Genomic DNA, 144,179 nt, shown 5'->3' on the forward strand with positions numbered 1-144,179 from the left:
TTTGCTGTAAACCTCCTTGAGATTGCTTTAATGAAAGGCGGTATATAAATTTAACAATAAATAAAAAATAAAAATTACAGTTACATCCTGGATTATCACATGTGGGTTTTATGTAAAATAACTTCTAAAGAGGTTCCCTAACCCCACTGTCCTACACTGGCTGTGCCTTGACACAATTGGGCTCATAAAAAGGAAACAATCCTAACCTTGAAAAAAAGATTGGGTCACCGGATGATTAGACTATTAAACTGAAATATAAAATTACTGGATTGAAACAGACTATGAGAACTTTTAAGTAGGTTTAACTGGTGTCATTATAAATGCGAACACTTCTTTATACCATCAAGCAGATACAAAGAAGAATAACAACCGAAAGCCTATTCTCATATAATTTATTTTGTACAAGTCTTATAATAGAATGTATGTCCTATTCCTATAAATCTGCTTTAGTTGCGGCAGCACTGGCAGTGGTTTGCATTGCAGCAGCTATAGTAGCATCCTGTGTCATGTCATCAGTGCCTGAATATATAGGAGAAAAGAGGTGTTGAGGTCCTTAAATAGTTGTTAGGATGGCACATTATGGAGTTGTAACTCTGACCTTCCTTCCCAGTGTCATATAAGTGCTGTTATGCGGTGATACTTGGAATGCAAAGGGCATGAGAACACTACCTGTCCTCCTGCTGTCACCGGTATCCTGATTTCCCTCTTCCTACAGTTGTTAACTTAATTAAGGGGGGGGGGGGGAATCAGAAGCAGAAATGACAAGGTTAACATCAACGGATGTGATGTGCAAGTACTGTGGCTGCGAAATATTTTTTTTAGTATTTTAAGCTATTTTATCAGTTGCTTTCCTTAATTCTTCTGTTCTTATTGGGAACAGTATTTTCAGCTTTTGTTTTACCTATTAGCAAAGAATTGTTTTTAATTAATCTGGGTCTGGCAGAGTTCTTGGGTAACCCCTGCCTTTTCATTCACTTATTTTCCCAATGATATTTCGCATTTATGTAGTACTTTCAAGTGTTCAGAATGCCTCATATGTGTTATCTTTCTGTAATCCTTGCAACCGCACTGTAAGGCAACTAAGCAGTATCATCCCTATAATGCAGTTGGGAAGCTGAGGCCAGCTGAGCTAGTCAGTACCATCAGAAGGGATGAATGCTCATTATGATTTTTGACAAGGTCTGCACTCTAGAGTTGGAAATAGATGATAAGTTTGCGGTGCTTTCAGTGTGTTACCATGCTTTTATTGTCTTGACCATCGGACCTGCAGTGGCCAAATTTGCCATGGTGTGTTAAAAGTTTTAAAAGGATTTTTTTTTTAATCCAGCCACACAGGCTTTGACTGCACAGGTGTGGCGGTCTCCAAATGGCTGCCGTGCCGGGGACTAGGCTTGGAATGGGCCGAAGGCAGCCAAACTGGGCATTTTTTGGGAAAAGGGAGACTGGTGGGGGGAGGGAGAACTTCGGCAGACCCCCCCTTGCCACCTTGGAGAAGCCCCCCAGATGAGGGTAAGTTTTTTTAAAAAAAAGATTTTTTGATGAACCCCCCGAACAGCGTGGGGGTGGGTGAGTGTTTGGTCCGTGTTAACGGATGAGGAGTGTTAACTCCTCTCCTTAAAAATATCTTATTTGGGATTTGAATCATACTTCCTCACCTTTTACTCGAGTATACCTATGGCATCTCTCAAGCCTTACCATCTTGAAAGCCCACAAGGGCAACTTCCTTGGTCATAGTGGTCAAAGAGACATGCCTTTCACAGGCAAGACCCAGACAGAGTTCCCTTTAAGGCTAACCTTCTATCAGCTTGGTGGAGAGATACCTAGTCTTCAAACACAGCTCTTGCTAGTTTGTTGCAAGCAAGGCAGAAACCCAGCATATTGCTGGTAGTTGGGATTGGCACATCTCCACAGTAGGGCTGGAACCAGAATTTCTCCTCTTCAAAAGAAGAATTTTAGGGCTCCTCCCAAGGAGATACTGATATTCTAATTGACTGCCACTGTTCCTCTCAAGGAGATAACATCAGAGATGTTCTCAGATGTTTTCTCCAGATCGCAGCTCTGCAGTTCATGACCCAGTCTGAAGGAATAATGACATCCTAATGAGGGTTACCAGAGTGCAACCTGGATAGCTTCAGTTTTCCTTTTAAGGTGCAGCCAGAGAGGTTGCCACTGCCATGCTTCTTTCTTCTGGATGTCCCATTAGTCACTCTGATTTCACATCTGGTGCAACAAATCAAATTTTCATTTGGTCAATGGTAAATGAGGGAGGGATGTACGAAGAGGTGGTCCAAGTTCTTCAGATGCTTGAGGCCAGGCACCAAATGCTATGCTGCCCCTATTTTTCCTGCTCACATGCTCTGCTGCTAGGCTGGGGGGCAGTGCTGTCTCCTACTTGTTAGACTGAATTTGAACAAGTGGAGAGGAATGGAGCTAGAAGAGGAAGTGAGGAGTGGAGATGAGAATGGTGGGCTAGAGCACTTCCTCACCATTCTCCTCTCTTCTTCTCTCCTGCTCCATACTCTTCCTCCATCATTTCAAATCCAGTGTCATCCACTAAAAATCTACTGCCTGAGGTGATTGCCTTGATTCACCTCATTATGAGGCTGGCTCTTGGTATAAACACACTCAACATGTATTGTCAGGGGAAGGGAAGGTAGGATTCTGTAATGAAAGGGTGATGGTAATGGATTATTCTTCCTCTTTCTGGGACCATGGGGAACTCAGAAAAGTAGGATGTGAAAAATCACTACACCTTTCCCCACATCTCACCCTCCACACCTCTTTTTATAATTCCTTAGCTTATATGACAGTACCCAGGGCCATCCTGCTGCAAGACCTTCTGGAGGAGAGAGAATTTTGCATTTATGACTTCAAACTATAGTTTAAAATCAATGAACAATTGTTTGATTGGTCCTTATGTCAGGTTCAAATGACATGCAAATTCTAGTGTATTTTGCTCTCGTTTCTTTTTATTCCTTCTTTCCAAGCTATTTGTTCCAATGGTTTATGTCAGTTAGCATGTTCAGACTGAGCCATATACACCTAAATCATAAAATGGATACTAAAAACAAGCAAACAAAAACACCAAGCTATATTTTAAAATGAGCTATTTCAAAATTCGCAACTGCTTATTGGGTTTTCCATCAGCCTTTGCAATGGTTTATTGGTTGTTCTAACCACATGGAATTAGCAACTACTGATATTATCAGAATGCTCTTTATCTGGTTGGCTACTGAAGCAATATATTTTAAAATGTCTATAAATAACAGGTTTCCAGTTACCTTGCTGTAAACTCTTACACTAGAAAGCTTGCTTTATAAAAATTTGTGAAACATTTCAATTTATTGTTAATGGAAGGAGCTTAGATGCCAAGTACTGTATAGTGCTTGAGTACAGGATTGTTAAGTTTGAGATTCACTGAACCCCAGTTCAAATGTTTCTAGCTGGACATTCCATTACGTATGGTGATGGAATGTCTTCTGGCCAAGGAATACAGGTGAAACTCGGAAAATTAGAATATTGTGCAAAAGTCCATTAATTTCAGTAATGCAAATTAAAAGGTGAAACTGATATATGAGACAGATGCATTACATGCAAAGCGAGATAAGTCAAGCCTTAATTTGTTATAATTGTGATGATCATGGCGTACAGCTCATGAAAACCCCAAATCCACAATCCCAGAAAATTAGAATATTACATGGAACCAAGAAGACAAGGATTGTAGAATAGAACAATATCGGACCTCTGAAAAGTATACAGTGTACTGTGCTTGATTGGCCAGCAAATTCGCCTGACCTGACGCCATAGAGAATCTATGGGGCATTGCCAAGAGAAGGATGAGAGACATGAGACCAAACAATGCAGAAGAGCTGAAGGCCGCTAATGAAGCATCCAGGTCTTCCATAACACCTCATCAGTGCCACAGGCTGATAGCATCCATGCCACGCCGCATTGAGGCAGTAATTGCTGCAAAAGGGGCCCAAACCAAGTACTGAATACATATGCATGCTTATACTTTTCAGAGGTCCGATATTGTTCTATTCTACAATCCTTGTCTTCTTGGTTCCATGTAATATTCTAATTTTCTGGGATTGTGGATTTGGGGTTTTCATGAGCTGTACGCCATGATCATCACAATTATAACAAATTAAGGCTTGACTTATCTCGCTTTGCATGTAATACGTCTGTCTCATATATCAGTTTCACCTTTTAATTTGCATTACTGAAATTAATGGACTTTTGCACGATATTCTAATTTTCCTAGTTTCACCTGTAGGTCTGATTCCCAGGGAGACATTCCAAGGATGACTTCAGACAGTTTTCAGCTCAGCCTCTCTGTCTCCCATTCAGCCTGATTCTGAAGCGGCAAACTGCAGTTTGTTTATACTCATAAACCATATACTCGTACTTTATATTCATACATCATGTACGCATCTTCCCATCAGGTTGTTGGGAGCACGCTCTTCAATTCTGGTGGTTTTCCCCACTTCCAAACTTTCAAGAGCAGTCTCTGTGTATGCACCATCCCAAACATCTTCCAGTCATAAAGACACATTCACACTGGCATCCTGGAATATTAATGAAGAAGCTCCCTTACAATAGCATATGAAGTGGCTCTTCCACATAGAGGCAAGCATTCATGAAACCCCAATTCACATTGGATTTCTTTCAGTTTTTGAAAAGAATGCTTTAATGTTTTGGGGATTTTTTAAAGAAATACTTGAATGAGCTCTTGTCTATATGGACAAGAGGACCCACATCAACTTCTGTGGAGGACCTATAAACTGAGAAACATCAATTTCTGTGGAGGACCCACATCAACTGTTATGCATGGTGTGGACAGGACTAATTCTAGGTTTGTGGGGATTCCCAGCATGTGAGCACTGTGGGGCTCCCTCCTCTGTGAGGGATTGTTTTACGGGTGGAATGCAGCAGTTCCTCCCCTTGGTGAATGGGAGATGTGGCAGCAGCAATGGCTCCTCCTCTTCCCACTCTTGGCAGCTCCTCCCCCTAGTCAAATTGGGGGAGCAGCTCTTCCTCATCATTGGAAGGTGGGAGGAGGAGGAGCTGCTGTTGCATCCCCTCCACATTCACTGAGGGGAGGAGCTGTGTATGGACAGTGGCTTATTCTATTCCAGTCCCCATTCCCAAATGGGTTTTCCATTCAGAGTCCTCTGCATCATCACAAAGGGCTTGAAGTCTATCTGGAGTTTGTGAGGACAGGAGAAGCCAGTGGCATAACAAGTCTTTTGAACCTCCTACCCATCTTCTCATCTGCAAATACGAATACCCTCCAGAAGACAGTGGGGACTGTGGCATTGTGAGTTTTGCAGCAATGCTGTCTCCTCACAAATAGGCTCAGGCCCTTGGGCCCATCTGTGTCTGCAGTCTGTGTACTGCAGAAGCATCTGAACTAGGGCTTAATGTAGTCAGTTCTAAATATGAAAAGAAATAGAATCAGCATATTAATATGCCAATGTAAAGGAGTACTTTTCTTTTAATGTGTAGTTTAAAATGAAGCCAAATGTATAAATCCAGCCAAATGCTGAGTTCACAATGGATGTGTCAGGGGTCATAACACTGCTTATTATTTATACAACACCATTGGTTTCCATATGCCCTTTTAGGCTGGCACATGAAAAAGGCAGATAAAGAAGAAAGATAATAGAGACATGACATCTATCTTATGAGCAAATACAGTTGCACCTTTGTTACAGTTTTAGCAAGTGAAAGAAGTGAGGTTTTACTGATGACTTTAGTTTTGATTGGATTTCACAGAAAGTAAGCAAGATACTTACATCTTTGTGTGAAGTGTGGAGTATCAGAGGTGTAAAGGAGCATAGATGACTGCTATCTGCTGGACAACATCTAGCTGGCAAAATTGTGTTCATCAGTATTGATTGTAATGGTTTAATACTGTAACTAGCTAGATTCTGCAGTCTTTGTATAGTGTCTCCATTCTGCAAACCTGCAGTACACTGCATTGAAGACACACAACTTAGTTCTACTGATGAAACTAAGCATGCCTGGCACTGGTAAGCTGCTGGGGTAGAAGGCTACTAGGGAATCCTATGCAATTAGAAGAGCAGGGTATAAGGAAAGTTTTAAAAAACACAAAGTTTTTTAACAAACCACACAGGCATGTTGCCAGGTTGGAGTGTGTTACCAAGATAGCTTGTTTGGGGGCTCCCTGGAGCACCCCCATACCTGATTTGGAGTTACAGGCTCCAATTTTGTCTCTCTGAACTAATGGGATCATGGGCTCACCATTTGCTTGCATGAAGCTAACTCATGAGAGTATGTCAATTGGCTGATAGCATGGGAAAGGTAACTCCAGGTCAAGTGTGACTCGGGACTGAAAGAAGACTATTCCTTTGCTCGCCTCTCTGATTTCAACCCAGGTGAGGAAGCTGAAGTAGACATGAGTTAATTAAGTACTATTCTTCTAAAGAAATAGCCAAATGCCCCCCCTCTATGTTAGCACATCCTATCAGCACAAGCTTATTGCCTTTGCAGGAAGGAATAAGATAAGAGGTAACAGGCTCATCTCTCTAACAAGAAGCATTAATGGTAGGCTTGAGACACGGGAAGTACGCTTGTTATGTTAACACATTCCAGCATCTATCAAGGTCCTTCCTGACCACATAAGATAAGCTCTAATGAACCCATTCCACTTCTTCCTGCCCAGGTTTCTCAACCTATTCACCACTGTGCTGGTAGAGAACACCAGCATTCTTTTGTCTCTTTTGTATGTCACCTTTTTCAGCAGAAAGTTGTGGTCAACATTTGCCTCCTGGGCAAGATGTGGCCTATTTCCGTCCCCGAGACCACCAAGCAGTGTGTCTTTTCCATGGATTTATGTGTTGCATGTCCATGTGTCATGGCACCAGCTATACCACCTTGCTGTGCCTTGGCTCTCATACCCATCACATTCTTTGCCTGCTTCCAAGACCAGCTCTGCTTCCAGGCCCAATCTGTGAAGCACGCTTGGCTGCAGCAAGAAACTGGTCCCCTGAGATCAGACCTCCTTGGATTATTCCTGGCTCCCTGACCCTCGAGTAGCACTTGGGTCCTCGCTCCTATCTTTTGCCTTCCTGCCTGTCAAAATGTCTCTGCGATAGTCTGGGCTTAGGCTCTGGATCTTTTGGGGGTGTAGCAATGCTCTGGGCCCTGAAACCACATTTCTAGTCCTAGTACAGGTTGCAGAGCAAAATTTACACCCATGTATTTATTTTATTTTTATTTATTTAGCACACTTCCATACCTCCCAAAATTCATGTCTCTGGGCAGTTTACAAAAGCAAACAATGAGTTAAAACATTAGTTAAAACAAAATAAATGACAGTAAAAGCTGTAATGTTTTAGCTTTTACTGTCATTTATTTTGTTTTAACTAATGTTTTAACTCTTTGTTTGCTTTTGTAAACTGCCCAGAGACATGAATTTTGGAAGGTATAGAAGTGTGTTAAATAAATAAAAATAAAATAAATACATGGGTGTAAATTTAAAAATTTAAAATTTTAAAGCATTTTAAATAATGAGAATACTGTTAAAATAATATTTAATTTAAAGCCTGGGTGAATAGGTGAGTCTTGAAAGACTTTTTAAAAAAATTGCCATGTATGGGGAGGCTCTTATTTCAGCAGGGAGCACGTTCTAAAGCTCTGGGGCAGCAGTGGAGAAGGCCCGTCCCTGAGTAGTCACCAAATGAGCCAGTGGCAACTGCAGACAGACCTGATGATCTCAATGGGTGGTGGGATTCATAACGAAGAAAATGTTCTCTTAAATACCCAGGGCCCAAGCCGTTTAGGGCTTTATCGGTTATAAACAGCACCTTGTATTTTGCCTGGAAACTTATCGGCAGCCAGTGTAGATCTTTCAACACAGAAGCAAGATGACCCAGAGACCCATCTCTCCAAGATGACCCAGAGACCAACCTGGCTGCTGCATTCTGAACCAGTTGTAGTTTCCGGACTACACACAAGGGCAGCCTCACATAGAGCACATTGCAGTAAGCCAGTCTGGAGGTTACCAGCATATGTACCACTGTTATGAGGTCATTTATCTCAAGAAACGGACGCAGCTGGCATATCAGCAGAAGCTGATAGAAGGCAGTTCTAGCCACTGCCTTAACCTGGGAGAGCAGGGAGTGGCTCAGATCTAGAAGCTCCCCTAGACTGCGTACCTGTTTCTTCAGGGGAAGTGTGACCCCATCCAGAAAAGGCAGGTCAAACTCATCTCCTGAGTTTTGACCCCGCACAATGTGTACCTCCGTCTTATTTGGATTCCGTCTCAGTTTGTTATCCCTCATCCAGCCCATTACCTCCTCCTGACAGACATTTAGGGAGGTTATGCCCCCTCTCAATGATGTTGACATGGAGAAATAGATTTGGTGTCATCAGCATACTGATAGCACCCTGCACCAAATCTCCTGATGATCTCTCCCAGCGGTTTCATGTAGATGTTAAAAAACATCAGAGACAAAATGGAGCCCTGAGGCACACCATACAAAAGTATAGATTTTGAAGAACAATAGTCTCCAATGGACACCATCTGGAACCTGCCTGAGAGGTAGGAGCGGAACCACTGCAAAGCAGTGCCCCCCACTCCCAACCCCCTCAGATGCTCCAGAAGGTTACTATGGTTGATCATATCAAAAGCTGCCGAGAGGTCCAAAAGGACCAACAGAGTCACAGTTCCTCTATTGATTCCCAATTGGAGATCATCCATCAGGCTAACCAAGGCAGTCTCTCCCCCATAGGATGCCTGGAAGCCAGTTTGAAATGGGTCAAGATAATCAGTTTCCTCTAGGACTGTCTGGAGCTGGGAGGCCAGCACCCTCTCAATTACCTTGCCCAGGCACAGAAATTTGGAAACAGGCCTGTAGTTGATCAAATCTGAGGGATCCAAGGTAGGCTTCTTTAGTAGATGTAGCCAGTTCCAGTTAGCTGCCCAGATGACATTTTGTTATGGGGTGGCTAACTAAGGTGGTTGTTGTTCCTTTTGAGTTCTGTACGGAACTGAAGAATTTTTTTTAAGTACGGAGTATTCATAACTGCTGGCATGGGCAACAAGGGGGCCTAACAAGTCTGGTAGCTATAGGCTGACTCCAGCCACAGAGGTATGATGCCTCTAAGGACCAGTTGCAGGTGAGCAACAGGAAGAGAGAGGGCATGCCCTCACCTCTTGCTTGTGGGCTTTCCAGAGGCATCTTGTGGGCCACTGTGTGAAACAGGATGCAGGACAAGGGCTGATCCAGCAAGGCTGTTCTTATGTTCAGTTGTGTTGCATTCAAAACTGTGGTTCATGATATGCAGCATACAAACAACTAATTTTTATCATTATTTATTCCTTTTCTACGTATGTACTCAGTTCTCTTAACCGGTGCTGGACTGAAAGAAATGCTTTCATTTGTTAGATGCTTTCATTTGTTTGCAAGGCAGAACTGTAGGATTTCTTATTACTGACTGCCTGAAGTGTTGATTAAAGGCTGTAATTAAGGAATGAGCCACACCAGGTTGTGCATCCACTGTTTTTATTACAACATACGTGGGGAGTATTGTAAGTCACAATGTGAAACCACACGTTTTTGCTATCCTCGGGTAGATTGTAAATGTAGGGTGGGATTGAATGTTTATTTAATCAGACAAAATTTCCGTATGCTGCATCTTGAGACTGTATTGAGTGTAATGAGAGAAAATACTAGTTGCCTAGGCTCAGTAAGAAAGTTGTGTATTTCAGAGAGTGTAGCTAGGCTTTATGGCAATAGTCACATTCCAATAGTTCCATTCTAACAGTTCGGAATCCTGCACACAAAGTTATGGTGGCCATACTGAAATCTGCTAGGCATTTAACAAAATTATTGCACATACACCACATCAGGAGATTTGCACCAATATTTTGCTTTCATCAACAGGAATCGTGTTTTATTTTGAGAGCCATTTTCATGCAGTGTTTTGATCCTTGTGCACCGAACAGTCAATAAAATCCATGATAACACAGGAGTGATCCAGAGCAAAGAAAATATGCACCAACAATGATCAAGCGTTATACAGCAGTACAAATGCAAACATATGATTCAAGATTAGGGTTGCACGTTTTGTATTTTTTCTGTTTCGATTTGTACCAAATCTGAACCAACCCCATTTTGTAGGGGTAGGGTATTTTGTCCAAAATTAAGCCTTCTGAATCATCCCAGTTTTGTTTTGTATCCAAATTAATCCAAATCCAAATTAATTCAGATTAAAAAATGGGTCACATGGCCAAAAGAGTGGGTGGGATGTCAATTGGGATGTCTTCCGGTATCATGTTATCTCCCAACCCCCCCTCCCCATATTCCACTTATATACTTCCCAGTGTGTTAATAATAACCCAGCAAGTGTATGATTTTTGTTTTAACCAAAATACAAGCAAGGGCAATCATGGAATAAACCAGGTGAAAAAGATGGGGTGGGTGGGATCCCACCGTGACTATGAAAAACAAATATACAAATAATATAAAGCAGCCAAACAATGAACCAATAATTGAATAATCAATAACACTAATGAACAATAAATCATTAATCCAAGCTAAACAATTCAACAAGAATAATAATATATACAATAATACTCAAGCCATCTCATGATACATAATGCAAAAATAGCCATCTCATGATACAAAATGCATAGATATTGGCATGTACTGAGGCAGACTCAGTTTTATGGTCAAGAAATGGTTAAAGAAGGTCTGCATGAACCAAGCTGCTCTAATTGCAACTTGCTGGCAGCATAATAAACTCCTGTCCACTGTTGGTATGCAGGCAGGGGGCCCCTTGCTATCTGTAGATAACAAACTGCTGGACTCTTGCTCAAGGCCACAGCTGCAGGGAGAAGGGGGGGGGGAATGCTTAAGTTATAGTTTAGTAGAGAAATTGTCTGGGGGTAGAATTGTTAAGATGACGATTAAGTGATGCTTACCAATGAGAATTGTACCCACTATGTGTAAATTGTTATGTGTATAAAAGGCGAGGCCGCAGTGTGATCGGGGTCTCAGCCTTTGGAAATTATTCCGCTGGGAACATTTGCCGGCAAATAAATAAATCTGCTTTCTCTCACCTTGGTGTCAGTCTCTGTCACAGAACCCAGGGAATTTCTGCTTCAGTACAATGACAGTCAGAGATTTCCAAAGGAGGTGTGACTGAGCAAGGCAAAAATAGGGCTGCTGGATGAAATGGGCAAAGTTCAATGTCATAATAGAAGTTCCAAATAACAAAAAGTTGCATCAAATGTGGTCTCAATGGGGTGTGGACGTCAACAAATTAACCCCTTTTTATGCTTTTTGTTTTAACCAAGCATAATAGCTTGTTCCTCCCATATACCTTGAAAGAGACTTGCAGAGCAGTGTCCTTGTTGGCATTTTATTTTGTTTTCTGAAAGGGCTTAAATATTTTAAATGTAAACAGGACAGGGCATGTGGAATCTTAATCATTGCACACAAAATAATAAAGAGGGAGAAAATGGGGGGAAAAACTGTAAGAAGTCTCTCCAGGAGCTCCCAACAGCCCCCCAGACAGAGTGGGAAGCTCTGGATATTGTTACTTAGAGTTGACAATGGATTGGCTGCTCTCATCTTAATCATTTCATTCTCAGCACACAATTGCATCACAATACAGCTCATTTCTCTTAACTAAATATAATTCATGCCCTTGCCCAAGGAATTGTCTTCAGAAGCTGTGTCCCTTTTTGCATATCTTATCTTCTGCTATGCTAATCCTTCTGACAAACACTCAGTCAGTTGCTGCTGGAGTGTGGAGAGACAAGGAGGACAATTTGCAATGCAATGCTGATGGAGCTCTGAAGTGTTTTCCGAAGTAAACAAAATCAGGATCCGAGGGGAGGTCATTTCGGTTTGTAAATGAAAATTATTGGAGGTCTAATTCTGGTTTCAAATTGTAGACAAATCATCCAAAATGCACAAGCCTATTCAAGATGCCTTTGTGTGAAGTAAATATATATGCAGCCCATGATGCAATGTAACCTAGAGCAAAAATACCTGCAAAAGAGCATGGCAGGCCAGAATCCATTTATGGATTATGCCTAAATTTGCAAAAATGGTTTGGATGCACATCCTTACAACGTTTTAGAGCCCTGGCATCCAAAGGCAGAATAGCCTTAATGATACCTAACCTCCAGTAGGAGATAGCACCTGAAGAAGAGGTACGCCCAAGTTTTCAACATGTTCAATGATTAAAATAAAATAAATTAAGCTTTAAAACAGTTTTCAGTACACTTTAGATATCAATTAACCAATCACAGCCAACACCCTTATTCACTCACTGTCTCTATTCCAGTGTTCTTCATTGCGTGGTCTGTGGGCCACTGATGGCCCTCACAGACCACACTGGCAGCCCCTGACTTACCTCTTCCCTGCCAACCGGGCCTGTGCACTCCCCCAAGCCTTCTGCTGTCTTCTGAGTGGCAGCAGGGGTGTGAAAGACAGGAAGGTTCCTGGGGAGCATCTTCGGTGTGTGCCTTCACTGCTGGGGACGGGCACTAGGCCAAGTACAGGCCCATGGCAATAAATGGCAGAAGGCAGGGTGGGGAGTGTAAACTGCTGGCCCCCAGCACATAACCAGTGAAGATCACTGCTCTATGCTTATAAAGTGATCCTCCCGCCCTCTCTCTCAGCTCTTCGAAACAGCTGAGAGTTGGTATAGGCCTTATTCCCCCTGCTCTTCCCAGATGTTGTTGACTACAACTTCCTGAATCGCCAAGCAAGAGCCATTGGAGCTGGGGATTCTGGAAGTTGTAGTCAACAACAGCTGGGAATCCCTGTTATAGGGAACACTGACTCCCAGTGTCCTTTCTCCCCCTACTGGAGCATGTTGCTCATTTTTCCTTCCTTACCCTCTTTGGTGCACCTCTTCTTCACATCATAGGTATTATATTACCAAACATATTAGTATTAAGCCATTTATTAAGCCCGAGCCATTTTTGGAAGGGCGGTATATAAATCAAATGAATAAATGAATGAATGAACAAATAAATATTAGGGTTAGGGGTTGCGAACTAGGGGGAGGAGAGCTGGTCTTGTAGTAGCAAGCATTAATTATCCTCTTTGCTAAGTAGGGTCCACCCTGGCTTGCGTTTGAATGTGAGACTAGAGCCCCTGGTGGCGCAGTGGTAAAACTGCCGCCCTGTAACCAGAAGGTTACAAGTTCGATCCTGATCAGGGGCTCAAGGTTGACTCAGCCTTCCATCCTTCCGAGGTCGGTAAAATGAGTACCCAGAACGTTGGGGGCAATATGCTAAAATCATTGTAAACCGCTTAGAGAGCTCCGGCTATAGAGCGTTATATAAATGTAAGTGCTATTGCTATTGCTATTGCTAAATGTGTGAGCACTGTAATGTATTCCCCTTAGGTGATGGGACCACTCTGGGAAGAGCACCTCCATGTTTGCATGCAGAAGGTTCCCTCTCTGGCATCTCCAAGATAGGACTGAGAGTTATTCCTGTCTGCAACCTTGAAGGAGCCGCTGCCAGTCTATGTGGACAATACTGAGCTATATTGACCTATGGTCTGACTCAGTATATGGCAGCTTCCTATGTTACTATGTAACTCAAGGTGAGATTACAAGACCTCTCCTTAGGGAGGACATGCTGATAATTGAGAAACATGTGCCCAAAATTGCCTTGGATATGAAGAATATGAAGAATTAGTTTTGTGGTTCTTTTGGATCTGGCCCTAAATTTTCATTCTACTGTAAGAGAAATGTCATCACTAATTGCACCCAGCAGTAAAAATGTGTGTACAAAAACTGTAACAAGGTTACACATGACCTGAGTTAAAAGCAAACAATTGTGTTGAAAGAGCAGGGGGAAAATCCGGAATTGCCTGAAATCTGAATTTGACAGATGTTTTGCAGAAATATGGACTCATAGCCAGGAAAATAGATCTGGAATTTGTATTTTTGCAGGCTTGGCACAGGTCTAGAATGATTATCTTTTAAGAGGCAATAGAATATTGTTAAGCACTCTCTGTTTTTCCAGTTGGTCAGATGTTTCAGAGGCAGCATTATCAGGTTTAGTTTCCTTTGGGTGGGAACAAACTAAAGACTAATGGTGTTCCTTGGAATATTTGTTTTTATTTACAAATATGCAAATAGAACATATGTGGAGGCAAAGAGGCACTTCTAAGGCAGAGGCAAACCCCAGCCACCCCCCATTTTGCCACTCCATTAATGAAAAGCAAAGTTGGAAGACCATTTCAGCAAAAAAAAAAAAAAAAAAAAGGGGGGGGGAGGCAGGGAGTAGGCACGTTTATATTAAATAAAAATCCATCTGCTGATGATGGTGTAAGCGAAAATGTTCAAAATTTCATTTCCTGTAATTATATCTCTGTTGTAGTCATCTCTGTCTTTGTACTAATATGTACTCAATACAATAGTAAAACAACACAGCACCCTGGGTTTTAGTTCTTGGGTTTTTTGCTGGTTTAAGACAGGTTAAGGCTATCACAATCTGGCTCAAACTCCACAAACCTGAGAAACTGGAACTGAAGAACGTAAGAACAGCCCTGCTGGATCAGGCCCAAGGCCCATCTAGTCTAGCATCCTGTTTCACATAGTGGCCCACCAGATGCCACTGGGGGCCTACAGGCAGGAGTTGAGGGCATGCCCTCTTTCCTGCTGTTACTCTCCTGTAACTGGTAAGGGGAGAGAAGATTCTAGTTAGTTCAGTGTACATCTCTTCCCAAGCTGGACATCGTTGCTTGTTAAGGGGGTGTTTGTTCACTGACCAAACTTCCACAGAAAATAAGAACAATGCTTTCAAAAGTTGTATTGCAGTTCCCTTCCATTATTTGGAGAATGATAGTTCCATTTTCTAGATATTGAATGAAGACTTTGTTAGCTTTAGTTACTGAACTGAATGCTGATGCCTTAACAGATGTACCACATGAATGATGATGATGATGTACAATGTCACAAATGGTGCTCATTTACAACTTGCCTTTCATTCCTTGGTCTTCGAGGCCCAACTCTGTCAGGAGCCTGTCTGTCCGGCATCGAAGTCACAGTCTCTATCAAGGTCACTGGAAGGTCCTCGGAGTCCTCTTCGGTCTGCAAGAAAAACACAAAGAACAATTTACTACAGTATCAAGTTCAGACAGTCACGCCCGCAAACTCAGTCTGCTCACCAGATTTCATGGTTCTAGAGCAAAAGGGGTGCAAGGCATTCCCAGGAGAGACGTAGCAGCTAGGTACAGTTGTCAGGACTCAGTTAGGTAGCAGAGTTAAAGCAGGAAAAGCCTGGGTCCCAAGAGGCCAACACAAAGCTGCGGTTCCTCTGAGTCCGAGACTCAGCTGAAGCAGACTCCAGGAGACATGTTGCTTCCGGTGACCTTGACAGAGACTGTGACTTCAACAATGGACAGACAAACTCCTGACAGTTTGCTTCCAGTGTTTGGCTGCAGGCTTCAGACTTAATTTATAGCCTGGCTTAATGGCTCTCCACTTTCGGCCAGCTGGCACAGATTCAGGGTTTACCTGGCTTGTTGAGCAGCCGTTTACTTTTCCTGAGCACTTCCACCTGTTGTCGGCGTTTCATCAATCTTCTCTTGCAAGGTGGCAGAGGTGGTTTACTGTTTCCCTCAGAGTTCTGCTCTCCACTCCCTGTCTCTGCTGCCTCTGTTGGCCCCGCTTGTCCTGAAGCTTCAACCAGACCTTTCTCAGATATCTCCTGTGGGCTGACAGCTGGGCTCTGCCCTTCAGGTACCCCTGCAGCTACTGGAGGACTGCCGGCTTCCCCTTCCTCTTCGCTATCTGAGGATGGGGGCATGAAAAAATCAAGATGGGGAGGATGGAGTGCCTGCAAAGATGCCCCATGTTGTCCTGCTCCTATACTGCCTTTCAGCAGAGTTTTTCAAGCTTGTGTTGCCAGATGTGTTGTATTGCCAGACTACAACTCCCATCATCCCCAGCAATTGCTGGGAATGATTGTACCCCAACAACCTCTGGCAACCCAAGTTTGAAAAGCCCCACCTTACTGTATTCCTACAGGAAAACCCATTACATCGCATTCCGAGATTCAGATTAAGAAACGTGATCTCTCTCATTATTTAGCAGGGCAACACTTAGGGCCTGGCAGTGTGGCCAGCTCCTGGAATGCCAGGGCAAGCCTCCCTGCCTGGGGTAACATATGAACTCCTTCACCTGCTGGAACAGCATCTTTCTTCTCATCCTTCTCTTCTGGAGCTTCATGAAACTGCGGAAGCTTTGATAGCAGAGATACAATTCAAGAATTAGAAGCGGGCCCTCTTCTAGCACTGTTCATTATCCTTATCCTAGATCAATAGAAAGAAGGTTTTATGTTACACGCCATTAAAGCCTGGATGGCAGCACCATCTGCAGTGTGTCCCAAAGTTAGGGAGAAAGAATGTCATCATAAGCAATCACTGATTTGCTTTTCTTCTGTCAGAGACTATAGACAGAAGATGCTAAAAACTGTAGCATTGTCTATAGTTTATGGTCCCATAGACCATAAAAGATGCTAGAGTCACCAGTGTCTTCTATAGTTGATGCTCTGTTCCAGTTCTGTTTTTAGTCTTCCGGTGAGTTGTCCCATCAAAGAAACATCCACAGCCATTAAAGAGCATTAATCTTCTTTTGCCAGTGGCCCCAAAAGGTATCACTTTAGGCAAAATACTGATAGATGCGTTCACATGCTGATCAGGAAAACGGCTGCTGTGCATGATGTACAGAGGCCAGGTGAGTACCGGAGGTGGGGCAGCTGCCGCTTGGGATGCCAGGTGGCATGCTGTTGCTCCTTGCAGCTTGCAGGTGCTGGCAGTATCGCCAGTAGGCACTTTTAAAGGTACCTCTCGCCGCCTCCCCTTGCACCGCCCTCAACGGCCACCACTGGGTTAAATGCTCCATTTCCACGATCCTGATTTCCCTTCACAGCTGTTGTTTAACTTTTAAAAAACCAGACACGCACACTGGGCCAAAATAGATATGGAATGTAACATATAATTTTTCTCCTGAGGAATACCATGCAGGAGAAGGCAAAGTATATACAGAATAACCTCCTGTTGCTTGAACGTAATGAGCTGTAAGTGTGTGCAAACAAAACTTCTGTGGCAGATGTTTGCTGGGTTTTTTAATCAACAAAGGAATATTGCAGCAGTTTAGAAATGAAATGTTCCATGTATAGCATTTATATGTGAGCATCTATACGTGAGCAGTATAATGGTGCTATTTATAACTAGGATGATGGATGTTTGGTTCAGAACTGCCATCACAGCTATAGTGACAAAACTACTAATTGTAATAGATTGCAAAATTCAAGCCTATCTCCCATCTTATAGGTTTATTCTAAAGCTGATAACAACATTGCCTAACAAGGACAGAAAAGATTCCAGAGCTGTGTTTAACCTTTTAAGAACTTGTTGGAGCAATTTGCTAGGATGTGTAACTTTCAAAGACAGCCCTTGTTAAAAAGTGGTAGAAATGGAACATATGCTAGTATTGATTTGCCAGTTCAAATCTGAGACTTAAATGAAACTCGTGGAGGGGAAAAAAAAATGGGACAGAGCAATGATAATTCAGAAGTGTTCCAAGCTCAAAAGAAAATTAGACTAAATCAAAGCTTGCTTCTGCAAAGCTTTGAAGTGCTAAAGCTTAATAGGTCATTTTGACCAGGTCATTTTGACTTTGTGAGAACAACCTCTGCTAAATGGCAAGAACACCATTTTGGAAACTATGTTTATTATATTCCTTAAGTCTCATTGATTTCACTGGAAAAACCCAGAGATTACTTGACAGTGAAGAGAATGGGGCTTGCAGTACATATAAACCTCGTTATACGCGGATTTAATATCGGTAGATTCACGTTATCTGCAGTTGAGAAAAAGACACCCGACCTCGGCATAAGCGGAAAAACACACATGTCGACCTCATTTATCCACAAGTCGGAGGTGACTGGAAATGATCGCAGAAGTGATTCCCAGCTGCCATTTTGTTTCTTGGAGCCACAAAATGGCTCCTGATTTGTTTGTTTGTTTAAATCCCAAATGGCAATTTTTGGGTGATTTTCAGGCATTCCGGGGGCACAGCAAAGCATGGTAAGGAGCTTCCCCCCAACTCCCAATTTGGCCCAAATCAGCATTGTTTCCTCATTTTCCTGGTGACTGGGAACCTAACCACCAATTCCCCATTGACTCAATGCCTCGATATTCATGGTGTCTGTACCCGCGGTACAACCACGGAACTGAACCCCATGAATATCAAGGTCCTCCTGTATTCTGGCATGAATACCCCTTTTCCCCCGAGACATTGCATTCTGAGGGTACCTCCAGATGTTTATTTAGTGGTGTAGGAGATGGGATAGTATATATGTTTTCCATGTTGTTCTGGTAATATCACAAGTCTAAGATCATGGAGGAGGAGGAGCAATTGACACAGCTTCTTTCCATGTCAGTGTTACCCCTCCAGGACACTAGGACACTGCTGGTGTAAGAAAAAGCTGTACTATGGACTTGTCCTACATGATCTTGCATATCATGAGAAGAGGCCTGCAAGATATAATTACATAAATATATTTTTTAAAACCCACTCAAGCAAAAACCATTCCAGTCAACGCACAGCCAAAAGAACAGATAGGTATTTTTTCACTTAGAACAGTATAAAAAAATTGGCAGACTAGGCCACTTTGAGCATCACCCTCTCAGCCTCATCCATAGCAGGGCACAGGGACCATGATAAACTGGGGAGGTTGACATACAACAATATTTATTGTCTGACAGCATTTGATAGATAACTTAATGTTATTTAGTATTTGACAGTTTATAAGATTTCAGATTTGATGCTTGCCAAAATCAAAAGATGTCAAAGTGTTTGTGAGCGATTGGGTTCAAAGTGGGGTAAAAGACCTCCCCAAAATGTATGGAAACTTAAATAGCTGCCTCCATCTCAGTTGTTTGAAAAGGCCTCTGAGAATGCCAATATAGTTGCAATAAAAGGGTCCAAAAGGAACTCCAATAATTGTGGGATGTCCCAAAGTAACATATTCAGCTAAGCAGGCATGGGAGGCCTATTCATTCATTCATTCATTTATAAAATATTTCTATACTGCCCAAAACCTCCGTCTCTGGGTGGTGTACAATTAAAATCATTTAAAACATTAAATCAATAAACAATTAAAATCATTAAAAACATTTAAAACCCAGTATTAAAATTATTTAAAACTATAAATCTAATTAAAAGCCTGGGTGAATAAATGTGTCTTCAGTGCCTTTTTAAAAGTTGCCAAATCCCATCAAATGTTGGTGAATCCCAGACACAGAACTATAATAAAAAGTGAAATAGAATTTAAATGAATTAGAATTCACATAGCATTTTAAAAACTGGGGAAAAAACAAAATAAAAACCCAGCAACAGCAACATTTTCCTTATACCCCTTGCTTTAGGTTCCTTGGGAAGCAGGTGGGATATGAATTCCAAAAATGAATAAATACATAATTAATTTAGGAGAGGAGAGCTGGTCTTGTGGTAGCAAGCATGACTTGTCCACATAGCTAAGCAGGGTCTGCCCTGGTTGTATATGAATGGGAGACTTGATGTGTGAGCACTGCAAGATATTCCCCTCAGGGGATGAAGCTGCTTTGGGAAGAGCAGAAGGTTTCAAGTTCCCTCCCTGGATTCTCCAAGACAGGGCTGAGAGAGATTCCTGCCTGCAACCCTGGAGAAGCCGCTGCCAGTCTGTGAAGACAATACTGAGCTAGATAGACCTATGGTCTGGCTCAGTATATGGCAGTTTCCTATGTTCCTGAATAAATAAATAAATAAAATTTTAAAAAAACAAAACACTTGTGATGTTTTTCTTAGTGAGGTAGGTCTCCGTTGCAGAAAATAGCCCTTTACTCCAGCTCTTGTCAGACATCCCTTTTAATTATTTGCGCCTGCCACATTTCCAGATCACATATCCAACACAGCATGAAAAGAGGAATGGATAAACGGGGGAGATTGCAGGCAGGGGCTCCACAGGGTGCTGGTTCTTATTTGATTTGATTTGATTTGATTTTTGCCTGCTTTCATCTCTCCTTTCATCTCCTCCCCGTGCCCCCATCTGGGCTGACCAGGCTGCACGCCCACACATGACCCTTGACTCTAGACTCTTCCTCTCCTTGCAGAACAAGGAGAGGAACAGACCAAAGCCCAGCCATGTGAGTGCTTGGAGGCCTGGTCACTCGAGACCGAGGCAGGCAGGAGAGAATTATCTCCCAGCTGCGTCGGCCTCCATCTTGGCTGACCAGGGCTTCACACCCACACATGGCCCTTTCTCCTCAGCTCTGCACCCTTCCCCTCCTCACAGAGCAGGGAGGGGAAGAGTCCAAAGTCCAGCCATGTGCATGCTGGGAGCCTTGTTCAGCCAAGATGGAGGCAAGAACAGCCAGGAGAGAATTCTCTCCTGACTGTGTGCACATGGCCCTTTTCCTGGGATCTGTACTGTTCCCCTCCTTGCAGAGTATGGAGGGGGTCCAGAGCCCAGAGGGCCCTGAGAAAACCCAGGAATGAGGTAGGAGAGAGAGGAGGAAGCTGGACCGAACCTCATCAGTGACTCGCTGGTTGGGAATGCTGCCCTGCCATGGGAGAAAGGAGGCAAGAACCAGGATGCAGTCAGACACCCTTTGGAGGAGCAGGCAGGGACCCAATTGCTTTCAATGAAGACAGGCAGCTCAAGAGGAAGAGAGCACATGGGCTGTGGGAAAGCTTGGGGTTTGATGAGCCTACTTACTTGCTCTCTTTCTCTCTCTCTGCCAGCTGATCACACTGACTAAATAATATGCTATTCGCTCCTCAATCAAAAATGGCTCTTTTCACAGACCTTGCATTGCCTGTTCAGAATTGGTGCCTACCTCCACAAGCCTTGTGATTGGCCAGAATACATAACAAACATCCTATTGCTTATTCTATGCATAGAGAGCATTTGGAGGACCTGCCCACCTTCCAAAAACAAAGGTAGCATTTCTAATTTGATTTCAAGCTGTTTAATATTACTTTTTGATATGCAAATTAGGTTTCTGCAAGTGGCAGAGTCTGCTGCTCTCGGAGCAACTAAATTCAGAGCACAGGCAGTCCATGGAGCACATAGAAGGAGAAAGACAGGCAGCCACAGTCAGAATGGAAGGGCTGGGTAATGATTTTAAAATTCAAAATGGTGGCCATGTGTGCCTGAAATGGTGAGGGGGGCGGTACCCCCTCAACCCTTAGTGAGGAATCGCCACTGGCCCTAAACCTAAAAGTTGTTTTCATTGTGTTTTACGAATGCTTACAACTTCTAGAGAGTTCTGAGACCTCTTCCACCTGAAGATCAGTCAATTTCAAATTGTACATGTATTTTAATTTGTAAGGGCTTACTAGGGATGGCTGGGAATGGCTATTAGCATTTTCTTATACTTTGAATAGCTCTTCTGTAGTAATCAAATTTGCCTTATTTTCATGTAACAAGTTTGAATGACTTAAAACTATAATAACATTTGATGCCAGGAACCTTGCTTCTAGGAATGATTGCAGGAGGAGATGAGATGCTTGTCATCTGCCCGGTGTTAGCTTAAGTGAGGTGGCACTGCACTACTGCTGCTCACACCCCTTATGTTGGCCATGCCCCTGACGCAGACGCCAGCATCAAGGGGTTGGGCCAGTTCCTCGTCCCTCACTTGGCAACTTTCGCCTCTTGTGCTGCTGTAGCTTCTGAGCCCGTGGTGATAGATGGGGTTAGAACCTCATCCATCTCATGCATTCAGGCACTAGAAGAAGGGAGAACAGGGAAGTGGGGCCTTGCGTGCTACCTTCTCATGCTGCTGTAACTTCTCATGAGAACAGAGTTTTAACCCATCTATCCCAGTGTGCTGAGAAGCTACCGCTGTGCAAGAAGGGGATGGTGGCAGGCACGTGAGGCAACTCCCATGGGCAGTTGGGGCAGGGTGGGATGCCTGAAGGTGCAACCTGAGGCCCTTGCCTCATTAGCAAGCTGTCTCTGCACCTGACTTCAACAAGAATGTTTTGTATTCCAATTCATTGTGAATTAGTTTTTCTCATATATGCTTCCTCATGTGGTTTTGATCCATATGCTCTTATCTGTTTTATTCTTGTGTAGAATGCCTAGTGCTTTAATAAATTGCTTTAATTCATTTCAGTAAAACCAGTGTAACAGTGGTATGTGAGTTGGTGTGTGTTTCTTTGGCCACACATTCATCCTGTCAAGGCAATAAAAGGACCCAATATTCAGTCCAGCATCATTTCCCGTGTGGTCAACCAGAAGCTCTCAAACAGTAGCTGAAGGCTTACCCTTCTCCTGTAGTTGCTCTCCTACAACTGGTAGTCAGAGGCATCCTGCCCTTGAACCTGGAAGTAGCACACAACCATCATGACTAGTAGCCATTGACAGACTGGTTCTCTTGAATCTTGTCTAATCTAGAGGTTATATCTTGTGGCAGTGAATTTCTTAAGTTCATTGTGCACAGCATAGATTTCTTTCATCTATCCTAAATATCCTGCCCAGTGCCTGCTAACCTCCTGGAATGGACTCCCTGTCTGGCCATTGGGCCATCAGACTATTGGCTCTTTCTTTCCTCAGCTCCTCCTCCTCTGAATATTTATATACCACTCTTCAACCAAAGTTCTCAAAGCGGTTTACATAGAAAAATAGATCATATATGAATAAGATGGTCCCCCTTCCCCAAAGGGCTCACAATCACAGAAGGCAGATATCAGTAACAGCCACTGGAGAGATGCTGTGCCAGGGTTGGATAAGGCCAGTTGCTCTCCCTCTGCTAAATGTAAGAGAATCACCACTTTTAAAGGTGTCCCTTTGCTCAGTTAGCAGGGGCTGGTAACTGAGCAAAGGCTGCTGCCTTTCCAAACTCCTCATCTTAATTATCCTGGCAGTACTGTGCCAATATAATATTGCTTTCTGTGGATACTGAACCTGTGGAGAGCATTTGCTTTAATAAGATGTCTGGCTGGCCTGATCTACATATGAGCAAAAGCATGTGGTAGATTCCTGGGATGCAGAACAAACTGCCCCACTTCAGGATGTGGGGAGTGCCATTTTTCTTGGGTAATCTGATTCAGAATGCAGTGCAGCCAGGTAGGTCTCCGGGTCATCTCAAAGAGACCATATTACTCCTAGTTTAAAAGAACTACACTGGCTATCAATAAATTTCCTGGCAAAATACAAGGAGCTGTTTATAACCTATAAAGCCTTAAACAGCTTAGGACCTCTGTATTTAAGAGAACATCTTCTTCACCATGAGACCCACCACACATTTAAATAATCTGGAGTGATTCATCTGCAGTTGCCATCAGCTTGTCTGGTGGCTACACAGGGACGGGCCTTTTCTATTGCCATCCCAAGACTTTGGAATGCACTCCCTGCTGAAAAAAGAGCCTCTCCATCTCTGACAACTTTTAGAAAATCTCTAAAGACACTTTTATTCACCCAAGCTTTTAAATGAAATTTGTGGGTTTAAATTGTTTTAAGGTTTTAATTTATGTTTTAATTTGTTTTATGTTACTGTAAACTACCCAGATATGGAAGTTTGGGGCAGTGTACAAATGTGATAGATAGATAGATAGATAGATAGATAGATAGATAGATAGATAGATAGATAGATAGATAGATAGAATAATCAGACCAAATTCCTGCAAGTAAAAATACCAGTATATGAAAGAACAGGACTAATCTAGACCCTCTCTTTTGAATGTAGTGAAGCCCTACTTTAATGTGAAAAGGCATGATCTCTATGTCATTAAAGAAATACCACCTAGTTGTTGATATCATTATCTTTAATCCTCTGAAGCTTCTGTAGCCATCTACATATGGAGAGCGACTGTGGTGTAGTGATGGACATGGGCTTGGAGACATGGTTCCAAATCCCTGATTAGCCATGGAGCTCACTGAATGAAATTGGGGCAATAACTATTTTGCAGCTTAGCCTACCTCACAGAGTTGTTGGGAGGATTTTTAAAAGGGATAACCCTCATAAAAGCATCTTTCAGGAAAGACAGGGTAAAAAAAGGCAAACCATGAATAAAATGGACACTCAGTACTCATTTCCATGATCAAGTATGTGATTTCTTTAATATAAACATCCAAAGCAAGGGGGTGATGTGATGTTTGCCACATGGAAAGGACTCCTGACGTTGAAAATGGGAATTTAATCTTGTAAGACATTGGCTCTTACTATTATGCTAAATAGTTAAGCTTTTTTGATCTTCACTGTCTCCAATATTAATACAATGTTTAATACAAAGTAAATTTTCTTTGCTGTTTTTAAAGAGCTAAAACTGGATTCTGAGATTGCTTAAATACTAAATGTCTCAGCATTCTCACAAAGCTGAGTATCTATTGGTATTAACTGGCTCAAGTCCTCTTATTATGGTGTTAATCATATCGGGCTGCCTGCTATGCTTGTCAGCAGCTGAAAGCAAATGCAGTGTTATTCTCTTTCACACAGTGAGTTCAGATCTCCAGCTGCCAGAACAGAACTGCAATTTTTTTTTAACAGTCACCATCGACTGAACAATTTCTGTAAAATGAGTATAACAATATATTAATTGTTCCCCTTATTGTACACACAAGTAGGTAGGACTTTTGATGGCATAAATCACAGTATTATGGTATGATGAAATAGGGCAGGGGTGGGCTTCGGAGAGTTACTTTTTTTGGCTAGAACCTTTGGAGTTACCAGCTTGAAAGAGAGTATTTGGGAGGTGTCAGTCATGAAATGGGAGCTTGCACAAATATTTAGATTGACAGAATAAGGGATTTTAACACCAAGACCTTGAATACCAGGAAAATTTTGCTGTAGGAGAGGAGGAAAGCAAGTGAGGCTGCTCGGGGAGGGGGAACTGGAGAATAAATACATAAAAGTAACCCTGAGTACTCAGAAAGATTTTAAAATTGCATGGTTATTATTAGAAGTGAGAATTCTACAGCCTTGGCTCTTAGAACCACAGTTACTACCGTTGACCACTAGAGGCATGATGAGTTATGTTAATAGGTTTCTCTTGGTCAGTTAGTTAGAATTGTTCAGTTGTTGAAGGCTAGTGCCTATTTTGGTATGTTGTCCAATGGTGCTCTCTCAGTATGTGATGCTTTAGTTTATTAATAACTCTTTCTTTGTTTTTTGAACTCAACCTGCTGTCTTCAGATAAGCTTTTGGGTTAAACTTTTCCCCCATCAGAGCAGACTTTGGCTGTGTGAGGATTATAATGTTTTTCCTCACGCTCTCAACGGTTATGCTGCTCATTCAGCCAGCCAATCAGTTTTGCATATTGGCGGGGAAAATGGGAGAATCAAACTTCTGTAGAGCAACTTCAGGAAAGCAGGAGCTTCTGGGCCAGCTAATGCCCACCCTAACATAGGAAATTGCTATCTTATATTCCCCAATAGAGCCTCAAAACTAGGGTTGCAGATTCCCCCCACTAAGCATTTGAAGAGTTCCCCTTTTCACCTTCCCAAAGTGTTTTCTCTCTCCACATCGTTAAACAGATGTGGTGTAATTTATGGTGTAGATGTGGTGTAAGATGTGGTGTAGATGGGGTGTAATTTTAAGCTGGTTTTTTCTCTCTCTCATGTTAAAGTGCCTTTCTGTCCCTTAAAAACATATATTCTCCACAAATGCCTCTCTTCTCTCCCCCACCCCAAAAAACAACCAGGTAAGGAATTGCTCCTCAAGCTTTCCCTCTGTCCACACTCCTGCTCACAATTTGAGGGTACATGGGACAACAGCAAGGGGTGTACATAGATTTGCAAGTTTTCAGGGTTCAATAGCTCTGTGGGGGTGTAATTTTAAGCTAGAAAGCAGCATAGAAATTAAGGGTTACATATACCCCCTACCTCCACACAGGTGTTCCCTCTAACAGGAATTCCCAGACATTAGGAACATAGGGACATAGGAAGCTGCCATATACCAAGTCAGAGCATTGGTCTATCTAGCTCAGCATTGTCTTCACAGACTGGCAGCGGCTTCTCCAAGGTTGCAGGCTGGAATCTCTCTCAGCCCTATCTTAGAGAAGTCAGGGAGGGAACGTGGACTTAGATGCTCTTCCCAGGGCCGCTCCATCCCGAGGGAATATCTTGCAGTGCTCACACATCGTCTCCCATTCAAATGCAACCAAGGCAGACCCTGCTTAGCTAAGGGGACAAGTCATGCTTGCTTCCACAATATCAGCTCTCCTCTCCAGTTGTTGACTACAGCTCTCCTCTCCAATGTTGTTGACTACAACTCCCATAATCCCCAAGAAAAAGCCATTGCAGCTGGGGTTTCTGGGAGTCAACAACGTCTCGGAATCCCTGTTAGAGGGAACACTGCTCCACACCACTGTGCCAGTCCTAGATGCATGCCTGTGTGGTTGCTTGAGTGAAGTTAAGCACCTATCTATATGTAGATGCATTTAACATAGCATGTAGCTTGGTCCTCAGGGCTTTCGCAAATATGGTTGTGAGCTCCCTGGGCTCATGAAATGGGAGGAATCGAGTTGTGAATGGCCATGGCAAGTCCATGGCACTCTCACACCAGTTTCTTTAAAAAGTTTAAGTGATTCAGAGAGACAGAATGTGTAGGAGGAAATGTGTGTGTATATGTGGAGTGACACAGGTGGTGTGGGTGGGTCAAGAGGAAGCAGTACAGGGCAGAGCAGAGTGCATCTAATATGTTTTCTAAGCTCAGGGTTTATGGAGATCTATTACTGAGAGAAGTAATATTTCATCATGGGGGTAGTGGGCCCTCAGACAAGAGTGAAAATGGGCCCCTGCTCTCCCAGACTCCTGCCGCCTTCTGCACACTGCATCATGTCTTTGTCCCATAAGAATGATTAGGACATGGTGGAAAACAAAACATATTTAGTGTCCTTTTTCTAAATATAAAACACATTTAATATGATTTCTACATATAAATAACACTAAATGCATATCTATCTATCTATCTATCTGTCTATCTATCTATCTATCTATCTATCTATCTATCTATCTATCTATCTATCTATCTCTAGATATAAAACATATTTAGTGTGTCCTATTCATATAATTTCACACATTCCCCATTGCAGGTCTCCATACAGGACCCAGGGACATTTGTCCCACCTTGTTCAATTACAGCTACACACCCACATTTCATGAAGATTGAGAAATGCTGAGCTAAGACTTCTTCTTTCTTGTGAGTTATACAGCTTATAAAATTTGAAATTGTTTATTTAGTAACTCTGACATCTATGCAAATACAATGCTCTGTTTTGTCTATCTTAACCATAATTTGTGCCTTATTGACAGCTTCCTGCTTTGGTTCCTCTAGGAAGTCAAGGAAGCCATTGTGTTAGTTTCTGAATCTCTAGAATCCTAGTACAAGCATCAGCTGAGGGATAGTGGGAAAGGTGTTGCACAAATATTATATAAAATATACCATAACCATCATGTGTAAAGACTCATCAAACTATGAAATACTATAAAGAAACAAAATAAATTCATATGTAAATATATGTCCATATAGATCCACAATGGTGAGCCAGTGTGCTTCCATTTTGAGGAATGTCTTTTTCAAGTCGATCACTTAGTAACTCTCTAGAGCATTGGTTCTCAACCTTGGGTCCTTCAGATGTTGCTGAACTACAACCCCCATCATCCCCAGCCACAATAGTACTGCTCTAGAGAATATTTTTGATCACATTTTTTTGTAGAAGAGATTTGATATTTCAGTGCCAAGCAATGATTCTGAATAACAAAAATTAACCAGTCATCTATGCAAGATCAAAAAATACTCAAGTCATCAATATCGCCAAGTCTTAGTACTTTATTCCTTGAGGCCTCATAGACAGGTAAACTAATCTCTGAAGAGAAGCCTTACTTAAGGCCTTCTAAAAGTGGCTGATAAGCTCCTTTCCCCAATTTCTCCAAGCCCAAATCCTAGTGCTTACTCTTTGAGGCCTCACAGTGAACCTGACATCTGTAACCAACTTCAAATCTGATTACAGATAGGTTCCCAGAGAAAAGTGTGGCTCAGAACCTGACACTGGCAGGTTCACACAACACACTGGGAATGGATCTTGCGGCTTGCTTGCACCCGGAGTGAACACTCACCAGGAACTGGACGTTGGCAGAACCATACCTTTTGTCATTTGGTATGAAACTGCCCAGTGTCTTCCAGAAGCAAGGTTTAATAAATAAAGGAGATGAAAACAACATTGTGGTTGGAATCTGCTATGGAACACTGTTAGGTTTATCCTAATTTCTAGTCTAAATCTGCTTCCTTGTAATTTCAACCCATATTTCTTTTTAGTCCTGCATTCAGGTGTGAAGTTGGACTCCAAACTGGAGTCTACTACAGACACCATACTAAGGAGTGGATGGTGCTTTCCTAAAACAAATTACAGATGTTTCAAGAAAGCAAGGTTTAGAAGTAATGCAGAATTTCAGCTATCCTTATATATTTTGGGAGAGAAACTCTAAGCATTGAATCTTTAACAAATTCAAATTCAAAAACAAATTCAAATGCTTTGCTGACAACTCCCTCTTTCAGAAGGTTCAGGAAGTAAGAAGTAGATGTCCTGGCTTGATCCAAGCCAATAGGATATGTTTAGCATGGAGAGGAGAAGATTATGGGACATGATAGCACTCCACTTATACCTGAAGGGCTTTCACAAAGAGAAGGGCAAATACTTAGGGTAGGATTAGATCTAATGGTTTACAAGAGGGTAGATTTTGATTGTATGATTTTAAAAAAACCCACCAACAACTGGGGGCAAATGTTTAGTCCTCAGGTTACGAAGGAAGCTGCCTTATACTGAGTCAGACATTCTATCTAGCTTAGTTTCAGACGGGTATTTCCCAGCTCTGCCTGGAGATACCAGGAACTGAACCTTCTGTATGCGAAGCCGATGTTCTTTCATTTTCCTACAGCCTTTTCCAAATGAGAGAGAGACCTCATTTTAGTGGTTATGAGGGGAAGGAACATACTCTGATGGCATCCTTATTTCAATATATCTTATATGCAAGTCTTTTCTTAATTATTTAGATCCACTTCATATGATATTCATGGATGATGCATGTCTTCTAATACAGGTACATGACAGAGGGGTCTGGGGACGGTTGGGAAATTTTCTTGCATATACTAAATTAAACACATGGGAATAAGCATTTCATGTCACATGTTTAACACATGCAGGACGCACTTTTGAAAAAAATTCATCATGAGCATTTGGAGAAAGGGTGGATTTTTAAAAAATAACAACGAAGCAGAAAAATGTAAAAAGAAGGGGGGAAACGCTCTACACAGGCAGTATGCAAATAGCAATGATCAACTCACAAGTACATCAGCCATGGATTCATTTGCATTAATGATGGAAGCCCTTGGGAAATGCATGGCTCTTGCAAACCAGCATGCGAATGAAGCAGAGGGTGACTCATCTCTACAAGTGCTTTGTTCATTTATTTTGACAATTGTAGCTCAATCATAATTATTAATCAAAGTATATGAGTCTCTTAAGTGGTGACTATGTGTTTGATATCACATAAAACAAAATAAATTAAGACAGCTCTGCTCTGAGGAGGATTCAGCAAAGGAGGCGCTCAGAATAAAGGGTTTAATGGGAAAACCCATATACGGGAATAGCTTGTTACAATTTATTATCACATGTAGGATAAACTGACTTATTGTGCATAACAATAACTTGGGGTATTAAAATCCATTGCAGCACAGCAGCATTTATTCAAATAAGGGCTTTTATAGAGAATGACAACCCCACTCTTTCTGTTCCCTCTAAGCCTTTATATTGGAAAGGGATTGATCTTAATGATGCTTTTAAAATTGTGTTAAATTGTATTGATGATTGGCAAGATGTCCATCACATGATGAAAATGTATAGTGAGATGGGTCAAGGTGGGTGAGTGAGGGCCACCCCCAGATTCCCTTCACAGCTATGAACTATAACAGTATATATTAGTAAACAAGTGAAAGGGAATAATGATGATGGCTGACATCCAGATGAAGTCTGTTGGACATTCAGATTGAATAGTACTACTCAGGAGTTATTCTGCACTGCTTAATTTCTATAGGACTTCCATCAAATAATTTTGTTAGGATGGCAGCCAAGGAACATTAGGAAAGAAACCTTTTGAAAAACTGATGCATTGTCCATTTGGGTGGTACAAAACTATAGGGAAAACAGAGGCTACTAAAAGTTAGCTAATTACTACATATTTATTTCACTTGGCTCCTGATTTCTTCCTTTTTTTGTCCTGTGGGACCATCATCTCTGTCTCTGCTTCCTGAAATCCTATACTGTTATTTAATTATGTTTCTAGACCAAACAGCAGTTTTTGAACTTTTTAAACTTAGTATGAGATATTTTAGGTCCAAATTAGATGTGCTATTATGCATGTCATTATCTTTCCTTTATTTGGGGGTTTTAAGACATCAGTTGTCGGATGGAATTATTGGAGCAGGACTTCAGTTCAGTGGGATCCGTCACCCTTGCTATGGTTCTGATGACAATCATCCCTCTTGAAGCTGCTATTTTCCCCTGGGAGGGATGCTCCCATTAGTGCCAAGGGAACCTCCCCTCCCAGGGCAAATGACAGCTTTGGACCCAAATTTGAGAACTCTTGCCTTAAATGAGGATAGACATTTTTTTTCCTCTTGTGCACTTCCATGGGGGAAGAGGAATGTGGGAAAACTCTCTGACAAAAGCTAGCAGGTTTGCTAAATGCAGTCAATTATCTTTCCTGCACTTTCAGCTTTCAAATGTACACCAGCAAAGACATCCAAAAGAGAAGTTGGACAAAGAGACTTGCAGAGGTGTGGGACATTATTCTGTAAGATAAAGTGTCTGCAGAAGTGAAGGGTAGATTTGTGACTGTTCAGGTGTATAAATAACTTTGGCCCAGAGATACATCAATGTATCATTTCCTCTTGCATGCTTCTTTTTACAGCTGCATAGGAATGGAGGTTGGCATAATTTAGCTCCCTAAATTGGATTCTGGCCAGGATATCCCTTTGCAAATACTGCTGGGAGAGATCTTGCATTTAATGAGCACATTGCTGAAGACCTTGATTTAATGTCTCATCCCCAAAGTGGCAACATGATGCCCTCCAACACTGTGCTCAGTATTGACAACGAGAGAGAAGTACTGCCTGCTGCTCATTAGCAATACTTCTTCCATCCCCCAGGCTTTCTCCGAGGTAGCTTTCTTGAGGTACTGACTCCCCTAACCCTTCTGGGCATGTAGAATCTGACAGTGTCACTGCTTCAGGCACCTGGTGGCAGTGTAATATTTAATGTAAAGCTGCAGAAGACTTACTGCTGCTGCTCCTTCTCTGCTGCCTCAAGTGGGCCAATTTTCTTTTTATTGTAATGACATCATCATCATCATCATCATCATTTATTTGATTTGTATACCGCCCTTCCAAAATGGCTCAGGGCGGTTTACAATTAAAACAAATCACTAAAACAGTAAAGAGCTAAAACAAATTTAAAAATGGCAATTAACAATTTAAAAAAATTTAAATTCGTAAACATGACTTTACTATTACAGCATAGGGACCTTGTTCCCTTTTTTGAAGACTGAAGGTTCTTGAATGCACAAGAATGAAAGAATCTGTAATATATTTTTAGTTTTTGGCATAGAACAGCAATCCTGGTACGGTGTGAAATAAACCGTAGGCAAAAAAAAAAGGCAAGAACCCTGGACTGGTTCTGTAGCTCATGCATAGCATCCAACTTGACTGGCTCCAGGTTTCAGATAATCTTTGTCATACTGCCCTCCTGGCCTCCTCTTACCTGGGTGGGCCCCAAGAGAGAGTTGCTGGACTATCAGCACATAGAGGCTGCCTTTGCACATAATGTAGAACTCTGGGTCCACTCCCTGCCCCCGCCCCCGCTCTCCTGTCCATATTCAGTTGAAAATGAGAGCTCCCTTTCTATAGTCAGTGAGACTGAAGAGAGGAGGGGGAACTGCCTGTGTGGGCTTCCTTCTTGCTTGAATGACAGCCTGCACAGCCAATCACACAAGGAGAGAATGAGAAGTTTCCTCCCTCAACTCCAGTCTAGGGGAATGCAGCCTCCAGTGCTGCATTCAGACACAACGGAGGCCCTATAGAACCCCAGTTTTTAGCAGTGAAACTCAATACAGAGGGTTCAAACTGGAGTCTCTCCGGGGTGAAACCTTGGGCTGTGGAAGGAACGGGACCATAGTTGCATGCATTCAGACATCACGATAGGGAAACCTCAGGCCCATGCAACTCTGGGTCCCCATTATGTGAAAACGCAGCCGTAGGTTATGGGCACAGATGTGGTACTGGGGATTAGCAGTGGTCCCTTCTGAGGGCCCTGGTTGCTTGATAGTTTCTCAGAGCTTCTGCTTTGACACTAATCCTGGCATCTTAAATTCAGATCAGAAATTCTGATCAAAACAGTATTCATTTTGGGCACCAATATTATTGTCTCTGATAGGGCTCTCTGATCACTGTTTTTAAAGTAATCTATCCTAGATGCTTGTATACTGTTTTATTGTGTGTAATTATCAACCACTATTTGTGTATATTAGTTATATTTGTTGTTCTGGTTTTTTATCTTTTGGCTGGCCAATGGCTGTAATAAAAACTGACTGACTGATAGGGCAAATAGCTTCAAGGAGGTGACTTTTAGGAGGACCAGGGTGTGTCATGGGAGGAAAGGGATAATTCTTTCTCCAGACCTCCATGCTGCAGTCTGGATTGTTTAATTCTCTACCCCCAGCTATTCTTGTTTCTCTTCTTGAAAAAGAAAGAAGCACAGCAATGCTTTAACCACATATGTAGTTTGATAGCTATCATAGAGGCTAGGCATGGTGGGTGGAAGGAGTGACCTGGCATTTTATGTAGCAGGTGCATATTTATGTGCATATGCCCATGTTTCCACTTCAGAGATCTAACTATTAAAGGTCCAGGATAGAGACTGTAATCAATACTCAAGTGGACATGTGTGCAACAAGAAAACATTAAAAGGCAGACCCCATAGTATAGATTAGGGGGAAATTTTTAGCAGGGACAGGTATCAGACAATAGGGGCTGTCTCTGGTAAATAGGAACTGAGCAAATGAGTTAGGTAATATTTTTTACATTTCTATCCTGTCCTTACTACAAGGACCTCATGGCAGCATATAATGTTCCTTCCATTTTTTCCTTTGTAACAATCCTATAAGGCATGTTAGGGTGCAATATAGTGAGCAGTCCAAAGTCACTCAGTAAGCTTCATAGCTGAGTGGAAATTTGAACTCAGATCTCCACACTGCCTGGCCACTGCTGCACACTACCTCTGAAGTGAGCTAGGTGACAGGATTAAATTCTACATAAGCCACAAGGTGATTGTGTGAGATATTATAGCTACCATTTCTGTCTATTTGATTAGCTGGTATTTTAAAGATGCAAGTTGAGATAAAAACAGACTTGCAGAACAGTCACAGTACAGTGAGCTCTCTTTATATATGATCAATAGCTGTTTCAAAAGTGCTTTCAAGGCATGTAGCAAGGGAGGGGAAAGAGAACCCATAAGCACTCCTTGCTATCAAGCTCTGCCTGTTCATTTAAAGGTCAAAATAGAACCTATACGTACATATACAACCAAATTTGCAGAAGTTGCTCTGCTCACATAGATGACTGTGTGGAAAGTGGAAGCAAGTATACTGCATGGGTTGTGTGTCTGTGTCTGTGTCTGTACACACGCAAACACAATTCTCCTCCTCCCGTTGTGTGTGTATGTGTTTTTAAAGTTCTGAGAAAATCCAGCTCCTCTACAGTCTAGCAGCAGGTCCTTTTATCCAGCTTAAGCAGCAAGAGACATGGAGGGCCTGTCCAACTTGCTTTGTCCATTTTAAAAAAGAGGAGCAGAACTGTCACCATTGCATACAATTGTCTGGGCAAGTAGCTGGCTGGGTAAAGGGGAGGACTGCTCATAGTCAGGTCTCCACATTTTTACTTTAAGTTAAGCTTTAATAATAAATTAATAATTAAATAAAAAACATCTTTATCTGTTAGCCACTCCATAACAAATTGTTCTCTGGGTGGCTCACAACACATCATTATAATATGAAACAAAAACACATAACACATTAAATCATAACAGACCAAAAAGTGTGTGTGTGTGGGGGGAGAAAATACAAAATATACAATACAAAATACAAAGTAATTTTAAAACTCTTTTAAAATTAGTTAAAAATCAGATTTGAAAATCAAAATATAAAAGGTCTGAGTGAACAAAAAGGTCTTCACCTGGCATCTAAAAGAACAAAGTGATGAAGCCAGGCGAACCGTTTATGTCCTAACAAGGCTTGAGGAGCAGCCCTCTGAGTTGCTTCGGTGACCTCTCATGCTACTTCTAGACCCAACTCAGGTTTGTTACACATCCCAATCATTGGCTCCTAGGCCCAGTCCAGTAATTTGTTTACCCCAGCCAAAATATGGTTCAGGGTGGAATTCAGCAACACCCACCGGGCCTGTATTTTGTGTGAGTTTTGCCAACTTTGGATTTTATGAGGAGCTTTCCAAAGAAGATGCACCAGTGACTTGCACATCCTGTTTTTGTGCTGCTTCTGATATCTAAAATGATTATTTGTGCCTCTCCCCTGCTTGATACATAACTACAATGCATGCATTTCCTGACTGTCTTGCTTCAGAATGCATGTGGCAGGAAAATCCAAATGATTTAATCCTTCCTACATAAAGCTAGCATGATAGGAAAAGGTTTCTAGAATAGACATTTCCCTGATATGCTACATGCTACTTCTAACTGTGCAGGTAGGGAGCTGGTGGAGGCATGGGTGCAACCTGCCGATGGTGGTCCCTAGGCACTCTAGCCACGCCCCATGCATCTGAAATCAGATACAGGAGGCATAGTCATATGAGTAAATGGTGCCCTGCGGCCCCGTTTGCAAGGCAGCCTGGCTGGGAGTGCTTTTCCCTGACTCAAAAGGCAGAGAGACAAATTCCCAGCCAGGCTGGGAACCGAGTGTTGACTGGAGCATCTCACAAACAGGGCCTCATTTCCACATATGGCCACACCCCCTGCATCTGACATCAGACACAGGGGATGTGACACCTCCACAGGGAGTGGCGGCTGGGTTCTTTGGACTCGTCCACACAATGGTGGCTCCGCCCCTGGTGTGCAGAGAATGCTCTTTGTATGGGGGAAGTATTCAAACATAGTTTCCCCTATCTTCATTGTGATGTATTACTATCTTTTGAACCAAAACCATGTAATAGTTTGGATGGGAAGTTCAGCTCCTCAGCCTTTTCACCACTAGGACATGCTTTTGTTCACTGGCCTGAATCAGTGTGAATGATACTGCAGACACTTTTCAGCCATACCTGCTGCTGTCTCTTTGCCTGTACTGAATGGATCTGTAGAATTCAAGTGTGCATATGGTTCTTCTCTGCAGACAGTGGTAGAATCTGAAGACCTTTTGGTGCCTTCTTGAATGTTTTTCTGAAGATTTCTGAGAAAGCCTCCAAAGGTTAGCTCATTTTGTTCTCAGTCTTATAACAGTCAGGTTGCCTTCACTTACTGACTCCAGTGCTTGGCATTTCCATTCCTTGCCTCTCAATAAGTCCGGGCCATGATGCACAGCCAGTGTCTTTCCCAAGAACAAGAGAGGGGCCTTCTATCACCCCTTCATCTTACCTGTAGTGGCTATTCCTCTTCACAGTGTATCACCAGAGCATCCAGCCTTTCTCCATCCTACTGGTCCCAGCCAGCAATAATTTGACATCCAAGCAGTCTTGAGTGCAGGGAAGTTCAACCCCTCTGTTTCTGCAGCAAACATTCCCACCCCTCTGCAACATCCTATATTTGCAGCTGCTTCCCTCAGTGGGTTGGGGCTTAATCTACTACTGAACAACATTTCTATTATTAAATTGTCTGCACTCTGAAAATCCTTGATTCCAAATTTAATCAATTAGTCCAATACGAATAAAAGAGACCATTTAGTTCTGCAGCTGGGTTATGTCCATTTACTATGTATTAGTCTTTATCTGCTCTATGTGTGACTTAAGACCGGAGTTGTTAGTATGGGAAATTCAACAGTATGCCACTCATCATAAAGCAGCTTGAAAGCTATAATTATGCAGCGGCAAAACAGCATGTAGTCTGCAAATAAAATAGCACATACTATAACCTCGCTAACATACTCAAATAGACATAATAGTAGTGTGAATGTAATGATTCCAGTCAAGTTGTTTTGATCTGAATTGTGCACAGCTCTGCCTCACCTCCTCTTCAGTATTCACGTCAGCTTTCCTTGTTTTGGTGGTGCTGTTTGCCATTGTGGCGTAGTGTATGTTCTGGGGATCAAGGAGACCTAGATTTGAGTCCTGACTCAGCCTAGCTGATATTGGTCCAGTAACTCTGTTTCTTAGCCTTAGTAAGAGTCTGCACTTGCTTGCTGGGTGCTGAGGCAAGGATGTGGTCTAAACAGGCAAGGTCAGAACAAACAGATCAAAAGGGACCAAGAGACCAAACAGATCCAAGGGACCAGAGACAAGGATGTAATCAGGGCTGGATCGAGGGTTGAGTTCCAGAGGTGTACCAACAAGTTGCTCAGACCAATCATGGCTCACTGACATAAATGGGCCAGTTTTGACGCCAAGGGCTTATATATGTCAATGAGCCATGATTGGTCTGCATAGCAATTAGTGCAGCCTAGATGGTGTTGTAGAATGTGAGCTGTCTGGATGGTTTTCAGAACAAACACTAGTGAAAGGTTTAAGCTAACTTTACTTGTGAGACAAACAAAAGAGGCAGCACTTAAGAGATCAGTATAGAACTTGCTGAGTTGCACAGGAACAAACAGGAACTGGAAGGAGAAAAGACACTCCTAGCTAGCCCAACCAGTACTGAGGAAGCTACAGTGCCCCCTCTGGCTCCATAGCAGATTACATGCAAACTATACACTGTATGTTAGGCTGTAGCTGTTGCAGATCCCAACAGATGGTGCCCTTGCACTTTGTTCAGAAGGGATTATAGGGGAAGCAGAGCATTTTTGTTGCAGAAGGTAAGATGTTGTGCTCCCTTGTTCAAGATCCTCTTGGAACTTTTGACTAATTGGTTGATTAAGTGCCATCAAGTCGGTGTTGACTCCTAGTGACCACATAGATAGATTCTCTCCAGGATGATTGTCTTCAACTTGGCCTTTAAGGTCTCTCAATGGTGCATTCATGAACTTTACATAGCCTAAACTACTTTGCAAAGTTGTCATGAAGAGCAAATGGGATACCCCCCATGTAGATGCTGTCTTGAATTCCTTGAGAAAGGGACAAAATACAAAAAGAATACATATAATAAGGTTTCCCTTGGTCATAAGATTAAAGACTTTCCCCCCTCCTTATTTCCCAGTGGGCCTCCTTGATCTCCTCTGGTATGATCTGCCATGACTTCTGAGCCCAGTAAAAGATGTTTGGCTCATTGCATTGACAATTCTGAGTCTTCTCCTTGCTCCCTTACATATTTGTTTAGAACAAAAATGTATATCCTGCTAATTAACCGAATCTATCCATTTTCTTGGTGTCTGTGATAGAATATAATACTCAAGCCTTCTTCTAAAACATTCATATACTTCTAAGCAATAAACATGAAATAGCCAATATAGGCTGGCTATTACAAAGCATTAACACAGACAATAACAAAGCTTTCCTGAATTTTTTTTTTTTAAGAGTATTCACTAGCCACCTAAATAATTCCAATGTACTGGCAAAACTGGAGACCTGGCTACAGGATAGGTGTAATAACTGAAAAGGAAATGGAAACTGCTCCTCATGGCAAACATATTACATTTGTCCTTTCGTTCTCCAACACTCTGTCTCTCTCAGAAGTTCACAAGCTCATTCCTGAGCCATGACTTTTATTTTATTTATTTATTTGATTGATTGATTGATTGATATACCGCCCTTCCAAAAATGACTTAGACCTTTCTGTCCTAGTCCACAGTCCCCTCCAGTATCAGATGCTCAATGGATTTGTCTGATCTGCATAGCAGATGGGTGTAGTTGGCTGAGTAAATGTAATGTTGCTGTCTGCACTGATGTGCCAGGAGGGCCCAGTGTTGATGCTTGGACTGAGCCAAGACAAATAGTTCCTCTTTAAATCAGGCATATTTTGACATGGTTCATCCCACAGGAGAACACACACAGCTATATTATGCAAAACTGTCTTTCACTGATCAGCTCTGGGGAAATTCTATAGATAGATCTCCTCATATAGAAGGTTTCCATAGTGACAATTTTATTTGATGTTCCTGTCTATTGCAAATTTTTACTTTGTGCTTTTTCTTAGTGGAGGAGGTGGACTCCTACATCTCATCACGATGTCTCACGCCTACAGAGGACATCATCTTGAAGTTCCAGCCATGCTCTGTGTTCACAGATCAAGAGCACACGCATACAAAACCTCTCTTCCCACAGAAGGTCACCAAAGCCTGAGCCAGAACATGTCTTCAGCATGGCCTTTTAATTGGTGCTGACACAGGGCTAGCGGGCTATCACTTGATTCTTGCAGTTTTGAAAGGACCTGTCCATTGGTCCTGGGTAGTGCTTATTTGCTCTTGTGTGACACAAAAGCCAAACAAAATTCTTCCTCCCTTGTTGGGGTACTGTTTTCTCTGTTTTAGATTACTAAAATTAACGTGATCTATTTTTTTCTCTTTGAATTTCCAGGAATTTGGAAGACGCCGTACTTCCAACTGCACCAAATGTTCTCATGTTTTGATTTTTATGTTGAATGTAGTGCTTATGGTAACATCCCTCATTGTAAAAAGGTCCACCTTTTGCTGATCCTGCATTTCTTTCTTGTTTCTTCCTTTTCTTTTCTATATGTGTGATGGAGGCTAGGTGTAAAGGAGGCCAGGGACCCTTAGAAATAATAAGATTATTATTTCTAGATTAGCCTTTAACTGTGCAGATTTAATATCTGTTCGTTCCTTGCATATATCAACAAACAGAGTAATATCTTTCTTTCAGAACTTTCTTTGCCTTCCAGTCCAGTCTAAATCCTCGAATAGGCTGACCTGTGGTTAAACCAGGAATGGATTAGTCAGAGACATTACGATAGTGTCCCATTGTATGTATGCTTTGACACATCACAGGCACATATTGAAGTCATGGCTCCTGGGAAAACCTCTGAAATATGGAATCAATCAGGAAATGGTGGTATGCAACATTGAATTGTCGGGCCACTTTCACAACAGTCATTGTGTTTTCCTTCCCCAGATCAGATCATAGCGACATACCACCTCCCCATATTTGTCAGAATCCATGTTATGCCCCATCACACTGCATTCCCAGGGATGGTATCAACAGTGAAGCCTCCATTGCTCAACCTGCAGGAATGTAGCCATGCCTATAGTAATATTGTGGCAACTGCTAATTAGACTGCCTAGTTGGAGCATGACAGGAGAGGAGGCATAATGTATTGCTGCTAATCAGTAAACATTATGGTGCTAATATAATCTCTCTTCAAGTATTCTCAGTGCAACATATGCTGCATTAGTAGCAGATGTCACCATTTCTGAAATGGTTGCTACATAACACAAGGGGCAAAGATTAAGTAGCTAAGGTATGTGACAATATCCCCTGAAGAATCTTTAGACTGAATCCTTCCCGTAGTTGAATTGGAAAACTACCCTGCCCCTCCAGTCTAATAAACTGCATCTGATTGACATTACCTGAGCATATGAAGCTGCCTTATACAGGCTCAGACCATTGGCCTATGTAGCTCAGTATTGTCCACACTGACTGGCAGCAGACCTCTTGGGTTTTAGGCAGAAGTCTGCCCTACCTCTGCAGATGCAATGGCTTGAACTTGGGACCTTCTGCACACAAAATGTATTCCCTAGCAGAGAGTGATGGCTGCTACTGCAAGGCACAGCTTTTAAGAGATGTCATTGCCTATTGCCAAGCTATGTTGCTATGTTGACGTTGCTTGTACTTGTTATGGAGATCTCTTTTGAAATTGGCCCTCAGTGTATTGCTGAAACAGGCAGAGCAGTTAAATGAGGTTTGAAGTAGACTTGCCGCAGGAGTGTGGAAGGCTCCATTTCTTCCTGTATGTCTGTGAATAGGAAAGCTGCTTACCCAACATTTTCAGTGGTAAAAATTTTGCATTAAGCCCTGTTGAGACTGGAAACATGGACATGGGGAAGAAGGGTTCAACTAAAACAAGTACAAGTAGCAGGGCGAGAGAAGCCCTGGGTTTGAGGCATTGGAGAGCTACTATCAGAGTATTACTGAGCTAGATGAGTCAATGGGCTGGCTTGGTATAAGAAAGCTTCTTATGTGTATCTATAAGCTGCCTATTCCCCTTGGTTACTAGGACATGTAATTCAGAAGTCTGCAATCCAGTTCCAAGGGAGAACCTGGTAATGTTCAAAGAAATAGGACTAAAGATAGTCCATTTATGGGGCCAATTGCTTACCATCTAATACAGGAGCTACTGTAACATAAGATTTCTTCTGGCCAACAATATTAAATATGAAGAGAAAGTAAAATGGAAGGCTGTACCAATAAGTAGAAGGACGAAGAGAGCAGAGGCTTCAAGTAGCTTTTCAACTTGACATGAACTGCAGTAACCGAACAAGTTTTGGTTAAAAAAAAATCTTTGGAGGTAGTTTAACATTTTCTTATTGCCAACTAACCACATGCCTTCCAGAGAATCTTGAATCTCAACATCTTGCTTTGTAGCAAGTGTGCTATATATTATATGAGGCAAAATATTTGATCCCTATAGTGGTCCCACTGACACAATTCTCATTGAAACCAACATATAGGGAAACGATTTGGGTACAAAATGATTTGGACCCAAATCTGGCCGATTTGGGTGATTTGTAGAAAAAAAACCATATCACCCCTGTTTGCAATTGCACATATTCTAGGGTACAAAACAAATCACCCCCTATTGGGATCCAAAATATGTGGAGCTTCAGACCTCCATTTTGTGGCCAAAGTGGGTTGGGTGGTAGTGCCCAATGGATGGAAACTACCACCCAAATTTCAAAGAAATTGGGCAAAGGGGTGATTTTAAAAGAATTTTTTAAGTTTACATGTCTTTAAGCTTTTCCCCATAGGGAATAATGGGGATTTCAGCAACCTTATCACTCCATGTGGGGGGCACTGGGGTGGCCCAGAGTGTGTTGTTGTGGGTGGTAGTGCCCAATGGGTGAAAGGAAGCTACCACCCAGTAATTTTTTAATTTTTTTTTGTTTATGCGTCTTTAAGCTTTCCCCAATAGGGAATAATGGGGATTCCAGCAGCCTTAGTTATAATTCCTCGGGGTGGGGGGTGGCACCAGGGTGGCCCAGAGAGAGTTGTGGTGGGTGGTAGGAAGCTACCACCCAGATTTCAAAGGTACTGGGCAAAGGGGTGATTTGAAAAGAATTTTTGAAGTTGACATGTCTTTGGGGCAGATTCAGGGCAGAAAAGGGGGTTTGGAGGCAGAAGAGTGGGTTGGGCAGTAGTGCCCCAATGGGTGCCTGCTACCATCCAGATTTCAAATAAATTTGAAATCTGAAAGGGATGATTTTTAAAGAATTTCTGAATTTTGTGTCTCTTTAAGCTTTCCCCCCATAGGGATAATGGGGATTTCAGGAGCCCCATAACTCCACTTGAGGGGGCACCAGGGTGGCCCAGAGTGAGTTGTGATGTAATGCACATAGGGTGCCAACCACCCCGAAACCCAGAAGCCCATGTGGCACTGGGTTTTGTTGTTTTTGAGGTGTTCTGAGAGTAGATTCTCTGGCAGCAAATGAGAGTGGATTCAATGTTTGTCACTGAATGGGCAAAATGCATGGAGTTTACTTAAAACTACAATACTAAGGAGAAGAAGACTTCCTTCAGAAATTGGAAATCCTGCCCAAATGAAGAGAACAGAAAGAAACACAAACTCATAACAAAAACTTCTTTAAATACATCAAAAGCAGGAAACCAGCCAGGGAGGCAGTTGAACTGTTAGACAATGAGGGATTGAAAGGGATTATTAAGGAGAATGTCACCCTAAGTGGTACAGCGGGGAAATACTTGACTAACAAGTAAAACGTTGCTGGTTTGAATCCCTACTGGTACTATATTTGCCAGCAGCAATATAGGAAAATGCTGAAAGGCATCATCTCATACTGTGCGGGAGGAGTCAATGGTAAACCCTTCCTGTATTCTACCAAAGAAAACCACAGGGCTCTGTGGGCACTAGGAGTGGAAATCGACTTGACAGCACACTTTACCTTTACTTATTAAGGAGGATATGGAGGTTTCAGAGAAGCTAAATTTGTCTTCATGGCAGAGAATACTGAGCATAGACCCCTTCCCGAACCAGGATTCCCAGGGATGGAGGCTAAAGAAGAAGAACTGAGTTAGATAGATGTGACAAGATAATGTTCTAAACTGTCTGAAACAATTAAAAACTAGCAAATCGCCAGGGCCAGATTATCCAAGAATCCTTAAAGAAATGTAAAATTGCCAGCCTCCTTGCAAAAATATATAATTTATCCCTACAATTGGGCTCTGTACCAGAGCACTGGAAAGTAGTCAATGTAACACTGACCTTCAAAAAGGGATTCAGGAGTGATCCGGGAAATTACAGGCTGGTTAGTTTAATCTCTGTTCCAGGCAAATTGACGGAAAGCATTCTTAAGGATAAAACTGTTAAGTGCATGGAAGAACAGACCCTGCTGTGGGATAACCAGCATGGCTTCTGCAAAGGTAAATCTTGCCTCACAAACCTTTTGGAGTTCTTTGAGAGTGTCATCAGGTGTGTGGATAAAGGTGATCCAGTTGACATAGTATACCTGGACTTCCAAAATGCTTTTGACAAAGTTCCTCATCAAAGACTCTTGAAAATCTTAACAGTCATGGGATAAGGGGACAAGTACATGTGTGTATTGCTAACTGGTTGAAGAACAGGAAACAGAGGATAGGTATAAATGGAGAGTTTTCAAAATGGAAGAAAATAAGAAGTGGGGTCCCCCAGGGATCTGTACTGGGACTGATGCTTTTAAAATTATGCATAAATGATCTAGAAGCTGGGTAAGCAGCGAGGTAGCCAAATTTGCAGATGATACAAAACTGTTTAGGGTACTGAAATCCACAACAGATTGTGAAGAGCTCCAAAAGGATCTCTCCAGATCAGCAAAATGGTAAATGCAGTTCAATGTGGGCAAGTGTAAAGGGATGTATATTGGGGCAAAAAAACCCCAACTTCACATATTCACTGATGGGATCTGAGCTGTTGGTGACTGACTAAGAGAGGGATCTTTGGGTCATGGTGGACAGCTCGTTGAAAGTGTCAACTCAATGTGCGGCAGTCGTGAGAAAGGTCAATTCCATTCTAGAGATCATTACGAAGGGGATTGAAAATAAAACTGCTAATATTATAATGATCTTATGCAAAACTATGGTGCAGTCATACTTGGAATACTGTGAACAATTCTGGTCACCACATCTAAAGAAGGACATTGTAGAATTGGAAAAGATGCAGAAGAGGGCAACCAAGATGATCAGGGGCCTAGAGCACCTTCCTTATGAGGCAAGGCTACAACACCTGGGGCTATTTAGTTTAGAAAAAAGATGGCTGTGAGGAGACATGATAGAAGTCTATAAAGTCATGCATGGTGTGGAGAAAATTGATAGAGAGAATTTTCTCTCTCTTTCGCATAACTCTAGAACCAGGGTTCATCCCATGAAATTGACTGCCAAGAAATTTAGGACCAACATAGGGAAGTACTTTTTCACACAACGCATCATCAACTTGAGGAATTCTCTGCCACAAGATGTGATGACAGCCAACAACCTGTACGGCTTTAAGAGGGGTTTGGATAACTTCATGGAGGATTGCTCTATCAATGGCTACTAGTCCGAGGGCTATAGGCCACCTCTAGCCTCTGAGGCAGGATGCCTCTGAATACCAGTTGCAGGGCAGTCACAGCAGGAGAGAGGGCATGCCTTCAGCTCCTGCTTGTGAGCTTCCCGGTGGCATCCGGTGGGCCACTGTGTGAAACAGGACCTTTGGGCCTTGGGCCTGATCCAGCAGGGCCGTTCTTATGTAACAGGAATAGAAAGGAGAATAGAAACTCCTAGCTAGCCCAACCAATGCAGAGGAAAGTATAGTGCCCCCTCTGGCTTTATAGCGGTAGTATCACATTTCTGACTCAATACACTGAAGTGGCTGAAGAGTGAAATTAGGAGCCCAACTTGAACATAAGAACATAAGAACAGCCCTGCTGGATCAGGCCCAAGGCCCATCTAGTCCAGCATCCTGTTTCACACAGTGGCCCACCAGATGCCATTGGGAGCCTACAGTCAGGAGTTGAGGGCATGCCCTCTCACCTGCCATTACTCCCCTGCAACTGGTACTCAGAGGCACCCTGCCCTTGAGGCAGGAGGTGGCCTACAGCCCTCCGACTAGTAGCCATTGATAGACCTCTGCTCCATGAAGTCATCCAAACCCCTCTTAAAGCCATCCAGGTTGTTGGCTGTCACCACATCGTGAGGCAGAGCGTTCCACAAGTGGATCACGCGTTGTGTGAAAAAGTACTTCCGTTTGTTGGTCCTAGACCTTCTGGCAATCAATTTCATGGAGTGACCCCTGGTTCTAGACCCCTGGTTTAACTTTGATCAACTTTTAGTTTCTGTATAAACAGCTAACAAAATGAAAACGAGAACCTGCTTGTTTTTTTCAGTCACATATAACTCCATTTTTATTCTATCCATGTCCATGTTATCTGATGTGGTTCAGAAATATGTTCAAGAGAGCTTCAAATTTTGATAAATTATAAGCCGTCTGTAGACAGCTGAGTTCTAAGATAAGTTGTTAACAGTGTTGTTATTAGGGTGCTGATAAAGTGAAAGAAAAATGCTATTAGGATGTTGATAAGGTGAAAGAAATTTCTTAAAACATTTTTATACAGGTTTTCTACAAAAGCATCTTGAAGAAGATATTTCTACCCTATTCCTAATTATATGCATTTGATCAACTTATGAGAAGATCCAAAGAAACCAATACTCTCTTTCTTAATTCACAAAAGGATGTGAATCTTTGTACTTATTTCAAAAAACATGATATCCTTGATGCTTTGGTTTGCCTCCTTAATTCAGCTGGTATTAAATAATGTTTTCCTTCACTATTTCAAATAGTTAATGTGTTTTTCATGTTTTTAATTTTCAAATCCACTGAACTTTGTGGATTTTATTAAGTCTTACTTCAATATTCTAATCAAGACATTTCCCAATAAATGAAACATTTCTAAGTACGAATTATATATAAAACACAACTTTTTAATTGACTCCTATCTAGTTAGTGCTACTAATTTAATGCTTCTCATTTTGTTTTTAAAGAAAACAGATGGTGCCTGCCTTTATATACATCCCCCTGTTGGTCAGCTGTGGGTAGGAGTCTGGCCTTTTCCATGGTGCCCTCAAAAATGCAGAATGTGCTCCCCAAGAATATAGAAGCAGAGTGTCATTCTCTCTTTCAGATGTTAGGAAACATGACTAGACAGTAGTTATAATAATCCCTGTTGATTACAGTAGAACTGAATTGCACTTCTTGTGAGTGGTACTCCTAGATTTAGGGAATTTAGTCTGCAGCTGTTAAATAGTTGACACTGTATACAGTCATCCCTTGCCAACCAGTTTTACCAACTGTGATTTTGAGTATATGTGACTAAGAAATTGTGACAGGTCTGGCTAACTGTGACTTGAGTATCCGCGGTTGGCAAGGGTTTTTTTAGTGATTTGGTAGGGGTTTCAGCAGGGGCGGGTTAACGTTGTTAGCCACCCCTTAAAAAAAAAGCGTGGAGGCAGTAGCTGGAGGGGGTGAGAGGAGCATTCCCCCCAAGAAGAAGAAGAAGAAGAAGAAGAAGAAGACCGCAGCGGTGGCAGTAGCTGTGGGGAGGGGGAGCAAGAGAAGCATTCCCGCTTTTACTTGAATAGAAGGGAAAAAGCTGCTGCAGCAGCAATAGCTGAGGGGGAGGGGTGACCGGGCAAGGGAAAAGTTTCCCCTTTTGCCCCTAAAGTTCAGCGGTGGTGGCTGGCTGCAGTGGCGGGGGCAGGAAGGGGGAGTGCCCATTTTTTACCTTGTGAAATGCCCACTGACGCTATGCGGGCGGTGCAACCTCCTCCCTCCTCTCCAGTGACTGCACATGGGCTCTGCTATCCATAACCCATTTCTGGCTTTCCTTTAGGAAAGACAGAAATGGGTTATGGATACCAGAGCCACTGGGGAGGAGGGAGGAGCTCGCCGCTGCCTGCATAGTGTCAGCAGGCTTTTCACAAGGTAAAAAATGGGAAACTTTACCCTCTCCCGGTCACCCTCCCTCCCCTCAGCTACTGCTGCAGCTCCCCCCCTTCAAGTAAAAGGGGGAATAGACAGATGATTCTTCTGCCTATGCCTTAATCCGCCATTGGGTTTCAGCAATTTTGGGGGGTTCAGAGGTTTGACCTGCTCATTCCTCTGGGTGACTTTTGGGGATATTACAGGATTTTTTGTGTGATTTTTTAAGCATTTTTATTTTTGGTATCTCCCCCTTTATTTTTAGGTCTTTTTGCGGTCGTGGTTCCCCTACACCTCCTCTTTCCCTATAGACTTTTATACCTTGCCAGCTGCATATTTGCCAACAATGAGGTTTTGCCAGAATGGAACCCTAGCAGTTGGCGAGGGATGACTGTATTTGCTAATTATTATTTTTAACTATCTTACCATTTCTATGCATTTTTCAGTTTTGTAGGCTGCCTTGAACAGGAGTGCTGTTAGACATGGACCTGCCAGCCAAGGTCTGTGTGCCTATGATTTACCCCAAGGGCCTCCTTTATATTTCTGGAATGACTTGGCCTAGAGTTCTGAAATTGGGCATAAATGTAGGACAGGCTAGCAGGACTCTGCGTTTTGATTTTGGTTGATCAGTCAATCTGTTGATTTTTAAAATGTTTTTCCCTACTACAGTAAAACTGCCCAAAAGAGTTCTTATCCATAGAGTACTTCACACCTAGTGAAAGTGTAACTAATTGTTACATCTGAATAAACAAACAACACTTTTATTAAAAACAACAAATGCACTCTGCTCAAGTTTGTTTATGATCCAAAAGGTCTGCATGAGAGCTGCGTAGCAAGGGGCATGTATTGTGGTTTTATTTGTTTCCCCTTACAAATGAACTCTCTGTCCAAGTTGGTTTTGTGTTTGAACTGTGGAGCATGTGACACATGTTGTGTCCCAGTTAGTCTGTGAATGGTCAGGAAGCTGTGTGAACCCACTGGGAAAACCAATAGGGGAAACTCATTGTCTTTTTAATTTTTTCTTTTTGGCTAATGCACTCTGGCCCAGATCTGTGAGTTTATGGTGAATTATCAAGATGTATGGATCCGCTGAGGGGTTGTGTAGTCTGTCCCCCCCACACTCCACAAATGCACTCTGGCCCAGACCTGTGGGTTTGTGGTGAAATGTTTATATACACAGAAAAGATGCTTATTTTGCAGGGGCAGGGCATAAGCTCATTAGGCTGAGGGTCCAAAATTACCTAGCTGCACCCACCCCTGGCCTTAGACATAATTGGTAAAATGGGCAAAACTCTGTAAATCTGTGAAGTCTACTCAGCCCAGATTATCATCTGCATTTTGGGGTTTTGACACAGGCATCTTATCAGTGGCTGACATACTGTACACGAGTATATCTGCCTAGTAATGTTGCAATTGCAATATTGTATTACACAAGAGGAAGCCCATATTTCCATTGGGATTATTCTAGTGCAACACAATTTGTGCAACTTTTTTTCTTTTGGGCAACTTGCACAAATACAATGTTACTAGGCAGACATACTCTTGCACAGTAATATCAGCCAGTGTTCTTCTAACCCCACCCCTTACTGTGCCATGGAATCAAAATTCAGCAGAGGAAACACTGCACAGAAGACCTGGTAGTATAATTATTGCCATCAGAATGACATGTTACTAGCCAACTTCTGAATTCAAATGTCTTTCTACCATGAAATATTGGTCTGGCACTCCTAGCAGAGAGAAAAATATTTCTAGGAGAGAAAAATAGTAGATGGGAGAATAATGTATTTATTTACTAGATTTATATTGCATCTTTCTTCCATTATGGAACTGGAGGTAGTATACTTGGGGTTCCCAAGTGGTCTTCCATTAAAATACTCATTGCCATCAAGACCTTCATCAAGGTTGCTGCATCTTGTGCCTTCAGACCATGTCCTGACATCCTGGCCTAGTATTCCCTTTCCAACCCACTGCTTCTCCCCTGAATATAGTTCACATCTCCCAGCTGAAACCTTTTCTCAGCCATAGACCCTCTAGGCCACCTTCCACAAGCCACTTTTCTTTGAGCCTTGACCACATACCTGCTGGAGGAAGAGGAGAACATTAGCTACTTTACAAGGTTATTGTAGGGGTTACTGAAATCGTGTGTGTGTAGAGCTCTGAATGCTTGAAATGCACTATATAAATGCCAAATATAATAATAACATTGAGCATTCCTCACGTCCGCATTTGAGAGCATGGGGTGAACACAGGCTTTGCTGGGATTGCTCCAAATTCTATTACATAGAACTAGATTAATCTGCACAAGTCTAGTTGAGTTTATTTGCAGAATATATCTAGGGACTTTGGCACAAAAGTGTTATATTGGCATCTCCTCCTGTGGTTTTATTGTGGTAATTTCAGCTTTCAGTAGTCAGAGGGACTCCATAAAAATCCCAGTATTATAATGCAGTTCTGAAATTCCTGCCATGCTTTCTACAATAAAGTCAGGAGAACTGAAATTTCAATAAGATAACTCAGGGACATTTAATTTTCTGCTTTTCTGGTTCTGCTACCTTGACATAGCTATTCAGTTAGCTAATAAATGTCCAGTCCTGTAAACACTCACATAACCTTCATGCCATGCAGAGTCTTTGAGACAGAAAGAAATGAAAATAGCATGCTGGGTGTAGGCCCTGACAGTCCTATCAACATTTTTGTTGTTAACAGGATAACAAATGGAAATGCACAAACCAGTGTTTTTCTTTAACTATACTACAGCAAGGGACCTGTAAGAAAAAGAACGAACAAAAAAATCCATTGAATTGTGCAACTATATGTTCTCTGTAAAAACTATATTTTAAAAAACCTGTTGGCATTGTATAGATCCTCTTGATATATGGAATAGACCTTTCATTGCTTTAGAATATGAAATTTGTGTCTTGCAAAACTCAGAAATGAGTCACACAAATCAATACATGGATTCCAAACACCCGCAATATAGTCAATATAGTCACATAACTGAGATTGATTCGTGGCTACTTACTAATTGACCCATGTACCAAAAAGCATGGACATTGCAAGTTAAGGCACCTACCTTAACTTCCACATGATGTAAGGCATGGTTAAACATGTTCTGCAGATTTATATATTGTACTCACTACTTACAATACATGTACACTCATGCTTTCCCTCATTCTTTTAGCTGTAGCTGCTCTGGAAAGCACTGGAATGGAAGGCATAACTAGCTAACTAGCTAGGACACTTGAGGTCCAATGAGATCATTTCCCCTACTTCTCTACTGTGATAGGTGCTTTTTCTCCCTTAAGAAGCCAGACAAACTCATTCTTGATTGTAATATATGTGTGTGTGTGTGTGGTTGGGGGCGGAATATGCCATTCTTAATAATTATCATCTTTTTATTCATTTCATCATTTATATGCCAACAAATATTCTGTAAATATCAAGTATGATTCAGTTCTGCATTACTTCACATGTATAACTGATGGTTGCATAAATGCAGTGTTGAGATTTACAGACAAAACAGTTAAGGCATAGCTCTTCATATATATACTCTTTGGGAAATAAATGCAAATTACATTGTGTCAGAAGTAGAACCTGCGGTTTTTGGAAAGGTTTTGTAATTAGCTAACACAGCTTCAATGTACATGACAAATATTTAAGTGAATAGCAAGGGAAGGTACTAAACCTAAGCATGCTTGTGAACATAATAATTTCCAGTGTTTTGCTTTTGTGTGACAGATGTTTTTAAATGAGATTTTTTCCTTAGAATTCTTCATGTTCCAACTGGATGAACTGAGTGCAGTTCTTACCAAAAGATGTAGGAAAAATTAAAGGCAATCATAACACATCTAAATCCACCTTAATGTGTGAAATAAACCTTCTATCATCTTTGTGACGAAAACAGTATGGGTAACCATATAAAAATATTGTTGTCTCTGCAAGAGCGGATTAAAGCTGTGTGTGGAATTATTTTACTATAGTTATCTTTTAGGTTATTTTTAGGTTGTTAGTATTAGAACTAGATCTTATTGGGCTTATTGAGTTAATGAAATATTGGCACCAAAGTTGGTTGTATGGTGTATTTAAAATGTTATTTATTATTGTTTTCTGTACCTCTATTATCTGGTCAGTGACCATAATAATAAAGATTCTGTTTGTGGTCTCCTGAAATGAGGTGTGACAAAACCTCCACACATTGAATTTTGATTCAGGGAAGAAGTTGCAGCAGGCCCAGTTTTTAAGCTCCAAAGATTTCTTCACCGCTTTATTCCTTTTTAATGCGCACATCCTGTGGTGGCATATTTAACATATTGCCCATACCTATATGGTCCATACTTCCTCAGTATGCTGTCATATTGAGATAGTAGATTAAACTGCTTAGAGATGTTTTAGTTCAGACATTTTTCACTATGATGCTTTGCTTGCTGCATGTCAGGCCTGTGTTTGTGTGTGTGTGTGTGTGTGTGCATTTGTAGGAGGACGTTGAACTATTAAACATTTGGGTTTGATGCAGGTTTGATGAAGAGCAGCTGCGTAGCTTGGGGGGTATTGCTAGACTCCTGCTTTTGGAAGCCCAGGTAGAACCAGTGTCCAGCAGTGCCTTTGCACAGCTTCGGCTAGTGTGCTAGCTGCATTCCTTTCTTGAGAAGGCGGATCTGGCCATAGTTACCCAGTCACATCACAGCTGGATTACTGTAACATGATCTAAGTGGGGCTGCCCTTGAAGAATATTCAGAAACTGCTAGTGCAAAATGTGGCAGCTAGGATTTTATCCAGAGCTGCCAGTTGGGATAATATTACACCCATTTTGAAAAACCTACACTAGCTGCCCATTTGTTTCCAGTTCAGTCCAAGGGCGTAGACCTTTAACGCCCTTAACACTTTGGCCCCTGGATATCTGACGGACCGTCTGCTCCCAAGGGTTTCTGCCCACTTGACATAAGAGGGGACTCTGCTCTGGGTGTTGACAGTGAGGGAGGCTCAGATGTCTGGCATGTGGGACAGGGCCTTCTCAGTTATTGCCCCCAGACTTTGGAATGATCTACTGGTGGGCATCCGCTCCTCAGTCTCCATCACAGTTTTTAGAAAGCAAGTGAAATACTGGCTTTTTATCCAGACTTTATATGAATGTTGTTTTGTTGCTGCTGCTCTGTATTTTATGGTTTCATTGTGCATTTTAAAAAAACTTTGAATTAGATTTGTATTTTTATATTACAATTTAATATTTTTATTCTGTTATGAGAGGAGAGCTGATCTATGAGAGGAGAGCTGGTCTTGTGGTAGCAAGCATGACTTGTCACCTTAGCTAAGCAGGGTTCACCCTGGTTGTATTTGCATGGGAGACTAGAAGTGTGAGCACTGGAAGATATTCCCCCCAGGGGATGGAGCCGCTCTGGGAAGAGAAGAAGGTTCTAAGTTCCCTCCCTGAGAGACATTCCTGCCTGCAACCTTGGAGAAGCCGCTGCCAGTCTGTGTAGACAGTACTGAGCTAGATAGACCAATGATCTGATTCAGTATATGGCAGCTTCCTATGTTCCTAACTGTTTTATAGTTTTATAATGTTTATATATATTGTATGTTTGATCTAAGATCGTAAATAAACAAAAATATATATATATATTGTTTATATAGTTTTATATTGTTTTAAATGTTTTGTAAACCTCCTTGAGATTTGTTTTAATGAAAGGAGGTATAAAAATCTAACAATAAATGAATATCATGCATGGTATCAATACATGGCAACAGAACAATTAGGTTTCTGGAACAGTGGATTATTGACCTGTAGTTATATCTGATTGCATATTGAGAATAATCCCTGTGACCTTGCTTACAGAAGCAATTAATTATGATGGAGGGAAATCAGTAGAAGCTCTCCTTTCCTTCACTGACTAAAATGAAAGTTTCCTTCTATTAATCACATTTTAGATTTGGCTGAACCTGTCTCAGGTTTGGGGAATGGTTTGCCGGATTAGGTATAGAAATCCTGTTGCATGCACAGAGGCATGCATTTATACACTCCTTTTTGTGGTTCTTGCAGCTGCTAGGAGAAAATATGAAACTTCTAAGCAGTCTTTACAGATCAACACCTTGATGGGATGGCGGTTATCCTATGCTTCCCTGGGATCTGCCCTCAGTAGAGAGCTTGCTTGGATCACAATTTAGGTTCACACTGCTCCTTCGAGGTAGGTTGCACCAGTTGAAGATGGATCTAAAGCCACAGACCAGACTTAGGCATGGCTTCAACAACCTAGAGCTGCTTGGCTTGGATCTTACAGGCACTGTACAGCTGGAGTCCACACAACCCAGCTCTAGACAACAATATATGATTCTAAAAACAAATCAACAATAGTATATGACTTTATGAGGCACATGGAGAAGATTTTTGCAAGTTTTGCAACATTTTGCAAGAGTTTATAAGAACCTTTTAAACCAGATTGAAGCCACTTCTAAGTATATGAAATTTATTAAGTAATAAGGGTTGCATACAGAATAAGGAATTGGAGAAAATAGGGGAAAACACACAAAAAATAAATAGTTAACTAGTATTGAGTTTTACCTTCGTCTAGCAGTAGGGAGGTCATTGGCTGAGAGAGGATTAATTGCTACAGCTTCTCCCATTTTGGAACACTAGTTGCAGCTAGTGACATGGTGCCTGATTGCCAGCAACTCATGACTGTACTGGTGACAAAATGGTGGGGGAATTACTCTCCTATTTTATAGGGATTAAAGAGGGGGATGGCTTTCCCACCCTTCCAGAGATAGACAACTCTTGGATATAATGAAAAGAGCCAGCATATCTCTGATGTAATGCTGGTCTTAGGTCAATCCATGGTTGAGATTTTCCCTCCAAACTGGAGGTCCTCTTGCTCAATGCACATAAACTCACATGTCTAAAAGTAGGTCTGGTTGGAGCTGGTCACCTATTGTGAAAAAGGGTTGACAACTATAGCTTGATGGCTCTGTTGTTTCAGTGACAAAAACAAGGGTTGTCCTCATTCAGTAACAAAAGGGAGGTATTACCTCAGTTCAGAGTACTCAGGGTAGAGTGGAAGAAGTATCAGGCATTCTTGAGCTAAGATGGAGATCTGCATTTCATGACATTACCTCAGACATTTTTCTAACCCTGATATTACCTAGGTGGTAATGTTTCTATCATATACTGGCAAGGCTGTCTATAGATCTCAGAGGGCTCTAAGCAAGTGCCTTCCATCATGAGGGGCTTAGCTTGAGAACAAATAACTTGCCTTCCTTTTCTTTTCCTTTCTCCTTTCCTTTCCTTTCCTTTCTTTCACAGAGCTTCTCTTGCCAGCTGCTGGCTGTGGGAAAAACAAAATGGCAGCTACCAGCCAAACTGCATCTGCCTGACAACAATAATACAAAGCTGGTAATGAGAGGGACTGATAAAAAGGAAGCTGAAGGGGAATGTCAAATCAATCCAGAAAGCATGGTACTTATTCAAAGCCACAATAATAGAAGCTCAGTCGGAAAGTATACCAAGAAGGAGGAAAGGTACCACCAAGTTCAAAAGGATGCCAGTATCCAGTAAAGTCAGGGAAGCTGTAAAAAGGAAGAAGACTTTCTTCAGAAAATGGAAGTCCTGCCCAAATGAAGAGAACAAAAAGGAACAGAAACTCTTCCAAAAGAAATGCAAGGAGACAAGGGATGCAAAAAGAGAGTCTGAGGAGCATATAGCTAGAAGTGTCAAGGGAAATAACAAAAACTTATTTTAAATATATCAGAAGCAGAAAGCCTGCCAGGGAGGCAGTCGGACCCTTAGATAATGAGGACATGAAAGGAATTATTAAGGAGGTTAAGGAGATTGCAGAGAAGCTAAATGAGTCCTTTGCATCTGTCTTCACAGCAGACGATACTGACCATATACCCACTTGGGAACTCAGCTTCACAGGCTCGGAGGCTGAAGAACTGGTCCAATTTGAGGTGATGAGAGAGGATGTTCTAAACTGTCTTGGAAAAATTAAAGATTAACAAATAAATCATCAGGGCCAGATGGCATGCATCCAAGAGTTCTGAAAGAACTCAAATTTGAAATTGCTGATCTCCAAGCAAAAATATGTAACTGGTCCATACTTAATGTCAAAATGGTTAAACATACAGAAGAACAGGCCGCACTGAAGGAGAACCAGCATGGCTTCTTGCTTCATTTACCTTTTGGAGTTCTTTGAGAGTGTCATCAGGCATGTGGATAAAGGTTGACATAGTATACTTGAACTTCCAAAAAGCTTTTGACTAAGTTCACAACCAAAGGCTCTTGAATAAACTTAGTAAAGTAAAACTTGAGTAAAGTAAACTTGGTCATGGGATAAGGGGACAGTTTCATGGGTGGATTGGTAACTGATGGAAGGACAGGAAACAGAGGGTAGGAATAAATGGTAGGAATTGACAGTTTTCACAATGAAGGGAAGTTAGAAGTGGGGTTCCCCAGGGATTGGTACTGGGATCAGAGCTCTTTAACTTGTTCATAAATTATCTAGAAGTTGGGATAAGCAGCAAAGTGACCAATTTTGCAGATGACACTAAACTGTTTAGGGTAGTGACATCCAAAACAGATTGTGAGGAGCTCCAAAAGGATCTCTCCAAACTGAGTGAGTGGGTGTAAAATGATGCATATTGGGGGGAAAGAAACACCCCCCCACTTCACATATACACTGATGGAGTATGGGCTGTCAGTGACTGACCAGGAGAGAGATCTTGGGTAGACAGCTCGTTGAAAGTGTCTACTCAGTGTGTGGCAGCTGTGAAAATGGCAAATTCCATGCGAGGGATCATTAGGAACGGGATTGAAAATAACAATGATAATATAATCCATGGTGTGGCCACATTTGGAGTACTGTATACAGTCCTGGTCACCATATCTTAAGAAGGACATTGTAGAAATGGAAAAGGTATAGAACATGATCAAGGTGCAACCAAGATGACCAGGGGCCTGGAGCACCTTCCTTATGAGGCAAGGTACAACTTCTGTGACTTTTTAGTTTGGGAAAGGTGCGACTACCGGGTGTATATATAAAATTATGCATATAGTAGAGAGAGTGGACAGTGAAATTTTTCTCCCTCTTTCACAACACTAGAACCAGGGATCATCTCATGATACTGAAGGCCAGGAAATGTAGGACCAGCAAAAGGAAGTACTTTTTTCACACCACACATAATTAATCTATGGAATTCTCTGCTATGTGATGTGGTGATGGCCAGTAGCTTGGATTGCTTTAAAAGGGGCTTAGCCAAATTCATGGAGGACAGGTCTAGCAATGGCTACTAGTCTATCAATGATGGCTCTAAACACCAGTTGCAGGGGAGCAACAGCAAGAGAAAGAGTGTGTCCTTACCTGTTGCCTGTGGCCTTCTTAGAGCTATCTGGTGGGTCACTGTGTGAAGCAGGACGGTAGACTTGGGATGGATCTAGCATGGCTGTTTCTTTGTTCTCTCTCTGTGTGTGTGTGTGTGTGTGTGTGTGTGTTGACGGTGTCAATCATAGGTAGAGGGCCATTCAGGAGCCCTTGCAGCTACCCAGGGATACCATGTGCTGATTTTATACCTGGGTGTTGGTTCTTCAAATGAATGTGGAAAGTGGCTAAGATCCTCAGAACCACTTGGAGAAGCATAGATCCATTGGCTTACATCCTGACTAAGAGAGCACTTGCATAATGAGCAAAGCTGTGCTAGTGCAAAAAGATTGCATAGGTGCTAAAAATGGAGTTTTGTGGAATTGTGCTATATCACAATTGCTCTCTTGCACACAGGTTCCCTTTAAAACAAATGAGGCATGCTGAGGTTGTGTCAAGTGCAAGCATGTTTGCAGCAGCACATCACTGGTCTGAAATGCAAATTCCAAACTAGCTAGCTAGCACAACACCTTTGTGCTGGTGGAACATCTTTCCACAAGCCCTTCATTAGTCAGGATGTCAGCCACGGAACCTAAATGTTTAGTACATGACAGGTATACAGGAACCTCAGTATGTATTTACAGAGCAGGCCTGGATACCTGGGTTATTCAAAGAAGAGGGAGCCAAGCTACTCAAAAGCCCTGCATATCTAAATGCTGTTATATAAAAATCTTCATAAAGAAGGATAATACAGTCAACCCACAGTGTATTCTCTCTCTCCTTTTCAGATTCCTCATTCTTACAGCTACTCACAAGCCTAATAAGATCTGAACTAATCCACTTCCACCTTAAGGCTTTGACTGAAACCTGAGTGAGTTAGCTAGGACATGTTTATGAAGCTGCCGTTTATTAAAATCTCTTTTCACTTCCTGCTAAACTGCAGCTTTATGAAAGGAAAATATCTCCTATTTCAAACTCCAGAAATAATACTAGAGGAAGCTGTGCCACAAATATATTAATTTTTCTCAGTGTATTAAGTGAGCGGAAAGGAATGTTTTTGGGACTTTGTGCATCTTGTGGTACAGGTCTACTAGCTTAACCCTTATAAAGGTGTAAAGATACCTCATAAAGATGTAAGAAACTTGTACCAGGCATCTCATTCAAGCAGGCTTAGATGATGATGCCATTCACTATTGAAGTCTGTTTCTGTGCTAGCTGCAGGGCTAGCATCTGAGTTCCCAGCATGATGCCCGAGTTCGAATCCCCATTCAGCCATGATACTTGCTGGGTGACACTGGGCCAGTCACTTTCCTCTCAGTCTAACCTACCTCACAGGGTTGTTGTGAGGAGAAACTTAATTATGGACACTGCTCTGGGCTCCTTGGAGGAAGAGCAGAATATAAATGTAAAAATAAATACATAAAATAAATACATTGGACAGCTGTTGAGGCCCTAGCACCCCTGTAGGGCCCATTTGCCAACCGTGTCAGAGGAGCAGCAGCCTGCCCTCTCTGTGTGTGGTTGGGTTTTTTATTTTTATGTATGTATGTATGTATGTATGTATGTATGTATGTATTTATTTGAGTTCTATATATTTGGTGAGCTTCCTTTCCCCATCTCAATGTCATGCTGCTACCTGCCACCTAATGGCACAGTGGGGAAATGACTTGCCTAGCGAGCAAGAGGTTGCTGGTTCGGATCCCCGCTGGTATGTTTCCCAGACTATGGCAAACACCTTTATCAGGCAGCAGCGATATAGGAAGGTGCTGAGAGGCATCATCTCATACTGTGTGGGAAGAGGCAATGGTAAACCCCTCCTGTATTCTACCAAAGACAACCACAGGGCTCTGTGGGCGCCAGGAGTCGACACCGACTCGAGGGCACAGCTATACCTTACCTGTAGTGGCAGCAGGTCTTCCTTCCTCTCTGGTGGCAGCGTTAGCAACTGCTGCCCCTTCTGCTCACCCAGGCAAAGGCACAGCAAGGGTGGGTGTGGATGGCAGCTATCGTGTGCTCACCTGCCTTCCACTGGGCAACAGTAATCATTGCGACCTCTTCCTATGTGTCCTTGCTACTTCCTTGCCTGCTCTGCCAGGCAGGTGGGCTCGTGATCTGTGGCCCTGGAAGAACTAGTCACCACTGTGGCCCAAACAAGGCCACATACCTTCCCCATCTGTGAAGGAGGGAGGGAGGAGGAGCAGTGAGTTGCAGCTGCTCCCACTGCCACAGGGAATAACACTTACTAACAGAGATGGGTGTCTTCCCCTGGCATCAGAAAATAAGCCGAGCTACATTTTTTTTAAAAAAATGGAAAGTGTTTGGAATATTTTCGGAGGCAATCTCAATGGCTAAGTCACCTGCCCACCCACTTCCTTCTGAAATTGCATCAAGCAGGGGACAGGAGGGGAGACTTTCCTCCCCCCGCCCACACACACACCCGGGGCTCTGGCGATGGTTAAGTGCAGTTGAAAGGGAAGGGCTGGATGGGTAAGATGGAAAGTCTTTTCTAGCTCAGATTTTAATTTGAGTTCGTGAAGAAATTGGCACCTTGTAATGCTCACCTTTTCTTCAGATTAGCATGGCAAGCCCCTGAAGCCCTTTTCCCAGGCCGAGGCCCAGTGAGCTTTACTCACACCTCTACTCAGAGTAAGCCCTGTGAGTTTGCATCTCTGCTGAGGGTTGGTCCACTGGGGAATATCTTATTGTATCCTCCCTCAAGGTCTGGAACTGGCTGTAGCTGGCAGTTTGAAAGTCTAGTAATCCTCAGTATGGGATGTGTTAAAGCTCCAAGAAATGTCACCGGGATGACAGCACACTCAGGGTTAACTGACAAGCTTTGCTGAGAGAGCATGCAGCAATACTTGCCATGAGGTGCCAGCTCAATTTCCAGCATCAATCTGAAATTCAGTTGCCACTAAGCTCTCATTGTATGCTCTGAATCCACTTCATGAGCTGTTTGTGGGCTTTGGATTGAAGAAACAAAGCAGTTAATTTGGGCTTGTTTGAAGTGACATGCATAGCACTAATGGGTATTCCAGCTTTAAAAACGCACACTCTCAAATGAGCCAGGATCACGAACAGTTCTCTAGAAATACAAGGTCTCTGATCTGCTTTGTCCTATGCCCTCCATGGCTTAGCTCTGCGGGAGCAAACAATTCATCGGTTGTCAGATGAATTCATCTGGCTGTTTCCCAATCTTCTTTGTGCCATGGGAGCAGTCAAAAGGTCTGCTCATATGCAGAAGGTGGCAAATTTAACCTATCACCTTAACTTTTGCAAGTTCTGGCTCAATTTATGAATGTTGCATCAGGCGTATTGTGTCTTTTGTCCAGCATACCTTTTTCACAGAGATGTGGGTGTTTTCTCTCTCTTCCTCATCTCACATTAATTGCTTCTTCATTATTGTTCCTTCTTGAAAGCTCTGTTGAAAAGAACAGGGACTAATGAAAAATGAGTAATCAATTTCTGTAATTAAAAAAAAATCTATACACCTCTCATTTGAAGAAAGGCTGCTCCATTTAAAATTATTCTTGGAGAGAGGCTTGTTTACTTACTTGGGCACCCAAGTGTTTTAAATGATTTGGTATAACTATCTAATGATTAAAACCCTGGTGTTTTATTTCATCTTTTGGAAAGGGAATTGTTCATTCGTATCGCAAACAATGCTCAGTATTGGAATCTAGGAAGTAGATAAGTTCTTACAATTAGTTTTTAAGTTGGGATTTGCACAACATCTTAAATTTAGTGTACAGCTGAAATAGGGGCATTTCTTATGAGCCCTGTGAAACATGTAGCCTGCTTTTCAGCAATTTTTGCCTCCTTTTATGAAGTAAGGTGGGTTTCAAGGGGAAGAGTTCACTCATGGAGATTTTAGTTGCTGCAGAATATGGATGAGGTTGGGTCTAATTTTACTAGTATTATATTCTTAATATGTCAATATAAAACTCAAACAATCATAACAAGGCAGTAAGCAACAGCAATACAAAAGAAGACCAATTCATCCAGAAATCAAACAGAATGCATGACATTAAGCCAATTCATTACAGTCATCTCTCGTCAATCATGGTTTTCCAGTTGCAGATTTGAGTATCGTGACTGTGAAATTGTGACTGCCCTTGCCAACCATGACCCAAGTATCTGCAGTTTGGTGAGTTGGTTTTTAAAAAACATTTTTTGGGGGGAATTTCTGGGGTCAGGGGGTCATTTGCGGGGGTCAGGGGGTGATTTTTCAGGGGTCCGGGGGCAATTCTTGTGGGTTCAGGGGGTCATTTCCAGGGGTTGGGGTGATTTCGGGGGGTCAAGGAGAATTTTTCTGGGGTTTTTTACCCTGTTTATGATTGTTTTGTACCCCTAGCCCCCTATTTTCAATGATTGCTTACCTATTGCTTACCAACTGCGAATTTACCAACCATGAGGGTTTCCCGGAACGGAACCCTCATGGTTGGCAAGGGATGACAGTATTTTGCCCCCCTCAATTTGAATGTATAGCCAACTGAGAATTACATTGACAAAAATGCAGGGAAGGTGGATAGCATTACACTTTAATGCACATTCAAAAGCACAAGTTGTCCATCCACAATGCATTAATTTCATTGGAAAGCTCATTGAGATGCAGATGCAAACATGCATTACCTCAGTCTCCACATTCTGCCACAGCAAATCATGATTATTTATTTACTTATTTTTTAACACATTTCTATACTGCCCCATACGCAGGGACTGAGGAAAAGCTTGCTGCTGGTTAATGATAAACCACTAAAGACTAATGGCAAGATAGGATGGTTGGGCTCAGTTATCTTTGCAAGAAGACTCCCTCTCATCACTTCCCATTGAAATGAAGGGAGTGCAAAGGCTTCATTAGCAGTCAGCAATGTCATCACATAGCCAAATCTCCTTGGCTTTGCAAAACCATGTTATCACATTTCCTGTGGGATCTATGATTGTCTGGGGTGATAAAATAAAGAGGGGGGAAGCCATAAAGATGACACCAAAAGAGTAGTAGCTCTCTTTTAAAAAAATAAAATAAAATACAAGAATACTAATGTATAGGGTTCTTCAAGGAGCTTTACACACCTCTCTAATACCCATTTTTCAGCTCACAAATATCTGTGTGAAAGCTTGGCACAGTTCTTATGTGATATATTTATGCCATCTATTATGTTCTGTAAGGTATGTGCCTAAACATGCGAGCATTTCCTTAACACAGCTGTGGCCCTGATCCAAGTGTGTGTATGCAAAGCCCTGGTGGTGGTAACAACAACAACAACCTCCTTTATTTGTTTGCCACCCCATAACAAATTGTTCTCTGGGCGGCTTACAACACAACATTAAAACATGAGATTAAAACACACAATAAATCATAACAGACAAAAAGTAAAAGAAAAAAAGGGAGGGGGATAAAAATACAAAATGCAATACAAAAACTTTTTTTTAAAAAAAATCAGTTACAATCAATAAAAAAATTCAAAATTTAGAATAGAAATGCATAAATCACATTGATAAGCTGATTAGTGAGGAGCAGAGAACTGTATTTGAAAAACATGAAACCTTTTCTCCCAAGCAGCACTATCAAATGCAGAGTGGAGAGCTGGTCTTGTCCCCTTCGCTAAGCAGGGTCTGGTTGCATATGAATGGGAGACTTCATGTGTGAACACTGTAAGATATTCCCCATAGGGGATGGGGCCACTCTGGGAAGATCATATAGGTTCCAAGTGCCCTTCCTGGCATCTCCAAGATAGGACTGGGAGAGATTCCTGCCTGCAACACTGGAGACGCTGCTGCCAGTCTGTGTAGACAATACTGAACTAGATTGACCTATGGTATGACTCAGTATATGGCAGCTTCCTATGTTCCTATCAATGATATTCCAGCAGGCCTCTGCAGCCCTGGCAGCTTGATCAGGTGAGGCAACATATATTAAAGGGCTTGGTTCTTCATCCATTTAGAGATATGCATTCAGAAGCTTATCTCCATATGCATATTGCCCATAGCTGAATGAATGTTTAATTATGCTCTTCTATCTGCCATTTTCTTCTATTTTTTTCTTTATTACTTTTACTGTTTATCTTGCAAACAGTAAAATGACTAAAGTCACTCATGGACAGAAGTATGTCCTAGATTTAATCTTTTGTTCCATGTCTTTGGGCATCTGGAAGGCTTATCTGTGTGCTGTGTTGACCTGTTGTCCTTCGCTGTAAATCTAAATAACAATGGATTTTTTCAAATGGATTTATATTAACTGTCTTTCACTGTGGTCTCTTAAAACAAATGAACTTTTGACTGAACTCCTTTACAGAATCAGGGGACTTGGATTGCTTTGTGAGGTCCTTTAACTAGTTCAGAGAACACTGCAAAGGAGCAATAGTGTGAAGAGCTCTTGTTTAATCTTTTGAGCTGTTACAAATGTTAAAACAAAAACAAAAACCCAACCAAGGGCAGACTCTAACAAAAAGCTTTGAAGTTCCACTGCAGTAAAGCACAAGCCTGCACAAATAAACTCTGGGTTGTTTTGTTCTTGTTTACAAAATATTTCTTCACTGACCTCTAATATTCATTTGCCTTTTTTGGTTTAAGATGCTAACTCTGATGCCTTTAATTGTGTTAACGTAACACATCCTTCCCCCCGCCCCTTAATATTTTTGGGCTAGACTTCTGCTCCCTCCCATAAGTGGGTCCAAATAACAGATTGTGGACAGGCTGCCACTCTGATCCATGCTGCTGCAGAGGTGGCATCCTCCATCATGACCAGGCAATCGGAGTCTCAAGCAGAGGCCTTCCCATGTCTCACACATGAAAATTCAGCCGTCCACTTCTCCCCAGAACCCTGGTGCACAGGGGCGTAGCAAGGCTGGATTAGCCCTGGAGACAAGGTTTTAAAATGGGCCCCTCTCTGCAGGCTGGCAGAGGCCCTGCCTACCACACTCGGGCCAGCACTCACACATAGTCTCCCATTCAAATGCAAACTAGGGAAGACCCTGCTTCGCAAATGGAGCAATTCATGCCTGTTACCACAAGACCAGCTCTTCTCCCCTTCTGTGGGTTCCAAAGGAAGCGTCTGTTCCAAGCTTAACCATTTTTGTCAGGGCTGTAGCATGGCGGGATTCTTAAAAGAAACAATCTTTTTCATTTGTTCATTTTAAAACAAATAGAAATATAAACACTGTATCACATTAAAAATAGACAGACAAAATTAATATCAAGGGCACATAAAATATCCACATCCTTTTGAACTTAAACATTTCACATGTCTAGGATCCACACATCCTATCCACACATGTATAGTGTCAATTCCCACAATGTTCCTGGAAGTATGCTCCACTGTGTTCAGCGGTGAGTAATCACAGCCTTACTGCATAGTAAATCTCGAGACAATTTGCTTCCTAGTAAAGGTTCTTAGGGTCCCAGCTATTTCATCTCCTTGACAAACTAGACCTTGACGAACTGGACCTATGCAGAGGTGCACTTAGCCATGGACCTTGGATCCGTGGCCTCCTGTCTCGTGGGGGAGGCAGAGTTCCAAATGATCTGGGGGACCTTCAGAGCCCTGCTGCTGTGTCGCTGCCCAGCGCCCACCCCACCGCTGCCCTGAGCCTGCTGCTGCCCCTCTGAGCCGATATTTGCTATCTTCACCACCATTTGCATGACCAGAGGGTGTGGGGTGAGCCGAGTGGAACAGGCCTCACCCTGTGGTGGTGGTGGTGGCAGTGATGGGTCCAGCAGCTGGTGGGCCTGTCCGGCAGGAGTGCCTCTGCAGTCTGCAGGGAGAGGCAGGCAGCTGGGTGGGGTGGGGAGCTGGGTCTGAAGCTACTCCACCGGCTCAGCCTGCACTGGGCCTGCCTGCTTGGCTCCTCTGGCTGCTGCTGCTCCTACTGCGCTTCACCACCTCAGGGAAGGACAAGCCCGGTTCCGACAATCTGACCTTTGTTTCAGAGTATTTCTCTCAGAGTGGGCAGAAGCTCAACTTTTACACCTGGGGCATAAATGCAGATGCGCCTGCTGGACAGGGCCACCAGCCGCTGCACCAACCGCCACCGCCACCTTGGGGGGGGGAATCCCTTTTCCCATTCAGCTCACTCCCCTAGGCACCCCAACCATGCAAATGGCAGTGAAGATGGCAAGTATGGATGGGCGGGGGGCAGCGGTGGGGTGGCGCAGGGCAGTTGCACAGCGGTGGGGCTCTGGAGGCCCCCCAGATCATGTGGAGGGCCCCCAGAACAAGAGCAGCGGTGGAGTAGCGGCAGGTGTATTAAAAAAAATTAAGGATGGCCTCATGGTGGTGGTGGTGGTGGGTTTCCAAAGCTCTTCAGATCTGGGCTGATTTTGGACCTAGGCGCACCACTGGACCTATGCATGGATTTTAGTGGTGTGCAAAGGGAAGAAAAAGAAGCAAGTTAGTCCAAGAGCATCTCCTCCCTTTGACTGGTTCCTGGCAGGCCTAAAAAACAGTGGGCAGGAGAGCTGACCCATTTCTCCGAGCAGCTGGGCTGCCCCAACCACAGCTTCCTAGCCTTTTTGCTCACAGCCTCCAGTGCCATTTTCACCCAACCGCTTTGCTAATCTGGATCTCCCAAGAAAGGGGATCCAGGAGGGGGGCACCAGAGTGAGGGGAGCATATGGAGACACACGAGCAGCACTTCAGACGCCACATCTACATGGTGCTCAACAACAGATCTTGAGATCTCAAGTCTCGAGCCTTTCAGTTTTTCTTTCTCACCCACCCTCTTTAATTTCAAAGCTGATTTATGATGGAAGTAATGTGAAGTGGTCGGGCTTACAGCTTGGATCGGGCACGGAACACCTCTGGTAGGGTTGCACGTTCTGGATTTTTTCTGCTTCAATTTGTACCAAATCTGAATCAACCCCATTTTGTATTTTGTCCGAAATTAAGCTTTCTGAATCACCCCAGTTTTGTTTTGTATCTGAATTAATCTGAATCTGAATTAATTCGGATTAAAAAATGTCACATGTCACATGGACAAAAGAGTGAGTGAGGGTTATAGTGCCCAATGAGTGTAAGCTACCACAAAAATTTCAAAGGAATTGGACAAACAGCTGATTTTTGGTGAACTTTTGAAGTTTGCACGTCTTTCAGATTTTCTCCATAGGGTTTAATGGAGGTTTCAGGAAAAGTATAGCTTCACGTGTGGGGGAGGGGGGTGGCCCAGAATGGAGTGTGGTTGTGGTAGTGCTCAGTTGGTGAAAGGAAGCTACCACATTTTTTTCAGAGGAATTTGGCAAAGGGCTGATTTTTAAAGAATTAATGAAGTTGCATGTCTTTCAGATTTTCCTCATAGGGTATAATGGAGGTTCCTGCAGTCCCATAACTCCACTAGAGGGGCACTGGGGTGGCCCAGAGCAAGTGGTGGTGTAGTGCACATATTCAACAATTCCTGCTAAAGCAGCCCTTTGGCCAATTCCATGGGAGTCTGGGTTCTGGCAGGCACCCCTTGGGGCACTCCCACCCAACCCACTGTTTTGCCCCAGCAGACCTCTTTCTGCCCCAAATCTGCCCCAAAGACACTCCAACTTCAACAATTCCTGCTAAAGCAGCCCTTTGGCCAATTCCATGGGAGTCTGGGTTGTGGCAGGCACCCCTTGACACCCAACCCACTGTTTTGCCCCAGCAGACCTCTTTCTGCCCCAAATCTGCCCCAAAGACACTCCAACTTCAACAATTCCTAAGAAAGCAGCCCTTTGGCCAGTTCTATGGGAGTCTGGGTTGTGGCAGGCACCCCATGGGGCACTCCCACCCAACCCAATGTTTTGCCCCAGCAGACCTCTTTCTGCCCCATATCTGTCACAAAGACACATAGTCTCCAGCAATTACTTGAAAATCATCCCTTTGCACATTTCCCTTTCTTTCCCTCCTCCCACATGGAGAGGTTGCTCTGGGAGGCAGGAGGCTTGCTTGCAGTCCAGGCCAGTAAGAAATATATATTAAGTTCAAATACCAAAATTAAATAGAATCCCCCCTCTCTCCCAAGCTAATTTTTTAAAAAGATTGAATAATTTGGAGAAGCGCAAGGCTCTTCTCTTCTCTGGTGGGCCAAAAGACACAAGCACAGCCTTGAAAGGAATAACACCTGAGGATTGTATCTAAGGAAAGGTGGGATATAATGAATAATAAGTACAAGTACAATGTGTTATGGCAAAATAAATCATTAAGGAAAGGAGAGATATTATTTATTTATTGTTAAATTTATATACCGCCCTTCATTAAAACAATCCCAAGGCGGTTTACAGCAAAATTTAAAAACAAGATTATAAATATGATACAGTTAAGATATTAAGCTAAAAATATGAGACAAATCTGATTAAAAATTTTTAAGACACAAGTATAAAAACATAAATACAAAGTACTAAGAGCAGCAGTAGAGACAAACATATAAATATAAATATATAAATATAAACTCACTCAACAATAAATACACATTTTAAAAGTCTGGGGGAATTCAACAAGTAGAGGCTGCTGTGCAGGCAGGCTGGCATGCAAGCATGGATGAAATATGTTTTACACATAAAATTAGATATATCCCCTTTTCCCCCAAGCCACGGCATGAAAAACTGGAATGCAGTATAGAAGTCTATTTAAAGTACAAATAAAAGTAAACAATCACCTTAACATGCCTTTTTTTTTTAAAAAAAGGCTGAAAATACAGGAGAAGCAGAGAGAGAAAAGGGGTGGGAGGGCTTTTGCTAGCAAAGTAGAAGCTCGGGATATTGTTACTTAGAGTTGGCACTGTATTGGCTACTCTTCAAGTTAATCATTGCACTCTTAGTACACAATTGAAATACAGTACAACACATTCTCAACTAAATCATTCATGCCCAAGAAAATGTCTTCAAAGATGATGTGCCCCTTTTTGCATATCTTATCTTCTGCTATGCTAATTTCTAATCCTTTTGACAAACACTCACTTGCTGACTGGAGAGACCAACAGGACAAAATGCAATGCTGAAGCGTAAATGGAGCTCCAAAGTGTTTTCCGAAGTACACAAACTTCGGAACCGAGAGGAGGTCATTCTGGTTTGTAAACAAAAATTATCGGAGGTCTAATTCTGGTTTCGATTTGTAGACAAATCATCCAAAATTGCCATTTTCAGGCACAAATCGATTTGTGCCCAAATCAAAATGCACAAGCTTTGCTGTAACCTCCCCCCCCCCGCTTTCTCAAGGCTGCAGACTTGTAGCATTCCTCTTCCACCTGAGCTGCGAGGGAGGTATAGCCTATCTACATAACTGCGGGGGTACAGAGCGTGATTTATGGTCATTCTTTTCCTGGTCTTACGATCTAGCATCTCTAGTGCTGCCTGGTTCCAGTCTATTATTCTTGCAGTGTATCTGATAACAGGTATAGCCCAGGTGTTTATGGCTTGTATGGTGTTCCCGCCATTGAGTTTGGACTTGAGGATTTTTCTAATTCTCCTGATGTATTCACTTCCCATTTTTCTTTTAACTTCAGTGTGTGCGATGTTATCAGCCTGGAGAATGCCCAAGTATTTGTAATGTTCTTTCTCTTCCAGGTTCTTGATGTTGCTTCCATTGGGCAGTTCTATTCCTTCTGTTTTTCTTATTTTCCCTCTGTTCATTATTAATGCAGCACACTTGTCTAGTCCACACTCCATTGCTATATCACTACTGAATATACGGACAATGTTTAGCAGTGATTCAATTTCTGACTGGGACTTTCCATACAACTTCAGATCGTCCATGTAGTGTCCGGAGGGAGGCGCGGAGTGGGTGGCTGGGCCAGCCGCAGAAGGGGCGGCCTCTCCTGGGGAGTGCAGTGAAGCTGCCTTCTTCTTCTTCTTCTTCTTCTATTATTATTATTATTATTATTATTATTATTGGATTATCATTCATTCCCTGTCTAAAGGTATCTTCCATCACTCAGTAATATCCTTTCCCAACTTCAGTCTTTATCCTTCACAGAGTCTCTTTGGTATGTATTCTTCCCTGATATAATGATTAGCATAAAAAGACAGGATTATTTAAGATGCAAGTTATCTCTCACAATCAAGGTAGAAGATAATTGTTTTAAATGCTTTTGGGGTCCCCCCCCTCCTTGAAGGAATCTAATTCTCATTTGCAAATTGCAGACATACTCCTCAATCCACAATGATGGTTGCACTGTGATGGACAGAGAACTGGAATTAATAAAGACTTACTTTTCACTTGAACAGAGGGTTGAAACCTATGCACACAAAGGATTAAGTGAACAAACATTCACCCCACTCTCGCCATTGAGGCATATGATGGCAGATTTGTATGTAGGTGAGCTTTATACTCCAGTTAGAGTTCTCAGTGTATAGTCTGTGTTAAGAGTATTTTGATATTTATTTGTGATGCCACAAAAATACAATTTTGGTGATTCATTAACAAAGATATGACAGTATTTTAACAATACAAACCAACCATATTTCCTGATTTCACTTAATTATGAATAGCCTGCCCTCCCCATGCCCAGGGCCACTAACAGACTACCGTAGGGCATTTAAAAACTATCAGAACAGAATAAACCACTGAAACTACAATTAATACAAAATTCAATATAAATACCACAGTATCTAAAACTTACCAGTAAACCTCAGCAACAAGCTTTCCATGATAAAAGATAAGCAGCTGTCTAGACTTCTGAGATGTAGTTTTAATCTTTTGTTACCAGGGCAATGTGTACTCTGTGTTAAAATGTAAAATTCTGTACTATGACAATCCAAATGCTGTAACCAGAAAAGCCAAACTGTGTCTTCTTTTTAGATATGTATATATGCATATATTTGATCATTTTTCAGAATTTATTTTGCTTCTGGTAGTTACTCGCTTCAGATAGGTTTTATTGCCCATATACTACGAAGCTTTTGTTCACAACTAGAATGCCTAGAAATGTGTGCAATATTTTTTTTATCATACAGTTATTTTAAAACAGGTTTACCCTGCCTTTTCTTTTGCCAAGGGAAACCAAGGCAGCTTACAGCTAAAAATAAAACAGTAAAACATAATATCAAACACACATAAGAAATTACAATATAACACACACACCCCAAACAGCAAAAACAGTAGCCCAAAGAACCCCAAGGAACTCAAAACAATCTATAACAGCTCCAGCCTCTCCAAAAGTGCAATGAGAATAGTAGGGTTTAATCTGATGCTGAAATAATATAGTTAGAGGGTCATATTGGCATCTAGTAGAACAGCATTCCATAAACTGGCACAACTACTGAAAAGGCCCTGCTATTGATGGATGTTAGCCAGACTTTGGATGGTAAATAAATTTCAGGCAAGGCCATAGATGATGAGTGGCGAAGCCACTGAACTCCTGGCAAAGCTACCAAAGCTGCAAAAGTCCTGAGAAACTGCCAAGGTCCTGCCGAAGCTGCCAACACCCCAGCAAAGCTGCTGCCAGCCTCCCACTGAAACCATCGGAACTCCAGGAATTACAGGAACTCCAGGAATTTAGGAAGTCTCTGGAATTTGAGGGATTCCAGGAATTCCTGAAGTTCCCAGAATTCTTCAAATTTGTGAAATTCTTATAATACCCCAGATTCCGGGAATTCCTCAGATTCCAGGAATTCCTGAGATTTCTCAAGTTCCTGGAATACCTCAAGCAGAGGCGTAACTATAGGGGGGGCAGGGGGGGCATGTGCCCCGGGCGCCATTTTTTTTTGTCACATGGGGGGCGCCGCCATGACAATTTTTTTTTAATTTTTTGTTAATACAAATGTTTCCTGCTCAGTGCAGCAGCACTGCAGCAGTCAAGGGAGCACGTCGGCGCCCCCTCCCCCACGAGCGGTCCCTTCCGCGCCCCCCGCACACACACCCCATTGCTTTGCTGGCGCCTGGCGGCCAGTCAGTGGCCTGGCTTGGCGGTGGTGGCAGGCGCTTGTGAGGAAAAACCTAAGTATAATGTAGTATGTTGGGGGCGCGGGGGGGGGGGCGCCATTTCAATGCTTGCCCCGGGCGCCGTTTTCCCTAGTTACATCTCTGACCTCAAGTTCCTAGAATTCCTCAAATTGCTGAAATTTGAGAAATCAGGAATTTGAATTCAAGAATTCCAAGAATTCCAAGAGCTTCAGGATTCCAGGAATTTGAGGGATTCCAGGAATCTGGGGAACTCAGTGAATGTGAGGAATTCTAGGGACCTTAGATATGTGAGGAATTCCAGGAATTACTGGAATCCAAATTCCTGAGATGCCTTAAGTTCCTGGAATTCCTCAGATTCCTAGAATTCCTTATATCCCTGAAATTTGACTCAACTCTGAAGGAAATTCACCAAGACTTTGCCAGGACTTTGGCAACACTGGCAGCTTTGCCAGGCTGCTGCCACCCTGGCAATGCCCTGGTGAATTCCAGGAACAGCTGATCTATTCAGAGTTGAGACAAATCTGCTGAAGTCCTCGCAAATTTCCATTCATAGTTGAGTCAAATTTCAGGAATTCCCGGCATTTTGGGGACTCTAGGAACTTAGGAAATCTCAGGAATTTGAGGGATTCCAGGGATTTCTGAAGTTCCTGGAATTATTCAAATTCATCTGGTAGCGTTGGCAGTTTCACCAGTCATGGGGAAGCTGCCCAAGTTGTGGTGAAACCACTTTGCCAGGACTTCAGCAGGTATCTCTGACTACAAACTGAAGGATAGGAGAAAACATTGAGCAACAAGGGTAAAAGCTATAAACTATCCTTCAGCCTAGAATTCCTGAAAGTCCTCACATTCAAATTTGTAGTCAGAGATGCCACCTCAGTTTGGTATTCTCACAAACATAACATTATTTCCTGGAATTCCTGGAAGGCTGCAAGAGGGGAAAACCCCCTATTTAGATGAATGTCTTTGTGAATTATGCTTGAATTTTCACCAGGACTTCACCAGGACTTTGGCGGCTTCAGCAGCTTTACTAGGACTTTGGCAGCTTCACTGCTTCAGCAGTGTTTATTTATTTTATTTATACACCACCCTTCCAAAAATGGCTCAGGGAGTTACCAAAACTTTGGCGGCTTCTCCAGGACCTTGGTGGCTGCGGCAGCTTTGCCATGACTTTGGCAGCATCTCTTCCTCAGGAATTTGAGGAATTCCTGGAGTTCTGGTGAAGTCACCAAAGGTGTGCCAAAGTCCTGTTGAAATCTCCAAAGTCCTGGCAAAGCTGCTGCAGTGTCCAAATTCCAATGTCAGTTTGCAGTGTCAGCGAAGCCGCTGACATCCTGGCGAAGCCACCGAAGCCCTGGCAAATTTCCATTCACAGATGAGTTGTATCTCAGAAATGTAAGGAATTAAGGAAACTTGAGGAATCCCAGAAATTATTTTTATTATGTTCAAGTGAAAAGCAAATTGAGGTGGCTTCTCTGACTACCAACTTCAATTTGAGGAATTCCAGGCTGAAGGGCAGTTTCCCTGGCAAAGCAGCCGAAGCTCTGGTGAAGCCGCTGAAGTCCTGATGAAGATGTTGATGCCATGGAAGCTGCTGAAGTCCTGGGAAATCCACCAAAGCTACTGAAGTCCTGGCAAGGCTGCAGAAGCTGCTGAAACCTTGGCAAGGCTGCCAAAGTCCTGGCAAAGCTGTTGCATTCTAGCAAGGAAAATGGTGCAAGATAAAAAGGTCAACCTCCCCATGTATTGCAGTCTAGATCTGGATTGGGACCCCACATCTGCTTTTTCTTTTAAAAAGATATTGCCAGACATAAACATATCTCTTAATTACATATTTAGCATAATATGTAGTTTGGCCATAAGGTGGGGTATGAAAAAAGGCTGTAAAATTATGCATGATGTTGAGAAACTGGATATAGATAGATTCCCCCCCCCCTCCATTTCTCATACTAAAAGAACACAAGTCACCAAATTAATTTGATTGGCAGTAGATTCAAGAAAACAAAAGAAAGTACTTCATGCAACACGTAATTAACTTATAGAATTCACTTTTATATAGCTTTAAAATGGAATTAAGGTGGGGGTGGTTTAGAAATAGCGGTGCAAAGCGAATGAGAAGAAAACGTATGTGCTAATGGATGCTAAGAGAAAAAGACAGAAAGCCTGATCAGGTGGTGAGAGAAAAAGAAGAGAGGGTTAGCAAGAAAACACTGAGCTAAAGGTGTATCAATTCATCAGTGTGGGCCTTCTGAGCCAAAGAAAATGTAGAAGATGACTTTCAGAGTGATCTGAGTTATGCATTTCTGTTTCCCAGTGAATATCTAGGGACCGTATTTTTACCTCCAGTAATTTAGACGAAAAGTACCGTCCAAGCCTCTGCCAGTTTTTTACTCATAAGAAAAGCCCACTGTGTTCACTGAGACTTACTTCAAGCTAAGAATATATAGGATTGGAGCCGAAGTTGTGGGAAATGGATGAAGAGATATTTAGGACCATGGAAATTCAGGACCAACAAAAGGAAATATTTTTTTCACACAGCATATAATTAATCTTGACTTGAATCTATGGAATTATCTGCCATGGGATGTGGTGATGGCCATTAGCTTGGATGGCTTTAAAGGGGGCTTAGAAAAATGTATGGAGGGCATAAATGTAAGGAGGGCAAGTCTATCAATGGCTACTAGTCTGGTGACTATAAGCCTCTAAATACCAGTTGGAATCTGCTCTGCAGAGATGCTGGAAGAGCCAAGAAGGAAGAAGGTGGAGAGCAGATAGGAGAGTACAGTGCTAGAGGAAGACAGCAGTATTAGAAGACTCTACTAGAAGACAGCAGTCTGTATGATTCTATCAATTAAATTTGTGACGGAGTGCCAGTGAGCCATAGAATTTTAGTCTGTCAATTGAAAACAACAGTACAGGAACATGGAAGGCCGGGAAAGACATAGAGAGAATTTGACTACTCAAATATATAAGAAGTTTATAGTAAGTATCATGACAGGGGAGACTAGGGTTAGGGGAATGCATGACGTGAGGTTAAAAAAATTCCCTTGCCATATAGGAATGTTTCACAAGGTAGGAAAACTAAAGGAAAACAAAAAGCATCTCAAGAACATTCCTCCTTGCTGTAAGCAATAAGATCTCTAGTCTTGAAGACACTGCACTGACTGCCAATCTGTTTCCACAATTCCAGTTGCTGGTTATTACTAGGGATGTGCAAATCAATTCGAGTACAAAAAGATTTGTACCCAAATCTAGCTGATTTGGGTGACTTGTAGACAGAACAAATCACCCCTGTGCTCCATTGCCCCCCCAAAGAACCTCAGATTCAGACCCCCAAAATTTGGAGATTTGGACCTCCATTTTTTGGCCAAAGTGGATTGGGTGGTAGTGCCAAATACCTCCCAAATTTCAAAGAAATTGGGCAAAATAATTTTAATTTTTTTTGAAGTTGGCGCATTTTAAACTTTAAGTTGGCACATCTTTAAACTTTTTTGAATCTGCCACAAAAACATGCCAACTTCAGTTTAAAAACAACAACACCCCTTTGCCCAATTTCTTTGAAATCTGGTTGGTAGCTTCCTTGCACCCATTAGGCACTACCACCCACCACAACCAACTCTGAGCCACCCTGGTGCCCCCCTCGTGGAGCTATAAGGTTGATAAAATCCCCATTATTCCCTATGGGAAAAAGCTTAAAGACATGTCCACTTTTTTATATATATATATATATATATATATATTATATATATATATATATATATATATATATATATATATATATATATATCTCACCCCTTTGCCCAATTTCTTTGAAAGGTGGGTGGTAGCTTCCACCCATTGGGCACTACCACCCACCCCACTCTTTTGTCTCTGGAACCCCCCCCTTTTTGCCCCAAATTGATTTGGATTCAGAAAATTCAGGTACAAATCAAATCTAGGGTGATTCAGAGGGAGCAGATTTGGACCCAAAACAAATCTGGGGTGATTCAGTTCAGGTACAAATCAAAATGAAAAAAATTGATTTGTGCACACCCCTAGTTATTACCTTCTAAGTCTAGGAACTTTAGTGACCCCCTGCTCCCAACTGAATCTACCCACCTGACTAGATCAGCTGGGAGGGCTCTGCTCCACATGCCAACACCTGCTATGACCCATTTGTGGAGCACAGAGGAGAGGGCCTTCTCAGTGATTGCCCCTCAGATTGTGGAATTTGCTGGCTGTTGAAATCCACATGGCTCCCTCTCTACCAGGCTTTTGGAGGAAAATGAATGGCTCTGTTCAAGGTTTTCTGGAACCCTAAACAAGAATATCTCCCTTAAGAGATGGAGTTAATGCGGATTATATATTTTTGGAGGTCTGATTTATTGTACTCCAAATCTGAAATAATTTCATGAAAGATTCTTTTTAAAACTTTGGCATCATATTCATAAAGAAATAATTGTAAAGGATTATATAAATAACTATTCATATTTGTGACAGAAGCCAGCCTTGGACAAGGTCCTGGAGAAGCAGCAGCCATTGATACTGTTCTCTTGTTGCCTTGGTTAAGAGAGTCAGTGGCCCCCTGTTGATCAGTTTGGAAACAAAATGAGGCCACTGATAAACAAACCAGAGGTTTCTGTGTATCTGGGGGATCCCTGCGGTGTGTAGAAATGCATGTCCTTTGAAAATAATCTTCCAAAAGGGGTGAAACAATGGCATAAACTTCCCCCAACAACAACAAAAAAGGATGTAGAGGAGGGCCATGCTGCTATGGAAGCCTGGCATCATGAGGGTAAAGGGCCAGGACCAACCCTCACTCTGTTCCATATCTGTGATCTTTCCCCTGACTTGCAAATCCTCTGATCCAGGAGGGGAGGCGGGGGGGGGGGGGAGAAACCTATGTCATGCGAAGAGAACCATACAAAGCACAGAAATGATCCTATGCCTTGAAAGGCAGTTGGAGCCTGGATTACAGATCCTATCCAACAGAGCCCTGTCCAGACATTATATTACACTCATACATGTTTTCATGTACAGATGCATGGTATGGATAGGAAGAATCCTGCTGTACCTGTGCTCAGCATAACTTCTGAAGAAGTGTCCCTGTGTACAAATGTGTACCTGTGTACATTCTTTATACAAGTGTTCAATATAACATGTGAATACGGCTCAGATTTCTTCCCTTCCCTGTGGCTTTGAGGAATGGCAGGGACATTGCCCTCAGTAGCACTGATGTGCTGAGAACAGTGCAATGCAGGAAAGTGATCCCCTGAATTGCAAGACTGTTGGGCTTTGCAAGACCATTGGAATACGGGTGCCAAGTTGGGCTATTTACTCCCCTCTCCTGCAGGTTGAGAGGAAAAGCAGGGATATTTCCCTCACTGGCACTCAACCTTGGAGAACTTTGCTTAGCAGGCACGCTGTTCCCTGTCTTGCAAGGCTGTCCAGCTTGGATGGTGGTAGAGATGTGCACAAATAAATTGTTTTGATTCAATTTGTGCCCAAAACAAATCGCCCCTGATTTGTTTTTTTTTATCCAACTCTACCCCCTACAAATCACCCCAGATTCGATTTGTATTTGCTTTGATTTGATTCAGATTCAGACCACTTAACAAGGTCCTAAGGGCACCAAATTTGAGTGGTGGGTAGGTCCCCATGGGTGCCACCTACCACACAAATTTCAAGGCAGTGGGACACTTGGTTGATTAATGATTTGTTTTAGTTTTTACTGATGTTGAACATTTCCACCAAAGGAAACAGTGGGGATTCAAAGCTGCCATATTCTAACCCTAACACAGATCCCCAGCTTTCATTTTAAAGAAAAGCTAAGCTCTAGCCCTTGTAGAAGTGGAGTTATAGAGAAAAATGTGCAGTCATTATTTTTCAAGAGTTTGGATTCTATAGTGTATAATAACTTTTCCTCATAATGAATCCCTGTGAGGATTCATTGCACACCTTCATTTCTTCTGTTCATTTTGACAGTTCCAACTGTCAACTGCCATGTGCCAACTACACTACACTCCGCAAGGCAGTGGGGTACTCATTTTAATTTTTAGGAGTATTGAAATGTTTAGATTCTTTGGTGTCTAATAACTTAAACGGAGTAGTACCCCACTGCCTTCTGGGTGGAAGTGGGGTGTAGTTGGCACATGACAGTTGACAGTTGGCACTGTCGAAAAGACAGTCAAAATGAATAGAAGAAATGAAGGTGTGTAATGAATCCTGATAGGGATTCATTGAGGGAAAGTTATTATACACCAAAGAATCCAAACACTTGAAAAATAGTGACCACACATTTTGCTCCATAACTCCACTTCTACAAGGGCTAGCTTATTTTAAAAATGAAAGCTGGGAACCAGGGGGAATTAATAGGAGGGATCTGAATCTCGAATTGATTTGAATCGAATCAGGCGCGATTCGATTTGTACCCAAATCTAGCCAATGGACCACAGGGATGATTTATTTTGTCTCCAAATCACCCGAATCAGCTAGATTTGGGTACAAATCGATTTGTACCCAAATCAGTTTCCACATCCCTAAATGCTGGTCCAGGGAGTTTGGCTGCGCTTGGGGCAGTTCACTCCCAATTCACTCTGCAATCAAATGTAATGTGTAACGGGGGCTGCTTACTAAGTCCAAACCTCAGAGCTGCATGTCAATTTCACTTTAAGACTGGAGCAATGAGCTTCAGGCTAAGTAAGTAATTATCCTACTACTGAAGCAGAGAGCAATAGCCCTATAGGGAAATTGCCCTGAGGTTGTGGAGAAGTAAACAGTTCACTCTCAATTCACACACACACACACACACACACACACACACACACACACACACACACACACACACACACCCCGCTGAGCTTTAGGGCTATAGTAGCAAGATCCACCCACCAGCACTACCACAATAATACAGAGAGAGAGAGAGAGGGTAAGGTGCATGAAGCAAAATCCTAAAGGAGTGGGAAAGTGGGCAGTTAGCCATTGGTGGCAATTATATGTCATGTATGTCTACATTTCAATTATATGTCTGCATTTTAAAGCATGAACAAGACAACCAGTGAAGTCTGGCCATGTGTTATTAGTCATTCAGTGGAATGCACAATCTCAATCGCATCAGATTGACAGGCATTTATACCATTAAACAACAACAACAAGGTTCTAAATAGTTGGTGGGGGGATGTTGAACTAGCAACAAAATGAACTACAGTAACTGTGCAAGAATAAATAAATAAAACATTGAAAGAATACTATGCAGTTTGCCCCTAGGAAAGTTAAGCAGAAATAAACAAGTCAAGAAGGGAGACAGTTTTTAAAAAATGAAGGGACAATGAAGAATGAATTGGAGACATATAATAAATATATAACTGAAGGAAAGAGTAACAAAGGGGGAAAAAATGGAATGAAAACATATCTGCAGGTTGGTATCGTAAAGGAAAGAAATGGAACAAAGAGATGGACATTTAAAAGATATGTAAAGAACAAGATGCCAAAAGAAAAGAAAGAGCAAGTACATGATAGAAGTATATTAAATGTGAAAAAGAGAAAACCATAAAAGTAGTCAGAAGCTAAAATTAAAAAGGAGGGAGGAAGGGTTTCCTGTGTTCCTATAGTGAACACAGGAAACAAACTTCATGCTTCCTTTGGGGCAAGTGTTATATTACAGAACAGGGATTCGAAACAAGCTGTATGGGAGGTGCTGTCTTGCTTGGTTTTTGTGTGGTGAATTGCTGCCACGTCTGCTACAGACACAATTCAAAACACCCAGCATAACATTTGGTTATGGATCCCTACTTGTACAATCCAGAGATTATTAGTCTGTAAATATGTTATGGCGACAAATTACTTACATATTTTAAAAGCAACAGAAATGAACATATAGGTCCCCATCCTATTCATTTATTAATTTTAAAAAATCATCCCAAGGGCCCTCAAAAAAGCATATAATCATATTAAAAATGCTTAGAGCAAATGACACAACATCATAAAAAGGAGCAGCTAGGAGAAAACAAAAACAATCAGCTGGTGGGCTACACAATTAACTGAGAAGACAGAGATGACCCTATCATGAGGTGAAATGAGGTTGTTGCCTCAAGTAGGGATGTACAAACAGGTTCGACATCAAATGTGTTTGATGTCAAACCGGTTCAGTTTGACTGCTTGAGGTCGAACTGAACCACCCCCTGTTTGGTCTGACCCCGGACTGAACCCCACTGGGGGTTCGCGGATGTTTTTAAAAATTTTAATTTTTTTTAACTTACAACTTCCTCCGGTGGAGTTGTCCAAGGCGGGGGGTATCTGCGGCGGTTCCCCCTTTCCCCGCTGGCCTCCCTTATTCCAGCCGCTCTTCAGCTCATCATGCCATGCCACGCAGAGGCCCATTGCACAGGAGTGGCAGCCTTCGAAATGGCCACTGCGCAGAGGGAGGAAGGCCAAAAACTGGCTGAAGAGCAGCCAAACGATCGATTTCTGGAATAAGGGAGGCCAGCAAGGGGAGGGGGAAACCTCCATGGACCTCTTGCTGCCTTGGACAACTCCCCCATAGGGAGGTAAGTGGAAAAAATTCAATTAAAAAAATTCATGAACCTGACCGAACTGGGGTGGAGGTTCTAGGGGGTGCTGACACAAGCTGGCCCGGTCCAGCCCGAGTCCAGTTCAGACTCGAACCAAACCGGACCAGCTGGTTCCATGCATTTTCCTAGCCTCAAGCTGGAGTGGGAGGGGGGGAGACAGAATGACCCTGCCCTCACTGCAACAGACTCTGCTGTGCTTGTGCCCCACCAGTGCACCATGAGCCCTATCTATGTGTGTGCCAGCACCTGCCTGCCAGCATCTTCCTTCATGTCAAAGTTCCCCCACCCTTTTGCTCCACACTTCTCCTGCTCTCTAGATATTATTGGTGTGGCACCAGCAGTAAAGAAACAAAAGAAATCAAAAGCTGAGCACACCTGTATCAGCTGATGGCTTTTCCTGCTTGCTTCCAGCTGCTGTTGCATCCAGCCTAATCATCCACCTCCTGATGTTCCAGTCTATGGGTTTACCCGTCTGCTCACCATGGGAAAGGTGAGTTTGTTGTTCTGCTGACTATGGGAGAGAGACTCCTGGAATAATATTCTAAGTTCGGCTTGCCTTTAAAAGTATTTTTCCCTTGACCTCCAAGTTGGGGAGGGAATGGGACGGGGTGAAGTTAAACACTCCAGCCATTTCTTCTTTGGCAAAACTGTTTGGTTTTAATTTTACCCCACTGTGGCTTTCAAGTGGGGGAGGAGGAATCCTTGAGTCAATGTTTCCCTGGTAGATTCCCCCACTGCTTCTGCCTCTAATACTATGTGTTTCTGTGTGGGTGGGGTAGTTGGAGAAGTTAATTATGGAGTAATAATTTATTGGTTTTAAACTGATGTATTTTGATGGTTTCCCTTCTGCTTTTGCTTTATTATTATTAAAAAACATTAATATACTGCTTTTTAAAAAATTTCTCAAAGCCATTTATATATCAAAAGTAATGAGAAAATGATGAACCTTGTCCCAGAGGGCTCACAATTCTTTGGGGTGTGGGGTGTGTGTGTGGAAAGCCTATCTAGGCAGGAGATCTAGGCCTATCTACGGCAGGTCTATCTAGGTGGAAGGCCTATCTAGGTAGGACAAGGACCATCTTTTTAGCCAGGCTTTTCACTGATGCTATGCTGTGCACTAAATGCATTTTATAATAATTGTATTGGCTGCTCCTTGGTTTGCCAATCTGTTTTTACTAAATAGTTTTTTGTTGTACTTTTGTCCTATGTTTTGTTAGCTGCTTTGAAGATCTCTTAAGTGAGGCCGAAAGGTGGGGTATAAATATTTGAATAAAATTATAAGAAAAATAAATTAAAAATAAAAATTTAAAAATAAAATCCAGCCTTCTCCTAGGAACAGCTGTAGACTCTCTTTTGCATTTTTTATGTGGGAGTAAGTGTCCTTGTGTTCACTAAGGCTTACTCCCAGGTGTGCAAACAAGACTGCAGCCCTGATTGACTGATGCTGGTTGCAAAATGAAAGTTAAATATTTAAGCTAGTATGTTCTTACCTTGCTTTCTCCAATCTCACCCCTGCTGCCCGTGTAGTAATTTTATATTTCCCCACTCTGGTTTTTCTTGTAAGTTTCAGAATCAATTCAGTTGTTTCAGAATCAATGGGGAGGATTTTCATTTTGTTTCTCTTCACACAAAAAACTTCTATTGCAGTGGTTTCCGCTCACTTGCATGACTTGTAGAGCATGCTCTGGTTTTCCGTTTTTCTTTCTGGCTTCAAAACAAATGGAAGGTAGTAGTGATGTTATTACAGGTCTTCATTTTCCCCTTGCTACACATGTTGGGCCATCCCTGACAGGGGAACACACTAATTTTACACGAGAGGACTAACAAAACAAGAAGTTATTTGATTGATTGATTGATTGATTAAGTGCTGTCAAGTCGGTGTCGACTCTTATTGACCACATAGATAGATTCTCTCCAGGAAGATGTGTCTTCAACTTGACCTTTAAGGTCTCTCAGTGGTGCATTCATTGCTGTCATAATAGAGTCCATCCACCTTGCTGCTGGTCGTACTCTTCTCTTTCCTTCAACTTTCCCCAGCATTACGGACTTCTCAAGGGAGCTGGATCTTTGCATAATGCGTCCAAAGTATGATAGTTTGAACCTGGTCATTTGTGCCTCAAGTAAAAATTCTGGATTGATTTGTTCTATGATCCATTTGTTTGTTTTCCTGGCTGTCTATGGTATCCTCAAAAGTCTTCTCCAGCACTAAAGTTCAAAAGCGTCAATAGCCTTCAAAAAGTTAAAAGGGAGGAAGCTAGGTGTACCTCTTTAGGGAGGGAGTTTCAGACTGTGGACACCATGAATGAGGAGGCCATGTCCTTGTGTAATGACCAGCCACATTTCAGGCAGTAGAGCATCCCTAGCATACCTCAATGGGAAAGCAAGTTCATGGAAGCAGGTGGCTCTCTACCAGGGCACAATATGATTGAATTACTTTAAGTCGACATGTTTTGATCAAGGTGGTTGATAAGAACCTGAAGTGTTCTGGTTATCCCAGAACAATTTATTGTGTTGCAGCCTTGTTGCCCTTGTGTATTTTGTTCAACTGACATAATTTATACTGGTTGCCAACAATCATGTCTCTGATGATCTATAGATAACTCTATACTGCTTGCTTGGAACATAATAAAATTCCGACAAGTTGTTCAATGGCTGTATTTTCATCATAGGCAGAAGCAACAGTTCTGAGAGTACACACATTCTTCTCTTGCAAACACTGAATTGAAGAGCACGCTATTAAATTTAGTGCTTCAGAAAATGAAAACACCAAAAGAATCCACTTTAATATTCACTGTGAGTGCTCTATAATTTAGTAATCTTAGATTCTCAGACAAAGCTAGTGAACGTGTAAATTGTGTGTGGTGCATCTTTATGACATTTCTATCACTTCCTGTCCTCTCTTATTTTACAGCCATGTTATACTGCTTATTGAGATGATGATTGTGATGCTCTTTCTTTATGACTTGGTGGTCTAACCTTTAGAGGTCTATGGCGCTTTCACGGATTAAACAATAAATTTGACTATAACAACCTCATTTAATTCCCCTATAAAATTGATGTTTCCTGATGCTTGCTCACTGACATGTGCTATAAATATGCTGTCTATAAATTTTAAAATTTAGTCCCTTGCACTTCTTACAAAACTATAATAAAAGTGAACGCAGACAGAAGGAAGAATCAGAGACAATTCATTGTCTCATTAGTGACTCATATCCTAACAATGTATTATGTCTAGAAAGTGTCTCATGAAAAAAATATCTTCAACTGCCTTATCAACCTAGATGTGATGCCACATCTCTCTCATTCTCTCTCACACCTCAATCTCACTTTTTCTGAGAAGCCTTTGGATTGGCCTATCGGCCTTGATTTCCAGAAACACAGTTCAAGTGTACAAGTATTACATGTACACTTGCTGACATTTATCCCAAGCCGTTATCCTCCTTTCCCCTCCATTTAGTTGCTATCTAAATTGTTGTTTTCCTTCTATTAACCCTGTAAGACACCATGTGATGGTCCCACACTATTATTCAATAAATCACTCTAATCATTCACTACTCAAAGTGGTTTTAGTTTTCTGTATAAAAGCCAAGATCAAATCTCTGGCATGACTACTTACAAGAATTTGAGGTCCAGGGCTAATGCTTCCTCTGCCTGAGACCTTGGAATTTGCTGCAGGTCAGAATAGATGGGTTACACGGACAGTCTTTCTGACTTGCGTGGTGTAGTGGCTAGAGTGCTGGACTAGGACTGTGGAGACCCGAGTTCAAACCCCCATTCAGCCATGATACTTGCTGGGTGACTCTGGGCCCGTCACTTCTCTCTCAGCCTAAACTACTTCACAGGGATGTTGTGAGGAGAAACCAAGTATGTAGTACACCGCTCTGGGCTCTTGGAGGAAGAATGAGATAACAATATCAATAACAATATTAAACTTGGAAGATAAGTATAGTACAACCCAATGCACAGTTTAATCTCAATGTGTAGTACAGTGCTGGCATAACAGAATGTGAGAATGGCCTTGAATAACATACCCAACGTTCATAACTGAGTCCTCTAGTTCTGTCCCAGAACTGGTAGTATCAACCCTGCTACTTGCTCAGGATCCCAGGATGTCACACACCATGGTGGAGCTGGTGTGGGGTCCTCATCAGGGAGTACTCAGTGCCATCCTTGTATTATTACATTAAGGTTTCCATTTTTGTAAGCAAGCAGAGCCAAAGTTTAATAGTGATGTGGTGAACCCATCTGGTCAGTCTTGGAACTGGGCTTGGCTGGAATTGGAAATGATTTTTTCAAAACTCAGAAAATAGGTGGGGGGTTTTGTTGTTGTGTTTTTTTTTTTTTAAATGACCTGAATTCCAAGCCAAATCAGATCCCATTCAGCCCTGATGATGTTACCAATCTTTTCAAAACTCCACTGGTGAGCCTCCAACAATCTGTTCCCCACTCAAAATTACCTGCTCACCCCTTTCTTTGAAGCCCACCTTTCCTCCCTGCCACTTATGTGCCCACTTACCTTCCTTGCTGGCACAGTACCTGGGGAATTGAGGAAGAGAAGGAAGCCTCTCCCTCAACCTTTGTGCCTGCCATGCTGCTCTGTATCAGGTGTCAGAGGAAGAGCATTAGGAAATGTAGTTTGTCTAGCATTACTGTCAGTGAAAAGGTGGGAGGCAGGCCATTTGAGGCACAAACTGCTGAGATTTCATATTCCCAAGTCAGGATATATGTAACTTAGCAAAATGGCTAAAGGATATGCTCATACTGAGGGGGCGATAAAACAGGGACGTGGATAAGGTATTTTATGCAATGCCTTCTTACTGCTTGCCTAACAGCAACCAGTGTGGAGTCTCCCTGCGGCTGCATTAGCCTTCTATCACACTGTGTGGTAGTGTTAGTTTGATCGTTTACAATGATGCCAGTACTCTACAGCTGAGCAGTAAGCTGGGGATAAAAATAGCTGAGTTGTTCGCATTTGCTATGGTAGCACTAAACAACTGGCCTACATTGTACTCCTCTTTATTCTTCGGCTAATGCATTCCAGCACTGCTTCCTGCTACACTGCATAAGCTGGCTAAGTATTCTTCATTAGCATTTGTCAGTTCAGACAGCACAGTTTCTTTATCATTATCTACCCAAGAACGCAGAAAGGAAAATAAATTGGGACAGTGCTGGATTAGGACAGAGAAGGGGGCAACCACAAAGCAATGTGAGGAGAAATTAAGAAAAATTAACTCCTGTAGCTACATTTAGGGGATCCCAAAGCTGTACTATCTGTACAGAGAGCTGTACAACGGTACTATCCATTTGCATTGCTGCACAGTCCTCACCCTGTACTGTGGTTTGACTGTGCTAAGACATCCTTCTGCAGCATCCTAAGGCTGACTTGGCCAGCCTTACATAGACAAATGCTGGATATTTTAACTTGTTTTAGAGAAGTGTGTCAACATTGTTTTCCTGGAAAATGGGCCAAATGATGGACATCCAAGCATAGTTGGGTTCATTATCCAAGGTGGTAGAAATATGTCTGTGGCAGGTAGAGTGGATTTATAGGATTGAGCAGCTGGATATGTGTGGTGTGATTAATATGAGTTGAATGGTGAAAGTAGAAAAACAGTCGTGCATATATTCACATCAAGGCATGGAGAATGTGCACCAACGAGGTATTTCATGAACTGCCTGGTCAAAATGTATTGTTTCTAATCTGGGGGCTGCATACATTGACCGGGAAATGAACCAGATTATTGGCATTTTCATGTATATGGAATATATGCATATATGTATATATACATGTGTATATATATCTGTAATCCTTGCAACAACTATGTCAGGAAGCAGTTGGGTTGCTGAGGCATAGTTGCTTGTTATGGTGACTGCTGAGCTTCTCATAAGCACTATTTACTCATATTTTTTTTAAGTGCTCTAGAGGAATAGAGTACTTCAAGCAGGTCCGGAAGACCCACCCATGAAGAGAATCCAGCCTGCCAGTCACCCACCCACCTACGATCTTCATTATTATGGCATTTACCTGAAGAAGCGAATGCTGTAAGTGTGATTGCACCCCATCATTGGGATTTACTCTGTCTATATATTACAGGCTGACATCCTGACTAAGGTGGCATGAATGTACCAGAAAGATGCATCTGTTATGTGTGGAGAGCTTCCCCACAACACTGAACCTGCAACAGGGGAGAGCAAATTTTGACAATCTGCTCTGCCTTTGGAAATGCCCTCTGTCACCCGAAAATATGGGCTTGAGGGCTGGATGTGTAGATCTGCCATTAGGAGACCAGGCCCCACCCTCCACAATAATGGGACATGCCAGGAGGGCATTGGTAGCCCATAAAGACATCACAATGGGTGTGATGTCGGTGTATTCCCTTTTTAAACATATGTCCAAATCAGCCCAGGATATTTATAGCAATAGCAATAGCAATAGCACTTTCATTTATATACCGCTCTATAGCCAGAGCTCTCTAAGCGGTTTACAATGATTTTAGCATATTGCCCCCAACATTCTCATTTTACCGACCTCGGAAGGATGGAAGGCTGAGTCAACCTTGAGCCCCTGGTCAGGATCGAACTTGTAACCTTCTGGTTACAGGGCGGCAGTTTTACCACTGCGCCACCAGGGGCTCTTGTATTTATGCTTCCTTTTTAAAAATATGGCTTGGTGCATAAATGGATAGGTGTTCATGTGGCATTTTGAAACAGGTGGCTAGCCCACTTGAAGCATGAGAATATTGCGTATGAATATATAACCTGTCTTACACTGAGTCAAACCATTACTCCATCTAGCTCAGTATTATCAACACTTACTGGCAGCTGCTCCTTAGGGTTTCAGACAAGGGTGTCTTTCTCAGTCCTGCTTTGGGAATACCAGTGACTGAACTGGGACCTTCTGCAGGCAAAGCTTGTGTTCTACCACTGTAACCTCTCCCTTAAGCATAACAATAGGTAAGAGTGACAACTGGAACAGCATGTGATTCACTGGTATGCAGTGCATCTTGTGGACTGTGAAGCTGGGAAAATTTAGCCTCACACTGCAGATGTGATTTCCCATTTTATGTTAGGTCTGTCTCCACTCTCAGCTGCAGCCTGCTTGCTTTCTCCAGTGTAGGAAACTGGATTAGTCAGTGGACACCATTCACTTAACATCAGACATGGTAAACACAGCCTATTGTATGGACGAGATGTTTCCTAGATAGCAGTAAATATTTGCAGTTTTTAAGGGTATAAAGACAAAAACCCTTTTCACTCCGTCAAAAGCTATGAGGTTCATTGTGCCTGCTGTCCTTGCTTTGACCTCCACTTAAGAACATAAGAACAGCCCTGCTGGATTAGGTCTGAAGATCTGAAGGTCAGAATAGAAGCTATATATGTTCAATGTGTATAAGCCTGCAGATATAGGTCTCCATACCAGATCATCTGCTTTTTAGACTCCTGTCTGTTTTGAAAGTGGTTTGTCATGCTGTATGGCATTTTCTCTTCCGAGAAAAAAGAATAAACCTGAAGCTAACTAGAATCAGAAGTCGTATTGAGAATCCTTGGATCCATGCCAAACATTAGCTTCTGTAGCATATAAGCCCCCTTTTCCAGTTCCTGTCTCAAAAAATTATATCAAAATGATGTATGTATACTTACTTATTAAATTGCTAAGAAATGAAATCTGAGGGAGTTTGCATTGTTTTAAGTTAAAGAATACATCATTAATTCAACTGAAAAGTATTACTTATGATTAATAATAAGTCTTGATGCCAGAAATATGAAATCAAGGAAACTAAACAGAAGGAAGTATAAACTGGCTGCTTTAAGGATGCAAAAATCTTGTTAATCAAAACAGAGTGACTAACTTCCTCTACATTTTGTGGATATCAAAAGATCTCTATTTTTGTAAGGCTCTCTATTTTCTGCTTCATACTCATGCCTGACCCCCCACTGACTAATTACGTAGGTGCTGCTGTTTGTTGTTGTTTGGAAAGACTAAATCATCCTGCTATGCTTTGATTGGGAAAAGGCCAATCAACCTAGTTGGTAAGTTACATATGAGGCAGAAATAACTCAGGGAAAGAGCGATTGCTTGTTGTATGTTCTATTTATTTATTTATTTATTCATTCATTCATTCAATGGATTTTTATACCGCCCCAAACCAAAGTCTCAGGGTGGTTCACAATAATAAAACAATACAAATAAATAAAACATTAAAACCAATTAAAACTTTAAAGCTTTAAAAGCTGCCTAAAATCAGAAAAAATTACAAAAGCTAAAAGGCCTGGTTAAAAAAATGAGTTTTCAAGGATCTTTTAAAAACCATTAGAGATGGGGAGAGTCTTATATCAGCGGGAAGCGCATTCCAAAGTCTCAGAGCAACAACTGAGAAGGCCCATCCCTGAGTGGCCACCAAACAACTTGAAGGCAGCCACAGACCTGCCTCCCCTGATGAACGCAGTGGACGATGGGGATCGCGCAGAAGAAGACGCTCTCTTAAATACCATGGGCCTAAGATATTTAGAGCTTTATAGATTATAACCAGCACTTTATATTTTGCCCGGAAACCTATTGGCAGCCAGTGTGACACCTGTAATATAGGAGTAATATGGTCTCTTCGAGATGACCCGGAGACCAACCTGGCTGCCGCGTTCTGTACTAATTGTAGTTTCCGGACTATGTACAAAGGCAGCCCCACATAGAGCGCATTGCAGTAATCAAGTCTGGAGCTTACCAGCAAATGTACTATTGTTCTGAGGTCATGAACCTCAAGAAACGGACGCAGCTGGCGTATCAACCGAAGCTGATAAAAAGCACTTCTGGCCACTGCCTCAACCTAAGAAACCAGGAAGATGCGTGAATCCAAAAGCACTCCCAAACTGCGTACCTGTTCTTTCTGAGGAAGTGTGACTCCATCTAAAACAGGCAGGTCAATATCATTTCCTGAGTAACAACCCTGCACACAAGTACTTCCGCCTTGTCTGGATTCAGTCTCAGTTTGTTATCCCTCATCCAGCCCATTACCGCCTCCAGGAAGGCATTCAGGGAGGATATGACTTCTCCTGATGAAGCTGACATGGAGAAATAGATTTGTGTATATTCAGCATACTGATAGCACCCAACTCCAAATCCCCTGATGATCTCTCCCAGCAGTTTCATGTAGATGTTAAAAAGCATTGGAGACAATATGGAGCCCTGAGGGACCCCATATAAAAGCTCAAGTTTTGAAGAGCAACAGTCTCCAAGTGACACCATCTGGAATCTGCCTGAGAGATAGAAGCCAAACCACCGCAAAGCAGTGCCTCCCAGACCCAACTCCCTCAGACGTTCCAGAATGATACTATGGCCAATAGTATCGAAAGCTGCTGAGAGATCCAAAAGGACCAACAGAGTCACACTTCCTCTGTCAAGTCCTAATTGGAGATCATCCATCAGGCTGACCAAGGCAGTCTCCACCCCGTAGCCTGTCCGAAAACCAGTTTGAAATAGGTCTAGATAATCAATTTCTTTCAAGACTGCCAGGACCTGGGAGGCCACCACCTTCTCAATCACCTTACCCAACCATGGCAGGTTGGAGACAGGCCTGTAGTTATAAAACTCTGAGGGATCCAAGATAGGCTTCTTAAGAATAGGTCTAATAATTGCCTCCTTTAAACAAGGGGGCATCCTGCCCTCCCTCAGAGAGGCATTAATAATTGCCATCAGGCCCTCTACAACAACCTCCCTGCCAGATAGTGTAAGCCACGTCAGGCAAGGATCAAGTAGACAGGTGGTAGGACGCACCACTCCAAGCAGCTTGTCCACATCCTCAGGAGTCACAAACTGAAACAGATCCAGTTTAACCACCCAAGAGGAGCTGCTGGATACCTCTGCATCTGATACTGCGCTAACTGTGGGGTCAAGGTCTAAGTCGGCCCGAATATGAGAGATTTTGTCCATGAAAAACTCATTAAAAGCATCAAAGAGGGCAACTGATGGATCCAGATTTTGATTCAAGGGAGCAGGGGGTCCTACTAGCCCCCTCACAACCCTAAAAAGCTCCGCTGGATGTGAGTTTGCGGAAGCAACACGAGCAGAAAAGAAACGCTTCTTTTTTGCACGAATAGCCAGAGCATAGATCTTTAAGTGTGCTTTATGTTGTAATCTGTCAGATTCGAGTCGAGTCTTCCTCCACTTGCGTTCCAGTCGTCTACCTTGCTGCTTCAGCTCCTGCAGATCTTCCATATACCAAGGAGCCATTTTTGAAGTGGGTCAGAGAGGACGCTTAGGAGCGATCCCATCTACTGCCCTGGTAAGTTGACTATTCCAGTTTTCCACCAGGGCATCAACTGGATCGTTGGCTGAGCCAACATTAAATCCAACCAAGGCTTCCTGGAATCCTATTGGATCCAATAACATTCTTGGATGAGCCATTGTAATAGGTCCCTCACCCCTGCAGAGGTGGGACGTAACTGTCCAACCTTAACCAGATGGTGGTCCATCCATGACGATAGGGAAATCATAGGAGTCCCCACCCACCAAACACCCCCCTGATCAGAGTAAAAGACCAGATCAAGTGTGTGACCAGCAGTATGTGTCGGCCCGGAGACCACTTGTGATAGGCCCATAGTTGTCATGGCCGCTATGAACTCCTGAGCTGCTCCAGACAACCCGGTCCTGAAGTGGACGTTGAAGTCCCACAGCACCACAAGCCTGGGACACTCCAACATCAAATCCTAGACCAGGTCTGCAAGCTCAGTTAGGGACTCTGTTGGATAGCAGAGTGATTAGTATACCAACAGAGGTCCCAATCTATCTCTGGTCCCCAAGCGCAAGTACACACACTCGATATGATCAGATGTTCTGACAGGGATTCTGGTAAGGGAGATATTATCTTTAAAGACCAAAGCCACTTCACCTCACCACCCACATTCCCTACCTGCTCCTCAACAGAGTATCCTGGAGGGAGAAGCTGGGCCCAAACTGGGCCACCAGCCTCCCACAACCAATAGCAATAGCACTTACATTTATATACCGCTTTATAGCCAGAGCTCTCTAAGCGGTTTACAATGATTTAGCATATTGCCCCCAACATTCTGGGTACTCATTTTACCGACCTCGGAAGGATGGAAGGCTGTGTCAACCTTGAGCCCCTGGTCAGGATCGAACTTGTAACCTTCTGGTTACAGGGCGGCAGTTTTTTACCACTGCACTACCAGGGGCTCTTGTAATACACACCAGGTCAGGCCCTTCATCCATCAAATCATGGATTACTTCAGATTTATTTTGGACTGACCTGGTGTTAAAGAGGAGCAAGGCAAGGCTCTGTGGGTAGTTGGCACTGCTCCCCAAGGTCAAAGAGCTGACAGGGCAGCTGGAAGGGGAATCAGCTATTAAGTTTCTTATTTCCCTTCCCCTGTAATGGCCTGATGACCTGCCAACATAACTTCTTCTATTCCCCATCACCACTGGAATAGTCACCCCGAGATCAGTGGACATGCCCCTCTGTCTCCCCAACTCCAGACAGACTCAAAATGATGAAAACAATCCTAACCAGGACAGGACTCATCCCCCCCCCCGCCCAAAGACACCGAACCAGGGGGGATGGCCCTCACCCTCGTTGCTCAACGAAATGGCTCCCCAAAGGGGCAACCCCCTTTGGTGTCGCCCCTTTGGTGTCGCCCCTTCAGTGGTGGGCCCGCCACCACTAGCAGCCTTCTTAAATAGCCCAAGGGTGGGCAGGTGGAGCCAAGACTGCTCAGTCTTGAAGCCCAAGGGCCCCAATCCTGCCAACACTCACACAACCGGCAGAGGTGACAGGCAGAAATCTCTCAGGCAGTTAGTGACACAAAAGCAGCAGAGGAGCAGCACCCAGTAGTCAGACACAGTCTCCCACCCTGTGCCCTCCTGCTGGTAGATGGAAAGTGGTTTCCTCCTCTGCTGGGCACAGGTAACAGGCAGCAGCCACTGTCCTAGCCACTGGCAGCCTTCTTAAATAGCCCAAGGGCTATTCTTTAGTTGGAATAGTCTGAATATCAGAATTTTAACTTTTCCTTTATGGAGGTAAAGTAGTTGGGAAACATCACCTGTTAGAATTCTGCCTATCAGGTTACCATAAAAGTCACAAAAGCTTGAGAGGACAACAAAACAAAACACTGAGAACCCTACATATAGCACTCATTACTAGCATTTGCACTGACCCCAGAAGAAGTTCCTACACTGTCTTTTCTTAGCAGATGTCAGAATATTTTATTTATCTATCATATTTATATACCGCCTGATATATGTATCTCTAGGTGGTGTACATAGTCCAGAATCCAATATAAAAACTGAATAAAACACAATTGAAAAACTTTCACAGAATTAAAAAAAAATCACAGAATTAAACAGTTTAAAAATAGTTTTAATTGAAAGCCTGAGAAAACAGGTGTCTTAAGTGCCTTTTAAAAAGCAATTGGAGATGGGGAAGCTCATATTTTGACAGGGAGTGCAGATCTATTAATTGCCTCATCCCTCCACCATGGATTATAATTTGTAACATGCTATTTCTGAATGTAGGCTGGCTTTCATACAAATAATGGAGAAAGGCATCATTTTGGGTTCCTGAGGTGTTACAGAAGTTTGAGGAAGTAATGTGTGGGGCTATCCCTTCTCCAAGGTGGTGGAATGAGATGGCAAACAGTGACACAAACTTGATTGCCGCAAACTAAAATACTTTCTTATCTGTGGGCAAAGTTAACCTGCAATATTTTTAATGATGAAATAGACAGTGTGAGGCTATTCACACTTGTGTGAAAAACCAGGCTAAAGGAGCCCAGCTCGGTTTTGCACATGCCTATAAACCACCGGGATTGCACCGAATCCCCGTGGCTCCACAGTGGCAAACGCGCCTACGGAGCCTACTTTGAAAATGAGGTTAAGAGAGTGAGCACTCCCTTAACCTAATTTTCTGGATCGTCTCAGTCACGGCTGCAAGCAACCTTGGCTAGCAGACTGCGGGGGTGGGGGAAAGTGGGATCCCTATAATGCACCACAAACTTTCACAGTGCATTACTAGAGCTCCATAGGGTGGGGCAATGTGGGGCGATGCGTGTGCTGGCAGAAGCTGGTGCTTGTCTTGGCAGGCCTGCCCAGGGACATCATGAGGGACACCCTAACTTGGCAAAGAGGCATATTTTAATGTGGCGATTCTCTTTATTTAGCAGGGGGTGAGTAACGGGCCCTCTCCACCCCCAGCACAGCATCCCTCCAGTAGCTGTTGCTGGTGTCTATCTTGTGTTTCTTTTTAGATTGTGAGCCCTTTGGGGACAGGGATCCATCTTATTTATTTATTATTTCTCTGTGTAAACCACCCTGAGCCATTTTTGGAAGGGCGGTATATAAATTGAATTAATGATGATGATGATGATGATGATGATGATTGTTGGTGGGGAGGTAAGTGCTTTTGGGTTTCCTCCCTGAAAAATATGGGTAGCCCTTTCTCACTGCACATAAGAAAGGGCTCTGAGTGTGGAATGGTATAGAATTTTCAGTTTGTGCCAGATCAGAATCACATGATCTGTTTTCATGCCAATTTTTGTCTGCATCAAGGTGATAATGCAAAATTACAGTGAATTGCTTAGGATTTAAGGTTACAGAGTCAAATGTCTGGATTGCCAGAAGTAAAAAAAAAGAAATCTCCTTTATTCCTAATGAGTGTTCCATTTTCAGTCCCTAGCATCTCCAGAGACTGCTGGGAAAGGCTTGTGTCTGAAACCCTGGAGAGCAACTTACTAATCAGTGTAGGCAATACTGAGCTAGATGGATTAATGGTTTGACTGAGTAAGGCCGCTTCATATGCCCCAACGTATAATTGTACTTTTGTGTTCATTTACAACATGGAAACTGAGAAACAGCCACCATTTTAGGAATGTATCATTTCACAATGCAGCCCCTTCTAAAGCCATTCAGGCTACTGGCCATCACTGCATTGCAGAGAATTCCATAGATTAATTATGTGGTGTGTGAAAAAGTACTTCCCTTTGTCAGTCCTAAACTTCCTGGTCATCAGTTTCATGGGATGATGACCCCTGGTTCTAGTGTTGTGAGAGAGGGAGAAAAATTTATCTCTGTCCATTCTCTTGATTCCATGCATAATTTTATAAACCTCTAACATGTCTTCCTGTAGTCACCTCTTTTTCAGACTAAAAAGCCCCAGATGCTGTAGCCTTGCCTCATAAGGAAGGTGCTCCAGGCCCCTGATCATCTTGGTTGCCCTCCAGTTCTACAATGCCCTTCTTAAGATATGGTGCCCAGAACTGTATATGCAGTACTCCAAATGTGGCCTCACCATAGATTAGTATAAAGATATAATAATATTAGCATTTTTATTTTTGATCCCCTTCCTAATAATCCTAATGATCCCTAGCATAGATTTTTTCACAGCTGCCCCATACTTAGTCAATATTTTCAACTAGCTGTCCACCATGACTCCAAGATCTCTCTCCTGGGCATTTTTCACACAGGGCTTTTAGCTCACATATCTTCCATAATGGAGGGTGTGCATTCACAAATTGGCCAGATTTACCCTTAATCCCGGAGAGCACTTCACGAACAATTCGGGTTTTTCACTGCATGTTAGAGTGTAGCCTGATTTATATCCAGAGTAAAAAAATCTACTTTTTGTGTCGTTTTGGGGGCAACTTCGAACTTGCAGTAAACTCATGGTAAAGGTTACTGTGTGAAAAATGCCCTGGTCAGTCAGAGCTCAGAACCCATCAGTGTATATGTGAAAGTGAGTTTTTTATCTTTTGTCACAATATGCATCACTTTTGCAATATGCATCACTTGTTTTTAATGAACAACAGTATATAAATTTAACAATAAAATAAATAAATAAAAACCTTTACACTTGCTTACATTGAACCACATTTGCCATTTTGTTGCCCACTCACCCAGTCTGGAGAGATTCTTTTGGAGTTCCTCACAATCTGTTTTGGATTTCATTACCCTAAATAATATAGTGTCATCTGCAAATTTGGCCACTTCACTGCTTACCACAACTTCTAGATCGTTTATGAACAATTTAAAAAGCACTGGTCCCAGTACAGATCCCTGGGGGACCCCACTTCTTACTTGCCTCCATTGTGTAAACTGTCCATTTATCCCTATCCTCTGTTTCTTGACCTTCAACCAGTTACCAATCCCCACCATGAGCCTGTCTCCTTATCCCATGACTGCTAAGTTTACTCAAGAGCCTTTGGTGGGGAACTTTGTCAAAAGCTTTTTGGAAGTCCAAAAATACTATATTCAATTCCTTACTCCACCATCAGTATGTGTGTACTGCCAGGCAATGTGCAAAGGGGCTCCTCCTCACACCAGCATTGCCTGATGCATGTTTTGGATGAGCTCTAGAATGTGTTCTTCCCTCATGGCTTGCACCTTTTCACATAACCTTGGAAGCACAGGAAGGAGCTGTGCAGCAGTAGCTCCTGCAGAGGACCTGTCACCTGTACTTGGAAAGGTAGCACGTCATGCATAGCACATCAGGTGGAAGGGTATTAAGCTAAGCTTTTCCCTGAGATGCCAGCTATTGAGAAAGACAGGGAACTTTTGACTTGGCATTCAAAGATGTGATTTCTCTATCTGCATTTTTTCAGAATGCCATTCTGGGAGGACTGTACCATATTTAGTCAGTCGCGGAACTGACTCAAAATGACCAAGCTGTTACTTTGCTCATGATGAAATTATCACATAATTGCTACAGTATGATGACAAGTGACCTGTCCAAGTTGAAGTAAGTGGCAGTCACTCAATATGACACAGTCCTGATGAAGAGCAAGTCTGGAATTTGGATTTCCTGACAGCCCAAGTAGCCACTTGGAGGGCTGCATGCATTGGCTCTTTCTTGGCTTGTGAACCCTGGAGGGACAAAGTTCTGTCATATTCAATTAACAATTCTATTACCTGCCCTGAGCCCTGGAGGCCTGGAACAGGTAATAAACCTGGATAAAAATTACTGAAAAGTATTCTGACCTTCCCTAGACCTTAGTCTACTAATTTAGATGGAAGGTATTCCTGCTGTGAAGACAGGAAGCTAACAGGAGAAAAGGGAATTTAAGCTGTGTATTCAGTTAACATCCCACACTAAACAGCTTTCAAGATTACTCGTTTTTAGAATTAAGGCTAATGGCTGCAGCATGGAAAGGGCAGTTGACTGTAACAGTTTTTGAACAAGATTAATGCTAAACTAACTACAGGAAGCTCAGAAAAAGAGAGGAGGTGTGCAGAATCATGCAGGATCAGGTGCTATCAGCCAGCCAATTATCCAAGTGTCATTAGACACAGGACTAGCATAATAAACCTCCTACTTCCAGTTCATAAAATTACAGCATTTACATGAAAAGAGCAAAGGCCAACATGATGACAAAGCAAGGCACTAGTAAAAAGAATGTCAGGTGCATAAATGCAATCCTGTTTCTGTACTCTGCAGCTCACAGAGAGAACCCGAAAGTGTTTCTATGGTTAATTTGCGGGCAGCTTTAACTACAATAATTGAGAAAAACCCCACCTCACAATGTCTATTTTCCCACACTCGCCTTGCATAATAAAATATATATTCATTTATTAACAATTTGTAGTAGGGATGTGCATGAACTACTCCGGAGGCCATTGTAGAGGCCTCCGAACCAGTTCAAACATGGCATAGTTCGGCGCTGAGGGGTGGTTCTTTAACGGCGGAGGGGTACACTTACATCTCCTGCTGCTTTCCCCCCACCAGCACTCCTTTTTTAGAGCAATTCTTGGGGAGGCAGCATACCACCCTGCCACCCCTGCCCCAGTTTTTGGCCGGAAGTACCGTGTGCGCATGTGTACGTCGTGCGCGTGCACATCAGGTGGGTGGGTGCACATGCGATGTGCACACTGTACTTCCAGCCGAAAACAGGGGCAGGGGCAGCAAGGAGATACACTGCCGCCCCAAGAATTGCTTAAAAAAAGGAGCACCAGTGGGAGGAAAGTGGCGGGCACTAAGTGCACCCCCCTGCCCTTAAAGAACCACCCCCCCAGCACCGAACCACGGAGGCACAGTTCCGTACACACCACTAATTTGTAGTCTACTTTTCAACCTTTAAGGTCCTGGTTTTGACCTTCAAAGCCTTGCGGCGTTTAACGCCTGTCTGCCTACAGACCTGCCTCTCCCATCCAGTTACATCCCGTCTGGTGAGATCTTCTCAGATGGCCCATCTGTTGGTCCCTGATTTCTGAGAGGTTCGGGGTGCTATGAAAGGGCTTGCCATGCTATGCCATGAAAGGGCCTTTTCAGTTGCTGCCCCACTTCTCTGGAATTCCCTTCCCCTTCAGATTCGTTTAGCTCCTTCCTTATTGACTTTTAAATCTCTATTGAAGACTTTTCTTTTTCGCCAGGCTTTTGCCCTGTAGTTTACCTATTTGGTTTTTTATTTTTTGTTAGCTACTTTAATTTTTAATTTAGAATGTAGTTTTAATGCTGTCTTGCCTTGCATGTTTTTGTACACCACCCAGAGTCTTCGGAGTGGGTGGTATATTAAATGTTTCTAATAAACAAACAAACAAACAAACAAACAAACCTTCATGGCCCTCAGAGTGGCAGACAATAGTCAAAACAACCAACCCAACAAACAAAATCAGATAAGCTAAAAACATAACATCCCCTTATAATACAGTTAACATCAGAAAAATAAGATTTTCTGTCCAGACCTAATGCTCTTGCGGGGCGGGGATATGTATGTGATTGTGGATGTACTGTCAATATGCTTCTACATTTACTGTAGTAAGTGGCATTTTTGGGGAAGTGCTGTGCCCTGTAGAGATGCATCAGACACAAAGTTGTTAGGGATTTTTATGTACAGCAGGTTTTACCGCAAGTTTACAGATAGGCTTTACTGTGAACTTGAAGTTGTCCCAAGAAACTGATAGTGATAGTGGGATTTTTATACCCCAGATAGAAATCTGGCTACACTCTAATGTGCAATGAAAAACCTGAATTGTGTGTGAACTGTTCCCCAGTAACTTGCAGGGACTTGCGGGTAAATCTAGCCAATATGTGAACGCACCCCCTCCATTCTGGAGGAGATGTAAGTTAAAATTTCAAAATTTTAATGTGCTTTTATCTATTTTATCTTTATATGTATTTTAAATGTTTTATATTTTATATTATGTTTTAATTCTGTAAACCGCATAGAGATTTCAATATTAGGTGGTATATAAATTCAATTAACTAACTAACTAACTAACTAACTAAATAAATAAATAGATAAATAAAGGGGTTCAAAAGCCCCATGTGAAAAGCTTCCAGGTGTGTCTCCAGGAAGTGGCTGGGAAAACTGCACCAGTTGAGTTCCTGTCTGGATGCATTCCTCCCCAACCTAATATTAAGTTGAAAGCTCAAGTAAAGTGTGGGTGCATAGAACTACATTAATAAAAACCATCAAATATACAAGACTGTACAAAGTCTTTACTGCTTACATGGCTCAGAAGTTAAGGTGACCACCTTAACTTGCAGTTTTAATGCTTTTTAAAGCACGAGTGAACACTGCAAGCATCTTAACTCTCCTACTAAACAGAAGGTTTTTTGATACACATGCACAAACCCACATACCAGTATATGTCAGGAACCCTACTTCATGAAGTCACTTCCTTTTATGTTCAGGAAGAGAACATTAATGCTAAATATGCCACCAGGAGCATGGCTGCCATGAAGTATGGGGGATGATCCTCCTCAGGCTGACACCACCTGGAGCACTTTGGGGGGCCCACCAGAGGCTCGCCTCCACTTTCCTCCACACCTTCGGGGTGCTGCCAGATGCACATCCACCCCTGCCCTTCCCATGCACTTAGCCACTGGTGGCAAGACCGGCGAGCTGTCTTTTTGCTGCTTCCATTCGGCATGTGAATGAAGCACCCAGTGGAAGAGGTGAATGGGCAGCACACCTGTCTTGCCACCAGTGGCTATGCCCCCTTGCATGTGATGTTATATGCGGGGGGGGGGGGAGGGGATGGCCAGCATGCACAGAGCAACATGGGGCGGGGGTGAGACCATCAGTACAGCCGATCCCGTAGCCCCCAGTGAGCTCTCTATGCCCCTGTACGTCACTATTCTTTTTCCCAGAAATTAACATATGGGACAAAGTTCAACATTCCCCACCAGAAATGCACTTTGCCTCTTCTGCACCCCAGACAGTCTTTGTTTTCTCATGTCACCACTGCAACAAACATATCACGCAAGGGAACTTGGTAGTTCACCTTAGGGTGGGGCATGACAATTTGAATTCTGTTGTAACATTTTATTTATTTACTACTTTTATATCCTATCCTTCTGTTTGGATATTCTAGGGAGTTTATAGTTCAGAATTATTAAATCAAAAACAAAATGTACAAAGTATAAAACAGAGTCATCTCAGGCCAGTGCTGGTCCTTTCTGGAGCTGCTGATCTGAGTGCCCTGGTCTAGGCTTTCTTATTTTGCCTTCTCCTCAGGGCACACACAGATTCTCAAGGGGGCTCTTGTGGGGGAACAGCTGGCCCAACTGCCTTCACAGGTCAGTGCTGGTCTCCAGGGGAGCTACTTGGCCTGGTTGGCTCTCTTTCTTTCCCCCATTTCTTAAGCAGTCCCTGGGAAATGTTTTTTGATTGTTGAACGGCCTGATTTTCTTTTTATCTCTACAAGCAGAAGAATGGTCTATTAATATGTCATTTCAGAAATGCAACTTTTAAAAGGATTTGTCAACAGGTGGGTGGAAAATCCTCAAATGATTGTGTGAAGCCAGACATCTAATTCTGTTTCAACACACTTCCTCTGCCCTAAAAACAAATGCCTCAGAATGCAGCAAATGTGTGTTCACTATTTTTAAAACACAACATAAAAAGGTCATTCTCATAACTGAAATGGTGATGGTTGGTGGAGAGACAGGCTCCTACCTGCCTCTCTGCACACAGTCAACCCTCCCCCCATTAGGCTCTGCCCCTAACACGGCACACGATCAGTGCCACAGCAAGAAAGTCCTCTGGCATCCCACAATGCACTGCCACCAAGAATGTGGTGCATTGTTGGATTCTCCCACTGCCTGGTGCTCTTGCCACTCAGCTTTGTGCATGCTTGGGCTACAGGCAGCCTAAATATGCACATAATTGAGGACTAGGATAATTAGTAATACTTCAGTGATAGCCTGGATTAAAAACTCGGGCTACCTATTGAGGCAGCACTGGAATTGGACCTGATCCCAGTGCTCCACACAAGCAGCCCTATCCAGGTAGGGCTGTGCAAGCCTGGTAGGGCTGCTCATGTACATGCCCTCCTAGCTGTCTATCCTCAGTCTTAGCTGGTGAAACCTGTTGATCTTTCCCTTCGATCTGATGCAAATGTTTTGTCTAGAAAATGTGATTAATAATTCTTTGCAGTCTTTTGAGCAAAGATTTGTTGAGAAGCCATTATTCTTTGAAGAGAGTGTACACAAAGGCCACCTTCAGACACCATGGGAAACCTGAGGTAAAGTCACCTCAGGCTGGCCTCCTGTGACATCTGAATAAATGGAACTGTGGTTGCAGGACCCAACTGTGTTTCCAATTTCTCCCCCAAACCTCTGTTGCAATTAAGTTTCACTTACCTAACCAAGGGTTCGGAGGCTCCATTGTTTTGTCCAGATGGGGAGAATAGTCCAAATCAGATTTAAGGGAGGAAGCTCCTCCTGTGGCTTCTATTATACTGGCTGGCTTGGGTTGTCCTTCCAGGGTCGGAGGAAGCCCACACAACCAGTCCCGCCCCCTTTGCTTGCTCCCAGAACGAGGATCATAATTGTCTGGGAGCACGCCGGGTGACTGCAGACAAATTGCAGGTCTGTTGGACCCACAGTTTAAAGGTACACCCAAAGGTGGCCAAAAGCTGATTTGACATTTGGGTTATCTCTTCTTCGCCAGTGTTGTATCTTTCTTGTGTTAAGCGATTGACCAAATACACCTGTCACATGCCATAAAACAATCAGGAGGAATATCCTTTCTCCTTCCTGTGGAATTCTTGCTATTTTTCAACACTATCCATTTTTCCTTTCACAGTTCAGCTGAGCAACTCATAGGCAGAGATGTAGCTAACATTCAAACAACTGAGGTAAGAGATTTTGGAGGGCTTATAGGAAACAGACTAGTGTGTGTATTTAGACACTCAGCGCCCCACGGGACACTTGCAGGGCTTGTTTATTTTAAATGCCCCAACCACCTCATAGATGCTCATATTGCGAGTCATCTGGGACTACTATTTCTCTCAATTATATGAATTTGTGAGTGATACTTGGCTCCTCAATGATCAATTGGTGTAAGTTATCCCCTGTAGTTGAACTCCAACAGCCAATTTACTACAAGAATCTGTTGCCAAGATGTGAATCCTTTGGACTGATAGGGCTCTTCTTTCATACTTCTTGATGGACATCAGCTTTAGTTGTTGTAAGATCAAAATATATCATTCAGAGGCCTTATGAAGCGCAGGGCATCATACCATCTATAGCTTCACAAGCTGTGACACTTTAGAGTTGTGCAAAGCACACATCATCTGGTCCATATGAGTAGACACAGCTGTACAATTCTAGAAGCATTTTCTTGTCTAAAATCTGTCTGCTTACTTTCTCCTGGTTCAGCCTAGGAAATGTTTACATTTTGGAATAAAGTATCTTCATTCTGTCAGTATATTTTCTAAGAACTTACTCCCCACACCTGGAACTCCATTCTAGAACACCTAAGGCCCATTCACACTTTATGTTCAACACTCATACAATGAGTGTACAATGTACACAGTGTACACAGATACAAATCTGTACACAGGTACTGTCATTCACATGTTATGCTAAACGCAGGTACCACAGTACACTTGCTATCTGTAACATGCATTTGAAGGGCCTGTATCCAGGTTCACTTTTAAAATGAACACAGGTACAGTCATTCACACAAACATGTGTATGTGTGTAGACATCTGTACACTCATTCAGCAAAATGTCTGAATCAGTCTCTAGTGGCACTACTTCCCTCTTTCTACCCCAAATATCTCCTCAGACCCCAGATTTACTGTGAAGGATTCATAGATCCCTTTATGCTTGCTCCAGTAGAAAACATGCCAAAGTAGGATATAGCTACACTTGTTCAGACTGATTCCCCATTACCTTTGCTCCTTCCTTCCCTCCTCCTTTGTTTTCCCTGAAACATAGATTATAAACTCCCTGATACAGGAGTGTCTTCCCCCCCACCCTTATGTTATTCTCCAAAGAGCTGTGTATATTGGTTTATTAGAATTAGGATGTATCAATCTAGGACAGAGCCACCTAATGGAGCAGTGGGGAAATGACTTGACTTAGCAAGCCAGAGGTTGCTGGTTCGAATCCCTGCTGGTATGTTTCCCAAATTATGGGAACATCTATATCAGGCAGCAGAGATATAGGAAGATATTTAAAGGCATCATCTCATACTGCACGGGAGGAGGCAATGGTAAACCCCTCCTGTATTCTACCAAAAGACAACCACAGGGCTCTGTGGTCACCAGGAGGCGACACCGACTTGACAGCACATTTTAATAATCTAGGACATAGACAAAATGCTCCCCCTGCCCAATTTCACTCCTCTGTCTGCAGGCAAGCTGAAGAGACATTCTAGTGATTGGAGGAGAGCATTGGAGGCCATCTTACTAGTGGTGCCAAAGATACTCTCTGCTGTTCCAACACTCACTGTGATTTTACTTCATGACAAGAAATGGCTTCCATACTGTGCAAGGGGCCATGGGTGGGTTCAGCACAGCCTGTGCTCCTGCATGTATATAAACAGCTGTGAAGAGGCTGTGCCTCAGGACACCAGTGCTGGCCACAAGAACTCCATGCATAGAGCTAAGCAATGGAGTTGCCACATGGAGCAAATGCTCACCAAGGGTGGATTCACATGTATGGCAGCACCTGAGGTTTGTATGGCATTACCTGAGGCAGCACCCCAGCCCTGGGAGCTCATGCTCTCCCCCACCACCCCGCCCCAATCCCTGCATAAGCCTTCCTTCCTATGAAGGTACTGATATGCCAAGATTGGTCATAACATCTGAACTGACCGATTTTGCCATGCTGTCCTACTTCCATCAGAGAACTTGACATCTGTAACTGAGATTTGAAGTGATAGATGTTGAGTTCCTTCACAGAAGTAGGGTAGGGTAGGCCAAGATTGGTCATGATATCCAAACTTAATGACATTTTTCACACACACCCAAGCCTTCCATTATGGAGCTCAAAAGAGCTTTCGGCTTGGCTCTAATAGGCTCACAACCCTTTTAGACTTCACAGGCTTTTGCTGGATTATCCCAATATCTAAACCTTTCCTCCAGCATATCTACACCTTTCCCCTGTTGCATTTTCAGACATGTTGCATTTTCAGACACTTTCATTTCAGTTTTTCCAATTCATAAAATAGAACACAGCTTTCAATTCTAAAATGTATGGATTCTGTCTTTTTGCCAGCACGCTTACCAGGTATGTTTCAACATTTTGTCAAACACTTCTACCTCCATTTTCACGAATGGTTTTAAAAATAAATTGACTGCATCCAGCCTCAGTTTCAACACAGCTATGTTTTTTAAGAAGGAAATTTAAGCTGAATCTTAAATTTGTAAACTTGTATGGATGATTTATTTGGAATACTGATGGAAGAATTCCTACCCAGAGCAACTAAAGGGATATTATTTCACTTAAATCCATGGGAAAATGGAAATCATTTTGGTGATGGCTTGTTGATATCTTCTTGTTGATATCTTCAACAAGATATCAAGAAAAATGGCTTGTTGATATCTTCTTGAAGTTTTCTAATTTCTTAATTGATGTGCTTTAAAATCAGCAGTCCCAGGGGAAGCAATGTTCTTAAGGTATATCCATACCCTTTATTTAACAGAGGTCAAACATGACCCTTGGTCAACAGTAACCCTTAATGAGATTTTTGAGTGACTTACATAATGGAGATATAAATTTATTTTATTTTATTTATTGTTAAATTTATACACTGCCTTTCATTAAAACAATCCCAAGGCGGTTTACAACAAAATTTAAAAACAAGATGGTTAAAAAGACACAATTAAAATATTAAGTGAAAAATATTAAACAAATCTGATTAAAAATTTAGAACAAAAGCATAAAAGTAATTCAGAGCACAAAGAAAAGCAGCAGAGAAACAAATAAATGCCTGGGCAAAAAGCCAAGATTTTACACTCTTTCTAAAAGCTGTGATGGAGACCAAGCAGCGAATAGCCACTGGGAGAGCATTCCTGAGTCTGGGGGGAGCAAAAGAGAATGCTTTGTCCTGCGTGCACAACCGAGTCTCCCTCATTGTCAGCACCCGGAGCAAAGCCCCCTCAGATGACCTCAACAAGTGGGCAGCAACCCTTGGGAGCAGGCAGTCCCTCAGGTATCCCGGGCTCAAACCGTTAAGGGCTTTAAAGGTCAAAACCAGCACCTTGAATTGGACCCGGAAACAAACTGGCAGCCAGTGCAACTCTTTCAAAATGGGTGTGATGTGTTCCCACCGGGCAGCTCCAGATAAAACCCTTGCTGCCGCATTTTGCACTAACTGCAGTTTCCGGATATTCTTCAAGGGCAGCCCCACGTAGAGCGTGTTACAGTAATCCAGCCGTGAAGTGACTAAGGCATGGGTAACTGTGGCCAGATCTGCCTTCTTGAGAAAGGGATACAGCTGGTGCTCTAGCTGAAGCCGTGCAAAGGCACCCCTGGCCACCGCCTCCACCTGAGCTTCCAAAAGCAGAGCCGAGTCCAGTAATACCCCCAAGCTGCGTACTTGCTCCTTCAAGGGGAGTGCAACCCCATGCAGAACTGGTAAAATCTCCTCATCCTGATTGGCTCTTCTACTGACCAACATTAGCTCCATCTTGTCTGGATTCAATTTCAGTTTATTAGCCCACATCCAACCCATCACAGCTTCCAGCCCCCGATTCAGGACATCCACCACCTCCCTAGTATCAGGTGACAAGGAGAGATAGAACTGAGTGTCATCTGCATATTGCTGACAACTCAGTCCAAGTCCCTGGATGACCTCTCCCAGTAGTTTCATGTAGATGTTAAACAGCATAGGGGACAAGACCAAACCCTGCGGGACCCCACAGGCCAACAGCCACGGAGCCGAGCAGTTGTCCCCCAGCACCACCTTCTGGACCCTTCCCCCAAGGAAGGACCAGAACCACTGCAATGCAGTACCTCCTATTCCCATACTTGAAAGGCAGCCCAGAAGGATACCATGGTCGATGGTATCGAACGCCGCCGAGAGGTCCAGCAGATCCAACAGGGACGCACTCCCCCTGTCTAGTTCCCAGCATAGGTCATCCACTAGAGTGACCAAGGCAGTCTCAGTCCCATACCCGGGGCGGAAGCCAGACTGAAAAGGGTCCAGATAATCTGTATCATCCAAGACCCTCTGCAGCTGGGATGCCACCACACGCTCTATCATGCTAAATATTTAGCATTGGCATGTATAAGTCAGCAGTGTACACCAAAAACAGTGTACACCAAAAAGAAAAGCCAAAATTGAACAGATCACTAAATTACTTTTTCAGCATGGTGTAGTGGTTAGAGTGCTGGACTATGACTTGGAAGACCTGAGTTCAAATTCCCATTCAGCCATACTTGCTAGGTGACTCTAGGCCAGTCACTTCTCTCTCAGCCTAACCTACTTCACAGGGTTGTTGTGAGGAGAAACTTAAGTATGTAGTACGCCGCTCTGGGCTCCTTGGAGGAGGAGCAGGATATAAAATGTAATAAATAAATAAATACATACATACATACATTTTTGAACTGCTTATCCATCACTGGCCTTCACTTGTCCTTTGCTACTTTGCCTTACTTTAACAGCATAATATTCATATTTCCTTGAATGAATTTCCTTGAATGAATGAATGTGTGTGTGTGTGTGTGTATGTATATTCAGTAAAGTGTGCCTTCAAGTTGATTTTTGACTCCTGGCGCCCACAGAGCCCTATGGTTTTCTTTTGGTAGAATACAGGAGGGTTTTACCATTGCCTCCTCCCATGCAATGTGAGATGATGCCTTTTAGCATCTTCCTATATCGCTGCTGCCCGATATAGGTCTGGGAAACATGCCAGTGGGGATTCAAACTGGCAACCTTCTGCTTGTTAGTCAAGCATTTCCCATGTGAGGATTATTTTCATGTGAGGATTATTTTAGATCCAGCTTCCTATGTAAAGAGCAAGCGGTCGCTGTGACTCATTGGCTATCAATTGCAAAGATATGACCACAGGAGATCAGTTGTGCACTGCAATGTCAGATAATGAGTTCCTGGGGGGAGTTGCCTTTTGTTGACTGAGGCAATCTCTTTGGATATAAACCTACCTTAAGAAACATCTCTACTGTTCTGGTTTTGCTTCCTGCACATGAAAAATAAATGTATGGTAATAATCACAGGATCTGCATGCTGGATGGGAGGACAAGTCCAAGTGGGCCAGTATTTTTTCTCCAACGAAATACAAATGAGGTTTGGAGTCCCCAAAAAATACAATACCTCCTAAAAGGATTAATGTTTATTTCTGTCAGATTTTATTCTCATTCTCACACACTTTCTTTGCTTCTTTATGAAGAATTATGAATTTTGATATCCTTTTATTGCAAGGGGGTGATGGCGGGGGGGGGGGGGAGGAGGAGGAGGTTGTTTGCATGAGTTAAAGCACATACTCTGAACCCCCCACTGACTTAGCCTAGTTGTTCAAAGTGAAGAGTGATTGTTTCAGAGCTCACCAGACATGCTGACTTGCTTAAAAAACATGCTGTTTCAGATATATGGCTTGCTATAAGCATGAATATCAGGCAGCACATTAAAGAAAAATAATCAATTTGAAGCTGCAGTAGTAGGCCAGCAGGGTAGCTTCACATTTATTCCTTTTTTAAAAAAAAGACTCTGCAATGAAATGTTAAATTCATAGCTAGAGACCTCCATCCGCTGCTGGCTTTGAAAATCCATTGGCAGTAGCTGCTCCATTTTAAGTGTAGCAGTGCTATGGTTTGATAAGCTTCAAACCGTGCTTCTATAAAGGTGACTGGGAAAGTTAGCATTCTCTGTTGCCATAATGTTAATGGACGGTTCCACAAGCCGTCATAAGTGGTAGGATCGCAGTTTGTGGACAGCACACCACTGCTTTATAAAGAAACAGGATACTTTTTAAAAAAAAAGTATATCAGTATGGCACAAGGATGGATAACAGCTGGAAATTTCAATTGACCAGAGGGCAGTGAGCTATATTAAAACTTCAATCCTACTAATGGGAAAGAGAGGATAGGTAAGTTACACCCAGAGCAATCATGAATTTGAGAGCATGGCACTAAAAATCATTCAGTCAAAGAGGTGTAGATTGTCTTCACCTAAGAGATAAATGTGTTACTGCAGCTAACAGCCAACGCTGAAAAGTATGTCACGTCGGTTTAGCGCTAATTCATCGCACACCTAACAGGAACACTGCCAGATTGATTTCATTAGCAGTTCTACAGATACTACTGATTTTTTTTTCTCCACAAGCGAAATGTCATTGCCACAGATTGCACACACTGCATTTGTATCAACATTGATAGAAAATATTACTTCCTCAGAGGCAAGGGGTGAAGAAGGAAGCCTAGGTCAAGTGAGTCCCCAAAGCATTATCAATTAGAGATGTGAAGAACCAGTTCGAATCAAACTGGGTTCAGTTTGAACCGATTTGATTCAACTGGTTTGAACTCGACTGGTTTGAATTCGAACTGAACCAGTCTCAAAAAAAGTTGCCTGGTCCGTTATGAACCAATTCGAGGGGCGATGCTTGTAAAGGGGAATCTGGTAAGGATTCCTCTTTACAAGCAAAGGAGAATCCTGCCTTTAAAAGGTGAGAGGGTGTTTACCTGGTGGTGGCAGCAGCAGCGACTCCTCTAAACCCCAGAGCTTCTCCCAGCAGTGTGGCTCAGAAGGCGGCAGTGCGGTTCCAGCCTCTGTGGAGACCCAGAACTGTACCACATCTGCTCAGGCTGTGCAGCTGGGGGTAGCGCCGGGATGTAGAGGAGCCAGCACCACCAGTAAAGTGCCTACTCACCCCCCCCCCCTTAGAGGCAAGATTCCCCTCTGCTTGTAAGGGGGATGACATCCTTGGGGCTCTCCCTCCCTTCTTACTTTCCATGGGCTACAAACAGGCAAGAACACTTATCAATCCATGCATAGTGGACATAGAGCACCACACTGATTTAGGCAGGATCCTGAACTTCTTCATCAATAAAAGCCTAAGATACATAGCAATCCCAGCTGTATATGTTATGCAGCTGGAAGCCCCAAAACACAGAAGGGCCTTCACTCTGACCTGTTGTGGTGCCCTTCCTTCAGCTGTGCTAGAAGGCAGATACAGGAAGACCCCCTTCTCAGAATCCCTGTGCCCCTGGGCAAGTCAAAACAGCAGAGCATGTCCTTCTCCCCTGCCAGTTCTACAGAGACATTTGTACCACCTTCATTCTTCTCTTATTAGTCAAGACCCCAGGTCGCTCAGGCCAGTCCTATGTTTCTATCCTGCTCTCTGACATTGCCATGTTTTGCGCAGCAGCGTGTACAATTCATTGGCTCCTGAACAACAGCACGAACTAAGCCAGCCTGACACATCTCATGTTAACACGGTTTATCTTTATATAGCATATTTTATTCTCTTAGTTTTAACTCCATAGTATCTTATAGTTTTTACTGATAGCCTTCGCTGAGTAGATTTTAACCACTTAAAGCTTTTATAGTTCTTAACATCACAGATTTGATTGCTTTTATAACCTCTGTAGTTTTTATTCATTATGAATTAATGTTAAACGCCAATACTAAAGCTACTTGCTTTAACTGTAGTTTTAAGATAGCTTAACAGTAGCTGTATAGCTGTGTATAGCTTTTATACTACCACCTACTCATCAGCTGTCTTCACAGTTCCAGGCATAGCCTGTTTCAATACTGCTTCAGTGTTGTTTAAATGTACCCTTCCTATGCTGGTCAAGGACTGTAATAAAGATTGATTGATTTATTGTAAAGGGGAACCCTCACTGGATTCCCCTCTACAAGCACAGCCCACTCCTGGCATACAGAAGGACACAAGATTGAACAGGTTGCCTGCTTCAAATACCTGGGGGTGGTCCTGCATTCCACTGGCACCAGAAAAGCCCACAGTGTTCAAGATACCCATGAGACACAGAGAAGCTCCTTTGCCAGCCTCAGGTTCCTCAAACTGTTCGAAACTAAGCTGCTGGCTCAACTCTTTATGGTGCCCAATTCGGCCCTGTGGAGGACCCTGCTATCGCACCAGACTAACAAGTGTGGGGAACAGCCCTCTGGTTCTCCGGACTCCTTCACCGCTGCCACCATGTGGGCTTTTGGTAAGGCTGAGTCCACTGCAGCAGCCCTTCCAGGAATTCAAAAAACCCAAACCAAACCTTAGTAGAGTGGAAAGCCCTATAGGTGTGGGGTAGAGAAGACAATCAACAAGCTCTACCAAATTAACAAAAAAGTTTTTACTAAAAATAAAAGTTTGAATTAAAACACTACTTTACAGAAAATCACAAAATAATACTCACAGAACAAGTCAGGGTAACTAACAAGCTGTAGGCTTTTTAACACTGCTTAGTTCTATCAAGGTTTTCCTTCAAAGCCTCTCTTTTCTTCCTCTGGTTGGCTGGGCAGACTTCTTGGTTCAGGGGATAGCACAGGTCTGAGGCTCAATTCAGCCTGGCTACTTTCCCACTTTCAGTGATTTCAGCTCTTGGTTCTGGCTTATTGGCCGAGCAACTCCAGCAGTCTCCAGCAACCACCAGTTCTCTGATCAGTTTTCTCCCAGGTTTCTTGCTCCAGTTTTTCTTCCAGCCTTCCAGCAGACTTTTGCCAGCTCTTTTTTCTGCAGACTTTCTCAGCCTGACTTGACTGGATTCCAGCAGCTCCACTCCAGCAGCTCTTCAACTGAACTCCGCTCCAGCCTCCAAAGCTCAACTGCAGCTCCTCAATTCCACTGAACTTCTTTCAGCAGACAGCTTCAGACTGATTTAATCCCTCTCAAACTTCCCCAATATACTGTATACACTTCTCCCATCCCGTCAGTTATTCAGTTCAGCCAATCAGGACTCAACAAACATTCCCTCCGTAACTTAAAATCATTTTCCTCTCCAAAGTCCAACTGACAGATTTTCCAAAACCAAAAGTGAAACAGAAAAAACACAACTGAACCTTTGGTCCTGCACCTTCTTCATGCATAGGGATTTGAAAGCACAGAATTCATATTTACAACAATGCAGATTTAAGAATATATACAGTTTATAATTCATTTATGTGAGCTTATTTACAAAAAACCAGGAGGTCTAGGGCTTGTTCCTTCACAGGCCCCTTCTCCAGCTTCACCCCATTGGAGCTGGTACAGTCCACACTCCTAAGTGCAGCTCTCCAATTCCCAAGATGCATCTCCAGTGCTGTTCTGCACCTGGAGACTGGCATGATGAATGTGAAGGATGGCCATACTCAAGTACTGGCTCAAACTCAGCCCACTGGGTCTATTACCCCTATTCTTACAGGACAGTTTCCAATCTAACTGGGAGCAGACACACCATTTAAAAATGTCATCTCTGGGCCTCCCCCGCCTCCTCTCATGGGCTATAATCAGGCAAAATCACTTAGCAAGCAGAATATAACAGACACAGAATGCCAAAATGATCTTGACAGGCCCCCCAACTTCCACTCCAATGAAAGATTCAGATATTCTGCATCCCTCGCTGCTTATCTAACACAGCTTGAAGTGCCAAATCACAGGAGGGCCTTCACCCTGGCCCAGTGCCACGCTCTCCCCTCAGCTGTACTAGAGGGCAGATATAGAAAGACCCCACTCTTGGAGCGCCTGTGTCCCTGCGACTCTGAGCAGGTTGAAACAGCAGTGCATATCCTCCTCTACATTCCATACTATAGAGACATTCGCTCCAACCTCATTCTTCCACTTCTATTCAGATTTCTGGACATTTGATCCAATTCTACACCTCTCTGCTGCTCTCTGATGTGGAACTCGCCATCATGCACAATGTTGCCAAGTTTTGCACAGCAGCGTGTCAAACTCACCGGGTCCTGACAGGCAGTGAGTCCTGAACATCCAGCCACAGTGAACCACATCACAGCCCATCCATGGCGCACCCTCTTCACCATACTATAGCTTTCAAAATCCCACTACACAAAAGGCTTACAATTCCAGTGTATAGCTTATATATTTTTAGTGTTTTCATAGTTTTAAACAGTATTCCCTCTAACAGGGATTCCCAGATGTTGTTGACTACAATTCCCATAATCCCCAAGCAAATGCTATTGCCACTGAGGATGCTGGGAGTTGTAGTCAACAACATCTGGGAATCCCTGTTGGAGGGAACACTGCTGCTAAGTGCTTTGGATAGCCATATTGATTTTTATAGCCGTATACATCTTCAATGGTTTTAGCTACACAGCTACATAGTGTTTTTTATGCCTTTATGCCCATTATCCCTCACAAATCTTTGTGCCTCTCATACCTCTTTTATGCTTTGTACTTATGCTGGTCTGACACCATAATGAAGATCATTGATTAATACAAGCATAGCCCCTCGAACCAAGGCAAACCAGTTTGACCTGGTTCGAGAGGCTATGCTTGTCAATCATGTTTATTATTATGGTCTCAGACCAGCATAAGTTATCAATTTGCACTCCTCAGATCCAAAAAGTTTATCATCCCTTTGATTCCACTGAAAGTGGAGTTAAAAAGGTGATTTCACAAAGCCAGAAAGCTGCAGCATTTCTCAATCACACATAAGGAAACATTTTGTTGCACAAACATTAATCAATGATGACATTATAGAGGTGTGAGAAACTGCAGGAGAAGAGAAGAACTAATAATGGATGAATCCCTCCGCCCACCCCCCTCGCTGTTCTATAGATACAGCCTAACAGCATAAAGCCCAACTTATTTCTTAGAACATTTTTACATGTTTCAATGAAGGTACAATAATATTCAATGAGTTATGTGCCAGCAGCCCCTGCAACATGCAAAGGAACCACAGATGTACTTTTCGCATTGCACAGTATGGCTGCTTGCTATGACAAATATTCATGCTGACTGGCCCTATGCTCCACCACTCATCATGTACTCAATGTACTTTGCTAAGTTTGAGTTGTGTACCCAGCCCTCTATTCTCCATGTCCTCCAACGACCCCCTGTGATGCCCAGGTAGACTTTGTGTGTGCATGTGAGAGTGTGTGTCAGCTCTCATTTTACACCCAGTAAGGTTGGAGCAGCAGAAGTAAAATTCTTTTTCATCCAACCTTCCTGGTGCCCCTCATGAGATTTGGTGTTGTTCTTTGCTTGGTTTGTCACTTACTGTCCTCTCTCCCTTGGCAAACTCCAATCATGGGAAGCAAAGAAGGAGCATCTGAACTAGCATCTGAACTAGAATAATGAAACCAGTAGTCATGAAATTGTAAAAAGAGGATACTAACAAATGAAGAAATACAACATGACATAAAGCATAATAATTGCCCCAATAACTAATGTACACTCATAAATTCCTCTTTATGTTGAAGTGCTGATAATAGCATTAATCTGTTGCCAATCAGTCTGGATCTAGCAAATGGAATGGCATCAGCTAACCCTGCTTGATTTCCAGCACTTGCCTCAGGCATAATCACTGAGGATTCTGTGGCAAGCACAGAGCTGTTTCAAATTTTATACATTTCCTGTTGAAAAATCCACTTCTGTGTGGAGCAAATCATGAAAACAGTATTTGTTATGCACTTCTCCAACTCCAACTTGGATCAGGGACATAGGGAGCTTGGCTGTGGCCAGAGGAAGAAGTCCTCGGGCATTTCCCCCTCCTCCTAGGCTTCACAATCACACACACAAAGTGTGTGCCCCCCCCAGCCATGTCCCCTATGCGTGCTTTGAGATGCAAGGGCCAGTGAAGAGGATGGGCCTGTCAACCCCATTGGAGCTTCCCCGGTCAGTGGTTTGTGGAATCACTGACTGGGAACTCCTTTCCCTGCCTTCTAAAGAACGAAGGGAAAGGAGCTCCCAGTCAGTGATTCCATGAACTCTGTAATATATCGTTTATTTACAAATACACACATTGAGACTGAGGAAGCTCTGCTGGGGAAGTTCTGCTGCACCCCGTCAGATGCGGGGGGGGGGCACTGCCGGCAGAGGATCAGTTCAGACCGTCTCCCCATTTCATAGAAACGCTGGCTGGCAGGGCTCCCCCCTGCCCCACACCAGCACAGCCAATGTTTCAGTTGAACACTAGGGAGAAGAGGGGCATGCCTTACACTCCCAGCTGGTGATTGCATTGTTTGTTGACTGGATGCAAGAGGGAGCAAGTCAAGCGGGCACCCTGGGCAAGGGCAGGGGATGCCTTGGCAGCCTCTCCAGGCCCTGGCAGCCAGGGGATGGTTGTCCCCCTCCCCCCGCTCCATGTTTCCTATACCCCATGGTCCTTAGCTTGGATTCAGATTTCTTTGGGAGAAATGATCAGTGGAGGCTCACAGGATCTCTGTAATATAGTTTATTTACAAATATACACATTAAGCATCAGATAGAGTTGAAAGAGCAAAGCACTCGTACAGGCAGCAACAAGTTAAATTGTATACCCAGATACAAATCCCTGCAACCTAAGATGCTCCAGCTCTTTCCTCAGTTTCTCCATTCCCCTTCTTTTCTCCTCAGTTTCTTCATTCTCAAACTTTCAGTCTGTTTCTCTAATGTTTCACACCCAGCCTGAAAATGGTTTCTTTTCACTCCCCACCCCATCCCCATGCCTGACTGGGTGGCGATGAATAAGGATCAATAATCGTACCCTCTTATCAGCCTATTCAGCTTCAGCCTGCTTTGATCCAAAGGAAAGTGACATCTCATTGGGACTGAAGTGGAGTGAAGCAAACTGGGCTAAACTCTTCAGCCCCTCCAACCTGAGCCCTAAAGCTGACGGCATTGGGCAGAGGGCAGGAGACAGCTGCTTTCCTATCTTTGTTCCCAGTCACGAGGAAGCAGGCAGCCATCTTCTGCAGCTTGACTTTTAAAATGGCTGGCTGACATTCTGTGTAGTCTAAGTGCAGAATTAGGAAGCAGCCATGGCTGCTGAGCATATAAAAGGAACCCTAGAGGCTGTTGCAGAGGAAGGTTGTTGTGAATCTCTTAAAACTGCGTGCAGGCACTGGCTTTGTGCTACCTCCATTGCTTCCAATGGAAGTAGCATAAGGCAACTGACCACATGTTATTTTAAAGAGATGCACAGAAGGCCACCTCTGCATCAGGCCTGTGGCTGCCTTTTATGTGTGCAGGAGTTCTGGCAGCTTCCTAGTGCCAATGTTAAGATGCGCAGAATGTCAGCCATTATCCCACCACCACCACTTTCTATGGAGTCCTCGGAACGGTGTGGATGCTCCTGGGTAATGTAGTCTTTGGCTGCAGCCTCAGAAAAGACTACATTTCTCCAGAGTAGTTGCATCATTCCCAGAACTTTAGGAAAAGGTAAATTAAAAAGTCATTTAAAAGTCAAACCATGGAAGATGGCTGCCTACTGGGAATGAAAACAGAGAAATTGGCTTGTCTCCTGTCCTCTGTCTGGTCCTGCCAATAGTTTTAGGAGTTGAGTTGGCGCTTCACTTTGGAAGCCCAAAGGATTCAGCCTAAAGTGGGACCCTTGAAGCAGTGTCAAAGTAAAGACCTCCAAAGTTCTTTAGTGGTCATGGATGTTAAGCAGGACTGCTTTGCATAGCCCTACATTCTCACTTCAGTCCCTACCATTAGGAGCAGGATATGTACCATCCTACAAGTTTTTTATGACTTCCATCTTCAGGGTGATGGAACCATTAGCTCATCTTAAGAAACATCAGCTGGCTTCCAGAAGCTGGGCTTTTTGTGCAGGAAATGCATAATATCTTAAGTGGTCTGCAATGTTCATGAAACTTCTGTGGCTGGTGCTGTCTTGTGCCTACTTTCAAAATCATGAAATTAATTGGATATAATAGTTTAGCAAGATTATTCACAGATTTTGGGATCATATCAAGCCATTTGTAACAATGTGAGAATAAAACAGCTAAGAACCAGACCCATCGCTAAAAACGATGCAGTCTTCAGCATAGTAGAAATGTGAAGAATCTTCTTAAGTTGGTTATGATCCGAAAATGTTAGAATATGCTGAGACAGCATTAAAAATTTAATCTAGAAGGTACTGTCGCTTAAATATATCTCACCTACAGACCATAGGGTAGTCATATTTTATGAGGTAAGGTTGATGTCCAGCCCCCCCCCCCTTAAATATATGTATCTAGTTGCTTCAAAATAAAATGTCCCTTCCTTGCCAGTGAAGTCATGGCATTCTGAGATACATGGGTAAGTTTTGATTAAGTAAGATAGCAAGTTTTAAAACAAGTGCACAGTGTTAGCTGTAAATGGAGTACGTTTTTAATATGACTGCCTATAATGTCCCATGAGCTTCACAGCCATTCCAATTATCTGAGAAAACAGAGATGACCTTGTAACAAATGGGATTATTCTCTACTTTCTTAGTGTTCTTTCAGCACCTTTCAAATATAAAAGCCTCAAGCAATAGAATTTGCTTGAGTAATTTAGCAGACCAAGAAGTAGCCTATTTACCTAAACTGTAAGTATGTCAGTCCCAGAAGACTCTTAGTTGAAGCAGGAACAAGCTGAGGCTATGAAGAAGACGTATAATAACCAAAATCACAAATTCAATCACCATCATCACAATGATAGGTAATTTTTCTGGACTAATCAGCCTCTGGTGCCATGAAACTATTTTACAATCCTGTACAGTTCCATACACTGAAAGTAGAACACAGCACATTGCACCCAATCCCCAGTAAGAGACAGAATACATGTAATGGTTGAACAACGAAGTGTGGCAGTTACTACCCTCCATGGTTATACTTCGTTCAAAGTGGTGGAAATAAGCTTCAAATGGGTGCAGACCAGCCAACAGCTATATTAGCCTTAAATTACTTTAGGAAACTTGACCTTGGAAGGGGTGCATTGGAAAGGAATGTCCCTCCTCCTTGCCAATGAAATCACAGCATTATGAAATATATGGGTAAGTTTTGATTAAATAAGATAGTTAGTTTTAAAACAAGTGCACAGCTCTAGCTGTAAATGGAGTAAATTTTTAGTATGACTGCCTATGTCTGCCTATAATGCCTTGAAAACAACGTATTGCTTTATTGAAGGGTAATAGGAGTACAGAAAGTGAAAAGAGGGTGGTTAATCCTGAGCACGTTCACCCGGTAATGGCACTGGGAAAGGGGATGGAGGTTGGAGGATACCAGAAAAAGAAAACAGAAAGCCATTTTTTATAGCTCTCTGCTCTAGTTGGGGTCCTTTTCTCCCGTTGGCTCAAGCATGAGGAGAGCAGCGTGGAGTGCAGAATCTGATAGTTGGGTGAAAATGCAAGGGTGCAGGCTTGCAAATTGGCAAGAGCATGCAGTTTAAGAGATTGATGCCTCCTTGGGTGGGTGTGTTTATAGGCAAAAATATACCCTGAGGCATGATTGTAGAGTTTCGGTGGAAGAGACTGATAATGTTTTTCTTTAGGAAATTCACAATGTTTTGTATTTCTTGCTCCCAATAAGGCATGAATATTGAAGTCAATGACTCCTTATGGCAAGGACACCCACCCAGATTGTCACTTTGTAAAAATGAATTTTCAGGCTTATATTGGGCATTTATTCTATCTTCAGTCTTAGGGTGGAACAATGAGTCCCAGGTTGCAGTCATGGCTTGGGCGCAGCTTGGAAGATATTATTTGACCCCACTGAAATACCAAATCGGCTGGTGCTCAGTTCATCATTGGTTCGTGGATCTAGGTCATTACCAGTGTTTAAAGCCACAAGGCATATACAGAGAACTTTGGGTTCTAAACATGGTTTTGATCCTTTCTAGCATGAAAAGCTTATTTTGAGGGAGAATCCCTGTTTGAAGATTGCTTGTACATCTTTTTATTGGGCTAACTGGGCCTCCCACAACGTCATCAATTGATCTCTTCTGAAGCTGTTTTTAAGTATTTTGACACTTTGAGAGTTGAGTTTGAGCTACCTTTAAATGCTAGCTGGCAGTTCAATCAGTTAAAGCATTTACTATCATGGTTCTTTGGTCCTGATGTGATTGCAGAATCTGAAACTCCATTTGTATTATTAGACCTGTAACATCTCTTGGATGCACCTAAGCCCGTAACCATGGTATATCAGAAGCTTAAAGATACTGACAAGATTTATATGGATTATATCTGAGATTTTTGGAACAATGATCTTGAATTACTTATCTTATTAAATCAATGGCAGCTTGCTTTGAAGGCAGTGAAACATGCATCTTTAGATCTCAAAATGCATTTTCCCACCACAACCTTTTTCTCCTGCATTGATCTTATGTTTAAATTATGTTTAAGGAATTTTTCTTTTTCTTTTTCTTCTTTTCTTCAGTTATACTCACATATCTGATTACTTTCCTTGATCATGTTTATGCATTGTTGTAATTTCATTGCAATAAAGAAAGTGGGGAAAGGCATTAATATTGAGTATTGATTAGGTTATGTTTGGGGTGTTCTCTCCTTTAACAAAGGAAATGTTTCACAAAGAAAACCAATCATCTGAATAGAACTGGGAGAGGGACACATGGTGATTTCTGGAATTTCTCACGTGATTTTGATAACAGTGGGGAGGAACCGAGGTGAGAAATCTGACTTAGCCTTGGCACTTCTTATCAACACATAAGGGAGGAAGAGATCTTGCATGCCTTTTGCTTTCTCTCTCTTATTCTTCCAATTTGGTCTGCCCCAAATCTCTCTGTATATGCTCAGATGCAATTGCCCTTAGTCCATAACAGCCTTGCAATGGTCTGAAGGCACCAAGGGGGAAAGTCTTATCAGAAGGAACTGTCCCTTTTGGAATGCAGCCAGCTACAGCTTCTTTTCCAAGCAGGATTAGAAAAGAAAATGGCTATTAAGTTTGAGTGGACATACATTAAAGCACCCCAAATGGCATAACCAGCAAGTCTAATAACAGAACTCAGGCCACACTTTATTGACTTTTTACAAGTTCTGCAATGGAATTTCATAATCAAGGTGCAGGAAATAATTGCCCAGGAATGGCAGCTTCAGAGGTTATGACTGCCTTCCTCACTGCTGGACAAGCTTGGAAAGTCATTAGTGGTCTCTCTATTTCTCTGATATCTTCAAAGCCACACAGTTTATTGCATTGAGGGAGGATTGCATGAGTCACCATCCTCTGAGCCTCAGTGTTCTGAATGGGTGGTCCAAACAAATCCCTGAATTGATTGCATTTCCAGACATCCACAGGGCACAAAACTCTTAGAAGCTGTTCCATGGAAATCCTCTTTCACACCAGTGGTGCATCCAGTTTAACTCAAAACCTGCACTCATTGTTATAGAATTGCTATGGGGGTGGGGGGTGGGAGGCTGTTATAGAATTGCCCCTGAAAAAGGCCTTTTTGACTGAGATGCATTCTGAAGCAACTTGAGAGATTGTCTCTCCTTGTTGGCAATAATAAATTTGGCTACACTTTATTTTGGAAGAAGGAGATGGAGCAAAGAATCTGATTAAAGTGAATGGAACATGAAAATAATTTTATGAGGAATGGCTTATTTGTCATTCAGGTTGAAGTCTGCCTAAGAAAATAAAAGTGGTTCCTAAATAACTAAAAAAGATTAATCTACATTAACCTTTTAATTGATGAGTAAAATTAAGCAGCTGCTTATGAGTACTGTACAGTGCTAACATCAGTAGTTCAGCTATGCATTTTGCAAAATCTAGAGCTTTATTGAGCAGCCTAGAGTTTTGGGCTCTTCCAAATGACAATAAAATGTGGGGCCTACAAAGCTTCACAGTAGGGATGTGCATGAGTTTGTGCACTCTTTTGTGGGGTAGGGAGGGGCAGTGGCGCACCTAGGCAATTTTGGACCTGAAGGGTTTTGGAGCCACCCCCCTGCAAGGCTCCCCCACTGCAAGGCCCCCCCTTTTTCCCTAAAAGAAAATAAACCTGCATTTTGCCCCCCCCAAAGCCTGCTGCCAGCCCGCCTCTGCCCTGCCGCTCTTTGCCATTTTTGTTGCCATGTGCACAGCTGGGGGGTGGGGGCTGAACAGGTCTCCCCCGTGGTGGTGGTGGTGGTAGTGCTGGCGGGCGCAACAGCTGGTGGGCCTGCCCATACAGGCCTTGAGCACCGGTGAGAGCCTCCAGTGTGCCTGAGCAGTGCAAGTATTGAGGCTCAAGGCCCAGATGGACAGATCCACCAGCTGCTGTGCCTGAACACATGGTTGCGAAAATGGCAAATTGTATGGAGTCTCTGCTCGGTGTGTTATAAGGAGTGTGAAAGCCAACATGAGTGTGTGCACTGTAAGTAAGACAACATCTGGAGCTAGCAGGGGAGCTTTGCATATATCCCAATTTATTGTAATCTGGTAGAGGCCTTATGCCTATCAAAAGCCTTCAATTAATTATGCCGAGGAGCTTGTAATGCCAGGCTTGCTAGCATTATGGACCAAATGGGTAAGACATTTTCCTCAGAAGGTAGTATTAATATAGGCTGACATGGAAAATTATTCAAAGTAGGCTAACTTCTGTTTTTAATTTCATTGGGACGACTTTGAGTATTTTTCCTCCGCATGTGATCTATAATGCCTATATTTGGTAGCTGCTTCCTGAAGATTCTTCTGATTCATACATTACAATTCTTTGGCTCTTTCTTCTCCTTCATGGCTGAAGAATAATCCTTGACCTACTTCTTGGCCCCCTCTCTTCTCCAACAATGGAGCTCCATTGTTAAGGACAAAACACATGGAATTCTACACTAATTGATCTTCAAAGCTAGATAGAACTTCCGTCATAACACCAACTCAGACACAGAAAAAGGTGGTGAAAACTTTGAAGATGACTTTTGTGTTTGTGAATCCTCAGACTCCTCTTGCACTAAATCACACAGCTCGACTCCTTCATTAAGTGCAGCCCAAGGAAACGCCAGAGTGTCCCTGCAGTGTTAAGCATAACATTGGCTGAGGCTCCCTACTGTGAGAGACCTGACCCCAAATACTTTCATTTGGTATCATGCTGGCATTCTTATGATTTTCTTTCTCTGTTTTCCCCCCTTTAGTTAATTTCTCATCTGCTTTTGCATTATTTATTCCACTAGATTGTTGACTGTGTGAAGAAATATCCCATTGTTAGAATGATAACAAAATGAAATTAATAAAATGGGTTATTAAAGTAAGCTTCTTCTAATTATAAAAGAGAGAAATGAGCTGCCACACCGCTATGTGAATAAAGAGCTTACTTGCAGGAGAGATGAAGCTCCTTACTCATGTAAGTTCTGGTTCTGATGTTGCATGAACTAGTTTTCGAACTTTGCTACTCTCAAAAATAGTATGTTCACCTGGAGTGATGTATGTTCATCATTCAGGTGATCAAACCTACTGCAATCGTGCAAATCATGATGGCTGCATGGAGAACGCACATGTGGAAGTGCCTGTTCATAAAAGCAGCATCTCCTCATGGATACTAAGTCTGTACAGACACCTGCTGAGAAATTTCACTTGTCTTACAGAAACTCATTGTGCTTCCCTTTCACATTCTTAGACATTTTTCCTACAAGGAGGATTGAAATTCCTAATGCTGTGCTTGTGCAAAGCTCTTGTGCTAGTTAGTTGTGTTACGTCTGAAGCTTGCATTCTAGACTAGATTCTAAAACACCTCATATGTTTTGTAAGGTAATGTTAGCACAGAAGTGCAAGAGTGCAATTTGGAAAATCCCCATGATTTAGCACAGGTGTACAATCTTCTTGTACTAGTGCAACTTGTGGAGTGCTGTGTTAAGATGTCAACCTCTGCATCTTTACACTCAACACAAGCCATTTTTGTCAGCTCTACCATAGCTTCTAAATTCCTCTGGCTGAAATTCTTCAATATGATGAAGTCTGAAATAGCAAAGTAAAATTGACCCTCTGTCTCCAGCAATAAACTCAGCCATTGTTTGGAAAGATGAAAACAACCTTTCTATTTCCTGCAAAATTTTGTGTAGTGTAATAGAAGTCCTTCTACATATTATTCATTTAATAGTTTCAAATGACACCATACCCCAGATGAGAAGCGTAGAAAACATAATGACATTTTGGGGCTATTTGGAGGGTCATACTTGTCTCCTGTTTAAACAAATAAAACAATCAGAGGAAAGATCATCTATTATTCTATAAAATATCATAGGGGCAGAAGAGCCAAACCACTCTTTAGCCAAGAAAGGAAGAAAACTAATAAGGAGATGGAAAGGAGGAACTTCATTATATTATCTGATAATTGCTTTGTAATATGGGCAACTGCGCACAATTCCAAGTTCACTGTGTATATATATGAAGAAGAGAAATAGGAGCTACATATTTTGGGGGAAAAAGTCACATGAAAAAAGTATGCCATTCTATTTGCTTTGCACTTATCAGCAGAGCGATGGATTGAAAGACCATCCATTATTCTTTAAAGTTCATGGCTGCAGAAGATGAAGCTGGCCCTCATTTAGGAAGTGAACAATACCAATGGAAGCAGGAGAATAGGGATTTTGAATACAGTAATGACACTGATAGCTATTGGAGATTCATGCACAAAAACAGTTTACCTTCTAGTAAAAGATGATTTAAAAAATCAGATCTTTGAAATAAACACATTGGGTAGGATCCAGAGAACTCTTTAGACAAGCAGAATGCAATATGAAATCCCATATGAAGGTCTCTGGTTACTGCCAGTCCCATCCTACACAGCAGCCTCTATGTCTGATCTCATACCAATGTGGAGATCCCCTTTTCATCAGGACTGTTTTTTGTGGAATGCAAGAGGCTTTGTTCGGAAGGGGATGGCAGGAGAACCCTGTTGCTGAAGCAGAACTGTTGTTGTGGTTCTCTGGATCCTCTTCAGTAAAGCTGCCATTCTATACACATTTACTACCACTCTATGCACTAAATTTGGTGGGATGTACTTTTGAGTAAATGTGCAGAGAATCAGTCTGCTATATTGTATAGCTAATATTCTTTAGTTTTAATACAGATACCAAAAGGTATAGGTATAGGGTTCATCATTGGTATAGGATTCTATTTTCATTAAGAGTTCACAGAGATCTTGAAAGGATTAATCAAAACTAGCTGATCTGGCACAGACCATCTGCACCCCTAGTTCTCCCTCTCATTTTCCCCCTCCCTTCAGCCGCAGTCCATTCTCCATCCTCACCCCTCCCTTCAGCCCCAGTCTGTTCTCCATCCTCCCCCCCCCCTTCAGCCCCAGTCCGTCCTGCGCTTGGCTTCCTTTTCCATCCCTGTTTGCCGGTACCAGTTTCTCTCGCTAGCCAGCATGGTCAGCGTTTTCACTCCCCACTGGCCAGGCTGGGCTGTGGGAGCTTTCCTTCCCCACTGGCCAGGCTGGGCTGCAGGAACTTTCCCTCCTCACCCACCAGCAGCACTTTCCCTCTCCGGCTGGCCGCTGCTGCCATTTTCTGCCTGTCCCCATTGCTGTCCCCCAGGCAGCTGCTCACAAACTCTTGTGAGAGCTGTCACGCATGGGATTAGCGACGGGTACATTTAAGAGAAATATAGATAGACAGATAGATAGATAGATAGATAGGATTATGTTCTATAGAATTTGCAATTGATTATAAGCAATACACATATAGCGGGACAAGTAAAAAAATATTTATCTATCATTTGGATTTTTGCAAGGGATTATATTGCACACGTATTAGAAAAATCACATAAAGCACTCTAAATTTATGTTATGTTTCTCCTGGTGGAAAATTAAAACAAGCACAGTTCTAACAGTTCATTGTAAGCTACTGGAGTATGGTCTAAAAGCATATGATGCAGCCACCTTGCTGAAACAAAGTAGGTCTTGGTGTAGCCAGTGTCTGGAAGGGAGACCCAGGTATGTCACCTTTGGGGATGGGGTCATAGCTCAGTTGTAGAGTATCTGCTTTGCATCCAGAAGGCCCCAGGTTCAACCCCTGGCATCTCCAGGTGGGGCTGGAAAAGTCTCTTTCATGAAACCTTGAAGAAGCCATTGCAAATCAGTGTAGACAATACTGAGCTAGATGGACAAATGGTCTGACTTAGTATAAGGTAGCTACCATGTACCTAGGATTTTTTTCCCTTGCTCCTTGGTATCAACTGATTGCCTCTTAGTGCTTGCTAGTAAATGCAACTTACCCATAAATATGAATGAGTGCTGTGCTGTAGTTTCATCTATGAACACTTTCACAGCAACAGAAGGGGAAGGAGCAATTTTCATGACCCTCCCTGCTTCTCTTTCCCATTGCCTCCTATTTGTATGTGTCTTTCCTTCATCTAGAACTTCAGCATTTTTTCCTTCAAAACAAATCAAACTCAACAACAGTAGTTTCTTCCTGAGGTTATCTCAGTGAATCAAACTTGTCTGCATGACAAGTCACAAAACTGCATGATGTCACAAAACTAGGGGTGTGCATACAGGTTCGGTATTAAACCGGCTTGACGTCGAACATGCCCGGTTCAAGGGTTCGATGTCGAGCCGGTCTTGAACCGTACCTGTCCCTGTTTGGCTTGATCTCGAGCCAATCACCCCTTGGTTTGGGTTTGGGTATTCATTTGCAAAAATAAACAAATAAACCTTTTTTCTAAGTTGCAAAACTCACCCCCACCACTCTGGAGGCTTGTCTGCAGCCAAGGGTAGTCTCCAGAGGTTCCCCCTCACCCCTACCAGCTTCCAGTTTGTTATAAAAATGCCCGGATTGGGCAGTTTTCAGTCTGTTCCAGGCCTCTCTGTGGTGGCACTGGCAGCCATTTTGGAAACCACCACGTATGCTCAATGTGTCATCAAGTTAAAAAAAATTAACAAGTGGTGAACCCCCAAACCAATGTTCAGGATGTTCAGGGGTTCACAAAACTGAACATGCCCGGTCTGAGTCCAGTTCAGACTTGAATTGAACCAGGCAAGCCAGTTTTGTGCACACCCCCACACAAAACCAGATTAGAATAAAGAAGCTTTTCTTTGTATTGACTTCCTGTTCATGTTGTTTTGCAAATCAGATTTGGCTTCATGTTGATAGCCTTTAGCTAAAATAGAGTGAAGTAGGGATGCATGAACCAGTTCTAATTAGAACCGGTTCACACTTGAACTGGCTTGGTTCAACTAGTTCAACCTCGAACCTAATTGGACCTAGTTCGGTCCAAGGCTGGACAGAAACATTCAGGCCAGGTCAGACACAGTTTGGGGATGGGGAGATATTCAGTTTTAATTTTTTTAAAAAATACTTAACACCTGATGAGGGTAACAGTAGCTTTTGGGGGTACTGTGGTGACCACAGGGATATCTGGCGTCTTCCCTCCCCCCTCCACTGGCCCATATCAGGGCTGTTTTGGCCTTGAAATTCTCGAGGCCACTGTGCATGCACGTGGCCTATTTATGTGACCACGCAATTCTGTGGTTTTGTAATTCAGTTTCATAACCGATCTGGGTAAACCGGTTTTGTGCACATTCTTAGAATGAGGGCTATGCTTTAGGCCCTTATTCTGAATGGGTAAACATTTTCATCCTGCTTTGTACTCTACCCCCCACCACATAAAAATGAGGTGTATCATTTGAGGTGTATTCCCTAAATGAGGTGTATCTATTTTGCAAGATAATGCATTATTAGAAACACCTATTCTTCCTATTTTGGCTCAGTGCTGATAAGAATAAGCTGCAAAGTTGTTGACAACTTTGGGGCACAATACAAAGTTGCCAAAGTCCAATTGAAATGGATTTGGAACTAAGCACATAAGTTCCATAGTTCTACATAACTATCTTTTTTATTCCATTGATCTCATTCGGAATGAGGTGTGAATATTTTATCACTAGGTCTGTTCATTACCTTCACATTTGCTCTGACCTGATTAGTATGCACTTTCTGTGAGATGTTTTACATGCTGCTAGTAGACATAGTAACAAAAGGAATAATAACCTAGAAACATGACATTAAAAGATAGCCATTACTATTTGCACTCCTGTATTTGCTATGTTGTTCCATCTCAAGAAGATGAAATAATTATGTGCATTTAAGTCAGCTGAGCTGTGTTAAGGTCAGTAGAGCTAATTGCTTGATCCAAAGACCTTTTGTGTTAGCTATTAAACAGTTAAGTTGGGGTGTTCTAACTAAAGCACCACAACAATGTGACAACCATGTGTGGGTTCAGGATGGCATGACAATACAAATCATTAGGTTAACTTGTCAGGTCAAGGTACCAGACAAATTAATTGATACCATTTTATCAATTTTAAACTACCAATCTCTTGTGTTTCAATTTGTTTTCACTTTAACAGGAAATCTAAGCAAATTGTATGTCATTTTCTAAAGCAGAGTGTTTTTATGTAATGCCGGAAAGCTTAATAATATTCCTTTGGGGAATATAATTAATAAGGTCTTGTAACTATATTTGGTAACACTCAACAGGAATAATTGCTATGCAGATTTATAGAACTTTGCTGGTAGAGAGAAATTCAAACATCCCTCCCAGGAGTCATAACTTATTTCACTGAAGACAGTAAAAGGTGACAAAGTCAGGTCAAACTTACAGCAGATTTGCTCAAAGTCCTCTGGAGACCTGAAAATGATACAGTCATTTCCATAGCAACTAAATCTACCAACAACATTATGTTTATTAATTGCTCAGATGTACAGCAGAAATTGCACCAAGTAAAATGTGGATAATGAGCTGGGCTGTCACTTGGGGACTCAGGAGCTATTACTTATCCTAAAGAGTCTGTACTACCTTGTTTGCTAACTGTCAATAAAACTGAGCCGTATGTGTAACAAGATGGGGATATTTAAATCATCTGCTTCTGATACACATTTTTTTTTATAAACGACGGAACAGATTTTTAAAAGAAGAGACTCTTTCTGCTCCTACATCTCAAGCTGCCATAGGTGGACCAAACCATTGGTCCACTTAGGTTTCAGGCAGGATTTTATTTATCCATTTATTGCTGTTGGTTTTTCATTATTACCTGGAGACGTGAGGGATCAAACCTGGCACCTTTTGCATGCAAAGCATGTGCTCAGCCACTGAGGCCATCCCTACAAGAGTCACAGTACAGCCACTTTAACCCCCGGGGTAGGAATTATCCAACCCAAAACTTTTCATACTCATGTTGAAGAGTAACTGCACTCAGGTCAGAGCCTGCAGCACCTTGCTTCAAACCTCCCTGCAGTTTGATATGGAGTAAGAGGATGGCCAGCAGCAAGGTGGATGGACTCGACTGCAACAGCAATGTATGTACCACTGGGAGACCTTAAAGGCCAAGTTGAAGACAGATCATCCTGGAGAGAAACTATGTGGTCGCTAAGAGTCGACACTGACTTGACGGCACTTAATCAATCAATCAATCAAACAATCAATTTATGAGCATTCTTTGAGTACTGTTTTTGACAATTGTAAATTATCTGATGGTATTGTCACCTAGCCCACATAGATCTGTTTGCTTAACGAAATATGACAGGGAACTTATCAAATGTTTTGCTAAAATCAAAATAAGTTACATCCATCAAGAATTCCAGCATTATGTGGTCATTTTCAACCAAAGTTCTCATTCTTTCAACCTTATTGATCAACTATTGGTTAGAATCAAGTCAAGGATAGCCAGTCCCCTCATTCCTTCCTCTGCTTTCTGGAAGAGGAAGTTGTCAGCAAAGCATGTCAGGAATTTTTTTGGAGATTAATGTTTATCAGAGTTTATCTCCCAAAAGGTATCAGGATAGCTATATTGCCTCTCATGTTTGCTTTCCTGAACTATCATCTACTTCATGAAAATATCATCTTCTCTTGGATATGGTGGTCTGCAACTCCAACTCCTCCTGAGAGCCAGACTAGAAAATATTGGTTGAAATTACAAGGAAACCAATTTAGGCTAGACATTAGGAGTAATATCCTAACTAGGGGTGTGCACAAAACCGGTTTGCCCAGTTTGGTTCAAGTCTGAACTGGACATGAACTGGACCGGGCATGTTCAATTTTGTCACCCCAAACAAGGGGCCAGGGTTGCCTTGGATTTGAGCTGGTTCAGAGGTTCTAAAGTTGGAAAAAATATTTTTTTGCTCACCCCCAGGTTCAGTGGCCTTGGAGGTTCACCCCCAGGTTCAGTGGCCTTGGCATTTATTGTGAATGCCATGGCCGTGCGGGGGGGGGGGGAGATCTCTGGGGGATCCACTGCCAGCCTCTAAAGGGCCATTTTAGCCTGTTTTCAGGCCATTTTGGCCCTTCCTGAGGTGGCGGTGGCCATTTTTGAAGCTGCCACACATGCACCCTGGCCATTTCTGTCACCAGGTCATGACCTGGCTACAGAAATTATGGGTATCTATATGCCCATAATTGACCTTGGCCTGCTGCAATTTCTACCGTGGACTTGGAGGGATAATACAAACGGGTACCTAGGTGGCCAGATTTGGCTTTAAAAAAGCCAAATTCTGGCTTTCGGCCCATTTGACCCACGAGTATACCCCTTAGGTTCTGGCAACTCTGGCACCTTATGTGGCACGTTTTTGTCCCTGTGGTGCAGGTGAAATAGAGACCACTGCTCTTGTAATTCTTTATTGTGAATTTTATAGGGATAGTCATTCTAAGTTTATTTTACCTTTGCTAAAGAATTGTCCTGGCCACACCGATCTTTTTTACTTGGAGTATCTGCTGTCCAATTTTAAACATGGGATGACTGTTAATGTGGCCACATTTTGTTTTACTGTATGTAAGCTTTGTAAAGCCTGCAATACTTAATCAAATATTTTGTAAAATTTAAAGATTAACTGGTCTATGACTGTAATAAACTTTACCTATCTATCTATCAGGCTTCTTCCAAACACATTTTCCCCAGTACTTGTGTAGTACAGCCCATCTCCTTGTAGCAGTCCTTCATTAAGGAAAATTAGACCATTGGTTCCAGAAACGGAATCTCTCTCATTGACACCACCTGTGCAACCAGTCATTCAGCTGAAGTATTACTCTTTGTCTTTGTAGTCCTCTACCTTGGCTTGTGCCACCTAATGGTACAACTGGAGATGACTTGACTAGCAAGCCAGAAGTTGCTGGTCCAAATCCCCACTGGTATGTTTCCAAGACTACTTGAAACAGTAGTGAAACAGTGGTTGAACAGGTAGTTTTGATGAAACAAAACTCAAACTGTTTTGACTGTTTTGGCCAAAGGGAACAAAATGGGGAAACTTGTAACACCCATTGTTCCCCATGGGTAGATTCTAGGGACACCAAAGTTGGGTGGGTGGTAGGAAGCCACAAACGAAATGAAGATTTAACAAATCATCAATCTTTTCCCCCATAGGATCCAGGGGTGGTATTGGTGAAAGGTTGAAAAATTGTTAAAAAATCACTCTTGCCCATTTCTTTTGTGGGTTGGGTGGCAGACAGCACCCATCATGCCCTTCCTACCAACCACTTTGGTGTCTCTAGAAGCTACCCATGGGGAACAATAGGGTGTTATGAGTTTCCCCATTGTTCCCTGGAACAAGCTGCACTCACAGAGTGCACGCAGTAGGTTTTACATTGCAATTTGCAATACATTTTGCAACACTACCTTGAAAAACACTGCAGAGGCACACGGTAAAAGGGAATCTGTCTCTCCCAACACTGAACACACATTTTAAACAAAAATGGCCAAAAAAGAATCACTGACCCAGAAGAACCCACTGCCAGTCACAGTGCCTGCACTGCAGTAGCATCACTAGCACAAGTTGCTCTCTCTCACACAATTATGACTCCTTTCGTTCCTAGCATTGCAACCGTTGCCACAGCAGCACCCTTAGCAGCAAGCATAACCATAAGATCAACTAGAGCAGGGTTTCTCAACATGTGGGTCCACAGATGTTATTGGACTTCAACTGCCATAATCCCCAGCCCCAGTGGCCTTTGGTTGGGAATTATGGGAGTTGAAGTCCAATTACATCTGGGGACCCACACGTTGAGAAACCCTGAACTAGAGCAATTTCACTCGAACTTTGACTGAGTACATCCTCCAATGCATATTGCAGAGCAGACTAGAGCAGTGAGTGAAGCACAAGTTAGTCTCAAGGCCAGATATGGAGCTCATCACAGCAATCACCAATAAATATTACAGAGAGGAAGGGGGGGAGAGAGAGGGAGGGAGAGATAGAGAGTGCTGCCACTGTCCATTTCTCATGACAAACTATCTCACAAATGAACGAAACCACAACTCAAGGAAGGCAGGCACCCAAGTTCTGCCTTTGTCAATCTGAGATCCAGCAAAACCAGATAGTTATAGCAGCAATAGCATAGCACATTAAACACAATGCTGAGAAAGCCACAAAATCAAACCTTCCTTGATTCCTTCCTCCTCTCCTGATTTATCTTTTTCAAGAGAGCCATGTTATAAGGCTCTTCCTTCCCCCCAGTCCCTTTTAATACATTTTGAAACACCCTCCTTTTGTGTTCTCCCCTCCCCCCCAGCCAATGGGGGCACAGTTGCCCATGACAACACTTGGTTGTATGATAATAAGCCAACCAAGAAGCAAGGAGATCAAAAGCCAGTTGGAAGCCAGTGGCAGAAAAATACCCAGCAAGGGAAAAATAGTCCTCCAAAATGGTGTCAAAATATCAAAATGTTTCAAATCAAAATAGGGTTGTTTTGTTACGAGCTCAAAACAGGCCTTTTATTTAAAGGGCATTTTGTTTTGAGCTCAAAATGAGTTGAAATGTCTTGACGTTGAAACATGTTGCACATCCCTAGTTGTTTCCTATGACAGCAACAGGTATCGGCTTTCATTCCCTTGCACAGCAGCTAGTAGTTAAGGATATTGTTATACCTGGCAGGAGTGAATCTTAGACAAGTGTGCTGAATCTCAACTGTGCATTAGAAATGCATAGGAATAGTTCTGCCCTGCTGGAAATTCATAATGCATTTGGGTGATTTCTCAGTGTGGAGAAAACATGCAGAAGGACAGCAAACACAGGAATACCAACTAGCAAGGGTGAATTCACTTGTAGTCAGTCTGGCATCCCAGTCCTGGTTTTTTTAAAGGTAGTTGTGACTAGGGATGTGCACAAATTGATTTTTTTTATTTGTACACACACACACACACACACACACACACACTGGGGTACTCAGTTTATTTTTTAGGTATTTTTGAAGTGTTTAGATTCTCTGGTGTCTTCATTAGGCACCTTCATTTCTTCTGTTCATTTTGACCCCACTGCTTTGCAAGTGTGGATGGGGAATTAGTGGCATCCCATGTTCTAACTATCTCGCAACCCACAAGCCGCTGGGTACTCAGTTTATATTTTAGAAATGTTTGATGTGTTTAGACTCTTTGGTGTGTAATGAATCCTCATAGGGATTCATTATGAGGAAAAGGTATTAGACACCAAAGAGCCTAAACACTTGGGGGGGGGGAATCCTAGAACATAAACTGAGTAGTATCCCACTGCCTTGTGGGTGGAAGTAGGGTGTAGTTGGCACATCGCAGTTGACAGTTGGCACTGTCGAAAAGACAGTCAAAATGAATAGAAGAAATGAAGGTGCGTAATGAATCCTCATAGGGATTCATTGAGGGAAAGTTATTATACACCAAAGAATCCAAACACTTGAAAACTAGTGACCATACATTTTGCTCCATAACTCCACTTCTACAGGGGCTAGAGCGTAGCTTTTTTTTTTTTAAATGAAAGCTGGGAATCTGGGGGAATTAATAGGAGGGATCTGAACCGCGAATCGATTTGAATCAAATCAGGAGTGATTCAATTTGTACCTGTTTCTAGCCAATGGAGCACATGGGTGATTAGTTTTGTCTCCAAATCACCCAAACAAGCTAGATTTGGGTACAAATCGATTTGTAACCGAATCAGTTTGCACATCCCTAGTTGTGACACCACAAAGAGGGGTTTATGCTGAAGTATCCAGCACAGTGTGCCAGACAATGCAGGCTTACAGACCTCTAGTCTGTAAGAGGAGTAAACTGCCTTAAACATATGCCACTGGCTTGCTTATCAATCAGGATTCTCAAGGATCTGTAAGAGGAGCTTGAGGGATCATAGTAATTGTGAAAACTAAAACTTGTTAGCCCCCAAATATAGAAGAGTTAGATATGGTCAGATTAGTAGCCCACAAATGCTGGAGTAGAGCAGGGACAAGGCATTGTGAGCTCCAAGCCAAGTTTGAAAATTATGCCCCCAATGAAAGTATAAAGTACACAGTTTTACTTCTCAAAACTGGTTCCCATGCTGGTTCCCGATTTCCATTAAAGATTCTCTGCCCCACTTGTCACTGACATTTGAAGTTGGGTGGAGAATCTTGGGCACAAGTGTGTTAACAAAGTAGAGCATAAGAACATAAGAACAGCCCCTGCAACTGGTATTCAGAGGCATCCTGCCTTTGAGGCTGGAGGTGGCCTATAGCTCTTCGACTAGTAGCCTTTGATAGACCTCTCCTCCATGAAGTTATCCAAACCACTCTTAAAGCCATACAGGTTGTTGGCCATCACCACATCCAGTGGCAGAGAATTCCACAGGTTGATTATGCATTGTGTGAAAAAGTACCTCTGTTTGTTGGTCCTAAATTTCCTGGTAATAAATTTCATGGTATGACCCCTGGTTCTAGTGTTATGTGAAAGGGAGAAGAATTTCTCTCTATGCATTTTCTCCACATCATGCATGATTTTTATTTATTTATCTATCTATCTATCTATCTATCTATCTATCTATCTATCTATTTATTTATTTATTTCGATTTCTATACTGCCCTCCCAAAAATGGCTCAGGGAGGTTCACACAGAGAAATAACAAAAAAAATAAGATAAACGAAATGGATCCCTGTCCCCGAAGGGCTCACAATCTAAAAAGAAACATAAGATAGACACCAGCAACAGTCACTGGAAGTGCTGTGCTGGGGGTGGATAGGGCCAGTTACTCTCTCCCTGCTAAATAAAGACAATCACCACATTAAAAGGTGCCTCTTTGCCACCTTTTTAGAGCTCTTTATAGACCTCTATCTTGTCTCCCCGCAGTCATCTTTTTTTCTAAACTAAATAGCCCCAGGTGTTGTAGCCTTGCCTCATAAGAAAGGTGCTCTAGGCAACCAATCATCTTGGTTGCCCTCTTCTGTACCTTTTCCAGTTCTACAATGTCCTTTTTTAGATGTGGTGACTAGAATTGACCCCTTTGACCCCTGGAGACACAGTACTCCAGGTGTGGCTGCACCATAGTTTTTGTAGCAATCGGCCCCTCCCTTCCCCTAAAGTGAACCAGAATGGAACCCTGTCCTGTCTGTCAGGCAGTGACGTCTAGGGATCAGCCACTCAGCACACGGTGACCAGGACCTAGAAAGCCTGGCAGCAGGAAATGAAGGGGATATTTGTTCTCGTTCAGTTGGTGCCAGGCAGGGAAACAACAGGTTGGCTGGCCAAGCCATGGCAGCAACCAGGAACTCTGCAGGGGCTTGAAGTCTCTACCATGGTTTTGGTGAGTTCAGGGGGAAAGCTAGGCCTTGGCTTTGGAGAAGAGTTAGCCAGGGAAACTTGTGTTAGGTAGCTGGCGTCAATTTCTTTATTTTAGTGCTTTGCAAGTGCTTACAATTGGTCTATTGTATTTTATTTTGTAACATAACCTTCTCACAAACCCCAGCCTAAGCCCCTTTATCCACCCATGGCTCTGTAGAAGTCTCTGTACCCTATAAAGGTGCTTTTAAATGTTCCTGGCACCTGGGTGTGTTTTTTGAATTATCTTTGAAACTAAGTAACCAAGATTTTAAAGTGTACCACTCCAACTATCAATTGGAGTGCTCTTTTTGGAAGTAATCTTGTAAAGTACTGGGTGTTTGCTGTTACCTGTAACTGAAGCTGAGAATGAGAGAGCCTCAGTCTGAAACAGTCTGTGAGCTCTTTTGAATAACAGTTATTTTTCTTTTTGGTCCTTTACAATTTTAACCATTCTCTTTGAGTGGATTTTCAACTCAGGAAAGTGGGGGCTGGAAAGGGGTCTTACTCTGGTGCAAACATGCTTCAAGTTTGATTGCTCAGCAGCACACTACCAAGTTTTTCTCCTCACATGTATGCTACATGTGGGAGGTTTCTCTATTTTTCAATTTGGTAAAAGAAAGAGAGTTTTCCTGGAATTTTACCCACACTAGGGAGAGATTAAACTCTGTTAAAAAGTGGGTGTGGTGGCAGCGATACCAGAGGGACAGTCTTTGTTGAGCAAACATGGAGGGAATTTATCAGCAATTTTCTTTCCCCCATGTGGCCTTGCTCTAAGACAAAGGCTGGGCTTAAATCTGCCATTCACCAGGTGCAACGTTACAGTTTTGTATCAGGCAATTATAATGTTAGCAGTTTTATTTTCAGTCCCCTTCCTAATGATCCCTAGCATGGAACTGGCCTTTTTCACAGAGGCTGCACATTGAGTTTCAATGAGCTGTCCACCACAACCAAAGATCTGTCTCCTGGTCATTCACCGACAGCTCGTTTCCCATCAACATATACTTGAGGTTGGGGTTTTTCATCCCAATGTGCATCACTTTGCACTTGCCAACATTGAACATTGAACTACATTTGCCATTTTGTTGCCCACCCACCCAGTTTGGAGAGATGCTTTTGGAGCTGCTCACCATCTGTTTTGGATTTCACTACCGAAAAGAGTTTGGTATCATCAGCAAATTGGGCCAACTCGCAGCTTACCCCTACTTCTAAATCATTTATGAATAAATTAAACAGCACTGGTCCCAGTACAGATCCCTGGGGGGACCCCACTTCTTGCTTCCCTCCATTGTGAAAACTCTCCATTTATACCTAGCCTCTGTTTCCTGTCCTTCAACCAGTCAGCAATCCACACATGTACTTGTCCCCTTATTCCATGACTGCTAGGTTTTCTCAGGAGTCTTTGATGAGGAATTTTTTTGAACGCTTTTTGGAAATCTGGATCAAATGATTTAGGCCTGAATCAAAAGATCAAAACTTTGTTGAATGCTTTTTGGAAGTTCAGGTATACTATGTCAACTGGATCACCTTGATCCACACACTTGTTGACACTCTCAAAGAACTCCAAAAGGTTTTTTGAGGCAAGATTTACCTTTGTAGAAGCCATGCTGCTTCTCTCCCTGCAGGGCCTGTTCTTCTATGTGCTTTACAATTTAATCCTTGAGGATGCTTTCCATCAATTTGCCTGTTTGCCTGCTTTCCAGCAGGGCCTGTTCTATGTGCTTTACAATTTTATCCTTGAGGATGCTTTCCATCAATTTGCCTGGAACGGATGTTAAGCTAACCAGCCTGTAATTTCCTGGATCACCCCTGGATCCCTTTTTGAAAATTGGTGTTACATTTGCTACTTTCCAGTCCTCCAGTACAGTACCTGACTGCAGAATAAGTTATATATTTTAGCAAGAAGGTTGGCAATTTCACATTTGAGTTCTTTGAGGACTCTTGGATGGATGCCATCTGGCCCTGGTGATTTGCTAATTTTCCATTTTCCCAGGCAGTTTAGAACAGTTTATTGCTTGTCACTGCTATCTGACTCAAAAGATAAGGTTCAGAAACAGCTTGGTTCAGAAACAGGTGTATGCTCAGTATCCTGTGCTGTGAAGACAGACGCAAAGAACTCATTTAGCTTCTCTGCTCCATATCCTGCTTAATAATCCCTTTCACTCACTCATTGTCTAATGGTCCAACCACCTCCCTGGCAGGTTTCCTGCATCTGATGTATTTAAAGAAGTTTTTGTTATTTCCTTGATGATTTTAGCTAAATGTTCCTCTCTTTTTGCCTCCCTTATTGTCACCTTGCATTTCTTTTGCCATAGTTTGTGTTCCTTTTTGTTCTCTTCATTTGGACAGGCCTTCCAATTTTGGAAGGAAGTCTTCTTCCCTTTTATGGCTTCCTTAATCAAAAGCAGAGCATGTTGTTTCTGCCCAGTGCAGTTTAGGAATGAGGATTTTAGACTCTACAAACTCAGCTGGGGGGAAAAAAATCACTCAAGTAAGAGCTTTAGGTCAACATGTTTCCTTCCTTAGTCCTGGATCAAAAGATTCCCTAGGGTCTGCCACAAACTGTACAATGGCCCAAAATCTGTTTCTTTGATAAGAAATAACAAGAGACAGGCAAATAAATGAGTAAAGCTGAGTAAGGTGCCCATTTTCTGACATCACTATAAAAAAGTAATAGAATTCTTCACTTCCTAGGGAATGCCAATACATTAGTGGAAGTTAAAAAAACACACCAAAGGGCATTCAAGGCCCATCACCATTACAATTTGCATTCAGGAATTTATTTGGCCAGAATGGCTATAACATTAGGTTAGAAGAACAAAGACCAAAGATGCAAAATAATGAATCCAAGTGATTATTGCTATGAATCTTTAAACTCAGTACTATTCAGAGGTGCCATTTTAGGTTGCAGCAGAGAAGGCAGATCTTATAGATGCAAGATACCCAGCAAGTACCAAATACTTACTCTTACATACATTCAAGATCAAATGAAAAGTAGTGTACTTTAAGAAAATGTGTTTATTGACATTTCTGTTCTTTCTGATAACTAGAGGTTCAAGTTCTCTTCATCCATACTCCCATGTGGGATGAAATACAGGGCCCAGTGGTCCCCTTGAACTCCCTAATTGGAGCATTGCATGAAGTAGGAAAAGTAACAGCTTAATCTGTAAAATTAAGAAGTGTTGACTATTTCCATGTCTACTCAGAAATAAGACCTAATGAATTAAATGGGGCTTACTCCCAGGTAAACAGATATGATTGTGTTTGTGCAATGTGGCAGGCTAGTGTAGCTTCTTTCCAGCTGCACAAATGTACACAGCTTGAGGAGCCATCTGACCTGTAAGATTTTTTTCTGGCTGGTGAACTGAGTCAACATTTCTTGACCCCTGAACATCATAAAGCACAATAAAATACAGGAGGAATAATAAAATAATACACAATGTAAAATAGCACTCTGGGGAAAAACAAGATAACAAGGCTCTACACATGAGTGGTGTGTAAAGGCTGGGGGGGTTCAGCGAGGAGAAAGAGGAGCTGTGTGCTGTTGGAAGGGCAGGCATGGATGGGTAAAGGAACTTTGGAGACAAGGGGCAAATGATTCTAAAATGGCCAGATCTTTTTTACATGAAAAGTTGCATAAAGGGGGCATTTCTATCACATGCAGCTTCTCTGATCTCCACAGCACTGTGATGGATTTTTAGGAAAATTGGAATTAGCTGTACATACAGTACACTATTCTGAGCTCCTTAGGAAAAGAGAAGGATACAAAAGTAATGAAGAATAATCTTTTCCCAATGTCTTGCAATGAAATCTACTCCTAACTGCCGTTTTTAAACTAGTCATATTATTTATTGACTTTCATGGAAGAATTAGTGTAGGGAAGATCAGGTCTATTGCATTCTTTTGGGGGGTTCCTGAAGATCTTCTGCTGAGGTGGACACCAATAGAAAGGTGCTCCAAAATAGGTTTCCTTCCAAGGACTTAACACAAAAATTGTATCCTATCTTTGTCATACTTCTAAACTCAAATCACAACCCAACAGATCCAGTGATACAAATAGATGCAAAGAACACATGAGAAATGACATATATTGAGCTTGACTGTATTATTCATAAAATCATATCACACTACTACTAATAATTAATCATACAAAGTAAAAATACTGATAGAACGTAACATAGGCTATATAACATTTGATAAGAAAAGACCTATATAGTCCATGATGTATGCCAAAATGATGACAGCAACCCAGTGATAAGCTATTTCAGACTGCTTTATTAAGTGTCTAAGTATACATTTGTATTGTTTCTCATGAACATCAACAATATCTTCATGGTGACTCAAAAACAATGTTGAAAAAACTTTAAAGGCATAGAATAAATCCTCTTCATAAGGAACTTCAGAATCTTCTCTCGTGATATGATATATCCAGATTCTTTTGCACCCTTACTCCTAAAAAGTCTCTGATATACTGTGATTTGAATTCTTCATTTCAAATCGTTTTGCGCTAATTGTGTGATACTTTTTAACTCTCCATTTGCCTTTTGTTGTGTCAGCTTGTTAGTGTTTATGTGGGAGGAGAACGAGATGCATCTAGACAGTGGTTTATGCCAGTTATGACGGTGAGGGATGAAACTGCTTTGTGTCATTTTTCTTGCTCATAAGAACAGCAGGTGAATGTTATAGTTTATGATTTCCAATTATAAATCAAATAGACTGAATTCTCGGTTCTCTTAATAAGGGCTGTAAAAATCACTGGAGTGTGAGGAAACTAATGTTTCTTGTGGAAAGAGCTTTGAGACTACAGCTTGTCAATTTTGGGGGCTCACCACTATTATATTTAGCTTTCAAGGCAAAAATTGAAAGTATAATTAGAGAAGGAGTCAAACAGAGAGGAAACAGATCAAGCGAAATTCTGGAAAAAAAAAAACCCTGCATGAAAAATAACACAAGTAGACAGAATGTTTGTATATCAGTAGGCGATATAAGCCAAGTTATGTACACTGATAAGTTTGCACACAGAAATGAGAAAAATATATGAGTGGTGAAGTAAAATCCCTGGAGATCTCATTTATAAAGACAGTAAGACTACTTCTCTATTCTGTTAAATATAAGTAAGTAATAAATATAAATATAAGTAAGACAATAGGGATATATGGATCATGGGCCAAGTATCTTCATCTCAATGAACTTTCCATTTCTTTTGGTTGGATATGATTAGGTCTTTTCAAGCACCAGCCATCCACTTCTGAACTCTGTAAAAAAATCTTCTAGATATATAATGATAGAAAAGCTGCAGTGATTGGCTACCTTAAGTGTGTCGTCGAATCGATGTTGACTCCTGGTGACCACAGAGCCCTGTGGTTGTTTTTGGTAGAATACAGGAGGGGTTTACCATTGCCATCTCCCACACAGTATGAGCTGATGCCTTTCAGCATCTTCCTATACCACTGCTGCCCGATATACAGTAGATGTTTCCCATAGTCTGGGAAACATACCAGTGTGGATTTGAACCAGCAACCTCTGGCTTGCTAGTCAAGTCATTTCCCTGCTGCACCATTAGGTGGCTACCTACTTCTGGCTTATTCTGGCTCCCAGCCAGAATAACCCCTCCCTCTTTTTAGTCTGCTGAGACTCCATCCCAGCAATCTCTATTCTGCTCACACTGCCAACCTGTGGGCACTGCATCAGCAAGTCGCATATATGCTTGACAGCATATATTTGCATAATAGCAGTGTGCACATAAAAAGAATCATTTTGGAGCCCTATTTGTTTTAATCACATCTGAGATAATTTCAGGACCATTCAGGTTCTTTGTTGTTCATTTTGGGACTCTTTTGGAAGGCTCTATACTTTTCTGACTCCCATTCATTTTCATATTAAAAAAAATAAAAATAAAAAGTTACTTTTTATTGATAACACCCCGCTCTGCTTGAGTTGGTAGCAGGAGCTGCAATTTGCTGTGGGCACCATGTTGAATACTCATTGTCGCTGGTGTCATCTTGAACTGTAGCAGAAGGCAAGTTTAAGAGGCTATGACCAGTGAGAATGGCATTGTTTCACCAAAAACCAATAAGGACAGAGCCGGAACAGAAAATCATGATATTTTCTAAAATTGGTACAGAGAACAGAAACATGAACTTGGAAAGAGGATTCCCATTAGGAAATACACCTGCTAAAGCATGTAATAAAATTGTTTGAAATGTTTGTTTGTTGTCCTTAAGCAGTAAAATCATATATGGCAAGAACAGGCATGAAACTGAGAATGTTAAATAAAGCTAAGGAACAGAGAAGATGGAGTGGCCAGATAAGGGAAGATACTATGGATAAAGCATGAAGATGGAGCATGACCAGGAGTGGACAAATGCACTAGGGGAGGGACCAACATTGGTGAGTAGGAGTGGACCAATCATGATAAGGAATCACCTTTATAGATTCTATAAAAAGCACTATGGAAAATCATAAGAGGTTAGGCTATAAAAGGCAGAACTTTTAGGACTAACTTTAATTTTCTTCCCACACTTTTCTTGATGTTCACCCAATGGGTGTGAAGAACCTGTCGCTAGTGGCAGAATCATGATACTCTATCTGGTGCCTCATCAGCACTCAATTAGAGCTTGGATGAAAAGAGGGTAAGGGGAGCTTATATGCTTGTGTCAGTTAGATGGCTATAGTTAATTGCCATTTAAACATAAAACTGTTCATGTGAGTGTGCATTGTAGATAAGAATTCACTTGCTATTGTAGGATGGCATATTAAAGTCAATCTCATGTTTCTATGAAACACTGAATTGGTTTACTGTGAAATATAACAACAGTGTGTGAAAGCATTAACCCATGTGTGACAATTCTTAGTCTCAGGAAATGCCCCTGATGAAGATAATCATCACATGTTGCACAACATAACTCTGTGTTTGCAACTTCCCTTCCCATTTTTGTGTCCCTGTGTGGGTGTTCCTTCCATTATTCTTATCTTCATTATATGTGGCTATGCATATCTCTGATGATCATGTTGCTGTCAAACAGTGCTAATTTTAGACTGGGGAATATTATAAAATAATTAGACACATCTTCGCATACACTGTGATTTACTGTCCCTAGATACTTCAAAGTTTTGCTCAGCAAGAGAAGAGGTTTCTTCCACTTGTAATGGAAGATTCTTCAATCATAATTCATTCTGAACTTTGGAATTTCAGTTGCTCTGTTGTCTTAAATATGGCCTTCATAAAGCTATTGTTAGGTAGAGTAGCACTTTATAACATAGACAATACGTGCCTGGTATCTTTGCCACAGAATTACTGCTTCCAAGGGGATGAGATCCTGTACCACATCCAGAACATCTGGAACTGAGAATCTGTCCCCGGGAGACAATTATGTGGTCAGTGCCATTGGAGGCCCCACATGCACTGGAGGTTCCCATGCAAACTACAGATATCCGCTCCCAGCAGATATCTGTAGTTTGGGCTTGTTCTTGGGCTTGAAGAGAGCCCTAAAAATTTACTTCTTTAGCCTGGCCTTCCAATGTTTTTTTTAATTGTCCTTAAGCATTTTAATTGGTTTTAAATGTCTTTGAACTGTATTAAATTTGTTTTTATATTGTTTTAAGCAGTTTGTTTTAAATGGTGTTTTGTTTTGTTTTTACTTGTTGTTCACCACCTTTGGATGGGGTGGTATAAAAATGTAAATAAATAAATTAAATATAATATAATCCCATAAGCACAGAGAATAAGGACCTGACCTGAATGTTCTCTCTTTCAGAAGCAAGGCTGGAGAGTAAGAAAAACAGGGCCTTTCGTGGTTTGTGTGTGTGTGTAGAAATATTTCATGAAAGCACTTGTGATAAATATTAATATTTTTTATCCTCTTTATTGGCATTGCTTCTAGTATCTGCTGAAGTGGCAGCATTTATTTTCCTTCAGAATATTGCTTCTTCCTAGATTAAATCACATGGGCAATACCCGCCAGTCAGGGCTTATGTACCTGATACATGAATTGCTAGCTACATAGCAACATCACAATGTGATGTAGTTAATGAGATTTGGCACAGGGTGATGATACTGAAGGTCACTGGCTCCTAATCAGTCATGAGTTATTCAAGTCAATGGGAGATAACAAAGTGAATGGGATGATGTTCCAGTGCTGCAGAGCCAATCATATTTGACATCACTGAGGGCAAATTAAGACAGGTTAATGTGAGGACAATGCTTCCTGAAAGGGCAAACACCTATTCTGGTGTTTGGGGAAGATTGGGAATCTCGGAGAGATTCCGACTGGGAATCTCGGACAGATTCCAAAAATTGGAGAGACAATGTTACTCCTTTACTGATGGAGTTACACTGGCTGCCAATAGGTTTCCGGAAAAAATACAAAGTGTTATAACTTACAAAGCCCTAAACGGCTTAGGCCCTGGGTATCTAAGAGAGCGATTTCTTCATTACAAGCCCCACTGCCCACTGAGGTCATCTGAGGAGGTCCGTCTCCAGTTACCGCCAACTTGTTTGGTGGCTACACAGAGATGGGCCTTCTTGGTCACTGCCCTGAGATTGTGGAATGCACTCCTTGCTGAGATACGATCCTCCCCATCTCTGGCAATTTTCAAACAACACCTGAAAACCCATCTTTTTGCCCATGCTTTCTCAGCTTCCTAATATTTTTGGGTTTTAATCTCTGGTTATTTTTAAATTGTTAAAGTGTTTTTAAGTTTTTGTATATGTTTTTAACTGGTTTTATGTTATTGTAAACCACACAGAGATGAAAGTTTGGGGCGGTATACAAATTTGATAAATAAATAAATAAATAAATAAATAAATAAATAAATAAATAAATCAGTGGGGAACAGTGACTATAGTATGATCCAATTCAGCTTATATGTGAGTGGAGCAATGCCAAGGAAGTCCAACACAGACGCAATGGACTTCAGAAGAGGAAACTTCTCAAAAATGAGGGGACTGGTAAAAAGGAAGCTAAAAAGGGAACGTTAGGAGGGTCTAATCACTCCAGAAAGCATGGAATGTATTTAAAGCTACAATAACAGAAGCTCAATTGGAATGTATACCAAGAAGGAGGAAAGGTGTCACCAAGTTCAGGAAGATGCCAGCATGGCTTACAGGTAGGGGAGCTATAAAAAGGAAGGACTTTCTTCAGAAAATGGAAGTCCGCCCAAATGGAGTGAACAGAAAGAAACATAAACTCTGGCAAAAGAAATGCAAGGAGACAATAAGGGATGCAAAAAGAGAGTTTGAGGAGCATATAGCTAGAATGTCAAGGGGAAATAACAAAAACATATTTAAATATATCAGAAGCAGAAAACCTGCCAGGGAGGTGGTTGGACTCTTAGATGATGAGGGCATGAAAAGGTTTATTAAGGAGGATAAGGAGACTGTAAGCTGAATACAAATTCATGGAGAAGAGGTGAGGTCTATCAATGGCTACTAGTCTGGTGGCTATAGGCCACCTCCAGCCTCAAGGAGCAACAGCAAGAGAGAGGGCATGCCTTCACCTCTTGCCTGTGGGCTTCTCAGAGGCATCTGGTGGGCCACAGTGGGAAACAGGATTCTGGACTAGATAGGCCTTGCACCTAATCCAGCAGGGCTGTTCTTATGTTCAAAACAATCTCCCAAAATGAAGGCAGTTTTTGATCCTGCTGAAAATATTCACAAAGAACAGTGAATAGTTTTGGCTTACTCTTAGGTGTTACTTATTTTACATTACAGGCTTGCATATGCACATTTTGGTTAAGCTATATTTAGCTATTTCCTTTGCATTAACTGGGGATCTAGAACACCAATTTGCATTTAGCCCTATTGCAGTTGACAAGAATACGGAAAAAGAAAAGAAAGGGAAAGTATTAAGCTCTTACTTTTACTTAGTAATTACTTTAGAGAGTTGTAACTTCCTAAGATGTGCTTTCATTGACTGGAAGAAAAAGTCAAATACTAATGAGGTCCCAAGGTAGATCTACAATACAGGCATACAGAAGTTGCAGTTCATTATTTCCCATACATGCACAGAGCGTGGTATACAGGTTCTAAAACTGATATGATCATTTCTGAAGGTAATATATACTTAAACTCATAGTTTTTCTCTGCTTAAAATATCCTTTCGTTTGTAAATGTTGGAGGTGCATGGTAGTTCCAAAGGTGATATCTGACAAAAAGACTTGCAACAGACGATGCTACATGAAAGATAAAAGTATCAAGGCTTTCTCATAAGTTCTAGCAATGCCTGTATCTCTTGCTCACTGAATCTTTAACAAGCTTGCCTAATAAAAATGCAGTGAAATTACACTACCCTGTATATTATTTCAAAGAGAAAAAACCCTAAAACTCTCAGATCTGGTAGCACATTGTAAAGGTTCCATCAAAATTTTACAGCTGCATAATTAATGGCATCTGCTGCTTCAAAAAAAAAAAAAGACTAATCTGATTTAAAATAGGATATGAGAAAATGAAAACAAGAAAATTAGTTGCAAGGAAATATGATTCTTAGGTTTTGAAAGGGCAACTATAAAGAATTGAACTTTCTGCCTCATTATGCAGAGCACTATGCATGTAATTAACTATATGCTTCTTTTAAAAATCTGTTGTACACTGAAATGTCAAATGTTGTCCTGAAATATTAGCACATCAAAATTTCACAGTGTGAGTCAGTCTCCCTTTTCATTGCTCTGTTTCTTCCCATTTGTTTGACCTAGTTTAACCTGTGGAGTCTTATTTCCTATGTCAAATGAAAATAAATAAATAAATACATTTATATATTGTAGTCAACTCGTAACTTTTGTGATGTCATCTTTTGGGCAGAGTAGTGCAATAGAGAAATAAAAATTAAAATCTATTTATGGGGGGGGGGAATTAAAACCCTTCCAACAAACTAGACCAAAATTCATCTACAAACAGATTATTAATTAAGTGGAGCATTATATCATGCGGGTTTTGCTTTGTAGACAATATATTCTTTACACACACACACACACACCACCACCAAACACAGACAGTATGAGATAACTATGTGCCTGTAGGTGTTTGCCACACTTCGCTAGATATCTCATGGTTTCTCAGTAAATGGCTTTGCTTCATTGACCTACTACTATAGTCTAAGGTAGGGGTTTTTAGCCAGGGGTATTCGAACCCCTGGGAGTAAAGGGATTTCTACTCACTGTGAAGCCTCATAGAGGGTACACAGAGCTCTCTTGCCTCTCTCACTTGCATGCTACACTGTTGACTCCTTCTCCAGGAGGGAAGGGGGAGGAGTGTCAGACAGCATACTTCCCCCCCCCCATGTGACTGGCTGACTATGTGCTCAGACTCAGCCCACTCTTCTTGAGCATGACTGATATGCTTGGCAGCAAGGGAAATGCTGGGTGATACTTGGCATCATCATTGTACTCACTGCTGAGTTTGTCAATCAGGACTGAGGGAAAGGTGGGCTGAGTCTGAGTACCTAGCTGGCCAATCACATAGATAGAAGGAGGGAGAGGGTCAAAAGTATGTTGTGGAGCCATGCTCATGAGGCCCTAGAGGATGGGAGGATGAAGGAAACCACAGTGCAGAGTTAAGGGTTGGGATGTGCACAAGCTGTTCAATGTTTAACTAGTTTGCTTTGAACCAGACTAGTTCAGCAACTCAATCACGAACCAAATGGAGGCCAGTTTGGTCCTCATTCAAACGGGACCAAGCCCAGCTCTATGCGAACTGATTTGGCATTGAAGGGCTGAGGCGGCAGTGCGGGAGTGGAAGATAGGTTCTTTAATGTTCTTACTGGCTCCTTGCTGCCACTCCCACTGTTTGCCTCCACTCACTACCCCCCCCCCAGTATACCCAGTTGCATCCGGAATCACCTTTTAAACAGGCCACCCACATGGTGGCAATGTGGTTCCAGACCCCATGGATGCACAGAGGCCATTTGTATGCTTTCCATGGATACGTAGAGGCTATTTGCATGGCTATGCCAATTGACCTCCGTGCATGCACAGAGACCATGAAATGGCCTCCACAGATTTTATTTCCCACCAACTTTGGCAAGATTTACTTCTGGGGGGAATCACAATTCTTTGCTCCTTAAATAAGGGGTACACTTATTTTAAAAGGTTGAAAACTCTTGGTCTAAGGGACTTCCTCAATTCCTGTTTAAACACTAAAATACCTTTTTGGGACCTAGGTGACCCATTCCTAGGAATGGCAACCCTCCATAATGGACCCCTGATGTCTACAGGAATTGGCATCAATCTCTCGATAACTGTTGGAAACAACCCTGGAAATTTTCATTGCTTGACATTGTTCAGAACATTTGGAAGGAAATCTTCAGGAACAGCTTTAGTCAGAGTTAGCAACCCTATGTGGATATGCAACATATACTTAAACAGAAGTCTTATAACGGTCAATAGGACTGAATAAATCATGTTTAGAAATAATATTATTCCTAAACATGATTTCTTTAGGAATAATATTATTTTTAATAAAATGGACCTCTTAAAAGGAAATGCTCCTATGTTGACTTTTCCAGTTTCTTTCTTTCTTTCTTTCTAGACTTTCCATTCAATTCAGGTTTACTTCAGGGCTTTTCAAGTGTTGCTGATTTTGTTTTAATTTTCTAATATTATTTCCCATCAACAGGGACTGGGAAACAGGGGTGGGGGGCATCTCATTGTCACACTGGGTTCTCCACTTTCACTCTAGGATATGCCTGGTAGGCCTTATATAGTGAGAAGAAGTGATGTTTCCTGGAAGAGTGCCTGTGAAATGTCTGAGATGGAAACAGCTCAAGAGTAAGCAAAGTCTTTTCCACCTTGTAAGGCATGCTGGGAGCATGAGGTGATCAGTCAAGCTCTGAAAGTCATTTAAAGGATGAAAAGATTTATAAAATCGTTAGAGCAATTGCTATTAATTACAAAGGAAAATGATATGTGTCTTGCCGAAAACAAGATCAATTAGTGTGAAGCAACCCATTAAATACAAACTTAATAGAATAGTAAATCAAATTAATTGTCCAAATGTAGCCTCCCCTGTGTGTGCCTATTCCCACCTGTGCAGTCTTAATGGAGGAGTTAAAAATGCACAACCTTTTGTCTCCAAAAGTGGGTGGGTCTTGTTTCTCTCTTATGAGACTTAACAGCTATCCTTTAAGGGGGCTGGATAGAAATCTTAGTTACTAATTACTAACTCAGCATAAATCCTGATAGCATTGCCTTAGGGCAGCACTTCCTACGTTCAGTTAGTTCAAAGACAACTGCTCTGAGTTGGGCCCTGTTGTCAACACCGTCCATTTGTTCTCTGTTTTGGCCTGGGGAAATCATACAACATAAGGCCAGGGGATTGTGCAGTTCTTCCTGTCTGTCTGCTTCCAGGTTCAGATCAAGGTGAGAAGGACCCTTTGTATGAACTTTTTGATCTCCCACAATCTGAAACTACAGTTAAGTCCACATTTAATATTTTTCAGAGTTGTTTCCCGAAGGTTTTTTTCCTGGATTAAAATTGTAGACACGTTTCACTTTACACTATAAAAAAGACATAGACATTTCAGCCAGCTTCCAGAAAATAACTAAGCATCTTCCTCACAGCTGCTAATATTACCTCCCATTGCTT

The sequence above is a fragment of the Hemicordylus capensis genome, chromosome 5 (assembly GCF_027244095.1).
Source record: "Hemicordylus capensis ecotype Gifberg chromosome 5, rHemCap1.1.pri, whole genome shotgun sequence".
Classification (NCBI taxonomy): domain Eukaryota; kingdom Metazoa; phylum Chordata; class Lepidosauria; order Squamata; family Cordylidae; genus Hemicordylus; species Hemicordylus capensis.